This window comes from Ursus arctos, unplaced genomic scaffold (genome assembly GCF_023065955.2).
Source record: "Ursus arctos isolate Adak ecotype North America unplaced genomic scaffold, UrsArc2.0 scaffold_14, whole genome shotgun sequence".
Classification (NCBI taxonomy): Eukaryota; Metazoa; Chordata; class Mammalia; order Carnivora; family Ursidae; genus Ursus; species Ursus arctos.
Window position 1 is genome coordinate 28479096 of NW_026622808.1, and position 137363 is coordinate 28616458.

General features: G+C 55.8%; 6 protein-coding genes across 9 annotated transcripts; 2 read left to right on the top strand and 4 right to left on the bottom strand.

Moving 5' to 3' along the window:
- Positions 1 to 25578: 25578 nt before the first annotated feature.
- Positions 25579 to 61936, top strand: UPF1 (UPF1 RNA helicase and ATPase). 2 transcript variants are annotated; one of them, XM_026500564.4, is made up of 24 exons: positions 25579 to 26059; positions 39641 to 39783; positions 41415 to 41504; positions 43773 to 43940; positions 44295 to 44475; positions 45794 to 45955; positions 46608 to 46725; positions 46877 to 46975; positions 47443 to 47551; positions 47718 to 47877; positions 47991 to 48109; positions 48588 to 48752; positions 48854 to 48968; positions 49457 to 49600; positions 50254 to 50467; positions 53872 to 53989; positions 54294 to 54450; positions 55089 to 55231; positions 56400 to 56574; positions 57067 to 57148; positions 58530 to 58691; positions 58825 to 59042; positions 59387 to 59509; positions 60057 to 61936. In XM_026500564.4, the coding sequence occupies exons 1-23, from the start codon at positions 25829 to 25831 to the stop codon at positions 59504 to 59506; spliced, it is 3393 nt and encodes a 1130-aa protein (XP_026356349.1). In that variant the 5' UTR covers positions 25579 to 25828; the 3' UTR covers positions 59507 to 59509; positions 60057 to 61936. The 2 variants fall into 2 exon arrangements, with proteins under 2 accessions (XP_026356349.1, XP_026356350.1); XM_026500565.4 differs by having other exon boundaries at positions 25580 to 26059; positions 46608 to 46692.
- Positions 61937 to 62314: 378 nt separating this feature from the next.
- On the bottom strand, positions 62315 to 64116 carry GDF1 (growth differentiation factor 1). Its single transcript, XM_026500566.4, has 2 exons — positions 63778 to 64116; positions 62315 to 63141 (listed from the first exon to the last, which is right to left on the bottom strand). Exons 1-2 carry the CDS (start codon positions 64100 to 64102, stop codon positions 62363 to 62365), a joined length of 1104 nt encoding a protein of 367 aa, XP_026356351.1. The 5' UTR covers positions 64103 to 64116; the 3' UTR covers positions 62315 to 62362.
- A 36-nt stretch (positions 64117 to 64152) lies between these two features.
- On the bottom strand, positions 64153 to 80917 carry CERS1 (ceramide synthase 1). Its single transcript, XM_026500567.4, has 7 exons — positions 80669 to 80917; positions 78120 to 78279; positions 74033 to 74213; positions 72279 to 72440; positions 71813 to 71960; positions 71491 to 71600; positions 64153 to 64483 (listed from the first exon to the last, which is right to left on the bottom strand). Exons 1-7 carry the CDS (start codon positions 80915 to 80917, stop codon positions 64441 to 64443), a joined length of 1053 nt encoding a protein of 350 aa, XP_026356352.1. The 3' UTR covers positions 64153 to 64440.
- A 2941-nt stretch (positions 80918 to 83858) lies between these two features.
- Positions 83859 to 99638, bottom strand: COPE (COPI coat complex subunit epsilon). The gene is made up of 10 exons (XM_026500569.4): positions 99466 to 99638; positions 94364 to 94426; positions 92784 to 92884; positions 90129 to 90281; positions 88823 to 88876; positions 88279 to 88360; positions 87201 to 87356; positions 85325 to 85393; positions 84190 to 84264; positions 83859 to 84056 (listed from the first exon to the last, which is right to left on the bottom strand). Exons 1-10 carry the CDS (start codon positions 99589 to 99591, stop codon positions 84009 to 84011), a joined length of 927 nt encoding a protein of 308 aa, XP_026356354.1. The 5' UTR covers positions 99592 to 99638; the 3' UTR covers positions 83859 to 84008.
- Positions 99639 to 99917: 279 nt separating this feature from the next.
- Positions 99918 to 107114, top strand: DDX49 (DEAD-box helicase 49). Of its 2 annotated transcripts, XM_026500571.4 has the most exons (14): positions 99918 to 100079; positions 101115 to 101238; positions 102242 to 102327; positions 102416 to 102537; positions 102862 to 103049; positions 103206 to 103346; positions 104069 to 104144; positions 104417 to 104493; positions 104674 to 104771; positions 105458 to 105532; positions 106252 to 106340; positions 106421 to 106492; positions 106583 to 106657; positions 106753 to 107114. In XM_026500571.4, the coding sequence occupies exons 1-14, from the start codon at positions 99965 to 99967 to the stop codon at positions 106816 to 106818; spliced, it is 1404 nt and encodes a 467-aa protein (XP_026356356.1). In that variant the 5' UTR covers positions 99918 to 99964; the 3' UTR covers positions 106819 to 107114. The 2 variants fall into 2 exon arrangements, with proteins under 2 accessions (XP_026356356.1, XP_026356355.1); XM_026500570.4 differs by having other exon boundaries at positions 106583 to 107114.
- A 589-nt stretch (positions 107115 to 107703) lies between these two features.
- On the bottom strand, positions 107704 to 115472 carry HOMER3 (homer scaffold protein 3). Of its 2 annotated transcripts, none has more exons than XM_026500572.4 (10): positions 115306 to 115472; positions 113236 to 113317; positions 113000 to 113156; positions 112634 to 112765; positions 111418 to 111525; positions 110499 to 110620; positions 109905 to 110061; positions 109461 to 109571; positions 109279 to 109365; positions 107704 to 108212 (listed from the first exon to the last, which is right to left on the bottom strand). In XM_026500572.4, exons 2-10 carry the CDS (start codon positions 113247 to 113249, stop codon positions 108021 to 108023), a joined length of 1080 nt encoding a protein of 359 aa, XP_026356357.1. In that variant the 5' UTR covers positions 113250 to 113317; positions 115306 to 115472; the 3' UTR covers positions 107704 to 108020. The 2 variants fall into 2 exon arrangements, with proteins under 2 accessions (XP_026356357.1, XP_026356358.1); XM_026500573.4 differs by lacking the exon at positions 115306 to 115472 and adding an exon at positions 114624 to 114767.
- Between the last annotated feature and the right edge of the window lie 21891 nt (positions 115473 to 137363).

A 137363-nucleotide genomic window follows, 5' to 3' on the forward strand; every position in this document is an offset into this window, starting at 1 on the left:
CAGGGCCAAGTGAGGCTGTCCAGGTGCCTGGAAACAGTGCCAGCCTCCGGCCAGGCGCGCCGGTACGCTGAGTGCTCAGCAGCAAGTGGAAAAAGAATCAACGAGTTCCTTCTACATCCATATCCTTTCAGAAGCCAATAGCAACACGGCTCGGACGGGAGGCTGTATCCTGGCTGCATCCCACTCTGGGGGGCAGTAAACTGGTAAGCTGTCCCCCCCCCCAGCACCCGGCTCTGCCCACGCCAGTAGTCCTGGTCCAGACACATCTGTGTATTAATGAGCTCTCCTGAGACAGCAACTGTTCACCCAGCAGACCCCGCACCTGACACCCAGAACAACCAGTCTGTTTTGGAGAGGGGAAACTGAGGCCCAGAAGGGGAGACAGCTGGCCCAGGATCACAGAGGGCCAGAGCCACGATGTGAACCCAAACTTATCAGATGCTGAGTGTGAGCTCATCAGCACCCAGCAGGGTGGCCTCTCAGGGCCCCAACCGCCTTCCTCCTGGCAGTTTGCTTAACAGTGGCACAGCACGGAGGGTGGGAACAGGGCCCTGGCGATTTCTTCCCTTTGCTGAGCTCAGAACACCTTGCTCACAGGCCTGTGATGGGCAATGAAACATCATCCTAGTGAGTGCATGCTGGGACCTGGTGTTGCTAGCGTGGCGGGACCTTACCCCCCTCTCATCTTACAGATGGGAAAGCAGGGGGCCAGGGAGTGAGGTTTGGACCTTCCTGGGGCCCCCCAGCACCTTCGGTGAGGCTCTTCTCATTGTGATGGGGACGTGGGCAAGAACAAACACAGGTGACTCTCTGAAATGCCAAGTTATAGGGAGAGAAAGCCCATCTCTTGCTGCTGTACCCCAATGGTAGGGCTACCTTCAGGCACAGCTGGATCCAGATCCCCAAATGGAGCCTCCAGGATCTGTGTCTCTCTGTCAGCTGTCTTCTTCCAAAAAAAAAAAAAAAAAAAAAAGCTTGTGGTAAAATACCCACGACATAAAATTTATCATTTCAACAATTATAAAGGGTGCAATTCAGTGGTTTTTAGTAAATTCATGATGCCCTGTAATAATCCCTTCTATCTCAGAACATGTTCCTCTCCTCCCAAAAGGAAACCTGGTCCCCATTAGCAGGCACTCCCCATCCCCTCCGCCAGCCCCTGGTAACCACTAATCTGTTTTCTGTCTCTCTGGATTTGCCTGTTCTAGACGTTTCGTATAAACAGAGTCATACAACATGTGTCCTTTCGCGTCTGGCTTCTCTCACGGAGAGTGTCCTCGAGGTTCGTCCACGTTACAGCTTGTATCAGAGCTTCGTTCCTTTTCGTGCCTAACTAGCATTTTCTTGGATGCGCGGACCCCATTTCGGGTATCCATTATCCAGCGGACGGACGCCTGGGTTGTCCCCACCTTTTTGCAATCGTGCATAGTGAGTGCTGTGAAGGCGTCCGTGCCAAGTGTTGTTTGCAGACCTGTTTTCACTTCTCTGGAGTATGTAACTGGCGAGTGACATTCCTGAATCCTATGACTCGATGTCTGACCTTCTGAGGAAATGCCACCCTGTTTTCCACAGTGGCCACGCCACTTCCTGAGGGTGCCGGCTTCCCCACCTCTGGCCAGCCTAGTGGGTGTGAGGTCGTATCTCGTCGTGGCTCTGACTTGCATCTCCCGGGTCCGCTCTCTCCCTGCCCCCCCCCCCCCCCCCCCGGGGCGGCCAGGTGGGCCAGGCTTACATTTCTCCAAGCCAAGTGCTAGAGGAAACCGAGCACCTTTCCCCCATAGGCCCAGCCGAGATTTCAGGGCTGGCTCTCATTGGTCCAGCTCAGGTCCCCTGCCAGGACCAATCACTGTGCTCTGGCCTGAGCCAGCCTCTGTAGGTGTGGGGGGAAGGGGGCGTCGCTGGTGGTGGTCGGGTCCCCCCTGGATGCCACTCTGAGTAGGCCAGTGGTAGAGACTGGATCCCTCACCCCTCACTCCTGCCTCCGTGCGCTTTCTGGATCTCAGGCTGTTACGCTCGACTTGCTTTATGGAGGTGATTCTGGCAGCGCGCCAAGTCCCCAGCCTCTCCCTCCGTCTCCAAACACTATGAGCGGCCCTTCTTGCCGCCCTCTGCCCTTGGGAAGGGTGGCAGTCCCAGCTCTGACCCAGGCTTCCCCGGAAGGGAGCCGCTGGGGGCGGCTGCAGGCCCGGCCAAAGCCCTTCTCCACTCTGGTGGCCTCTTGACCTCTCCTGGGTACCAGGCAACCTTGAACATCACAGGAAACAGGCTTTGCCCAGAACGGCTGCTACCGCCAGGCTGTTATTTCCAAAGGGCTGGCGGGTAGCAGAGGAGCCCACAGGAGGGGCCTCCTCACCCCATCACCAGTTGCGAGACAGCTCAAGTGATGTCCGGCTCCCTTGCTCCCAGCCCTGATTCAAGCCCCAAAGGGCTGAAACTGGGAAATGTTGAATTGAAGGGAACCTGTAAGGTCAGGGTGGTGACCACCGTGACCCAGAGCTGGGAGGGAGGGAGGCAGGGAACAAACAAGCCCAGAGAGGGTAAGACATTTGCTCTGGGCCACACAGTAAACGAGGGGCAGATCTGGTTCCAAGCCCTACCTTTTTTCCCCTCTTTTTTAAAAAATCGGCTTTTAGGGACACCTGGGTGGCTCAGTCAGTTGAGCATCTGTGTTTGGCTCAGGTCATGATCCCAGGGTCCCACGATCCAGTCCCTCATGGGACTCCCAGCTCAACAGGGGGCCTGCTTTTCCCTCTCCTCTCAGCTTGTGCTCTTTCTCTCTCTCCGTCTCTGTCTCTCTCTCAAATACATAAATAAATAATTTTAAAACAAACAAATAAATAAAAAATTAAAAATCAGCTTTTATTGTCATAAAAAAACACATAACATAAAATTTGCCATCTTTTTTTTTTTTAAGATTTTATTTATTTATTTGACAGAGAGAGGCAGCGAGAGAAGGAACACAAGCAGGGAGAGCAGGAGAGGGAGAAGCAGGCTTCCCGCTGAGCAGGGAGCCCGATGTGGGGCTCGATCCCGGAACGCTGGGATCACGACCAGAGCCGAAGGCAGACGCTTAATGACTGAGCCACCCAGGCGCCCCTGAAATTTGCCATCTTAATCGTTGTTAAATGGCATCAAGTTCACGTTGTTGTGCAGCCGTCCCCAGAACTCTTTTCTTTTTAAGATTTTATATTTTTATTTGAGACAGAGCACAAGCAGGGGGAGCAGCAGAGGGAGAGGGAGAAGCAGACTCCCCACTGAGCAGGGAGCCTGATGCGGGACTCGATCTTAGGACCCTGGGACCACGACCTGAGCCAAAGGCAGACGCTTAACAGACTGAGCCACTCAGGTGCTTCTAGAATACCTGATTTTAAACAGCCAACTTGCCCCCCTGGCCTGGAAGATTTGGGACCACCGGGTGCTCCAAGCTGGGTCAGGAGAAGCTGTCACAGGAATAATGTTGGCTCTCAGCTGCTGTTTCTCTCCCCATCGTAGAGATGGAAAAACCAAGGCCCAGGGACGTGACAGCCCTTGTCCAGCGGGTCCTGCATCTCATCCCGCCTGCCTCGGAGGCTGTGAGGGCAGAGCCAGCCTTGGCTTGTCTGACGTTCAAGTCCCCAGCACCTGGCGGGGGGAAGGGGGTGCTTGGTGCCCGGTAGGTGCTTCAGGAGAACGTGAGCATGTGATTCTAGAGCCATGCCCCATTTTCCAGATGGGAAACTGAGTCACCCGGGTAGAGAGAGACTGGGATCCAGCTTTATGCCCTCTTGACCCCTGCCCCTGCTCTTGAACAGGGCCCCTGGGCAAGTCTCAGGCCTGTGGGCTGGCGGGGGTCCCGGGACCTGTTTTTCCACCCGGAGCTGGGGTTGGTGCTGGGAGGGGCCAGGTCTCGGGGCTGGTGATTATTTTTTTAACCTTTGTTGCAGCCAGAAACTCAAAGCTGAAGCCGTCCTGCCCCCCACACCCGGCCGGGTGGTGGCCAGCGGGGCCACACGGAGGCCTGACCCACTGGACGCCTGGCTGCTGGGGCTCCCCAGACCGCACGGTCACGGGGCCGCATCCAACTCCACATCTGGACTTTTCGATTTGGTCCCGGTTTCCAGCTGGAACAAAAGGACCTGGGGTGGGCCCTGCCTCTTGCACAAAAGTTGGGCGTCAAGGGCTTGGCCCATGCCCCCTGCCTGCCTCTCCCCGGTGGACCCCATCCAGGCCCAGACACCAAAGGCCACTCTTCGCCTGCAAAGCCCGTGGTTCCATCTGGAGCCTGGCCATCCCAGCCCAGGCACATGGGTCCAACCAGACACCACAAGCACACGGCCAAGGTGGGGCCGTTGGTCCCTGACGTCATCTCTCCAAGTCTTCCTGTCTCAGGCAAGGACCCCACCATTCCCTCAGCGCTGGGCCCGAGACGTGGGGTGTCTGAGACTCTTCCCTGCCCCCTTCTGTCTGGTACATCAGTAGCTCTTGTCCCCTCAGCTTCCAAAATATCCAAATCCAAGCACTTCTCCTCTCCTGCGGGCCATCCCTGGTCTCTGCCCTCCCGACTCCTGCCTGGACGCGGCCCCAGCCTCCTCCCCACAGCAGCCACAGGGGATGTCTCAAAATCATAAATCAGATCGTGTTCCCCTCCCGCTCACACGCCCTTCATGGCTCCCCATTTCTCTCAGAATAAAACCCACCTTCTCTCTGTGGCCTGCAGAGCCCGATGTGATCTGGCCTCAGCCCGTCCCTTTGGCGTGTCTGCTCCTTCGCTTACTCGGCTGCAGCCACACCAGCCTCCTCCCTGTCCCTCCAGCACCCAAGCCCTTTCCTGCCCCAGGGCCCCAAGAGTCACCCCTTCTGTTTGGAATGCTCATCCTTCATATCTACACGATACTCTCCTGTCCTCCTTCAAGTCTTAGCCTAAATGTTAGCCCCTCAGGAGGCCTCTCCCCACCTTGGAGCAGAAATACCTCCACCCAACGTTCTTCCCAAAGCTCTCCATCCTTTGAAGTTATCATCTTGGTGTGTTTGTGTCAACACAAGCTGCGTTTTATCCCCAGGGCGTGCCATTGCGCCTGGCCCATAGCAGGTGGGGTTGCGTCTTCTTGGGGACAAAGGAACGTACCAGTCCCAATGACAAAGTTGGAGAAATGTCTATGCCTCCTCCCCCAGCAACACGCCAGGATTTATGACCAAGAATTGCTCTCGGCACAAGCCCGGATGGTTGCAGCTGTGATGGGAGACACACAGGCAGCCACGGGGGGGACAGGAAGAGGGACCTCCAAGCTTCCACCGAAGGAGGGATAAGAAGAAGCCAGGTCATGGGGAGCCTGGGTGGCACAGCGGTTAAGCGTCTGCCTTCGGCTCAGGGCGTGATCCTGGCGATCTGGGATTGAGCCCCACATCAGGCTCCTCCGCTATGAGCCTGCTTCTTCCTCTCCCACTTCCCCTGCTTGTGTTCCCTCTCTCGCTGGCTGTCTCTCTCTCTGTCGAATAAATAAATAAAATCTTTAAAAAAAAAAAAAAAAAAAAGAAGAAGAAGCCAGGTCAGAGGCCGCAGAGGGTGCCTGGGGTGGTAGGCCCCCATGTGAGCAAGGGCCTGGAGGTGACAGAGAACAAGGCTGCGTTCTTAGAACTGGGTATGGTGGGGCCCGGCCCGCATGGGGTGCGGGGAGATGGGGTGACAGAGCCAGATGGGATGACATCACCTGGGGTGACAGTGTCTGGATTCCATCGCAGGGCAAGGGGGGGGCCATTGGAGGTTAGCGAGCAGAGGCACATCAGACCTGTACCCCATTGCCCGGAGCCGAGCCCTTGGAGGCTCCCTCCCCAGACCTCAGCACCCTGCGCGTTCAATGTGCTCACGCTCGCTGAGACCATCTCCAGGCAGCTGTATACGAATTCCTGCGGAGAACTGTCTCCGACCCTGAGGCCACCCGCCACCCCCGCCACCACAAGGCTCAGGGAGGTCCTTCAGTCCGCAGGACCCTCTCAGACCCAGATAAGGCCCTGACAGCTGCCTGGCCCTGCCCGGGTCCCTCCCCCTCCCTTCAAGACAGTGGGGTCCCCCCAAAGCCATGGGTCTGGCCACCACCCCCCAGCCCTCAGTGGCTGCTGAAGACCTCTCTCCTTATTCCCCTGGAATTTTCCTTACAGGCCTTGCCAACGCCTCCAGGAACATATTAAAGGAAAATGTTTCCAGTCCAAGCAGGGCTGTTTTATGGCTCTCGGGGCCAGGAGTCTGACCGCAGAGTGGAAAGGCCTCGTCACGCTGCTGCTCCTTCTGCAGAGCGGCTCAGACACCCCCCCCCGCCCCCCTCTGCCCTCCTCGGAGGTCCGGGCTCTGCAGAGACTCTGTAGCTGAGCAGAGTCCCCGTCGCCCCTGTCCCCCAGACTGGGGAGAAATTCCCTAGAGGCTTGGGCTAAAGCCAGGGGCTGATGTATTTTCCATTGTCTATTCACTCAACAAACACCTGCTATTCTCCCACTGTGCACCAGTCCTGTCTGGCACTGGGGACACAGTGGGAACAAGAGGGACCCATCCTGCCAGAGCCCTCGATTGTCCTAAGTGCCATGGAGAGTTTCTCATGTCGACGTGGCTAAGCCCTAACGCCCAGTGGACCATTAAACACCAGCCCAGGCATGGCCGTGGGGCTATTTCGGAGATGTGATTAACATCACGCCATTTGACCCTGAGTAATGGGGGTGGGCCTCATGCAGTCAGCCGAAAGGCCTCGAGAGCAAAACCGAGGTTTCCTTCAGGGGGAACTAGTCCCAGCTTGTCCAAGGTAAAGCCAGACCTTGCTGGAGTCAGGACAGACTTGAGTCAGTAACGTACTATTGCAATAGGCCAAGGGCCCCGGGGTGGTGTGAACTCCAAATCAGTTTGGCCTTTTACAGGGAGAAGGGGGGAACGGGAGTAGGTGAGGGGGACTTTGGAGTCAGGGAGGTGAATAAGTACCAAAAAACTGGAAGGAGGGAGGGCTTGGTCCTTGCGAAACGCATCTGGGTCTGCTAACAGGTGCTTCGTGAAGTTCGGTTCCTACACGCTGGATGCTGGGAGACGGGGCCGAGCTTCAGGTGTTGCTGGAACAATCGACCAGTTCCTTCAGCAGCCTAGAGCTCTCTCAGGCGGGTCCTTTAAGAGGGGCTCGTGTCTTCCTAGGGATGCGGCCTTGAGCCTTTAGACACCATGTCAGTGTTTTGTTCACGTCTTCAGAGGGCAAGGTTCAGGCCTAGAGGAGAAGAGGGTTGAGTTTGGTTATGGAGGGTCTTGCTCAGCCTGTGGACTGTGACATCGGCTCCTGCCTGAGCCTCCAGGCTGCCCTCCTGCCCTACGAATTTCAGACTGGTCAGCCCCCACGGTTGCAGAAGCCCACGCCTGCAATCAGCCTCTTGATATATGCATATCCTGCGGTTCCATCTCTGGGAGAACCGGCTTGATATGCCAGGCAAGGTGGCCAAGCCCCCACTGAGTCATGGAGATGGCGAATAGAGTTAATGAATGTCTCTCTAGATGAGATGGGTGGCCAGCCACTGAAGGGACCTCTTAACTCACATCCAGAACCTGAGAAAGGAAGAAGAGAGGAGTAGGATGCGGAGACTGGGTGCCCCAGTAAAGAGCCACAATCCCTTTGCATGGTTCTCAGGCCTGAGCCAGACGGAAGAGGCGGTCAGGTGCCTTGACAGCCCTCAGTCCTTCCCCACAGTGACCTGCGGTCCTGAACTTGAGTCACCGTTCACCACAGAAGGGGGGGGGGGGTGCCCAGACATTTCAAGGACCATCAGACACAGAGGCCGAGTTGACATTGAAAAGTCACTGTGGCCATCTGCCGACTGAGGCCTGGGGATCCAGGTAATGGACAGAGTCCCGGAGAAAGTTCGGCTCACCGTGGACTGGCTCATTGGGCTCCCCGTGTGTGATTAGAGCTGATAAGAGTTGGTGGACCTTCCTCGGACCATGGAGCTCCTGGCCTGGGGGATAAGAGTGGGGAGGCTGTCGGAGGCCTCTGAAACTGCCCCCCCCCCGCCAAAGCAGTCCAAGATAACCAATATCGCACCTGCAGCGAGGCCACCATCAAAGGCCTGAGGAATGGAGGCGTGGGTCCCTGTACATCTCCAGTTACTTCTCCAGTCAGCATCTGCAGACACGAGATGGGCCCCGGGGAATGACTGTGGACCCCCACAGGCCCGAGTGAGTAACTGCCCCGATCCTGCTGCTGGACCATAGTGGGGAGCCTTGCCAGAGCTTATCCCTGGTACATGCACGTGGCTCAGGGCCACTGGGTTGATGAATGCAATTTTCTATTCCAATGAGAAAGAAGGACGGAAAAAAAAGGAAAGAAAGAATGAGAAACAGTTTCCATTCCCATGAGATGGACAAGAATATACATTTATAGTTTTTGCCCCGGGACTAGGATTGCCCGATCAGATACAGATGACCTATTCTGTTTGGGGGCGGGAGGGGGGCAATGAAAAAATTCTGGAACTAGATACCAGTGGTATTTATACAACATTGTAAATGTACTAAATACCAACGGATGTGTATGCCCAAAAATAGTTAAAATGGCAAATTTTATGTTACGTGTACTTCACTGCAATGAAAAAAGAAACAAAAATATAGGACACCCAGCTGAATTTGAATTCAGATCAACAATGAATTTTTTTTTGAGGATAAGTATATCCCAAATGTGTCTGTTGCTCAATAGGACTAATCATTTGGGAAACACAAACCAAAACCACGGTGAGATATTCCCACATCCCCATCCAGTGCCTGCCATCAAGAGGCGCCTGGGGGGCTCAGTCAGTTAAGTGTCTGCCTTGGGATCGGGTCCTGGGATGGAGCCCTCGGTCGGGCTCCCTGCTCAGCAGGGAGTCTGCTTCTCCTTCTCCCTCTGCCCCTCCCCTCCACTTGTGCTCTCTTGCGCGCTCTCTCTCACTCAAATACAATAATAAAAATTGTAGAAAAAAAAAAAAAAGAACACCAAACACAAGTGCTGGCGAGGATGTGGAGAAACTGGACCCGTTGTGCACTGCTGGTGGGACTATGAAATGTACAATCGCTGTGGAAAACAGCATGGCCGTTCCTGAAAAAATTGAAACTAGATTAAATAATCCAGCCATTCCACTTCTGGGTAGGTTCCCAAAGGAATTGAAAGCAGGGTCTCAAACCGATGTTTGCACACCCACGTTCACAGCAACATTTTTTTTTTTTTAAAGATTTTATCCATTCATTCTACAGAGATAGAGACAGCCAGTGAGAGAGGGAACACAAGCAGGGGGAGTGGGAGAGGAAGAAGCAGGCTCATAGCAGAGAAGCCTGATGTGGGGCTCGATCCCGTAACGCCGGGATCACGCCCTGAGCCGAAGGCAGACGCTTAACCGCTGTGCCACCCAGGCGCCCCTCACAGCAACATTATTGACAATGGCCCAAAGGCAGAAGCAAGCCAAGTGTCGGTTGACAGAAGAATGGATAGCCAAGACGCAGTGCGTCCCTACGAGGGAATAGTATTCAGCTTGAAAAAGGAAGGCAGTTCTGACCCAGGCTGTAACAGGGATGAACCCTGAGGACATTACGCTGAGTGAAATAAGCTGGTCACAAAAGCACGAATCCTGTGTGATTCCACTTACATGAGGTCACTAGAATAGTCGGAGTTTTGGAGGCAGAAAGAACGGTTGGGTGCCAGGGGCTGAGGGAGGAGGATAGGGAGTTAGTGTTTAGTGGGGTTTTCATTTGGGAAGATGAAAAAGTTCTGGAGATGGAGCGTTGTGACGCTTGCACGGCATTATGAAAGTTCTTCAGATGACTGAAATGGGCAGGGGCGCCTGGGTGGCTCAGTCAGTCAAGCGTCTGCCTTCAGCTCAAGTCATGATCCTGGAGTCCTGGGATCGAGTCCTGCATCGGGCTCCCTGCTCAGCGTCTCCCTCTCCATCCGCCTCTCCCCCGCCTCATGCTCTCTCTCTCATAAATTAAAAAAAAAAAAAAATCTTAAAAAAAAAAGACTACTGAAAGGCACATTTAAAAATGGTTGAAATGGCAAACTGTATGTTCGTGTATTTTACCACAATTAAAAAAATTGTAAATGAAATTTGTTGCCACTTCTGTGAAACTCAAATTCATCTGGGTGTGCTTTTTAAAACACGCTGTTTGTTTTCTGGGTGTGTGTTTGTGTGTTAATAAATCTGGCACCCCGACCCTCAGGGGCGTGTTGACACTCCCGCACGGGTCTGCGGGGGGTTGCTGGGCACACAGGGACAAGCTAGCGGCTGCAGTCCAGCCTCGTGCAGGGGGTCCTGAGGGACAGGGGCATCCGTCCCCGTGAGCAGAGCTGTGAGGGAGACCAGGGCCACCCATTTTGTGGGGAGGAGAGGTGACCTAGGATGAGAGCATGCATGGATTCCTGGGCCGAGGCCACAGGGAGAAGGACAGAGACAAGGAGGTCAAGGGTAGAGGCATCCATGGGCCAGCGGGGCTGGACTCAGCGTGAGGATTTTCGTCTCAGCATCAACGTCCTCCAGAAGGCATCCGCCACGAGGGGCCTTGGGACCATTACACAGACCACATGACTTGGCCAGGTGACGTTGGCTGCCTTGGTCATTTCTCATGCGACAGGCTCACGAACAGAGCAGTCATGGGGCCGTAAAGGGGCGACACGTAGGCCAGCAGCAGGCACCCCCACTTACAATGATGATCCAGCTACTGCTGCTTCTGGAAGAGTCCTTCTAGAAGAGGACTCCTTCCACCTGCCTGGACCTTCTCACAGCTCCCACCCCCAAGCCTCACCCCACCCTCCTTCCTCCCCTCCCTCTTGGAGTGGCGCCTGCACGGTCCGATGGCCCCACGAGCCTCTGTCAGACCCCCCGGACCTCTAGCACATCTACTCCCTTCTAGGTGCGCCTGGATGTAAGCTCCTTCCACAGACATCATCCATGCTTGGAAAGATGCATGTCTACCTCTCCCGTCTTTGTACCCATGGCGGTCCTGAGGGTACACTTCCTCTGTCCCAGCGTGTGCTGTTTTTCCCACTTACAGCATATCCGGCAGGTAACTCCTTATCTGTCTCCCAGCACTGTTTGTCCTCTTTTCATCGCGGTGACATTTACATAGCATAAAGTTCACCATTTTATTTTATTTTGTTTTTAAGATTTTATTTATTTATTTGACAGAGATAGAGACAGCCAGCGAGAGAGGGAACAAGCAGGGGGAGTGGGAGAGGAAGAAGCAGGCTCACAGAGGAGGAGCCTGATGTGGGGCTCGATCCCAGAACGCCGGGATCACACCCTGAGCCGAAGGCAGACGCCTAACCACTGCGCCATCCAGGCGCCCCTCAAATAATTTTTTAAAAGATTTATTTATTTGCTTTAGAGAGAGAGAGAGAGCACACAAGCAGGGGGAGGGGCACAGGGAGAGGGAGAGAGAGCATCTTAAGAGACGCCCGTCGAGCCTGGAGCCCAACACAGGGCTCTATCTCATGACCCTGAGATCAGGACCTGAGCCGAAATCTAGGGCTGGCCGCTCCACCGACGGAGCCACCCAGCTGCCCCTCAAATAATCTTAATCAGTCCCACACAAAGTCCGCAGCCCCATTAGCTGCTACGCCCCCTCCCCCGCCGCCAGGCCCTGGCACCTGCCATATCTGCGTTCTGTCTCCATGGATTTGCCTGTTCTGGACATTTCATTCACATGCAATCCCACACGATGTGGCCTTTTGCGTCTGGCTTCTCTCACTCCGCACGATGTTTTCGAGGTTCATCCACGATGTGACGTATCAGGGCTCTGTTCTTTTTCATGGCTGAGTAATATTCTGCGTGCACACGACCCACGCTGTTTATCCGCTCCTCTCTTCTCAGACATTTGGGTTCTCTCTACCTTTTGGTGACGCTGCTGTGATCGTACATGTACAAGAATCTCGTCGAGACCCTATTTTCACTTATTTTGGGTACGCACCCAGAAGTGGAGTTTCTGGGTCATAAAATAATTCTATGTTTAACTTTTTGAGGAACCGCCAAACTTCTTTCCACAGTGGCTGCCCCATTTTACGCTCCCGCTGGCAGTGCGCGAGGGTTCCAGCGTCCCCACGTCCTTGACAACACTCGTTATTTTCCATTTTGGACGACGATCATCCCAGTGGCTGTGACGTGGTCCATTTTCCTCCTGATTCTTTTGTCACCTCCTGACACACTACGCCAGTTACTGCTTCCTGATGACTTTGCTTATCGTCCTTCCTGCTGCTGGAAGAGGCCACACAGCTATCCGTGAACGGGGGGCAGTGACACGGGGTCAGGGCCTCTAAGAAGGGGTTAGTTAGTTTCCCACCCCAGCACCTTCGAAAATAGCCACAGCGGAATTCCACCCAAAATATATCCCGGCATGCAGCCTGGTGCGGGAACAGAAGGGGGTCCCCAGGGGCTGCCTTCCTCCTCGGAGCCTTGCCACCCACAATAGAGCCTTGAGTCTCTGTGGGAACCAGAGCTTTGAGGCCAAGCCAAAACCCACCTCTCCAGACACCCCAAAGCATCCCTCAAAAAAGCAACGTATGGTCAAATTAGAATCAAGGTGGCCGCACACGGTCCCCCCCACCCAAGGCCTGCTGTGACCCATCGTCACCTCAAAGAGGCCGTTCAGAGAGCAGAGAAGGGCTATGAAATATACACACATGCCTATTTTTCTGTTCCCCACCAGCGTCGCTGGGGCCTTGGCCACACAGCCATGTTCCACAAAGGGCTCCTTTGAAGCAAGAACAGGGCCGCACAGGGGTGCCCACAGAAACCCACAAGAGCCCACTGTTCTGGGGGGCAGAACCCTACATGGGGTCCAGGTTTGCTGGAGCTGGCCTAATCTCAGCAAGGGCAGGAGGAGGGCCACATGTGTGGAAGCCAGGACCCCAACTTCTAAAAGGGCTGGTAGCTCGGCTGGGAAAATCAGCTGAATGATCCTAAAACTCCTTTTTCCAAAGTCGTGGAACTTCCCTGCGGCAGCCACAGCCGCTGCTTACCCTTGAGGGACCTCTCTTGGTGCGAGAGAAGAATTCCAGTTTCCTGGACTTGGAGGCTGGCGGGGGGGGGAACTCGAGGAGGGGCTGGACCAGGATGTGGGGCTGAGCTGTGAATTCGGGACTGGCGGGTGGATTCGGGAGTGCAACCTGAGCTGGGTGAAACTCACCAAGTGGGACGGGCCTGGGATTGGCCAAGAACTACCCCGGGACCCAGCCTGGGACAAGAGAGACACACGCACACACCTGCGGTGGAAGCCCTGTGGGACTTCGGCATGGTGTGAAATGATTTTTTGTTTTTTAAATTTCAATGATGAATTGTGAAAATGTAGACAAAGCAAAGCAGAGCGGAGCATTTGTAAAGAGCTGGTGCTTGATGGCTGCTGGCCGGACGCTGTCCTAAGTTGCACACCGTGGGGTGTTGGGGCCACTAGAATCCCATTTCCCGGGTGAGGCACAGAGAGGCCAAGACGTTTGAGAGAGGTCACACAGCAAGCCAATGGCAGGGCAAGGATGTGAATCCGGACCTGCTCTAGTTAACCCAGACTCATCAACAGGCTATCCCCTGTGGCTGAAGTGTACAATTTTTTAAAAGATTTTATTTATTTATTTGAGATGGAGAGCGAGAGAATGAGCAGGAGCTGGGGGAGGGGCCGAGGGAGAGGGAGAAGCAGACTTCCCGCTGAGCAGGGAGCTGGAAGCGGGGCTCCATCCCAGGACCCTGAGATCATGACCCGGGCTGAAGGCAGCCGCTTAACCGACTGAGCCACCCAGGTGCCCCTGACGCGTATAATTTGATACATTCGGCATACGTCTACACCTATGAAACTCACTAGGATTAAGATAGTGAGCACAGCCCTCAGTCCTGAATGTTCCCTCCTGCCCTTTCTCATCCCTCCCTCGCATCTCTCTTCGGGCAACCGCTGATCTGTTTTCTGTCAGTTTATAATACTTTGCACTTTCTTCAATGGCGAATAAATGGAATGTTGCATCATGTGACCTTCCGGGTCTGGCTTCTTTCACGCAGCGTTAACGCCCTGGAGATCCCGCCTTTTCATCGTTGAGAAGTATTTCTTCCCGGCTTCATCCATCACCCCGATGATGGACCTTTGGGCTGTTCCAGTATGGGGCGATTACAGAGAAAGCTGCTGGGAGCCGTCTTGTACCCGGCGCTCGAGGGACAGACACCCACTTTCATTTCTCTCGAGGAAACACCAAGGAGGGGAAAGCTTGGCTCCATGGTGGGTCCACGATGAACCTGTGCGGAAACTGCCAAGCTGCCTTTCCAAGCGGCTGCGCCATTCTGCATTTCCAGCAGCCTGGACCAGAATCCCGGTTGCTCCCCATCCCTGCCAGCACTTGCTAGTGTCAGCTTTTTCGTGTTGGCACAGGAGTCGGGGTATCACGGTTGACACCGTGTTCTGGGTCGTGAGGTTCCGGTGGTTTTATATCCTACTTTTCTGTTTTGTCCAATTTTTTTTTCTTTCCCAACGTCAAGAATATGTTACTTTTACAGTCAGGGACCCTCTGTCTCATACACACAAACCTTCCAGGTTTCTCCCAAATAAGAGAAACACACAAACGTTAAATGCTGATTAGACAGTGGCTTAGTTTTGCTTGGAAGTTACATTTAAAGGTACAGGGTTTCCTTTTAAGGTGATGAAAATGTTCTGGAGCTAGATAGAGCTGATGGTTCCACAATATCGTGAATGCACTAAATGCCACCGAATTGCCCAACTTTAGAGCCGTGAAAGTGGTACGTTTTTTAAATTTTTAAAAATTTTTAAAATTCGATTTTTTTAAATTCAATTTTTTTAAAAAGGTGCATCAGAATAACCTGACTACCTCAGCGAGATACCACTTTGCCTCCAGTTGCTTGGGCAAAATGACCAAGGGAGACAATACCCTGCATGTGGGAGTGGGGCTCCCCAGGGAGAATCTCACAGTTGGGGGGACTGTGTTTGCTGCTGTGTTTGCATGTGGAAGCCAGCTGGTTCTTCCTCCTGGAGTGGAATATTCACACGCCCTGCGATTTGCCCAAGAGAAATTGCTGGATGTGCTGGAGGCATCCACACCTGGGCAAACCTGGAATCTACCTCAATGCTGAATGGAGGTCAGAAAGCCAATCAGAAGCACGCCCTGAGGGATGGGCACCAAAATGGCCACAGCTCAGACATAGAATCACCACGTGAAAAGGAGTAAGGGCCCCTAAGATCACAGCTAGCACGCTGACCTTTCTAAAGTGACACACAATTCAACTAAAAATGTATATGCACTTTTTTTTTAAAGCAGTCTCCATGCCCAGCGTGGAGCCCAACGTGGGGCTTGAACTCACGACCCTGAGATCAAGACCTGAGCTGAGATCAAGAGTCAGCTTCCTGGGATGCCTGGGTGGCTCAGTCGGTTAAGCGTCTACCTTCGGCTCAGGTCATGATGCCAGGGTTCTGGGATCGAGTCCTGCATCAGCCTCCCCGTTCAGCGGGGAGTCTGCTTCTCCCTCTCCCTCTGCCTCTCCCCTGCTTGTGTGCGCGCTCTCGCGCTCTCTCTCTCTGACAAACAAAAAAAAATTTTTTTTAACAGTCAGACGCTTAACTGACTGAGCCACCCAGGCGCCCCTATATACACTTTCAGTAATAAATAGAGGTAAAAAAATAGAGCACAAGTTTTGGGCAGAGAATTCAAGGTGAGGGCTACGTGGTGTGGGTCTTCTTTTGCTGGGGCTGTTGAAACACGTCACCACAGGCTGGGTGGCTTGGACCCAGGAATTTATTCTCATATTTCTGGACGCCAGATATTGAAGAACAAGGTGTGAGAGGGACCACGCCCCCAGCAAAGGCTCTCTGCGGGTGGGTGGGGCACTTACCGGCTTCTTCCAGCTGTGGGGGCTCCAGGCGGTCTTTGGCTTCTGGCCACATCACTCCAAACTCTGCCTCTGCGTCCACATGGCCTTCTTCCTGGGTGTGTGTCCTCTTCTGTGTCGTATCTGGACACCTGGCATCAGGTTCAGGGCACATCCTTGATCCAGGATGATCTCATCTTGAGGTCCTTCACTTAAGTACATCTGCAAGGACCCTTTTTGCAAATGAGGTCACATCCATAGGTTCTGGGGGTCAGGACTTGGCCCTATCTTTTGGAGGACCACCACTCAACCTAGTATAGGAGGCCAATGTTAATCACTGCTTGTTAGGTTTTTGAAAATGACTAGTAACCAAGTAAACAAAAGTGGTCACAGAAGCTCTAGTGATGAGAATTTGGCCAGACCAAGCGTTATTTCCTTTCTTATCCTTTCCATGTGACATCCTAAAAAAGCCCTCGGGGTTAGTGTTAAAATGCAGATGCCTGGGACGCCTGGGTGGCTCAGTCGGTTAAACATCTGCCTTTGGCTCAGGTGATGATCTTGGGGTCCTGGGATCGAGCCCTGTATGGGGGAAGCGGGGAGCCTGCTTCTCCCTCTCCCTCTGCCTGCCGCTCCCCCTGCTTGGGCTCTCTTTCTCTCTGTGTCAAATGAATGAATAAAATCTTGAGAAAAAATGAGAAGAGTATCCAGGTGAATCCCACCCTCCTCTCCCCCAGTGTTGGATTCAAAGGCAGTGTGTTTCACTGCTCTGAGCCTCAGTTTCCACTCCTGGAAAATGGGCTGATGCCACCTGCTTTCAGAGTTGCTGTGGTGCTGGTTGTCAGGTGATGCTATCCCCTTGTTGGTTTCTCCACCTCAGCACTTTCAACATTTTGTGCCGGATTTCCGGGTGGGCGGGGGGCGGAGACTGCCCTGTGTGTTGTAGGACTTCTAGCAGCACCCCTGGCCTCTACCCACTAGATGCCAGTATAGAGTTGCCGGATTCAGCAAATACAAACCCAGGATGCCCCAGGGGAAATATGAATTTCAGAGAGACATAAAATAATTTTTTAGCCTGAGTATATTCCAAATATTGCATGGCGTATATTTACACTAAAAAACATTGACAAGGGTGCCAATGCGATTCAATGGGGAAAGAACAATCTTTTCGACAAACGGTGCTGGGACATCTGGATGTCTGCACGCAAAAGAATGAAGTATCAGACCCCCACCGTATCCAGGAATAAATCTCTGTGACCTTGGATTGGGCAATAACCGATTAGAATGACACGGAAAGCACAGGCGACAACAGGAAAAACAGAGGAGGTGGACTTGATCAAAATCTAAAACTTTTGTCCTGCAAATAATACCACCAGGAAAGTAAAAAAGACAACCCATGGACCGGGAGAAACCATTTGCAAATCATTTGCAAATCATACATCTGACGAGGGACTTGTATCCAGAAAATAGAAAGAACTCCTACCATGCAATAATAAAAATACGAATAATTTAAAAGCGACAAAGGCCTCAAATAAGCAGTTCTCCTCCAGAAAACAACCTTAAAAAAAAAAAAAAGAACAAAATCAGAGGACTCATACTTCCTGATTTGGGAAATCACTCCAAACCACAGTAATCAAGACAGAGTGGTATTAGCATGAGGACAGACAAATATATTAATGCAATGGGATTGGGAATCCAGAAGTAAAGCCTGACGTTCGCCATCAGTTGCTTTTCAAGAAGGGCGCTTAGTCTGCCTGAGCTTCTATAATTCTGTAGATTAGGGGGCTTAAACGCCAGACATCCATTCCTCATGGTGCTGGAGGCTGGAAGTCCAAGCTCAAAGTGCCAGCCAATGCGATTCCTGGTGAGGACTTTTCATGGCTTATAGATGGCCACCTTCTTGCTGTGTCCTTGCCTGGCAAGAGGGGGGGCGACACTTTCTGGTGTCTCTTCTTGTAAGGGCACGAATCCTGTCTTAAGGGCCCCAACCTCACGACCTCGTCTACCCTCCAATTCCTCCCAAAGGCCCCACCTCCTAATACCATCGCACTGGGGGTTAAGGGTGCAACCCATTCTGTCAATTATCTTTTCCCTTTCTTCATGGTACAGAAAAGTTTGCAATTTTCATTAGGTCCAGTTGGTCTAGTTTTTCTTTGGCTGCTGGTGCTTTTACTGTCAATGTCTAAGAAACCTTTGTCTATTTCAAGATCACACAGGTTAGCTCCTGTGTTTTCTTCTAAGAGTTTAACGGTTTTAGCTTTTCCATTTAGATCCATTTTGAGTTAATTTTTGTATATGATGTGAGGAAGGGTTCTGAATTCTCTCTCTCTCCCTCCCTCCCTCTCTCTCTTTTGCCTGTGGATATCCAGTTGTCCCAGCATCATTTGTTGAAAAGAATGTTTCTCCCTATTGCGTGGTGCATGAGTCAAGATTCTCCAGAAAAACAGAACCAACAGAACAGAAAGTGAGAGAGAGGGAAAGTGGGAGAGGGAGGGGGAGTGAGGGAGAGGGGGAGGGAGATTGAGAATTTATTTCTGACAGCTGGCTCACATGATTATGGAAGCTTGGCCAATTCAACATCTGTTGGGTAGGCCACCAGGCTAGAGACCCAGGGAGGGTTGCACTTTGAGTCCAAAGGCAGTTTCCCGGCAAAATTCCTTTTTTCTTGAGAAGGCCAGTCTTTGTCTGTTAAGGTCCTCAACTGATTGGATAAGGCCCACCCATACTCTGGGGAGAAATCAGCTTTACTCAAAGTCTGCTGATTTAACTGTTCATCTCACCTAAAAAGTACCTTCACGGAGACATCTAAAACAATGTCTCACTAAACATCTAGGTACTGTGGCCTAGTGAAGTTGACACCGACAATTATCTGTCTTAAGTCCACCTCTTCTTAACTGGGCAGTCTTACACATGTCCTCAAATCATACTTAATCTTCAAATAAAGACACTAATAAGGTCATAATTTCACCAAACATGATACAACTCTCCTGAGTACAACCGGAAATGCACTAATCCTTTCTCCAGAAAGAATCCAAAGTCCTTGGGTGATGTTTATTCTTGACCCTGATATCCTATAGTTTAAATACTATGGTGTGAAGCTGACGACACTTAAATCCTATGATATAAAGTCAATGCATCATGTCACCTGAGAGGCGGAGAAAAGAAGAAAGAAAACAAAGATATTTGCTATCTCCATTATACACACATATTCATAACGAAAGAAGGAAGAAATTCTCATGACAATTACAATCCTCATCTCTGTAACTGGTTATATGGGCATAGCTGGTATTAACTAGCTTCTTCCACCAACCATTCCATATTGCCTTTGCCCTCAACAAGGACCTGAGTGGTCAGGGTTCTTTACTTCGTGGGGTGAGCCAAATCTTCATTCCTTTTTTTTTTTTAAAGATTTTATTTATTTATTTGACAGAGATAGAGAGATAGAGACAGCCAGCGAGAGAGGGAACACAAGCAGGGGAGTGGGAGAGGAAGACGCAGGCTTCCAGCGGAGGAGCCTGATGTGGGGCTCGATCCCAGAACTCCGGGATCACGCCCTGAGCCGAAGGCAGACGCTTAAGGACTGAGCCACCCAGGCGCCCCCAAATCTTCATTCCTGAAGGGTCTGGGCCATGAGCAGTCCTGGCCGAATTGCGTTGTAGTTTTCCATTGACCTTAATGGTAATACTAAGGGCATGGTAATACCAAGAGATTACTTCAGGGATCTCCAACATTCCAGACCAGACATGCTCTTCCTTACCTGCATTGCGGAGTCGCCGGCCAATTTCCCTTAGGGGTCAGGATCAATCACCCCCGCTAACACAGTAACTTCCTTCTTTGCCTATTAATTCCAAGGCATGAGGAATCTGGCGTGGCCAGGTGGTCATCTTAACTTCCAGCTCAATGGGATCATTGTTTCTCCTGGTCTAAGCATTCCTCTCTTCATTTCAAAGGGCCAGGAGAGCATAAGGTCATAGGGACGAGAAGCAGAAACTTTGCTAGTGGGTCACTAGGGGTAATAGTTCCTGGGTCCTTGATTCCTGGATCCTTGAATCCTGGTCAGGGGCAAAACAGCACCATATACTGGCCGCCGATTCGGAGCACGCGTAGCCTCCGGGAGAACCGCGCCCCAGCCCTCAACCTGAGTCTTCCAATGGCTATTCGACTGCTCTACCAAGCCAGCTGCTTCAGGGCAGTGGGGAACATGGGAAAACCCGTGAATTCCACACGCGTGGGTCCATCGATGCACTTTATTTACGGGGAAGCGGGTTCCTTGGTCGGAAGGAACTCTGTGTGGAACACCATGATGGCGGATCCTTCCCGTAATGGAACCATCGTAATCACCCTACCACTGGTGGCTGGCTGATCAGCTCAGGGAATGGGGCCATACTGGGGGCTCAGGGTTGGTCTCTGCTACTGGCAGAGTGGGCACTCAGCCGTGGCCACCCCCAGACTGGCCTTGGTGAGCGGAAGTTCATATCGCTGAGCATGACCTCTGTTCCTGCCACATGGCCGCATGGGTCATGAGCCCACTGGGCAATGGCAGGGGTGGCTGGGGAAAGAGACTGCCTGGAATCCATGGAACAGGTTATCCTATCCGCTTGACTATGAAAATCCTCTACTGCTGAGGTCACTCTTTGGTAAGCATTCACTCGGGACATAAATATCTTCACACTTCCCCCCATTCCATGAGGGCTATTCACATACCTCTTTCCCAGATTTCTTTGTCATGAATTTTCCAATCGTCTTCCTTCCAATTCTGTGACCATCCAAACAAACCATCTGCAACAGCCCATAAATCAGTATCGAGTTGCTTGTTTGGCCATTTCTCCTTCCAAGCAAAATGAACAACTAAGTGGATTGCTTGAAGTGTCGCCCATTGGGAAGACTTCCCTTCACCGTTGCCCTTCGGGATGCCCCAGAGGGACAGTCGTGCTGCAGCTGTCCCCTTTAAGGGGTGCCTGCATATTGTATAAAGTTCGCTTCCTCTGTGAGCTGATCATAATGACCTTCACATGAGGCCATAGATACAGATACGTGAACAGTAGGCAGCAGAGCACAGGTGGGGACCATGGACATTTGGGCCACTTCCTCCTGTGGCTTACCTGTGCCTTTGGGATCTGCTTGGGCCAGATCTTGTATATACGCCACGTCCCTTGGATGGTGGAGCGCTGCTGTGCCTATCCACCTTTCGGGTTGATGTGTCAGACCGTATCAAGTTCATGGTGGGTAGCTCAGGTCCCAGGGTAACTTCGTGGCCCATGGGGAAGTAGTCAATCATTACTAAGGCCCCGTAGCAGGCTAGAGCTGTTTCGCAAGAGCAGCGTAGTGACCCGCAGAGGAGGGCAGGGCTTTGCTCCAGAATCCTGAGGGCCTGGGCCGTGATTCCCTTAGGGCATCCCCTTCAGCCACGGCCACTTTTTTTTTTTTTTTTAATTACTGTGAACTCTCACAGAGATTTTTTTTTTTTAAAGATTTTATTTATTTATTTGACAGAGATAAAGACAGCCAGCGAGAGAGGGAACACAAGCAGGGGGAGTGGGAGAGGAAGAAGCAGGCTCATAGTGGAGGAGCCTGATGTGGGGCTCGATCCCATAACGCCGGGATCACGCCCTGAGCCGAAGGAAGACGCTTAACCGCTGTGCCACCCAGGCGCCCCAGCCACGGCCACTTTGAGCACCATCTTAACTGCTGGGTCTCGTGGCTCAAGTGGCAGAGTCACTCGCAAGGCGGGCTGGGTCTGTTGCAGAGCCTTCTCTTGTCCGGGCCACCGTCCCCACCCCCCTTAAAACTAAGTTTTTTGAGTCACCCAGTAAACAGGCCAGAGGAGCACACCCAAATGAGGAATCCATTGCCTCCAAAATCAAAGAAGCCCACGAGGCGTTGTGCTTGCTTTTTGGTTGTGGTAGGGGCCAAATGCAACAACTTACCCTTCACCTTAGCAAGGGTATCTCAACATTTCCCCACACCACTGGATCTCTAGAAATTTCACTGAGACAGAGGGTCAGATTTACTTCCCATCTGCGATATGTGACTGTCTTGCCAACAAGTCTAGAGGATTTTCTCCTTCCTCGCTAGGCTCAATCAACATAATGCTATCGATGGAATGGCCTCGAGTGGTATCTCGTGGAAGGGAAAGACGATGAAGATTCCTGATACCTAGATTACGACACGAGGCTGGAGAGTGGATATACCCCCGAGACAGGACTGTGAAGGGGTATTGCTGACCTTGCCAACTGAAAGCAAATTACTTCTGGCTGGCCTTAGGGACAGCATGGGAGAAAAAGACATCTGCCCGCCCAGGAGCTGCACACCAGATAGCAGGGGGTGTGTTCATTGGCTTCAGCAATGAAACCACATTGGTAGAACAGCTGTAACTGGAGTCCCCACCTGGTTAAGCTTGCAATAATCCACTGTCAGGCTCCGAGCTCCCTCTGTCCTCTGCACAAGCCACACAGAGAGTTGAATGGGAATGTAGTGAGAATTGTAGCACTAATCTCCAGAATCCCAAGAGTATGGCTTCCGTTTACCATTTTCTTAAGTAGACACATTTCCAGTGGCTTTCACTTTGCTCTGCCAACCGTCCCCCCCCCCCCCCCATAATAGCCCTTACTCCACAGGTCAGGGAACTGATACGAAGATTCTGCCAAGTGTATCTATTCCAATTGTGCAATCCAGAGTGGGGAAATAACCACAGGATGGTTTGGGGACCCACCGGACCCATATCTCACCTCCAGAAGGCTGTACTCTGATTGGTGGACAACAGCGATGTTTTGGGTCTCCTGGAATTAGTGTCAGTTTAGAGCCAGTGTCCAGTAATCCCTGAGAGGTCTGATTGTTGCCTTTTCCCCAACACACAGTCACCCTGGTAAAGGGCCAGCCATAGCATGGGGAGGCCTCCCCTTTATTCAAGGGTCTTGGGTTTGTGAACTGGCTCAAGTCTGGAAGCTGATCGAGGGGCTGTAACTCTCTGTTTTTATGACTCGAGTTAGGCTTTTGTTCACTTGATCTAGAACTCTTCTGCTTATACAGAACAAAGAAGAATTCAGTAAGCTTCCCATCTATTTCACTTCTGGGAGTACCATGATCAACTAGCCCAAACCATAGACTATTCTGATTGCTCCCTTGACTCTGCTACCCATTATGGTAACCACACCTATCTTGCCTTTGGTGGTTGAGGGCCAGCACAGGGCCCCTGCCACTCCAGAGTCCAATTACTCTCATTACATTTGGGCTTCCCAGTTCAGTGGCCTTGGTTGCCTATAAGTTCTGGTCTACAGAGGTGAGTGATCAGAGAGCTCATCTCAAGGATACTGAGCCCCCCCCCACCTCTGCCCCCACAAATTTACTTCTCACAGTCACAGAGAAAAGCGTGTCCTCTGGACCCTCTGAGGGTGGTCTTAAATGACAATCCACTCCAACATTCCAATCTCTGGTAAGTCTTTGACTTCTTTTTTCTATTGTAAACCATAGTTACTATTATTGTTTCTTTCTCCTTTCAATTTTACCCCATTTTGCCTCATGTATTTCGGGACTTTGTTGTTAGGTACATATATATTTATAATTATTATATCTTCCTAATAGATTGAAACTTTTATCATTATTTAATGTTCTTTGTCTTGAATAACAATTTTTGTCTTAACGTTTATTTTATCTGATATTAGTATGCCAATCCAGCTCTCTTTTAGTTGTTGTTTGCATGGACTATCCCTTCCCACCCTCCTACTTTCAACCTATTTGTGTTTTTGAGTCTAAAGTGAGTCTCTTGTAGACAGAATCTAGTTGGATCATTTTTAAAAAATATTTTATTTATTTATTTGAGAGAGAGAGAGCATGAGCAGGGGGGAGGTGCAGAGGGAGAGGGAGAAGCAGGGACCCTGAGATCATGACCCGAGCCAAGGCAGACGCTTAACCAACTGAGCCACCCACTTACCCCTATTTGGATCATTTTTTTTTTAATCCATCTGACAATCTCTGCCTTTTAAGTGAAGAATTTAATCCATTTACATTTAGGTAATTACATATAAGGACTTATTTCTGCCATGTTGCTATTTGTTTTCTATATGTCTATGTCTTTTCCTCCCACAATTCCTCCATGACCAACTTTTTTTGTGTTGAATAATGTTTTTAGTGTATCATTCAAAATGTCATTTCGCAAATGTGACTGTATATAGAAAATAAGGAGGAAATCCTTAGAAGTGGAATTGCTAGGTCAAAGGAGGGAAGGAGGAGGCTTTTAAAACTCTGATAGGTGTTACTAGATTGGTTTTAAATGCTTCTATCAATTCAGTTGAATATTTTCCAAAGAAGGCTTTGTGTTTTATTGAAACCATCCATTGGTTTGTTGGAATTTCCTCTTAAACTGTGTCTTCCTGGGGACCTAATTATTCAATTTCTATATTTCCACATCTTAATGCATGGTAGGAGGCCAGAAAAGATGTAAAGAAAGAAAAAGGAACCTCTTATCATGCGGTGACAGGAATATTGGAAAATGAGGAACCATGAAGGATCAGGAACTTTTAGTGGAGCTGTACAAACCAGGAGCCCTGTGAACTGACTTCGAGTATTTAGAGGGCCCCAGAATCTTGCAACAAAAAGGGAAGTGGAGGTGGGGAGGTTCTCCGAGTTACTATATAAAAAAGGAAGCTGAGGCTTGGAGTTAAGTTCATAAATCAGTGGCTGAACTCGGACAAACTTTTCCTGAGCACTTACTGTGTGAGGGCATTATTCGCCCCTTGGGGGAAGACTGTGTGATGTGAACAAAGCCCTCTGTCCAAGTGGAATTTTCCTTTATAAATACTTAAGGGAGTGAATAGTAGTTCATGTATTCTTCATCCCATTTTTTAAAATATTTTTTTAAGATTCTATTTTTAAGCAATCTCTACACCCAACATGGGACTCCCAACTCACAACCAGGAGATTGGAGATTGAATGACAGGCTCCACCCACTGAGCCAGCAGGCGCGCCCCTCTTCATCCCATCTTAAGGGATAGTATTTCCCTTTCCCAGGGGAGGAAACTCTAGGCCCAGAGAGGTGAAGTCACTTTTACAAAGTCACACAGCTGGCAGGTGTCTGGGTCTCAAAGTGCTCCCAATCACTTTGCTATATACTGGCTCTGAATAATAAGATTAAAAATTATTATGTAATTATAATTAATGTAATTAATAATTACAATATATCATGTTATTATAGCTAATATAATAATTATTATATTAATAATTAACATTGTTATGATTATCGTCCGAAGCAGCAGCAATCACCATTGCCCTGTGCCAGCCTCCGTGCTAAGGACTGTTCCCATTCCTTTATTCAATCAATGAATACTGAGCACCTGTTCTGCGCCAGGCACCCCCATTTTACAGATTGAGAAACTGAGGCCCAAGGAGCTTCTCCCAGAGATGGGGGTACATCGTTCCTGCCAAGCCTTTGGTCCGAGACCACCTTTGTAAAGCAACCAGATGGTGCTCAATTAACCCGAGGCACTGTCGCCACTCCTGCGGAAACAACCACCGCAGTCACGCCGCCGGGCTCCACTGAGTAGCGGTTGGGGCGGGACCACGTCCTCGTGCGGCCGCCGCGACGGCGGTTAGAAGCCCCGCCCCGCGCGCTTGCGTGCTAATTGTTCCGCCGGCCCGCTCTGCCGCGGGCGTCCGGGCGCGGTTGGAGGAGTCCACGAGGAGCGCGCGCGCCTGCGCCGGCGTCGGGCTCGCGCACGCGCACCTGCGCCGGCGTCGGGCTCGCGCACGCGCACGGCGGCGGCGGCGGCGGCGGCGGTTCCTGCCGGGGGTTGCGAGCGGCGGGCGGCTCCGAGGGGAGCAGCGGCGCTGAAGGGCTCGGCGGTAGCGGCGGCGGCTCGGCACGCGTGGCTCTTGGCCCGGCTCGCGCCGCGGCGGGCGTTTCAGTCCTGTTTAGGAGCGTGGGCGCGGCGGCGGCGGCGACCCAAGGCCTGCGGCCTAGGCCTCAGCGCGGCGGCGGGCTCGAGTGCGGCGCGGAGCCGGCCTGAGGGCCCTACTCGGCGGCACCATGAGCGTGGAGGCGTACGGGCCCAGTTCTCAGACGCTCACCTTCCTGGACACCGAGGAAGCCGAGCTGCTCGGCGCCGACACACAGGGCTCGGAGTTCGAGTTCACCGACTTCACCCTCCCCAGCCAGACGCAGACGCCCCCGGGTGGCCCCGGCGGCCCTGGAGGAGGTGGCGCGGGCGGCCCGGTGGGCGCGGGCGCGGGTGCTGCGGCCGGACAGCTGGACGCGCAGGTGAGCGGCACATGGCGGCGCCGGAAGCCCGAATCGGGCTTCGGCGCCCGGGAACTTGCCCCTGGGTCCTGCACTCTGGCCGGGTCCGGAGTAACCTGTGCCTGGTTCCCCACTCAGGCCCGACCCGGGCTGACCTTCCCCGGGTCCCCCAATTCCGGCCGGGTCCGGTGTAACCTGCCCCGGTTCTCGGTCTCCAGCCGGGCCCGGGTAGACATGTTTAGAGTTCGGCTCTGGTTGGGTCCGGGTGATTTGCTCATGATCTGTCTCAGGCCGCGTCTTAGGTCACCTGCCCGAAGTCCCTTCCGGGCGTGTCCGAGGTGACCTGCCCTCGGTCCGTCCCTGGCCAGGTCGGGGGTGACCTGTCTCCGAGTTTCCCTCCTGCTGGGTCCGTGCCCTGCTCAAGCCAGCTCCGGGGTGGGGGGACCATCTGCCCCGGTCCCCCCTCTGGCCGATCCGTCCTCCCTGCCCCACCCCCCACCTGTGGTCCCAGCATCCCCCACCCCTCTAATCATGCCCCCTGAGCAGCGGGTTCAAATTTCCCCGGGCCCAGGGACGCTGGAGAGGGGAGGGTCGAAGCTCCCGGAGCAGAACCGGAATTTTTGCCTCCAGTAGAGAATCCCATACTCGGTGGCTATTAAGATTATTCAAGAGACAGTTTGCGTTTTTTTTCCTCCTTGCATTGCCTGTTGCTGAAACCGACCTGTTATGTAACTCCCACAGCCCTGCCTTGGAAAAGTTAGGTTTGAGTTTGTTCCTCCAGTGGGGCAGTGATAGTGGGTTTTACATAAATAGTACTGCCACGTTGGAAAATTTTGCTTTCAATGATGTGAATGTTTAGGGAAGGCTACTTAGGTGTTTTAAGTTTGGGTTTGTGTTATGGGAGGTATCATGCTTACACTTCTTGTACCTAGGTCCCTGCCCTGGAGTGTTAGAGGGTTAGGGGTCCCTTGGCATGAGGACCCACTGTCAGGCCTGGGGGAGCCACCGCATCTCAGCCAGAGTGAGCTTAGACTCTGTCCTTGGGGGAGGAGGGCTTGCATTCTCCTTGATTGAGTCACTCCCGTGGGTAGACCACCCACTTGGATTTTCTTTTAGCCCCTAATAGAAGCAGAAAACATTTGACTCATTCTAACCCCAGATTCCTTAAAAATAGATGTCTGATGGGCGGAGCATCAGGGAGAACAGGTGTGCAAGTATGTGTGTTTTTTCAGTTTGGTTTACATATGGTGGAGGAAGGTAGAGACGGGAGAGTTTGCCTGGAGAAATGAGTGAGCTGTTGCAGGCTCGTAATACCACCTGTAGTTTCATACTCTGTAGACCTCTCTGTTTCCACAGATGTAAAAAGGGGGTATAGGAGTTTTATTTTTGTTACTTTTAAGCATACATGAAATCTGGACTCATGTTTAGATGGACCAGATAGCACTGTCTATAACTTGTGTCCAGTGTGCCCAGGAGGCTGAGGAGAAAGATCTCTCAGTTGGGCAGTGTGCCATGATTCATGGCAGCTCAGGATTGGGAAAGGTAATTGTTTTATTGCAAATTCTTTTTAAACTGTAACTAACACAATACAGCAGCTTTGGCTTCTAGTTTTGTTCTTTGCATTCTGTTTGCCGTTAATTACAGGGCCTGTCTTTCTCTTTAAGTTGAAATAATCTATTTTTTTGCACCTGGACACTGAGCTGTATAAACTAAGAGTCTTAAGACTCCACCGTAGGTAAATGTTGCTTGCAGTTGAGCTCCCTGGATTTCTGACGACATCAAAAGGGTTTATCCTTCCTTGCCTTTAGTTAGCTCTGATGACCCACTCACCTGTAGCCTAACTTTTATGTTAGGGGGAAATGGGAATAATATCCTTTGTATCACAAGAGAAGGCCCTGAATTTGGGGGCAGGAAAGTCTGAATAGAATTGGAAAGTGGAAAAAAGTTGATTATCTTCTGTGCCAGTTGGTGGCATTGGCTGCCTACAATTTTGGGATTTTCCTTATTTGTCCTCAGGAGTTGGCTGTGTAGCTAACTTTCAGAAAGACTCAAAAAACCCATTCTGAATGCCTTTTGATTTTTATCTTACTGGGTGAGTGGCTGTGACTTATCAAATGCTCTGCAGCCGCTTCTGTTTCACAGCTTTCTTGAGATAGAATTCATAGACCGTATGTTTTACCCATTTAGAGTGTACAGTTCATTACCTTTTAGTATATTCACAGATGTGCAGCCATCTCCTTAACCAACTTTTAGACATTTTCATCGCCCTAAAAGGAAACCCCACACCTCTTAGCCTGTCGGTCCTGCCTTCTCCAACCCCAGACAACCACTAATCTTAATGTCCTGGGTTTACCTACTGTGGACATTTGATATAAACGACCATGTGTGGTCTTCTGTGTCTGAGTTCTCACTGAGCCTGTTTTCAAGGCTTATCCATGTTGTAACACATATCTACTCCCATTTCTTTCTGTGACTGAATAATATTTCACAGCACAGATAGACCACATTTTGTTTATCCACGTGTCTGTTGGTGGACTTTTGGGTTGTTTCCACTTTTAGCTATTATAAATAATGCTGCTGTGAACATTTGTGTGCAAGTTTCTGTGTGGCTGTAGGTGAGATCGCTGCGTTGTGTGGTAGCTCTGTGAGTAACCCCTCCAGGAGCTGCCAGACCGTTTCCCAGTGTGCAGCCACATTTGATACCAGTTTTGCTTGGTTGGTTTTACCTGAAAGTTTGTTTAGAGGCAGAATGTGTGTCCCTGCCAGAGTAGGAGAATGGCGGGCATGGGTGACTCCTGCTGAGCTCTGAGTCAGTTCAAGTAACATTTGTTTTCTTGTTTATGAAATAAAACTGGTATTTCTCAAAGCCCTTGAGATCCTGGGATAAAAAGTGCTGACATAGCCTTGTCAGGTGTCCTTAAGATACAAGGGACCATCTTTTTTTGCTTATCTGAATCTTTCCTGTGGGCCATCCCCCCTCCCCACCCCCGAAAGGGCAGGGAAAGGTAATTTCAGAAGTGCTGTGCATAGTAGCTGGTGTTACAAACCTTCTGGCCTGTCTAGTTGGAATATTTCCTTTTGCTGGTCGCTACTGCCATGTTTTCTTCAAATATGGGAATTATGATAAAAATCTGAGTCGGGAACACTACCCGGCTTAACAAAAGGGAATGAACTGTTGATACAACGATGTGGATGCATCTCAGAGTAATTACACTGAGTAAAAGAAGCACTCTGACAAAAAAAGAGTATATTCTCTGTGATTTTGTTCATATAAAGCTCTAGGAAGTGCTAGCTAACTAATAGTAATAGAAAGCAGACCAGTGGTTGGGGGAGGAAGGAAAAAAAGGGAGGGATTGCAAAGGGCATAAGGAGACTTGGTGAGGGATGTATTCATTATCTTGATTGTGGGTGTTTACATACATTGATGTATGTCAGTTTATAAAATTGTACACTTTATTTATTTATTTATTTTTTAAAAAAGATTTTATTTATTTGACAGAGAGAGAGACAGCCAGCTCGAGAGGGAACACAAGCAGGGGGAGTGGGAGAGGAAGAAGCAGGCTCCCAGCGGAAGAGCCCGATGTGGGGCTCGATCCCAGAACGCCGGGATCACACCCTGAGCCGAAGGCAGATGCTTAACGACTGAGCCACCCAGGCGCCCCTAAAATTGTAGATACCACTACCCACTCATAAGAGTGGCTCAAATTTTTTAAAAGGCTGGATGGAAAATCACTTGGAACTTTCATACTTTGCTGGTGGAATGGTTCACACCTACCTCTTTGACCCAGCAGAGAAACAAAGGCAGTTGTCCACACGGTGGGCTGCTCTGAGCATTATATTATGAGAGCCCCAGACTGGAAACAACCCCAGTGGCCATCAACAGATAAACAGAGGCTCCTCATGAGTTGTGTTCTTCTTTAAGTAGGCTCCGTGCCCAGCGTGGGGCTTGAACTCATGACCCTGAGATGAAGAGTTGCTCGCTCTACCAACTGAGCCAGACTGGTGCCCCATCCGTTGTAGTCTTCAGTACATACACTTGGGCTTCTTTTTCCTATTCAAGTAGTAAGATACTTGGCTAAACAGTTGCTACTTAGTCTTCAAAACCATAGTCCTGGCAGCCTTCAGAGTTCATCATGGAAGGCTGTCCTGACATACTCATGATCAGCCCAGTAAACAGATCATCTTCTGCTTACTGGCCTGTAGCTTATGAAAGAGGAGGAATGAGTTCGATACAGTCCAGGGGTTCCTGAAGGTGGTGAGTTTAAAATTTGAGTGGGACTTTTTCCATCTGGTTTCATGAACACTCAGTTCAGCTGGGATATAAGCACACCTTGAGAAAATTGGAGATAAGACGCTGGTAACTTTGCAGGAGCTCTGGCAAGTGTTTGTCCGGCACTTTCCCCTTCCTGGATTTCCCGGGTTTATTTCCAAACGGTTAGGACTCTATGGGCGATTAGGGGAGAGAAAGGGCTTATGTATGTGTCAGTCACATAAACAAAATGACTTCTTACTTTATTTATCCCAATTTCTTAACCCAGATTCAGTATGATTGGGGGCAAAGTTAACACTAGTACAATATCAGTATTAACTAAAAAAGTTCCTTCTCCAGCTCCCACAACCAAAAAAGGAGGAGACACCTTTCTAATAGCTTTACTGAGGTATGATCACATACCAGAGAGTCTCGTTTGTATGTGTGCAGTGCAGTTTAGTGTTTTCTAGTAAATTTGGGGAGTTATTCGATCATCCCGCAGTTGTTCATTGTCTTTGATTTTCCTTCACTCCTCTTTTTCTTTCCTTTTCCTTCATTTTTGTTCCTGTTAATCTTTGTAGTGTCTCTTCAGCAGCTCTAATTCAGGGAAATGGAGTGGCCCCAGGCTCAGCTACTCCTAGTCACATGTTGGGGAGATTCACCACCCTGTGTGCTGGGCCCTCCACTTGAGTTCAGAGTCAGGAACTGGGGCCTGGCCATGCCGCTTTCAGGGTGAGCCCTCATATATCTGTTCATATTTACTTTTGTCCCCACTGTACAGACTGTCAGGGCAACCTCTTCGGCCTGGTCCTTTGCTCTTGCCCTTCTCGGCAGTTCCTGCTTCCTTGCCTTGCTGTGTTCTGTGAGGGCTGGGGGTCAAAGTGAATCCTTTGCCATCTGTAGCTGTTGTGTTAGAAATGACAGGTGCTGCCCAGACTGCAGTTGACCTTAGGGATCATGAGGGCCCAGAAGAGGGAGTGGTTTGCCCTGCTCAGGGAGAGCCTTTGTGAGTGAGTAGTGGTCCTTGAGTTGTTCAAGAAGGCATGCCTGGTAGGCAGAGGGGTGGGCATGGGACACTATGCTTGGCTTGGTGTAGAGGGAGAGTGGGTGCAGGCACAGGCTGGTATGCCATACCCAGGGGCTCGGGCTGGATCCTGGAGCTGCTGAAGGGTGCCGTAATCTCACTTGAGAGGCAGGGCCCTTAGATGGCGGGTAGACCTGGCACAGTGTGGACGAGGCCAGAGGGGAGCTCAGGCAGAGTGCATGGTGCTCGGATATGTGCCTGTGTGCGCTGGCACATGTGTGTACCAGTGAGTGTGCGAGCTACCACGGTACCAGGCAGCCAGAGTGGCCACTCTCCTGGGATGTGTTCACTGCGCTGGATACCCTGTTGGCCCTGAGTCCTTAGAAGGAATTAGGGCTAGAGTAGACACGAATTCTCGTCTGTGGTTTTCATCAGGGCCCGGGAGCCCCCAAGGGTGAGGCAGGGCTCCCCTCTGATGGGAGGTATGGGTGGGGGTGGTGCTGGTTAGCAGACCCTTTGGAGGCACTGCCCTGAGAGGAAGGGCGAGAGGCCCCACCAGAGCGGCATGCATGGAGGCTGGAGGGGGCAGATTCTGGGCAGTGGCTCTCAGCTGAGGGGCAGTTGGGGTTGTCGCCCTGGCAGGGTGGTCTTTCAGTGTGTGCAGTAGTCCTGACCACAGAGAAGGGTCATGACATCTAGGTCTGCTCAGTGGGACCCAGAACAGAGCGTAGCTTGGAAGGCGCAGAAGGGCAGCAAGTCTGGCTGAGTCTTTGGTGTTCCTTGCCAGGTCTCAGGGTCCACTCTCAGGAGGATTTTGAAGTCTTCCTGCCAGAGGAGCTTTCCTTGAGAGCAGAGCCCTGCTTCCTCTGATAAACACCGGGATGCTGGGTCCTGGGATCCCATGGCTGGGAAAGGGTCGTTGTGCCGTTTTTATGTGTTGGTCTGGTAGCAGCATGTGAGCTGGACTACCGAGCCAAGCCAGGCTTCTTAGGATCCCTGCAGACTGTTGCCAGGATGGCTTCTAGACATCGGCTGCTTGCTGAGCTCTGTGGGCAGCCCTTTGTCACAACTGAGGGTGGCACCTTCCTGTCTGCTTAGCTCCTTGCAGAGCTCGGCTGCCGGGGACGACAGTGAATCTGGGGAGTTGGCTCTCCCTATCCTGGATCGGAAGGCGTTTGGTCAGAGCTGTGCTAGTTTTCCGTTACTCTTTTTGAGTTCATGGCTCTACAGAGTTAACCCAGACTCCAGGAGGCCGCCTCGTCCATTTGTATGTGTAAAAATGTTGATTTACGAATTCTCGTAAGTGAACCCTGACCATCCATCTCCTTAGTTCAGCGGTTGTGAAGATTTTCCTCTCCCCTTTTTCTTCATCGCCGGAGAGTTTTAAAGCAAATCCAGCTTGTCATCTCGCCCTTCCTTCTGAGGTTGAGCCATATGAGTTAGTGATAGATACCCAGTCATTTTGACCTATCATACTTAGTACGCATTTTTAGAAACAAAAGGCATCTTTCTGTCATAGTCAGTACTGCTGTTGTCAGATGAACAGCACCCAACAGTAGTTTTTTTGGGATCATCTAATACGTGGGGCTTCCCTTTCTCCACAGTCAGATTCTTCATTTGTCAAAAAAATGTCTTTGCTTGGTCTGGTCCCCTGTGAGATCCAGCATTAATGTGATTGTCTTGTCTCCTGGTCCTTCTCTCCACGGCAGCCCCTCCCTCTTCCTTTTATGCCCCTGAGTTGTGGGGTTCAGTCTAGGTCATTGTCCTATGAGGTATCCTGGTTTTTGGACTGAACCCCTCCCCCCCATCACACCCTGGCTTCTCCCTGCAGGTGTGGAGTGGGCTTGTTTGAGAGTGGTGATCCCCAGGATTGGGCAGGCAGGGGCAGCCCAGGACGAGCTGGGGATGCCCCAGACACATCAAGGATACTTTGAGCATTGAAATGAACTGTAGGGCTGGACTCAGCATGCTGACCAGAAAAAGGGTCCACTGTAAAGGGAGAGGCCAGTGAAGATCTGATCTGATCCTCTCCTTTCCTTTCCTCTTCCCTTCCCTCTTCCTTCCTTCCTTTCATTCATTCATTTTATTTATTTGTCAGAGACTGAGCCTAAGCGGGGGAAGCAGCAAAGGGAGAGAGAGAAGCAGGCTCCCCTCTGAGCAGGGAGCCCGATGCAGGGCTTGATCCCAGGATCCTGAGATCCTGACCTGAGCGGAAGGCAGACGCTTCACCAATGAGCTACCCAGGTATCCCTGAAGATCCTTTTCATCCAGAACCCGGGGACCACTCTCTTTTGAGTGGGACCATGTGACATCATCTTTGTAGGTCAGAAATGGTTGAATCTCAGCTATTACATGTGTTAAAACTAATGAATTAAAGAAGGCTAAAGAGACATCATAAGTAACATGTGTTATCTAGGTCTTGAATGTAAAAAACTGTAAAGGACATTCTTAGGATGTTGGGGAATTGTGACTGTGCTTATTAGATAGCAGTATTCGGTCAGTTTCATCAGTATTATTCCTGAGCGGGAAGCTTGTGATTATGTGGAGAAAGTGCTTGTCCTGGGGCCTGTGACTCTGAAATGGATCAGGAAAATAAACGTGTGTGTGCGTGCAGAGGGGGAGAGCAAGCATGACAAAGTGTGAGTGGCTGGTGGATCCAGGTGACAGGTGTGTGAGTTGTTCATCCTCTGTGGTGTTGGAACTTTCTCAAAAGCTGGGAAGAAGCCAGAACTTCTGTTAGCCTTTCCCTGAGGTGAGGCTCAGAGGCTCTGCCACACCCCTCTGCCTCGGGCCACACTGAGGGAAAGGTGATTTCCCACTCTTTTTATTTAAACCTTGAGATAAAAGAATACTTGACGAGTTACTTTACATTCCAGCCTTTATGTTTTTGGATGTGAAGATACAGCCTATACTATGAGGGCCTCCTGGGGTGTGGGCTTATTTCTAGATGCTGGGGTGATAGCAGGAACCCCTGCTGTGGGGCCCCACAGATGGGGTCAGTGGAGGCCTCCCTGGGAGATGCCCCTTTGCAGTGGACCCAAAGGACCAAGAGCCAGCTGTGCAGAAGCCAAAGGACTGTGAGTGCAAAGACCCTGGGGCACTGGCAGCCTCAGGGACTGAGGGACTGTGAAAGGTTCATTTCTTCCTGAGTGATACAGTGCTTATGAGGTTTGGAGTAAAAATCTGTGGTCTAAAAGTTCTTAGCAGCACATTTAGGAGTAATTTTTGAATTTACATGCTTTTCCTCTGTGGGTCTGAAGTGACCTCTCTTCCTGCTACTCTGATGTGCGCAGTCTGAGTTCTGTAGTCGGTTGTATGAAACTGTCCCTGAGCAGAGAACATCTGCAGGCCTTGATCAGCTCAGCAGCTCATAGATGTACTTCAAATAGTACTTGGATCAGAGGTGTGTAGAGGGAATCATTTCCCCAGTGCCTGGGGGTAGGCTCCGCGTTCCTGTGGGTACTGGTGGGGGAGGGGCGGTCCTGCCCCCATCAGCCTAGCAGGCGCGAGGGGTCCTAGCTGAAAGTCAGAGGTTGATAACCTCAGAGGACCTCAGTCCTGTACTGGCCAAGGTCAAGCACCCTTCATTGCTCCCGTCATGTCACCTGGCATGGGTTGTGGACCTTCTCTGTGCCGGGCACTCTCTAGTGCTTTGTTTTAACTAATTTAATTATAGTTTCTAAGGTCAAATGTATTTTTGAAGTTAATGTTTATCTTAAAACTTTCCAGAGAGTAGAGGGAGAAACTAACAACCCAGCTATAGAAGTCAGTTTATGTTGTGGCCAGACCACAGCTGGGCGGGAGTGGGGCTGAGTGGGAGCTGGGGGCGGGGGGCATGCACATGTTTCCCAACCAGGAGACTGGAGGGCTACTGGGCCTTGGGAAATCTGGACTCTTCTCTCCAGCCTCCCCAGCTTTAGTGGAGGTGCAGAGAGTCTACCTGACCTCGTATCTGTATCATACTGTCTCCCAAGAGTTGTGAGAGCAGACCTAAATTTCCTGCCCCTTCTTAACCTGCCCCAGGGCTAAGTGTGGTGCAGGGAGGGTCCCCACATGGCTGGTCAGGGTGTGTCCTCTGCTGGTTCAAGCCTCCCCCTGGTGATGGGAGGTGAACTGTGGGATCTGAGGCCCAGATGAGGCAGGAGTGGGTTGAAAGAGGGCACCTGGGTGGTGTGCATGTTTCTATATTGCTCTGTGTACTAATTTTGATATTTCAGGAACGTAAAGATTCAGGTATCACCAAGGATATTTACATGTATAAGCTTATGTAACCTCATAAAAAGTTTTATGAGTTGTTCTAGACAAGGAATCTGTAAATATTTTCTTTTCTTTTTTTTTTTTTTTAAAGATTTTATTTATTTATTCGACAGAGAGAGAGACAGCCAGCGAGAGAGGGAACACAAGCAGGGGGAGTGGGAGAGGAAGAAGCAGGCTCATAGAGGAAGAGCCTGACGTGGGGCTCGATCCCAGAACTCCGGGATCACGCCCTGAGCCGAAGGCAGACGCTTAACCGCTGTGCCACCCAGGCGCCCCTGTAAATATTTTCTTAAAGGACTAAATAGTAAGTATGCTAGACTTTGTGGGACAAGAAGCACAATTGAGGATATTATTAGGTATTTAATCCAGCCATTTAAAAGTGTAAGTACCGTTCTGAGCTTGAGAGGGGGGCCCACATGCTGATTCCTTACTGGACTACCTTCTTAGCCCTCTGAGTTTTAAGGTGTTTTTCCGCTGAGATTAGATTGGAAAAGTAGCACATTTCTCTCTGGAAAGATGAAAGCTGATCAAAGTTAAGTCATGAAAGGTGTCAACACCCATTTATCTAAGCTCAGGTTACCAGATCTATGGAAAGAATAGTTTCAGATCAAATGAAAAGAAGTTCGAATTTCATAATATTCTTAAAAACTTTGTTACCTCACATACTAGAGAAACCAGTTTATTGAGTTTAAGGGGTCACATATGTCCATTTCTGATTGCTGCCTTCCGTACTGTGATACGCATACTTCCTTCACTTGCCGTAAGGTGAAATCCGGGTGCCAAAACTTGACTACACGCTTTCAGAAAACCAACACGTGTGTGCCTAGGCACTGTCACACCAGGAGTGGCCCCTGCGAGTAGCCTCGCACTAGCGTCGCCACTGCATGTGTCAGGAGAAGCGCTGTGAACCAGAGAGGCGACTCTTTGAAGTGGTAGCCAACTATCCGAATTTCAGAGCACAGCTCAAAAATCTAACAGTCAATTAAAAATGGGCAAAGGACTTCAACAGACATTTTTCCAAAGAAAAGATTTATAAGTGGGCAACAAACCCATGAAGAGATGCTTGGTTTCATTAGCTATCAAAGAAATGCAGATCAAAGCCACAATATCACCTCACGTTCGGTAGGATGGCGATTTAAACACAAACGGGTGCCGGCGTGGCTCAGCCGTTAAGCATCTGCCTTCTGAAGCATCTGCCTTGATCCCGGGTTCTGGGATTGAGCCGCACGGAGCTCCCTGCTCAGCAGAGAGCCTGCTTCTCCCCCTCACACTCCCCCTGCTTGTGTTCTCTCTCTCGCTGTCTCTCTCTGTCAAATAAATAAATAAAATATTTAAAAACTAACAAAAATGATAATGAGTATTGATGAGGCTGCGGAGAAGTTGGAATCCTTGTGCACCGTGGGTGGGAATGGAGAATGGTAGCCTCTGCGGAAAATACTATGGCAGTTTCTTTAAAAAGTTACACATAGAGGGGCGCCTGGGTGGCTCAGTCGTTAAGCGTCTGCCTTCGGCCCAGGGCGTGATCTGAGGGTCCTGGGATCGTGCCCCGCATCAGGCTCCCTGCTCTGCTGGGATGCTTCTTCCTCTTCCACTCCCCCTGCTTGAGTTCCCTCTCTCACTGGCTGTGTGTCTCTCTCTGTCAAATAAATAAATAAAATCTTAAAAAAAAAATTTACACATAGAATTACCATAAGATATAGCAAGCCCATTTCTGGGCATATCCCCAAAAGAATTCAAAGTGGGGACTTGATATTTGTATGCCATGTTCAGAGCAGCCAAAAGGTGGAAGAAACCCAAGGGGCCACTGAAAAATAAATGGATACACAAAACGTGTAACTATACAGTGAAATGTTATTCAGCCTTAAAAAAGGAAATTCCTTTTTTTTTTTTTTTTTTAAGAGAGAGAACGTGTAAGTGCGGCGAGGGGGGAACAGATGGAAAGGGGGGGAGAGAGAATCTCAAGAAGGTTGTACACCCAACTCGGAGCCCAGTGTGGGGCTTGATCTCACAACCCTGAGATCATGACCTGAGCTGAAATCAAGAGTTGGATGCTTAACTGACAGAGCCACCCAGGTGCCCCAGCCTTAAAAGAAATTCTGACACCTGCTACAACATGGATGAACCTTGAGGACATTATGCTATGTGAAATAAGCCAGTCACAAAAAGACAAATACTGTGAGGCTGTTTATTTATATGGTGTCTCTAGGGTAGTCAGATTCAAAGAGACAGAAAGTAGAATGGTGGGCTCCAGGGGCTAGGGGATGGGAACGAGGACCTGGTGTTTAACGGGGACAGAGTTTCAGTTTGGGAAGATGAAGAAGTGCTGGAGATGGATGGTGGTGATGGCTGCGGAATAATACGAACGCACCGAATGCCACTGAGCTGTACACTTAAAAATGGTCACAGTGCACTTTATGTGGCGTGTATTTTACCACAGTTTTAAAAAGAGATCAGGGATTCACAGAGAAGTGCTCGTAATTATGGTATAGCAACATCTTCGCATTAAAATCCAAAAGTTGACTTTGATTTTTCTTTGGAAAAAAACTTTTCTTTTTTTTTCCTCAGACAAAGCATAGTTTTCTTGCATTTAACTTGGTTGTTGCCTACATGAAAAAAGTACGTTAAAGTAGTGGCAGAAGCTGCGAAATGGGGTTCTGGACTGGGCCGAGACCAGAGTGTTCACCCCCTACTTACAACCCAAATTCACCACTGCAATTTCTGGAACGCCCCCTAGGGGGCAATGCACTCCCCCCCCCAGTTCCCGCCTCGGCCCCCATCCCCAGGTGAACTGTCTTTATTTATTTTTTTAAGATTTTATCATTTATTAGAGACAGCGCAAGTTTATGAGCAGGGGAGGGAGAGGAAGAGGGAAAGACTCCCAAGCAGACTCAGCAGCACAGAGCCTGACTCGGGGCTCAATCGCACGACCTTGAGATCGTGACCTGAGCTGAAACCAAGAATCCGATGCTCAACCGACTGAGCCACCCAGGCGTCCCTGAACTGCTGTCTTTAGAATCTTACAGGTGACTTGGCTGGAGCAGTGGACAAGGAAAGGCCCTGTGGGCGCTGCTGGCTCGAGCTGCACTGGCCTGAGCTGGCTCCACATGGCATGGCTCTATGTGGCAAGGGCTCTTTGAAGGAGAGGGTCAGTGTCTGATCCTCTCTAACGGTTCAGAGAAACGTGGCGCCTGTCCTGGGCGTCCTGTCATTCCTCCCTGTCCTCATCAGCACTCCACGCCCCTGCTGCCTGACCCAGCCTCATGTGTCATATCACGGGGGGGTGGGGGTGGGGGGTGAGATGACAGGGACTGTTGACTGCCACCCGAGGTTCCTGGGGATGGCTTTAGGAATGCCTGTTACTCTTTGGCGAGCTGAATCCTTGTGCCTCTGAATGGACATGTGAGCTCAGCAGAAGTGCCTGTGAAATTCATGGCTTATTGTGAATGTTGCCTGTTTGTGTATTTGTGCTGTTGTAACATATAAAAGGTAATACATGTAGTAAGGTTATAGCCTGAATTTAGAAGGTTATCCTAAACATTGAACTTCTAATGAAGAAGGGCTGCCCTCTGGAGAGGGAAACTAGCAGTGGAGGAAGTATGGTGACTAACAAGAGAACTACTCCAGTGGACACAGCCTTTACTTCTGGCTTAGGCTTTGGCAGGAACCTTCACTCTGGTGGGATTCCAGGCCTCTGGCCTGACATTGTGCAGCTGTCCCCAGAGGGGATTGCAACTGCTTTGGAAAAAGTCATCTTGTCCTTGTGGCCCCCTGTCATGGGAACAAAGCGTCTTCTTCAGCATCCTGCTTTGGTCATGGCTCTGTGAGCAGGTGGGGTTGGACCTGGATACGCAGGAGGCAGGTGGGTGACGTAGGCCACCAGCGCCCTGTTTTTGGCCAGGAGGTGGAGAGTGTGAAAAGTCCAGTCAGAAGAAGCTGAACTCTCTCAAAGTGGAGGGCAGGCCAGTGCTTCACGGCAGGGTTGCCGTGGCTGCTTGTGCGGGGAGAAGCCGTGGGCCCGGTCTAAGGCCGGAGAGCTGCAGCCTTGCGTGGTGACGCCGCTCCTCTGCTCTAGGTCGGTGGGCCGGAGGGCATCCTGCAGAACGGGGCCGTGGATGACGGCGTGGCCAAGACCAGCCAGTTGTTGGCTGAGTTGAACTTCGAAGAAGATGAGGAAGATACCTATTACACGAAGGATCTCCCTGTACATGCCTGCAGGTAAGTGCCGAGGGCAGAGGCGCAGACTCACTTCCCGGAGCTCTTGTATTCTGAGTGGGTTTGCTGGCTTGAGAAGCCCATCTGAGATGGTGGACTGTGACGTTTGGTATTACAAAATAAGAACGTTCTTCGGGCCAGTGTATACATAGTCCTTGTTACGGGGCAGGAGGATGGGACCAGCCCCCTCTGATACCGCTGATTCACCCAGAGGGTAGGGAAGAGGCTTCCCTTCTCTGCCTCCTCTCAGGTCCTGGTGGTTCCCGCTACCTGTCCCACTCACTCATTCAAAACGAACTCACATTTGGTGAGCACTTGGGTTTAAGAGGGTAAACAGCAGCTAAGATTTCTTTTACAAAGAGATAATTGTAAGATACTTTTAAATATCTGCCTCTCTGATGTGTTCAAAATTCCCCCAAAATTGGAATTGAATAGTCAGTGGATAGAACTGCTTGTTGACCACATTTGGAATTCTCATCCACAGCAGGACCTGTCCCTTGTATTTGGACCCGTAAGATTGGACTTCTTAATTTTTTGTTACATGTACACAAGAAAATTGAAACCAGAAGAGATGAATTGATCTTGTTCAGGGCACCTGGCCGGTCAGGGCCACTTTGGGCCTGGGCCATGACACTGTCTTGCCGGCCTCTTGGGCACACTGCCCCTCCGAAGTCTGTGCCCACCACAGGACAGAGTGCTGCTTCTTTCCTTGCTCTGTGGGGGAGACCTTTTGTTTTGTTTTGTTTAACTTTATTTTGGCTTTTTGTTTTTAACTTTATTTTGGCTCTTTTCTCGTTTACAAATGTTTTTACATATGTGTTAGTGTTCCTGTTATCTGCACATTTGCCGGTGAAGTGGTTCTGGTAAAGCTGCAGGTGCTTAAAGTTTACACACCCCCTCACCTGCCCAGCTGTCCCTGTGGTGGGGGGTGGGGGGTGTTGGGGGGGAAGGTTCTTGGCTGGAGCACGTTCTAGTTTGAGACCGAGGCTTGGCTTCATACACATACAGAACTCTGTGGCGACTTGGTTTTTGTGTTTGATGTGTTGATTTTCAGAAGAAAGAGGCTGGGGGCTCTCTTGAGGTGCTTCTTGCAAGCTTGAGCTCAGGCTGCAGCGTGCACCTGGAGACCCTCTGCTGCTGGGGCTGAGCTGAGCGTTCCCGGGAGCATGGCGCCCTCTGCCGGAGAGTGGAGCGCTTGTGAACACAGCGTGGTCACAGCTTAACTTTGTGTGCCCAGAGCCAGGGATGCTGATTTCCCTGCTTATAAGTCACAGTTCCTGAAACTTAAGGCCAAAGTGGGGTGGCTAGGGGTTGCTTTGGGGCGTCAGGCCTCTGTTGTTGGGTTCCCCTGGCACCTTCCACAGCTCTCATCCCCCACATGGCAGGGGCTTTGCTGTTGCCTAGGGCCTTTCTCGGGAGCTCCCCCAGCACCCTGTACCCCTTCCCTGCATTTGCAGAGTCGGGAAGCCTCTGCAGTTAACTGATTGGATTTCGCTAGTGGGATCATTGGGTTTGAGTATGTGTTTAATGAAAAATTTAAAAATGTTGTAAGAGGAAAGAATTTTACATCCTGCCAAATTAAAACCAGAGAGAGACCTTCCAGCTTTAACTGTTGATGTTTTGACTTTTTTTAGTTACTGCGGAATACACGATCCTGCTTGCGTGGTTTACTGTAACACCAGCAAGAAGTGGTTCTGTAACGGGCGTGGAAATACTTCTGGCAGGTAGATAATCGGACCTCCCATGTGTCTTTAATCAGTGCTGTGCTCAGATTTGTATGTAAATTATGGAAATGTTGAAGCAAAAGCACAATATAAAATCACGCTAACAAACCTGGTTTTTTCCCTCCTCTGTGACTGGTTTAACTTGAAACAGATGGTGGTGTGTGAATGCCTTAATGTATTTACCCTTGATTTATTCTCTGTGGTTCTTTTTATTATGCAAGTAGGGTTGGCTTAATTCTCGTTCCCAGTTTTTATTTATATTTTTCTGCAAGATGAGCTCCTGGCACGCCCATTCATCTTCATTACTGGGTGCCTGGGGAGGATGTTCCCAAGACAGTAATGGGCATCCATGGGAGCTGCTTCCTGAGAAGGCTCCCTCTGGCCTTAGCTCATCGGAGCAGTCCTGAGGCTAATACGGGCCAGATCCTGAATCATCGGATTAAATTAAGTTCACTTGACCGTCGTCTCTGGGCTTCCCTTCCTGCTGTTGATCAGCAGCAGCTGTGACTGGGTCTCTTGTTTTGTGTTTTGTGTTTGGGGTGAGACCAGTTTTGTGCTGGTGTTTGGATTCCAGGGGAGGATCCAGTCCTGGTGGCTCCTCCAGAGCTGCGGTGGCATGTGACAGCTCACGCCACTGTCATAGGGAAGCAGAGCAGAGTCTTGTGGGACAGGGCTCCAGGCCACCAGCAAGAAAGCAGCATCTTCTGGGGTTCGTGTTTCAACAGTGACAAAACCCCATAGGCAGGTTTATTTGCACAGAGCCCCCACCCTTCCGGTGTCTTCCACAGCTGCAGGCCAGGCCTCACCGTCTCGTGCTGCTGAGGACACAGTGGTCAGAGCTCGTGTCATCTTAGAGTTAGCAGTGTGAACTGTGGGATTCCGGGTGAGGCAAGAAAGTAGGCTGGTGTCTAATTCTAAAGATTTGAAAGGAAAAGCATCTTTAGGGTAACCAGATACATGTCCCATTTTCAGAATGTTCTGGGTAAGTTCAGCATTACTATGTTTGCATTAGTTCCTCTCCTGCAGGAAAAGCAATTAAATAAAACTTCTTAGCTGGCAACCCCAGCTTCCGGTCAGCAGAGCCAAGATCAGGGAAGTGAGTGAAAGGCCTCTAAGAGAAAACAGACTCCATCAGCTAGCAAAGTGTTTGCATGAGGCCAGATGGTAAAAATGGTGGGGCAGCCACTTGCCTTCAGGGAGCTTCCAATATAATGGGGTGAGGTGGGTGTAGAAAAGACAAGAGGAAGTCAGAGCCTGGTCAAATGCCCAGTTGTGACACCTTCAGAAGAGTGGGCGCTTTCTGGGTGCAGAGAGTGGTGACAGCTGGTTAGATAACCTGACTGGCTTCGTGGGTTAGAATGGGCCATAGAGGGTTAGAATGTGGCTTCTGAGCTGAAGTTTGCAACAGAAGGGGTTTCCCCGAGGGGAGGACGGGCGGCAGCCAGGCAGGCTGGAAGCCCAGCAGGCGTGCTCGGCGTCTGACAAACCGGCAGCACGGCCGGCCGCAGGTAGCTGGGAGAGCCTAAGGCAGAGCCATGCACCACCCGTGGACCCCACACAAGGCTGGCTTGTCTTGAGGCGGAGTTCGCCAGCCCTGTGTGTAGGTGAGCTATGTCCCGGAAATGGGAGGGACAGCAGAATCCTGGCCGCGCGGCAAGGAAAGAGCCGAGACAGCGGGGTTTCAGACAGTTCAGAGTCGGTCCTCCGCTTCCTGAGAGTAGCCCTGAGCCCCACTGCCTAATATTTTTTACTGTCCTCAGGTTTCTAATACATTTGGTTATCAAGTTTCCTGGCCTGCAGCAAATTAGGAGGGGCTGTTGCTCCTGGAAGCAGGCACAGGGGCCCGGAGAAGCAACTTCGAAAGCAGCAGCAGCCGCCGCCGAGAAGCCTCAGCAAGAGGAGAGGAGCGGTGGAAGGGGGCAGGCGTCTTGCCTCTCCGGGACAGCAGCCTTGGCCCCAGCGATAGGTTCATTCAGGCCCCGTTCGTAGGATTTCAAAAAGCAGGAACTAAAAAAAAGAAGCAGGAACTATGTGAAACGAGTTAGGAAAGTTTTCCTTAAAGACTGTTCAAGTCGGATTGATTTTTGCGCTCAGTGGGGAGCCAGTTCAGGGGCGGGCTTGTCCCCTGGGATGCCAGATGGATGAGGTGTGACCGCCCCTGCTAATGGACTGTGAACGGTACCGGAACTTTTAACGGGGGGCTCAAAAATTGGAAGTGGTGAAAAGCCAAACTTTGGGTGTTAACTATTTATCATTTCCTGGTTTCAGCCACATTGTAAATCACCTCGTGAGGGCAAAATGCAAAGAGGTGACTCTGCACAAGGATGGGCCCCTGGGGGAGACAGTTCTGGAGTGTTACAACTGTGGCTGCCGCAATGTCTTCCTCCTCGGCTTCATCCCTGCCAAGGCTGACTCAGTAGTGGTGCTGCTGTGCAGGTGAGGGCGGGGCCCCCATTCAGAGGGGGCGGGGGCATTCAGCCCCAGTGGGCCTCCTTCTAGAGAGGTATGAGGATATTTGGGGGCTGGGGCTAGTTAGAGAACTGGGAATGCTGAGTAACTCTTTTGGGGTGTGTTCTGGTTAAATCGTAAAAAGAATTCTGTAAAAACAGTGTTAGGAGTTTTAAGAGTTCAGAGCTCAAGTGCATGGGGAGAGGCAGTGTATTGCTAACAATTTAAAGGTAATATGATCACATAGTAAAATGTAGGGAATGTCACTTTGAGATGAAAGATGAGCCTTGTGGGCGGAGGTCATCCTCACCTGGGCTCTCCCTGCCCTTGGTGTTTCTGTAGGCAGCCCTGCGCCAGTCAGAGCAGCCTCAAGGACATCAACTGGGACAGCTCCCAGTGGCAGCCCCTGATCCAGGACCGCTGCTTCCTCTCTTGGCTGGTCAAGATCCCTTCTGAGCAGGAGCAGCTGCGGGCCCGGCAGATCACTGCCCAGCAGATCAACAAGCTGGAGGAGCTCTGGAAGGTGAGGGCCTGCTGAGAGTGCAGATCTGCCCCAGCACGGTTCTTGTCCAGGGAGAGCTGCTGGGACTGTCTTCCGAACAGGAGATTCTGGAAGGAATTCGAGGGAGAGACTGCAGTCTCTACCTGGAATGGCCCTTTGGTGGAATCCCACAGGCATCTCCTGCCAGGCCTCTGGGAAAGCACAGCTCCGGTTGTTGGAGTTTTTCTCTTGTTGCAGAGGGAGAGGGAGAGAGAGGGGGTGAGGGTGAGTGGTGGGAAGGAGGGAGACCAGAACTGGCCATGGACAGCTGTGGGTGCACATGGCAGGAGGAGCCGGGCCTGGGGAGACAGAACTGTGAGGGTGCTGGAAGACCTCGTTGGGCCTGTGACGTGTCAGAGCCAAGGTGACATCAGGCCAGGGGTGAATGTTCAGGGGAAAAGGGGTCTTGGTCACAAAGGTCAAGAGAGGCAGGGCCCACTGCAGCTGGATGAGTGAAGGGGAGGGGTTTCCAGGTTGGGTGGTGGGGTGCCTGCCCTGCCTGACAGACCCCAGTTCTCCAGGGAAGCCCTTCTCTGGTTCTGGTAATTCAGCTTTTATGATAAAGTTTTAGTAATTGGGCTATAAATTTTAATTAGGGGCCCGTATAATCCAAAATCTTAAATGTGAATGTATTTTCACTTTGAATGCAAGTCAGAATATTTCTCAAGTGTCACGTAGCAGGGTACCTTTGTGCTTCAATTTTCAGACGGCCAGAACTCTTTCACGCTTCCTGTTCATAGCCGCACAGCCCAGATACCGCTGTGTCCCTGAGGGGCAGAGTCTGTCACCCCTATAGGTGCAGCACAGGGTCAGGAGGAAATTGGGGGGCTGGTGGGGGAAAGAAGGGCCTCCCCTTCTGTTTACACCACCAGAGAACTAGCGGTCTTTCTGGCAGCCCGAAAGAGGTACTCTGTTTCCCAGTTCCGGGGCTAGGCGTTTGTTGGGGAATGGAGCCCTTTGATGGTATAGGCGTGTCAGGTTGTGTACCTGGGGTGTCATCGCCGGTACTCACCCTGTTGGTGTAGCCCTGGGCAGGGGAGGGTGGGGGCAACAGCTGAAGGGTAAGCAAGGACCCGGGCCGGTGTCCACCTCCGTGTGCCACGTACACTTGCCCATATGAGGACTCCCCTCGTGGGGTGGACACAGCTGACCACCGGTGCCCTCGGTGTGACAGGCCGACATCGCCTCGTTCTGAGGGGTGGTGGGTAGGCCTTTTCTTCTAGTGACTAGTGAGCCTGCGTGTAGTTCTTCCGTATGTAGGCGAAAATGGGGAAGAACAGGCGCGGTGCTTGTCTTCTAGGAAAATCCTTCTGCCACTTTGGAGGACCTGGAGAAGCCGGGCGTGGATGAGGAGCCGCAGCATGTCCTCCTGCGGTACGAGGACGCCTACCAGTACCAGAACATATTTGGCCCTCTGGTCAAGCTGGAGGCCGACTACGATAAGAAACTGAAAGAGTCCCAGGTGATGTGTGTGCAGGAGGGTGTCGGTCGTGTTAACACAGCGTCTCTCCTAAGGTCTGGGGAGGGCGGTTTCCTCTGCAAACTGCGGACGCTGACGTGGGCCGAGGCGCAGGGCCCGGAGACGGAACGGTGGATTGAGGGCAGGCAAGGGAGTGACCCTTGGGCAGATGCCTGGTCGCTCAGAGCTAAACACCGGCCTGAGTGTTTTCTGATTTAAAATCCAACACAAATCCCTCACAGTCGGGGTCGTGGCCTTTGCCCCACAGCTACAAGAGTCAGAGCCAAGGAGCCCGTGGCACGCCGAGGGCACTCCTTGTACTGGTCTGGCGAAGAACACGGAGAGGAAGCGGGAGCTCTGAGGATCGGCCGCCAGCTTTCTTCTCCCTCCGTGGGTCACAGAGAAGCCGCCTCCGAGAGCAGACGTTGTGTGGGGGTCTCCTGGTCATCTTGAGCGGGTTCTGGGGGTCCTAATGACTTCTCTCCCGGATGTGCCCTTGTTGGTGTTGCAGGCTGTTGGGTGCTGCGCACGGCACCCTGATGTCATGGCTCGTAAGGTCGCCGTAGGGCACCCAGCTGTGGAAACCCAGACACGAGGAGTCCAGGCCCGTGTCTGTGTCTCAGGCTAACAGGGCTCTTATTTTTCATGTGCTCAGACTCAAGATAACATCACGGTCAGGTGGGACCTGGGCCTTAACAAGAAGAGAATCGCCTACTTCACTTTGCCCAAGACTGACTCTGGTAATGAGGATTTAGTCATAATTTGGTTAAGAGGTGATTTTAAGTTTTAAAATATTTGTGACCATAAGTAGCATAAAATTCCTAGTTTCACCCTTGTAAAGTGTCCCTTAATTTGAACTCTTCTTGGTGGCAGCCTCGGCACGTGTTGAAAACGCTAACTTTCTTGCTGTCTTTTCTCTGTAAGACATGCGGCTCATGCAGGGGGATGAGATATGCCTGAGGTACAAAGGGGATCTGGCACCCCTGTGGAAAGGGATCGGCCACGTCATCAAGGTCCCTGATAGTATCCTTTGTGTGAAGACGGGTGAGCTCGTCCTGAGCACAGGCGCTGTGTGGGGATCGCCACAGGTGGAGGAAAGGGCGGCGTGGCCGGCCACGGCTGGGGGTGGCCTCTGAGTGGTGTGTGCCACTGAGCCCTTTCCTCAGTTGTACTCTGAGGGTGCGCCATGTGTATCAGACGGATCAAAGAGCTGCCCAGCCGAGGCTGGGGTGCTCCCCGCTCTGTGCCCCATGGCTCCGGAGGCTCGGTCAGAACCCCCGCCGGACCGCGGCCCCCCATGCTGGGTGCTGGCCGGACGCTCACAGGGAGGGTGCAGGAGCTGGTAACGTCTGTCCTGAGCGCGGGCCGGGCGGGCGGAGTTTTCTGTGTTTGGCGCAGAGGTGGGCCTTTTTCCTCCGTAACCAAATGAAGGCTCCTCAGAAAGGTAAACCCAGCTTTTGACAGCGATGACACTTAACTCGGCGGCACAGATTATGGCGATGAGATCGCCATTGAGCTTCGGAGCAGTGTGGGTGCGCCCGTGGAGGTGACTCATAACTTCCAGGTGGATTTCGTGTGGAAGTCAACCTCGTTTGATAGGTACGTCCACCTCGCCCCCGTGGGCGCCACCGTGTCTGCCTCGCGGGGCCTCGTTGGGGTTGCAGCTGCTGCCTCTGGCGTCTGGACGATGGAGCCCATCTGCGAGGGCCGGGCTGCGCAGCGCTCCGTGGTCGCATGTGCCGCTGACCCCGAGCTTCCCTTCCAGGATGCAGAGCGCGCTGAAGACGTTTGCCGTGGATGAGACCTCTGTCTCAGGCTACATCTACCACAAGCTGCTCGGGCACGAGGTGGAGGATGTGATCATCAAGTGCCAGCTGCCGAAACGCTTCACGGCACAGGGGCTCCCCGACCTCAACCATTCTCAGGTTCTCACCCACTCTGGGGGCTGGAAGGGGCCTGGCCGGCGGAGCCTGCTTGGGTGGGTGGCCCCCCACTCCCCGGGGCCGGCTGCAGCCTAACGACTGCCCGTTCTCCGAAGGTGTACGCCGTCAAGACTGTGCTGCAGAGACCGCTGAGTCTGATCCAGGGACCACCAGGCACGGGGAAGACGGTGACCTCTGCCACCATCGTCTACCACCTCGCTCGGCAGGGCAATGGGTAGGGCTCGGCACGGCCTGGGGTGGGAAGGGAGAGACCTGTCTGCCAGGACGCCTGGGGGCGCCTGTTACCTGGCACACTGTGTTGTATGTTGTTTGTATGAGATCTGGTCTCTGGTTGCTTTTAACAAGTGAGCCTACGGCTCTGGTAGAGGCCGCGGTGGGGCAGCGCGGCCTGGCTGGTGGCCCTGTGCGCAGCGCGGAGTTCTGACGGTCTCCACGGTGCAGACAGCAGGGCGAGGATGCGGGATTCCATTAGTGGCGTTGCCGCACGTGAGAGGTGTGAAAACCAGCTGGGAACAGGAGGCTCCAGACCAGTTGGATTTTAGCTCCTTCAGCTTTGTTCACTCCTGGCTTTAGTCTTAGTTCACGAGTGGGGAGCTCCACTGCCTAGGATTCAGAACAGCAGTCCTGGCAGTTAGCATTTCCTGAATTTCCTCCGGCTGAGCTCTGAGACGTTTGTTCACCTTGTATTGAAGGCCTGTGCTCGTCTGTGCTCCGAGTAACATAGCTGTGGATCAGCTGACTGAGAAGATCCACCAGACTGGGCTAAAAGTCGTGCGGCTCTGCGCCAAGAGCCGCGAGGCCATTGACTCCCCAGTGTCCTTCCTGGCCCTGCACAACCAGATCAGGAACATGGATAGGTGGGTGTTGGGTAGCCTGCCTCGAGCGCGGCGCGTCTCCGGTGTATGGTCCCTGGCGACAGCTGGCTCCCGTGCCTGCTGACGTGTCACCGTGCTTCCAGCATGCCGGAGCTGCAGAAGCTGCAGCAGCTGAAGGACGAGACGGGGGAGCTGTCCTCTGCTGATGAGAAGCGGTACCGGGCCCTGAAGCGCACCGCCGAGAGGGAGCTGCTCATGGTGAGCTCTTAACCTCTGGGCCCTTTTATTCCGTTTGGCTGTGGGGCCTGTTTCAGTGTGTAGAGTGTACGACGGTGCCTTTACATCGATTTATTTTGCTTTTGAGAAAGAACTTCGATACCTCCCATATTTGCCTTCTCAGTGGTTGCACGTCTTGGCCTGGAGGTGGGTCTGGGACACACTCCTGCTCTTTTATAACAAACCAACCAGCGTTTCCCCAGCTCAGCACTGCCTCTCAGAGGCTGTCTTGAGACACAGAACCACATCCGTGCTGAGAGGTTTTTGTGACGAAGCACGATCACTTAGGATCTCAAAAGATAGTGCCACTACAGCCTGGACGTAGATACTGTCCAGGTGGGACAGCGGCCTCTTTCCGTAGGTGTTGGGGAGGGTGTGAACCTGTGTCCTGTCCTGTCCCGGCTGCCCTTTGGGGCCTGGTAGCATGTATCATGCAGGTTCCCTGATGCCTTGCCTGCTCTCGTCTCCAGAACGCAGATGTCATCTGCTGCACGTGTGTGGGTGCAGGGGACCCAAGGCTCGCCAAGATGCAGTTCCGCTCCATTTTAATTGACGAGAGCACCCAGGCCACTGAACCAGAGTGCATGGTCCCTGTGGTCCTTGGCGCCAAGCAGGTGGGCCATTTGCTGTCATCCGGTTCGAAAACCAGTGTGTATTCTCTGCGTTCAGTTCCGTGTCCTTCTCAGTGCTGGCGGCTTGTTTCTGATAGTGTTCTGTAATGCCGTGTGATGGCCCGGCAGCGTGGAGGGATGCCCAGCGGGCTCATCAAGGGGTTCTCGGAAGGATGGGTGCCCCACAGAGCACCGCTTGTGGGTCCTGAGTGCAAGTCTGTGTGTTTATATATAGGTTTCCCCCGCTATCCAAAAGTCAAACGCTGCTTTGAAACCTCTCATAAGCCAAAATGGGATAAAGCGAAGAATATCCCTACTTTCTGAAAGTTCATATTACACCACTTTGCTTTTACAAAAGGTCGACGTTAGTACCTATTTTTGACAACCAAAAGAAATCGGAAGAGGATTTTTGCTTTTATGACAACCATTACCATACTAATGTAGGTCTTTCGTAAGAGAAGTGGCAGGACGTGAACTTGTTCAGGAGAGCCGGACATGTGTACGTGGTGGGCGGCTTCCTGCGCTGGTCAGCTCTCACTGCCGGAGTTCCCAGGGCTGGGTGGTCTCATAGCACCAGGGCCCCTTCGTGCCCTGCGAGCGGATGTCTGTGCTGTTTCATACTTGAGCTCCTCACCTGTGTGCGCCTCTCACCACAGCTCATCCTCGTGGGTGACCACTGCCAGCTGGGCCCTGTGGTGATGTGCAAGAAAGCAGCCAAAGCTGGACTCTCTCAGTCGCTCTTCGAGCGCCTGGTGGTGCTGGGCATCCGTCCCATCCGCCTGCAGGTCCAGTATCGGATGCATCCTGCACTCAGCGCCTTCCCGTCCAACATTTTCTACGAGGGCTCTCTCCAGAACGGCGTTACTGCAGGTAGTGCTCGGCCCAGTGTGGGGGGCCTGGAGGGAACGGCCCGGGGTGTTGAGACCTGTTGTCACGGCCTAAGCGGCCTTACGTGGTGATCACTTTTGCGCGGGGGGCACCTCAGAGACGTACAGTGGTCTGTGGATGGAGTGTCCGCTCTGGAGTGTGGGACATCTTGGCGTGTGGGCAAGGGGGAGCTTGTGCTTGTAGAATGCGGAGTCACTACATGAGAATTCACACTGGGGGCGTATCACACAGCGGACGGAACAGGAGGTGGCAGAGCTGACTGTTCTCCCACTCCTTACCCTGTTCTTCTCTAAACGCGGGCCCTGGGGCTTCACAGGACCGAGGTCAGAACTATTCTCCTAGTAACACTGAGGCATCGCGTGGCGCCACACGGACGCTCATGCTGAGGGTGCAGAAGCAACCCTGGAGGGCTGGCTGCTGCTTCAGCCTGAGTGGGGACAGTGCCGCCAGACTGCCACGTGTTGTCACCGTCACATGCTTGCCGCAGGCAAGACCCTGAATGCGGCAGTGAAGAGTACTCACTTTACTGACCCCTTAGTGCACATCTGTATGACCCTGTGCGTGACGAGGTAGGGAGTTCTCCTAAGACACTTGGTAGGCGTGGTAGGTGCTTTCAAAAGGACTCAGGGACACAGTGTGGTCTGTCATTCAGACTGGGGTGTTCAGCAGGTGCTTTCCCAGAAGTGATCAGAGTGAGTCAGGCTGTGGCTTCAAGGAAAACAGTTGACAGTATTTATCTCCAGTGGTAAAACCTGAGGATTCAAAATGAAAATCAGAATTTTGGAAACCTCATGTCCCTAATCTGGGCTGACCAAGTCTTTCCAATACCGAGTGGCTTTTCTGATGAGAACTGTGGTGGTGACAAATGTCTGTGAAGCGTGTGAGTCTTTGGGAGCTCTGCTTGACTTGGTGAGCAAGTACTTCTCATTCTGACGTGTTACAAAATCAGAGGCCATCCCAAGGGCAGGGTAGAGGAGAAAAGCCATCATCACCAACCTGCAGGGTCACCTCCTGTCCAGCTTTGGTCTGGAACCAGGCAGAATCCCACGGTTGTACAACGGGAAAGTTAGAAAACACTCTTCCCTTTTCCAACTACGTGCATCTGCGAGGCCTGCTTGTCCTACTGCAAGGGCTGACGGGAGACTGAGCACAGAAGCAGAGTCAGCCACATCGCGAACTGAGTTGCAGAACCTCAAGAGCTACATATTTTAGTGGAAAATACTATTTTTCGTTTTAAAAAAAAAAATGTTTTTGCTGATATGTTTATTTTGAAAGGAATTCATGAATACTTTGTTTCTAGGTTTTAAAATACAGTAAATGTCAGTAGATAGAAACTACGGAAACGGTAGCTGCTTGGATTCCTCAACTTTTTCGGGTATATAAGGGGTCCTGAGACTGGCATTCTTAATGTCTGGTTAATGCCAGCAGCCTGCCATGCCGGCCTTGTGCAGCCCGCCGTCCAGGGGAGACAGGCTGAGTGCGCGCCTGGCCCGGCCGTGTAGCCACGGGGCCGGCAGTCCTGGGATTTGATGGCACTGTGATAGCATCCCTGTGACGCTTAGAACGTTGCTGGTCCGTTGGGTGCAAGGGTAGGAAAGGCCAGGCCACAAGGAGCTTGGCTAAGTTGGGAAAGCCCCCGCTTAGCACCGATTCTGACCCTTACTGGCCCTGCTCTGTCTGCCTCCCTGGCGGCGGCTCTGGGGGACAGGGGGTGGTCATGGTGGCGGCTCCCTGCCGTGTCTCTGCGCCCGGCGCATGGTCAGCACCCAGGAAGTACATACGTATACATGTATTTTTTCATTCAAAGATTTACTTATTTTAGAGTGCGCGCGCACGCAGAGCAGGAGGGGCAGGGAGAGGGAAGAGAGACTCTGAAGCAGGTTCTGTGCTGAGCGCAGAGCCCAATGTGGGGCTTGATCTCACCACCCTGAGAGCCCAACCTGAGCGGACGCTTAATTGTGCCACCTAGGCACCCAGAGTACATTTTTTTTAATTCTTCACTGAAGTGGAAATAAGTGCCCAGATCCTAAGTGTTTAGCTTGGTGAGTCTTCTCTAAGTGAACATACCTGCATAATTAGTATCTGAACCCAGGACACAACCCGACCAGCTCCCAGGGGCCCCCTTGAGCCCTGAGGTGGCTCCTGGCCAAGGCAGTGCTAGCACACACCCGGACCCAGTCTTGGGGTGGCCTGACATTAGCTGTGGGAGGAGCATTTGCACCACAGGGGCGCCTGGGTGGCTCAGTCGTTAAGCGTCTGCCTTCGGCTCAGAGCGTGATCTCGGAGTCCTGGGATTGAGCCCCACATCGGGCTCCAGCCCCATGTCGGGCTCCCTGCTCCACTGGGAACCTGCTTCTTCCTCTCCCACTCCCCCTGTTTGTGTTCCCTCTCTCGCTGGCTGTCTCTCTCTCTCTGTCAAATAAATAAAATCTTTAAAAAAAAAAAAAAAGCATTTGCACTACAGAACTTGGTGGGTGTTACAGACCAGCCCCGCCCCCACCACCCCCAGTGGTCAAACGTTTGTTAGCAGGCCCCTGGGCTAATGTGCTACTGAGCTAACCAGTTGGCTAGTGTCCTTGCTAGAAGGATGGAGATGGACGTGGTCTCTTTCTCAGCTTGACGTAAAGTGGGTCATTGATGTTAAGCTGTTTTGATGCAAAAATGCCGTTTTTCTCCTGCTGGTCTGTTGATTCGATGCAGCTCCAAAATTCCCAAAGGGGTTAGTGGGGCGTGTGAATGGATGAGCTAATTTTTTAAATTATAAGGAAGCGCACAGGGCCCAGAAGAGCCAAGATGAGCATGAAGAGCCCAGTGGAGGGGGTGGCTCACACGACCAGATGTCCCGAGGTACTGTAGACCTGCAGTTGCCAGGACAGTGTGGGCACGGTGCCCAAGGTAGGATCAGAGGCAGACCCACCGTCCATAGGCTTTGTTTTGTGACAGGATGAGATTGACTCAATAGTGTCATCCACAAAAGCCAGTTGGAGAGACTTACGGGTCCTTTAAGGCACTGCAGTAAAGCTTCTAGAAGAAAACAGAATATCTTTGTGACCCTGGGGTAGGCAGAGATTTCTTAAACAGGCCACAGAAAGTGCCATCCGGTGAGAGAATGTTCGGTGAGCGAGCCAGCCTTGTGCACACTCAGCGGGGTGTCGGTACGCACAGCTTCACTTCATCCGGGGCATTTTGGGGCCATGGACCCGCTCTGGCGGCCTCGGCCTCGTTGACGAGGGTCTCTTGGCCAAAGCCCGCTGCTGACTGCTCTAGCACGGGCCTCTGCCTGTGATGGCATGGTCTCTGCGTTGCTCCATCTGCACTCAGTCGAGATGGGCTGTGGCTTTTTTCTCTAATGGGAAGTCTTGCCTCTTTTCCCTCCCCGGTGACAGCGGACCGAGTGAAGAAGGGATTTGACTTCCAGTGGCCCCAACCTGATAAGCCGATGTTCTTCTACGTGACCCAGGGCCAAGAGGAGATCGCCAGCTCAGGCACCTCCTACCTGAACAGGTAAGCAGAGACTCGCCCTCCTCGTCCTCATTCTCTGTGCACCTGGGAACCAACAGCGCATGTCCGCCTCGCGTCTTCAGTGTGCGTGCTTGTACCGAGCAGATACTGCTAAGCCCGCGTGGGAGCCTCTCCCATCCCCCGTGACTCCCTCGGTAAACGACGGGGAGCCCGGCTGTGGGCGCGGCGGGCAAGGCCGTCTCAGGGCTGCCCCGGAGGGGGAGCCGGCCCCGCACCTCCCACAGCCTCCAGCCTGGGTCTCTGGCCTGCGGGGGCAACCCAGGAACTGAAAGGCGGGTTTTCTTAGGACGGAGGCTGCCAATGTGGAGAAGATCACCACGAAGTTGCTGAAGGCGGGCGCCAAGCCTGACCAGATCGGCATCATCACCCCGTACGAGGGCCAGCGCTCCTACCTGGTGCAGTACATGCAGTTCAGCGGCTCCCTGCACACCAAGCTCTACCAGGTGCGCGGCCCACCGGGACCCCCGCCTTGACCTGACCACCTGGCCAGCGGCCTGTGACCCGGCACCGTTCTGGGAGGGCACGTGTTCCTTCAGGTTCTTCTCAGGATAGTTTTCAGGGCAAAACCGAAAAATAATTCCAAGTTGAACCGTACGGTGCGAGTACGTGCCAGCCTTACAGCGGATGTTACGTAGTCATGAAAATGCCGTCCGCATCTGTATTGCGGCCTGGATGACACGTCCAGGCTGTGTGTGCTGAAGGGTGCAGGACAATGTAACTCTTTCTCTCCACGGAAATGAGCCAGATGCAAAGTAGCAACTGAGCGATAGTGACAGGTGGTCTCTGTTTTGTTAACTTGGGCACAGTCTGAGGTCTTCTGTGGCAAGCACGTGTGCTTTTATTATTGGGAAACAGAGTGCCACGGTTAAAAAGACAACAGAAGCACAGGAAGGCCAGGAGAGTGGGGCTGGGGACCGTGAAGGCCCAGTGGAAGCAGGTCCAGCCAGAGGGGCAGCGAGCAGGTGGCTGGCGCCGGGGGCTCTGCAGGCTTCAGGTCCCAGGCTGCTTGGTGGGATTGGACAGTCATCTCAACACCGTTCCCGCAGCCAGCTGGCTGACTGTGACCATGTGTCCCTTGTAGGAGGTGGAGATCGCCAGCGTAGATGCATTCCAGGGGCGAGAGAAGGACTTCATCATCCTTTCCTGTGTGCGAGCTAACGAGCACCAAGGCATCGGATTTTTAAACGACCCCAGACGGCTTAATGTGGCCCTGACCAGAGCGAGGTATGGAGGACTGCGTCCCATTGTGCCTTGCTGGTAGCAGGTGCCTCCCCTCCTGCCGTGGGAGTTCTTCGGAGGGACTTTTCCCTTAGAGTCTGGAGCTGGGAGGGTCCGCCCGAGAGCTGCTCCCTGCCTGGTTCGCCTCTGTGTCCGGTTCTTCTGGCACCGCAGCTGAACCTTGGGCTGCACACAGGGCAGGCCCGGGCTTCGCCAGCGCCAGGGGTCAGAGCACTCCCAGGCAGCGGTTCAGAAAGAATGCCTCCCCATGAGATGCCTTTGTTTCATGTCCTGGTGGGTTTCTGTGGCCTCAGTTTCGTGGGAAGGGTCATCTAGGCCCTTTTGACCTGAGATCAAAACCCACTAGTGCCGATTGTGTCCCTGCTGAGACATTTAATCCCAAAACTTACCTTTTGGTCTTGTTTACCTTTTTGGCCCTAGAATGTATTGTTTTTTGAAATAACGATGATAGCAGAGGGGACCCAGAGAATAAGGTGGCCTTTTGTCACCCTTGAGTGAAACCAGACCGCAGCTGCTCCCATACCAGCCGGAAGTCGGCTTGCTTCACACTTTGCTTCCTTCCCCCGTCAGGACATGGCGGTGGTTATCTGACCCTCCCCCGCTCAGGGTGCTGTCTTGTTTGGTGGCCAAAACTGGGGCAAGGGGGTCCTGAGACAGCTGGGTGGGGTGAGCGTCCACCAGAGAAGCCAGTCCCTGGCTTGGTCGTTGAGGTCTGTGCCCTGGTCTGTTGGGGTTCCTGAGGCCACGGAGCCTGCTGGGACTGCGGCTGACCTCCCAGGAGGCCTACCTGTGGCCGCGAACAAGGAGACTCGTCTGAGCTCCTCTGCTCATGGAGGAGTTTTGATGTCTGGGCTCCTCGGAAATTGTCTGCAGATACTCCCAGTGAGCTGTGGGCAGCTTGTGTGGTGGGCTCCAGTGCCAGGTCACGGTGACCCGTGGTGTGTCCGTCTGTTCCCGGTGCTCGTGGTGGGCGCTGTCATAGGCAGGCCAGGCGTCTGGGCGGGGAGGTAGATGGGGTGCCAGGAGAGCGGCCTGTCCCCTTGGATATGGATTTTGAGTTTTTGTTCAGTCTTGCTTCGTTGCGTTACGTGGTGGTCCGCTCACCATGCAGAGCCCCACCCAAACACCGTGGTTTTGTGCCCACACCTTGCAGGTATGGGGTCATTATTGTGGGCAACCCAAAGGCCCTGTCCAAGCAGCCGCTCTGGAACCATCTGCTGAACTACTACAAGGAGCAGAAGGTGCTGGTGGAGGGGCCCCTGAACAACCTGCGGGAGAGCCTCATGCAGTTCAGCAAGCCCAGGAAGCTGGTCAACACCATCAACCCGGTGAGCAGCGGCGGCCAGGGAGGCGTGGAGGAGCACAGGGCCAGGCTTGCGTTCCCGGCACGTGGCAGTGGGCGACGGCGGACAGGAGCTGAGGGCAGGCACGTGTGTCCGTGTGTACAGGAGTGGTCGTGCTGGCCTGTGGTCACAGAGCTCCCCCGTCCCACGTCTCCAAGCTTTTCGACTTGGCCTTTTGGGATGTGAAGTCATGGGTGGCCCTGGGAGTTTGACATAGGCAGTTAGGAAACCCTGTGAACCAGGGTGCTCTGGGGGACCTAGGAGCTGTGGTGCTGCGTGAGGTGAAGCCCGAAGACCAGAACCGTTCAGCATCAAAGGCCAGGTCCGTGGAGGAGGGGCGGGCGAGACCCAGAGCCCACCAGTCAGCAAGCCTCAGGGTCAGCCTAGGTGTGGCCTTGAAGGTGGCCAGGCTCTCAGATCTTGAGAGAGTTCTTGTGTCGAGGTGATAAATTCCTCACCTATCTGAACCCTTTGCAGGGAGCCCGCTTCATGACAACAGCCATGTATGATGCTCGGGAGGCCATTATCCCAGGATCAGTCTATGATCGGAGTAGCCAGGGTGAGTCTGCTCTGTGGGGGACCACACCGGCCCTGTGGGTGTTGGTCATTCCCACGCCTGCAGCTTTCAGCCCTGTCACTCCTGGGGTGACCTCCCAAGCCTCTGTCCACAGAAACCTGCCTGACAGAGTTCCTTCTCACCCTCCCTTGTCTAAAATCAAAGAATTGGCCTTTGTCAGTGTCTAAATACAAATTTTTTTAACTATCACAGCTCTGCTTGTGGCGGTTTGCAAGCAAATCCTGTAGCTCTGCCTGTTTGCTCCTGGGCCCCAGGCCTTGGTGCTCCCTGCCCACCCTGCCCTTTGCTCGCCCACTCAGTGGGAAGGCCACCCCTGCAGCTCCTCCAGGCCGCCCACAGTCTCGGTTCCGGTTTCACCGGCTGCCCATTTCCGCTTGCTCTCTCAGACCGCTGTTCTGTGTGGGGTCTCTGTCCCGAGGCTGAGCCTTCCCGCTGCGGTGTGCAACACTTCCTCTTGCCTGAGCCAGTGTCCGGATGGTTCCCATTCATCCCCCTAGGTCCCTGCCTCCTGGGACCGTGCCCCGCACCAGCCTCTACAGAGGGTGACTGGCTCACCCAGGTGCGTGGTGCCACACGCCCACATTGTACACTGAGCTTCGTCCCCTGTGGGCTCACCGGCCATCCTGGGCCAGGTGCCCCCCAGCAGTTCCTCTCACGTGTGAAGCGGGCAGGCCCCCTTTCCTTGCTTGCCCGGTATTCTCCAGGTTGTTGGGCTCAAGTGACACATCTCGTTGCCACACCCAGTGAGTTGCTGTGTAGGGTGCTCTGGGCCCGTCTTTCAGCCTTGAGCTCACCATGGGCTCAGCGAAGGCGCTTGGCCCTTGGGGGCAGACCAGAAGGCTGTGCTGTCGTGCCTTGGCCCCTCTGACTTCCCAGCCCCTGGGGCAGCTCTGTGCGGATTGGGATATGCATAGCCCGGGGGGTGCCTGGGGGCCTTCATTTCCAGTGGGATGCCTTGGTCTGTCCACTCAGGTGTTTTCTTGCTTTTGGTGGTAATGGTGGCAGGGGGGTGTGGGTAATGTGAGTATAAAATTTTCCCTACGAAGAACATTTTTTTTTTTTCAGTTGGAAATGCAACGTAGCTTCAATCTTTTGGATGCTTGTAGGCCAGGGATTCTCCAAATCCCCTGGGAGAAAAGCCTTGTTCCCGGAAGCCAGACCCAGGGAGGCTGTCACAAGTGGGGGTCGAGTTGTGAGATCTGTATCACTCTGGTGGCTTCGCTGTTGGGCTGCACCGAGAAACTCTGTGACAGAGCAGCGGCAGGACGAGAGTGACGTTCCAGCCGTTCCAGCTGCCATTCGTGGGGCAGGCAGGCTCAGCGGATATGGCGGTGACGCCTGCCGTCCACCTTGTGTCTTGCAGGCCGGCCCTCAAACATGTACTTCCAGACCCACGACCAGATCGGCATGATCAGTGCAGGCCCCAGCCACGTGGCTGCCATGAACATTCCCATCCCCTTCAACCTGGTCATGCCCCCCATGCCACCGCCAGGGTATTTTGGACAAGCAAACGGGCCAGCCGCAGGTGAGCGCCGGGCGGCAGCACGTCGGAAAAAGCACACTGGTGTTGGAGTTTGTTCACATCTGGGCTTCGAGCAGTTGGGCTTGTCGGTTGGGTGCAGATCTCCTTCAAGGAACCCTGGACTGCTGTCTTTCAGGCCGGGGTACCCCAAAAGGCAAGACTGGTCGTGGGGGGCGCCAGAAGAACCGCTTTGGGCTCCCTGGACCCAGCCAGACGAATCTTCCCAACAGCCAGGCCAGCCAGGACGTGGCGTCGCAGCCGTTCTCCCAGGGCGCCCTGACCCAGGGCTACATCTCCATGAGCCAGCCCTCCCAGATGAGCCAGCCTGGCCTCTCCCAGCCCGAGCTGTCCCAGGTGAGTGGCGGCAGGGCGGGCAGGACGGCTGGGGGCGCCCTCCGCCTGTGCTGACCCCACACACTCAGCCCTGAAGACCTGAGTGGGGCTCCGCGTGGCCTCCTACGTCGGTCCCCCCTCAGCAGGGAGACAGGGGGTCTAAAGCCGTACATTCCCCATGCGCTCGTAGGCAGATGGCCTGGGGTGACCTGTGTCCGATGGTGAGGTGACCAGTGTGGGTCTCCTGCCACTTTAGGCTTCAGAACTGGGTTTTCCAGAGCCTTCTCTGGGGCAGGTTCTCGAGGCTGGAAGGATGTGAGCACATCCTCCAAGTGGCTGCTTATCTCCCCGACTTTGTTTTTCAGGACAGTTACCTTGGCGATGAGTTTAAGTCACAGATTGATGTGGCGCTGTCGCAAGACTCCACGTACCAAGGGGAGCGGGCATACCAGCACGGCGGAGTGACAGGGCTGTCCCAGTACTAGAAGGCAAGCCGACCCCTGCAGGAGGTCTTTATCGGGATCTGGACCTGATGGGAAATCAGGGAAACGTGTGGTAGGGGTCTCAAGTCCCCAAGAGGCCAGCTTGTCCTGTGGCCTGTCACTGTGGCCCCCTGTGCATCTGCTCGCGGTGGCAGGGGGTAGGAGCGTCACGAACACCTCCCTGCACGGCGGGCCTTTCCTGAGAGAGTCCTGGGACTTCGTGAGGAAGGGGTGGATGTGGGAGTCCTGGCCCCAGCTACGCGGGGCACCTCTGCACGTGGGGTTTTGGGGTGCCGTTTCCCCTGAATGTGGCATGACCAGAGCTGGGTGAGCCGGGCCCAGGTCCCCTGCCTGTGTGTGTGCTGGGTGAGTGGGGTGGTAGTGCCTCTGGCAGAAGGGCCCTCCTTCTCTTTGGGTGGGGAGACACTAGTCTGGGCACCGGCTAGCCTCCGAGGTCCCATTTCACAGGCACACAGTCAGTGGGGGGAGGAGCCCTGCACCTTCGGGTGGCCAAGCTGCTCTGATGGCCCCTTGCCCTCCTCCCTCCCTGCAGGTGGCAGCGGAAGAGCTAAGCTATGTGGCTTAGTCCATCAGCATCTTATTCTGGGTAATAAAAAATAAAAATAAATGGATACCTGTTTTCCACTGCTAAAACTGAAGCACCACTGTGAGCAACAGGAGAGGGAGAGGAGCACCCGAGGGAGAGAGGAGCCCGAGACAGAGCGAGCGCCCACTGCTGGCCCGCGGCGGCGAGGAGAAGGAGAAGGGAGAGCGGGAGGCGGGCGGCCTCGGAGGACCGCCCGCCAGCGAGCCCTGCCAGCCCCGCTCGCCAAGGAGGCCCAGCGCTCGCCGCGTCCACACCTGGGTCTGCGACCAGGGCGGAGGGAAGAAGACCCTCGTCTCAGAGTAGCCCTTTCCTCTGTTCTTTTCTTTCTGTTTCTCTTTTATTGAAAGGGGACTACGTTTTAGCAGGAAAAACTTCACATTTCTGTGCCGAGCAGGCTCCTTGCCGGGGCAGCCGTGCCGGGAGAGCCCCGAGGAGGTGTGGGTTCTGTCCCCGCCAGCTCTGAAACTGCCCTGGGCATGCTGCCTGTGTTCTAAGAGGGTTTCATTTAAAGAAAACACGGTTTGGGGTTTTTCTGTTTGTTTTTTAAAGATTCTTTCAAAGGACTACTGAAAAGTATACTTTCCTGAGTTTGTCTCTCAAATCTTAGTGGTGGACCTGGGAGATGCGAGAAGCTTCCAGAAACGAAGTTTAAACAAGCCAACACATCTCAAGATTAGGATCAACACCTGTGACGGGATCGAGAGGAGGATTTTTGTTTTCAGTTTTAGCTTCCAGCGGCTTCTCCCTGCACGTCAGGGCGGTGAGAGAGCACGGTCTCGTCCCGGGCCAGGCAGCCCCACGGTCTCCGCTGGACTCTGAGAAGCGAAGCGCTTCCCACACGAGGCGGATTCATGCCCCCCCCCCACCCCAGGATGGGCCTCGGGCAGGACTGGCTGTGAGGCCAGAGGGTGGGCAGGTGGCTATTCCCCGGCCAGAGGCTTCTTCCCCAGGGTCCTTCCTGAGGATTTGGTGGAAGACAGCAGCCAAGAGGACCCATCCCCAGGGAGGCACCCAGTCCCTGTGGCTCGTTGGACACGCCAGGTGCCCCACCTACCTTGTTCTTGACCCCACCCTCCAAGTTGGGAGACCGTCTACCTGTGGGTACAGCTGTGATGCGGTGGGGTGATTTCTGCTTTTTTTGGGAAAAGGAGTAAGTTTCAGAAATAAGTTGGTTCTACGCCGAAGGGGCTTGGAGCAGCTTGTCACGTCAGCTGGTCGAGGGGGTTTGTGTCTGGTGGGGTCTGGGCCACGACTCAGAGGTTATTGTACCTGGGAGAGCCACCCCCAGCTCCTTGCACATCACGGTGGGGTAGTAGTCTCCCTGACAACCGCCTATTTGGGGACTGTCCCCTGCCTACCCAGGCCCTGGTGACCCTGACACCCCCCCCCCCCCAAGCTTCCCCGTCCCTGTGAGGCTGACACTGGTCCTTATCAAAGCCTCCAGATTCCAGCTCGTACTTGGGAGACGGGGACACGCAGGGACACACAGGCCACCTTCCTTCTGGCAAGGCCTCTTATTTATTACCATTGCTGTAGGGCTTTCGGTTTCCCCCTTCTTTTGATAGGCCACGTAGAGGCATAGAGTTTGGATAGGTTTCCGCTGACCCCTTGTGCGACACACCCCGCGGGCAGCACCTGCGCCCACCCCCGTCCCGTTCTGTTCCCTGGAACGCTTTGCCTCTGCCGCACGCTGTTTGCTTTGTTCCCCGCTTCACAGCAGCAGTTACTGTTTTCCAGATGGAGCATCTGTACCGAGGCAATGTAACTTTTGATTTTTGGTCGATTTGTTTTCAGCTCTATTGTCACCAATAAAATCTTAATAAACAGCTCTTGTGTTCCCACCGGGGCAGGTGAACTGCAGGGAGGTGGCAGAGCACTGGTCTGGGGCCTGGCTGGTTGGGAGCCTTGGGGTCACCTGACGGCAAAGCGGAGAATGGCCAGATCTGCATGGCCTGGACTGGGGGCGGGGGTGACCTCGGCCCCTACAGCCGGCGGTACCCGGGCCTGCTGTGGACGGCTAGCTCCCAGGCTCTTTGGGGAGCTCAGCTGTTGGGCTCCCTGGAGAAAGGGATCCCCAGGACCTCAGCCCTGGGAGACCTGGGCAGGTGGCGTCACTGAGGGTCACTGTCCCACCACCCTGGCAGTGGGTGCTGATGGAGGCGGCTGCTTCCTTTCCCACCCCCAGGCGACCAGACTGGAGACAGGGGAACGGACCACGCAGTGTTTATTGTTTGGGCCCCCGTCTGGCTCCGTCAGCGGCAGCCACACTCGTCCACCACCATGTCCTCGTAATGCCGCAGTACCACGTTGTCGCTGTTGTCGAAGAAGAGCACGGAGATGGGCGACAGGCGCGCGGGCACGCAGCAGGGCAGGCCGCCGGCGCCGGGGGCAGCCGCGTGCATGAGTGCGCGCAGCACGGCGTGGTTGAGCGGGGGCGTCCCGCCGGGGCCCGACAGCGTGGCGGGCAGCGCGCACTGGCCCTGGCAGTAGTTGGCCAGGAAGCCACGCGGCGCGATGACCCAGCGGTGCCAACCCACCTCGCGGAAGCTCACGTAGAGCCGCCTCGTGCGACACGTACCCCCGGGGCTGCCGCCCACGGCGGGCTCGGCTTCACGCCGCAGCCGGGCCAGTGGGTGGCACAGGCGCGGGTCGAGGGTTACCAGCAGCAGCGAGGCCTCGGCCAGGTGCGCGCAGGCAGCGGGGACCCGGGGGCGCAGGGCAAGCGCCAGGCGGAGGCTGCGCGGCGCCGACGCGTTGCGGGGCCAGGCGGCGCCCAGCAGCTCAGCTCGCACTGGCGTTCCCAGGGTGGGCACCGCCTGACGGAGCAGCACCGGCCCGGCGCCCTCGCCCTCTGCCGCCTGCGTTATGCTCAGCTCCCAGCCGGCCGGCACCTCCGCCGCCGCAAAGCGCAGCTCCAGGCGGGCTCGGCTCGGGCGCTCTGCGGGTTCCACAGCCGACAGGTCGAAGACGACGGTCCACTCAGGGCACTGCCCCGCGGCCCGTGCGGGCTCCGGGGGCCGGGTGGGCGCACCTGGGGAGGCAGTGAGAGGGCTGGGCTCGCGTCGCGTCCCCGCGCCCCGCCTGGCCTGCCCGCGAGGGGGTTTCTGTTGCAGACCGGGAAAGGTGAGCGCCTGGGGCTGGGGGCGCCAACTGTTAGAAGGCGTCAAATGGTGTGAAGTGGCGCGCGGGGGGCGGGGAGTATGGGAGTGGGGGCAGGGCATCGTTTGCAAGTAAGAGGAGGCCCGGCCTGGTGCAGGGCGGCCTGCCCGCCGGACCTAGGCAGGGCGAGAGATGAACAGATGCCTGGGGGCCGTGGGGAAGCGATGCTGGCTGGAGAGGTGGTATCTGCAGGAAAGGCATCAAATGGTGTGAAACAGCGGGGGAAAGGAGGGGAGAATGGGGGCAGGGCTTCAGCTGCAAGCTGGGGGCCTTGCCCGGTGCAAGGGAGCCTGGCCTTGGGACCACTCCAACCGGTCTCCGCAGGTGCCCACGGGGACGAGCCAATGGAGTGCGGAGGTCCAGGCTGCTCGTGGGCTGGACGGGACGGGCGGGCGGGGACATTCAGAGCTGCTCTGGCTTCCCCCACGCGGCCCTGGAGGCTCGTGGCGGGGCGCACAGCGGGGTCTCAGCCTCCCCGACACACGCCCCCAGCGCAGGCCCCACTCACCGCGGTCCGGGATGTGGCGCACGATGTTTCCGGCGACCCCCAGCTCCTCCACGTGGCACGGTCTCAGGGTGGTCCCCTGGGGCGTCCGCCGCGGGCCCACCCTGGCCTCCTGGGGGTCCCGGTGGCGGAAGAGGCGCCACATGACTGGAGGTACGGGCCGGGGCGTGGGGGCGCCCCGGTGCACGTTAGGCAGCCAGAGAGCCTGGAGCAGGGCGGCGGCGGGGCCCGGGGGCGCTGGGGCGCGGGCTGGGGGCGGTGAGGGCAGCAGCAGGGCCAGGAGGAGGAAAAGGACGCGGCGGCCAGGACGTCGGCGCGGGGGTGGCATCTTCCTCGCTGGCGGCGGCCGGACGAGTGCTCAGGGGCCGCCGGGCACCCTCGACTTGCAGGCTGGGGGCGGGGCCGAGGTCGCTGGAAGGGCCTGGACGGAGGTCTGGGGCTGGGCGGGGTCAGGGTCCCGGGGGACGTGGCCGCGGTCCTGAAGCCGGACGGGGGTAGACCCCGGGGGCGGGGCAGGGGTCCAGGGGGAGGTGACCGGGAGTGGCCAGGGCCCAGGTGGGGCGGAGCTGGACGGAGCCAGAGTCCCGGGGGAGGGGCGTGGTCGATCCCTGGGGGGCGTGGTCGGGCGGGGCTGGGTCCTAAGGGGTGGGACGGTGATCAAGGAATTCAGAAGCGCTTGTCTTTCACCAGGCCGTTCCTCAGCGGCTTTCTGGGGGCCAGAACCGGGCCCCGGTTAGCCCCTGGACCTCATGCCCCGCACACCGCCCCGTCTCGCCTGCATCGCCCTCCACATCCCTTTTTCCTGCCAGGCGGAGGCCCACCTGGGCCCTTCGTCCCTGCCCACGCGGCCGTAAGACCTTGCCTTCCGCCCAGTGGGCATGGCGTCCCGGCTCCTCCTCTCCTCCCTCCTGAGCTACCCACGGTCGCGGGAGGGCAAAAGCCCTCCGCCTGATTTAACCCCAGCACTTCGGTCTGGATAAACCCTGCACTTTATACTCCTCCCCTTCCAGAGAGTGGACAAAACTGGCCAGAGCTCCCTGACCCTGCGCCCAGAGTAGGGCTCCTCCCGGGCTCTGGTGGCCCCCGCTGGCTCACGGCCCAACAAGGAAAGTCTTCACAGCCCCTGTGATTCTCCGTCCACTGCCCTCTGTCCACATCTACCACAGCCCCTCCCTTCCTTCCACGTTCTGAAAACAAGTTATGCGGTGTTTTAAAACTCTAATCAGTACGGTAAGTGTTCAGGTTAAGTCCAGAAAAGGCCCCTAATTTCTAAATAACGTATGGTTTGCATATTTCAAACTGTCTATAAAGATGTCTTCTGGGGGCGCCTGGGTGGCTCAGTCAGTTAAGCGTCTGCCTTCGGCTCAGGTCCTGATCTCGGGGTCCTGAGATGGAGCCCTGCTCAGCAGGGAGTCTGCTTCTCCCTCCCTCTCCCTCTGTGCTCTTTCTCCCTCTCTTGCTCTCAAATAAAATCTTAAAAAAAAAAAAAAAAAAGGGTCTTCTGCACCCCAATGTTCCAGAAAGTCGACACGGAGACTGCTGCTGTGCGCATCACTGCTCGCCAAAAATTCCATTTTCCTGCCTGCGTTAGTGGCAGGTCTCAGGTTCCAGCTCGGGGTCTGCCCCGGCCACCTCGCCGGATTCGACTAGGGTTTCCGCGCCTGCTCCTTGGTGCCTTTGTCAGCGCCTACTGGTGCTGAAACGGCATCTTACTGGGGCTTAATGTTCAGGGCACTGGCTACTCCTGCTCCCGCTAAGGGGAGCCCCTCATGCCTTTGCACATCAGTCTATCTGTGTCTTTGCAGCAGTGGGTTCTGTGGTCCGGTTTACGTACAAATGTATTAGGTTTTCTGAGCCGGGACTATATTCTCACGATCTAGACCTCAGCAAGCACAGAGCGCTCACGGTTCGCCTGAGCCCCTCCCGGAAATCAACCTGGGTCTCTTGCTTCCGTGTAGCACTTCGCACACATCTCGCTGGCATCTCCCACAGATCCTGGCACACAGGGTGTTACCACCCCCTGCATCCCCTCGCCGTGCGGAGCACTCTAGCTCAGAGACCCTTTCATACACGAACCTACTTCCCTCGAGGTGACCGCAGTCACTTGAATTCATTCTTCCCTTGGGCTGGAGCCACTGGACGTCCCTTCCTGGGAGTGCGCGTCCCACCCTCTGCCCACTTTTCCGAGGCTTGCTGCCCTTTCTCCCGCTGCTGCCCCCAGCAGAAGCCCTTGATCTGTGAGGTTAGAGATACGGCCCCTAGAGAGAAGCCCTCCGGCTGTCATCAGTTTTTGCCTGTTGCTGCTCTAGATGGAGCAGAGGTGGGGGCTTCCGGCTTCTGGACTCTTCTCCTAGCTCAACTGCTAGACGTCACAATCTCCCTTTTCGGCTCCGGTTTCATTTCCCAGCTTCTGTTTTGCCTCGACATCTGATCCATGGGGGGTCTGCCTCTGGCTGATTAAAGATACATAAGTTTGCTCTTTTCTCCAGATGGTGGCCAAGTATTCTGACAGCTCTTCCCTTCCAGTGATCTTTAGGACCGGAGTCTGTTCTATTTACAGACTCGGCTCGGTTCCGCCCTGTTTTAGTTCCTATACTTTTATAGCAGGTTTAATACATTCGAGGATCGGTACCCAGCCATGCATCTTTTTATCAGAACGTTCCCAGTGATGCTGGTTTATTTTTCTGTACAAGCTTCCAAGCATCCCTTCCCGCTCAAAACCAGGGATGGTATTTGGCGAGGGGACGGGGGGGCTTCTCTGGGACGTCAGATTTGAGCTCAGTTTCACTGCACCACGATGGGAAAAAGAGAATCAGGACAAGGGTAGAAACTGGAGGGAGATGAAGGCAGACAGCATCTCGGGAGGATTCTGGGTATTTCCTCAGAGGTAAGGAGGACAGGGAGTGAGGAGTCTTCCTAGGGTTCGGCACGGTTTCCCTCCACTGCGATGGGCAAATGTTCCGGAGAGGTAGTTTGGGGGGGGAAGGGGGGCTGATTCCAGATAGTTTCACAGATGCCGGGAACGTCAAGCAGACCTGGAGACAGAGAATGGCACGCAGAGGGGCACCGGGAGCTGGGGAGAAACTTGGAAGTCAGGGGCTGTGGGAGGGGAGGCCGGCGGGGAAGCGGTGGGTGCCGCGAGGCTGGTCAGCAGACCCAGTGGGGTGGTCCCAGCAGCCCGAGGCAACAATGGGGGCTTCAGAGCAAGGGGCTGGGTCAGGACCAGGGCACGGGGCCCCTCCAGGGGGGCTGACGGCGGAGGCGGTGGTGGTGGTCCCCGAGGGTGGTCTGCCAGAGGCGCAGGGGCTCTGGGAGGGAGAGGGAGACGAGAGAAGCAGCTGGAATGAATGAAGCCTCGCACCACGAGGAAAGGGGCGGTGCTACTCACAGGCCACGTGCTTCGTTTCCAGCTCCTGAGTTACTTCGCCGTGGTCTCAGTCATTTCCTCACTGTTCTCATACCTCGCTGAATTTTCGTCTACGCAGCCTGCACAATCCCGGTTCTGGGTCCTGGAGATTTCCCCTGTGGCTGGGTTTGGTCAATTCTGAGAAACGTCCTGTGCTTAAAAAGAACATCTGTTCACCCTGCTTCTGACCTGCTTGACGAGGAGCGAGGACTTTCCATGGTCCCGTCACGCTGAGATTTAGGGTTGTATTACGTGGAACGTTCCAGATCAAGGTTTACATCTGAATTTCTTGTCCTGTCCTTTTACTTGCAACGTTCACGTATCCTGGACTTGAAGTCTTTTAACCAGTGGAGAGGTGAATTAAAAAAAAAAAAAAAAAAAAAAAAAAAAAATATATATATATATATATATATATATAGTGGGGCGCCTGGGTGGCTCAGTGGGTTGAGTATCTGACTTGGCTCAGGTCATTATCTCAGGGTCGTGGGATCAAGCCCCGTGTCGGGGGGTCCACATTCGGCAGGGAGTCTGCGTGAGATTCTCTCCCTCTCTCCCCACCCCTCCCCACTGTGCTCTAAATAAATTAATTAATAAAAATTTCTTTAAAATAAAATAAATAAAAACCCAATCTTGTAACCATCACGATTTTTCCACGCATGATTATTTGGCTGCATAACATTTGAGAGCCTACCCTCTCGTTTTGCTTTCCTTAATCCTGCTTTTCCTAACCTTCTTTTTTTTTCCATTTATTTTGTTGTGCCTGTCCCGGGCTCCCCTCTGCACCCTGCTAGCGTTCACGGAAGTCTGTAATACAGCCTAAAGGTAACCCCCAGTCCCATCTCAGTATTTACTACTTCAGTTCTCATTTTTTTAAAGCTCAAATCAGGCATTTAAATTTTTTTATCCAGATATGCGTCATTTCACCTGCTGGTCTACCTCTTGGGATAGCTTTCCTGGGTTTTGAAATACACCCCTCAAGCTTTGTGGGTGGGAAATTTTCCTAGTTTTCGTTCTTGTGGGTGTCTTGTCTCGTTTTTAGTTTAAAGATTTTATTTATTATTTATTTTAAATATTTATTTGACAGAGAGCGAGCACAAAAGGGGGGAGCAGCAGGCAGAGGGAGAAGCAGGCTCCCCACTGAGTCAGAAGCCCGATGCGGGACTTGATCCCAAGGCCCTGGGATCAGAAGGCAGACGCTTAACCGACTGAGCACCCAGGTGCCCATTTTCTTAAGCCAACTCCACACCGAGAGTCGCGTGTTCTCCTGACAGAGCCGGCCAGGTGCCCTCAGGCAAATGTTCTCAAAATTGTGTATGAAATTCCCAGTTGCTGGTTCCTTCTTTTCAGCACTGGCCAGGATAGTTCCCTCCACACTCGTCCAGCATCCCTCGCTGCTGTGCCATTGTCACATAGGCCATCTCTCCTGTGGCTGTTTTGCATTTTTCGCTACGATGTGTTTGGGGCGTGAACGCCTTTTTATTCACCCTCTTTCTGATTTACGTCGCTACATCTGGAAAATTCTCAGCACTGCGTCTTCTCTTGCCGTCGCCGCCTCCTATCCGAAGTCAACGAGGCCAGGTGTTTCTTAGAATTCTAGCCGTCATCGTTTCCAGCTGTGGTCGCTGTGACCTGGGTCACTTCTTCGCAGCTTCCAACTTCCTGATCCCCTCTCCAGCAGCTTCTAATTGTAGGAGCCTTAACATCCACAGCGGGTGGAAGGGCGGTCCCCACAGCCTAATCTCTGGACCCTGGGAATGTGACTTTATTAGGAACAAAAGCTCTGAGTGAAGGACTCCGGGCTGAGATCAGACTGGATGCGGGGGCGGGGGGTGCTAAATCCGAAGACAAGCGTCCTTAGAGAAGAGCCAGAGAGCAGAAGGTCACGTGAAGACAGAGAACGGACCCTGGAGGGACACGGCCACAAGCTAAGGGACAGTGGAGCCCCGGGCGGCCGGGAGAGACAAGGCAGGGTCCTCTGCCGGCAGCATGGCCCTGCTGCCAGTGTTAGACTTCCAGGCTCCGGCACCGTGAGAGACAAACATGACATTCAACGTCATTTCTGACGCTCTTTCATGCCCTTTTTTTTTTTTTTTAGTAAGGTTTCTATTTTAGGGTGATCGTCGGTTTGCGGAGATGTTGCAAAGGCAGGACAGGGAGCCGTGGGGTCGCCCTCATGTGAGGGTAACCACCGCCTCACGCCGCCACGTGCATTTGTCACCACTAGGAAACCAAGGCTGGGACAGTGCTATGAATGAAACGCCGACCTCATTTGATTTCACCCGTTTTTCCGCGGACGTCCTTTTGCTGGCCCACCGGCCCACGCTATGCTCGGCCACCGTGTCTTCGTCTCCTCTGATCGGGGACAGTCCTGCAGCTGCCTTGCTCTCCACGACCTGAGGGTCTGGAGGCGTCCTGACCGCTCTTCGGCAGCGTGTGGCACATTCTCCTCGCTTCCTACCCCAGTCACACCCGACTGCGCTAACTCTGGCCAACCTCGGGGAACCGAGTTCTGCGGGTGATGCCCGTGGGGCTGGAGCATGGCCGCGCGTTCCCCGGCATGCCCTGTCCTCTCTGTGCGGAGGTCACGCTCTCATCCTGCTGGCCGTGCTGGCCGTGCAGCACCCCCCCACCCCACGTGTTGGCCGGGTGTCCTCAGGACAGACAGACTAGGGAGCCGCACCGAGTGGGGCTAGGTGGTCTGGACATCTCCACCAGGCGTTCGCTGGTTTGCAGCAGGAAGATCTTTCCCATTTTTAGTTTTGGCCAAGCAGGTGCTCCCCTCTCCCACCCCCTGCTTTAGCCATTGCTTTCTCTGGAAGCCGCTGAGGGCTGGTCAGGCTCCTTGGTGAGACCTCACGGATGTCTTCATGGAATTCCCAACTCATGCTCCCTGGACAACGGACGATCGAACAGCCCCCAAATTAGACGCCTGATTCCCCTCCTCCCCTCGGCGGGTGCACACAGCCCTGCCCCAGCTCAGCCCCAATTTCCATCTCGTAAATGGCAGCTCGAGCCGCAAGTCTTGGATTGTCTTTATTTCTGTTTCACCTTAAGCAAGTCCGCTTGGTTCTACAGCAGAGCTGGGGTCTGACCACGCTCATCCTGGCTACAGCCCCTGTGCCCACGTGCCCCGAGGGCAGGGCCGGCCGCGTGGTGATCACTCACCCTCGCCCACATGTCCCCACACCATGCAGCTGGGGGACCTCACGGGCTGCCCAGGCCTCTCATGCCCGTGACCCCTGCTCGCCGGTCTGGTCCCTCTCGGGCCCGGGCGCTGGCTTTGTGGCCTTGGCGCCCCCCACCTGCAGTTCCATGCTTGGAGGGTGCAAAGTGCTTTTCTTTCTGTGAACTGGCCAAAGAGCCCTCAGCTCTCCCCTCTGGCAACCCCCAGTTCTCTGCTCCCCTTCTTATGTATTCCAAGGAGATTTTCAAAATCTCTGCTTCTCTCGTCCTCCTCCCGGCCCATTCTGACTCACGTCTTCGATCTCCGAGCACACTGCTTCCCTGAAAGCCCCTTTCCCAGGTCGGTCCCGGATGAGCCCCCCAGAAGCCAAATCACAGGGTCCACTGACTCGGTACCTTGCGAGCCGTCAGCAGCCCCCCACCCTGCTGCAGCTCAAACACCGCCTGTGTTGCCTCCGGGGCGCCATCTACCCTAGACTCTGCTGGTCACCCCAACCTGCCTCCATTAACTCCTGGGGCCGCTCCAGGCTGGGGGCATTGGACACCATGTGGCTTACGGCCTGGGGCTGGTGAGTACCGGGGGTCCTACCTCCATGTGCTTGATGAGGTCCCTTTGTCCCTCCTTCCCTAGGACTCCTGCCTGAGTCCCCAGCCCCCTCTCCTGCTCGACTGACCGGTGGGCTGCCCTGCTGGACCTCAAGGCCAGGGAGCGTCAACACGGACCACCATGGGCTCTCTGGGCCACCATGGCTCCCCCCCCCCCCCCACACTGCCAGCTGCTTAGAGGCTCCGCCCTGGCCTGGCTCACGGCTGCTCACCCACTGGACCAGCGACTTGGCTTGGCCCTCGCGCTCCTATCACTGAGACCCTGATTCTCTGCCCTCGCCAACCTGGCCCACCCCCAGGCCGCTCTATCCACTTCCTGTCTGGCCCGAGGGCATCTAACTCTGTCGCTGACCTTCCACGCCTTTATTGCCGTCTCTTTGGAACGGAGGCTCTGGGGGGCAGCGTCCGTGGCGCGGCGGCATCACCCGCTGCCTCGTCTCCAGGGCCGGCCCCCAGAGTGCGCGCGGCCGGACAGACGAGGCTAAAGGAATGAACCAGGGCGGCGGCCCCTCCACACTCACTCAGCTTTGCTGGGCTTGGGGCTCTGGGCCTCTGCCGTGTCGTATTCCCGCACGTCCTTCAGTTCGCGTACCTGGCCCGTCAGCACCTTGGCAGCAAAGGCCACGATGTACTGTGGGGGAGGGGGCACAGGTGAGAAAAAGCCACCTCCCTGACCCTGCTGCCCTCCCGATGGCCGTGTGCTCCTGCCACCGGCCCTTTGCACGTGCTGTTCCCGGGGCCGAACATGCCTTTCCCTGGGCGTGCCTGAGAAGGGCCTGCGCCCGGACCACTGCTTGGGGACCTCCAACTGGGTGGACAAGGAGCTGTGGGCTGCCGACTCACCAGGAACCAGTAGAGGTTCATGAGGGTGAGCAACAGAAGGAGTGCGTTGAAGAAGAAGTAGAAGGGGATGTCAGGCACTGAGCGCAGGCTGCTGTGGCACGTGGCGTACAGAACCTTGAGCGGGAACCAGTAGAGGCGGAACCAGAACCTGCAGCGGGGAGGGGGGCTTGGGGAAGCTGTTGGGGACAGGGAGAGGCGTGCCCCCCAGCCCCGGAGCCCTGCGCTGTCCCATCTGGACTCATCCATCTGTCCCTGCACACCCCCACCCATCCCTGTCCCCCTGCCCCCTCCTTGCCCACCGCTGCCCATCTGTCTCTATCCTGGCTCTGTCCTTTTCGCCTTCTGCCTGGTCTCTGGCTCTGCCCTGTTCCGCTAGGGACAGGCCCTGCCCACTTTACCAGGCCCCACCCCTTTCCTCAAGCCCCACCCCTTCTCACCAGCCCCACCCCCTTCCCTGCCCCCTCACCAGCTGAGGCTGAAGCTGAGGCAGCCCAGGTCCGCTGCCAAGGCATGGAGTCGGTGGTGGGAGCCTCCGCGGGACTTGAAGTAGACGTTGAGCTTGGTGAACTCCAGCTGCACGTCGCTAATGTCATGCAGGAAGAGCACGAGGATGCCCACATTGTGGTACCTGGGGAGGGGAGTGGGATAGGAGAGGAGAGAGGGTGGGTTACACTGGGGACCCTCACCCACTCCAAGCCTCCTGTGGGTCCCCTTCAAAGCTGTCCTCCCTGGCCCACGTGATCTGCCCGTTCCCCCGCCAGGCCAGGTCAGTGGCAGCACCCAAGCTGTGCCTGCCCCCTGGCGGCCCCACCCACTGCCTCACTGTCCCCAGGTGACCCAGGAGCCTCCATGCAAGTTCCTTATGTGCCCCTCCTCGTCTCTGTGAAAGCAGACCCTCAGTGGCCTGGGCCATTTTGCATCCAGATCCCCTGCAAGTTTGTCCCTCACCTCCAACATCACTGCCACGCTGACCCTCCTAGGTCTGTTTGTTTAACCTGAACATTGCTGCAATCTGCAGACCTGCCTAGGAAAATCCCCACCAGGCTCTAAAGAAGCCCGAAGGCCGTCCCCCCATCCCTCCCCAGCATTCCACCTGACAGCTGCTTGGGCCACTGGACTTAAATTCAGCCTGGACATGGCTGGGCACCTCTCTCACTCTGCCCTCCTGACAGCTCACGTGCCACAGGCCCTTTGCACATGCTGTTCCCATCGCCTAACACGCACCTCCCCAGTGTTCATGGAGCCTTCCTTCACCTTTCAGACTTTGCTCACCTGTCACCCAACCACCCACACCTCACCACCCCCACGGTCCTTATCTTCCGACTTGATTCTTCTGCATAGTTATCACCTTCAAACAAACTGTTAGTTCTTTTCTTGTCTGTTTGCTTGTTTGAGTTTTATCATCTGATTCTACTTAGAGCAGTGTGATCTTAAAGAACTTTCTAGAATGCTAGGAATGTTCTAAACCTGCATTGTCCGGTATGAGAGCCAGCAGCCACGTGTGACCACTGAGCAGCTGACACGCGGCTAGTGTGGCTGCAGGACAGAATGTGCGCCTTTATTTCAGTTGAGTTAAAGCTGCCGTAGGCCCCGCGGCCCGCAGCTGGCCTCCTAGAGGCAGAGAGCGGCCCGTCCAACAGGAACAGCACGGGAACTCTGTGTGTCATCTCAGATCCTCTACCAGCCATATTTAAAACAGGAGGTAAAGAAGAGGTACAGTTAAGTTTAATGCTATCTTCTAATTAACTGTAAGCCCAAAACACTGTCGTCTTCACATGTGACCGACACAGCAAAAGCACTGGCGAGAGAGTCACGGTCCGCTGCCTTCGAAACACAGGGTGGATCTTACACGTACAGCAGGTTGAGGTGCAGACGGGCTGCATCTGAGGCCCTCGGGGGCCACGTGTGGTGGCCACAGTGGATTCTAGAATGCCAGGGTGGGTCTGCTGTGTTCCTAGCCACAGCCCCGCAGCAGCCGGGCATGGCCAGTGGCCCAGTAAACACTTGCGAAGTGTCCCGGCCAAGGCTGCCACCGGGTGGGAGGGGCCGGAGGGGGACGGATGGGGTAGGAGCGGGCTGGGGGTTCTCTGCCCCTGATAACACCCGATCCTTCTGCAGTCTCTCACCCACCCACCCCCACGGATACCCACCGTGGCCCCCACCAGCCTCCCCTCTGTGCTCATGCTATGCCCTCTGTCCCCTGCCCGTGCCCGGACTCACCGGAAGGCATAGGAGGAGACGATGAGGACCAGGGTGACCACGTGGTGCACGAGCATGACCACCGAGTCCTTGCGCCAGGCGTCCATGTACAGCGTGGCATAGATGGAGTGGCCGTAAAAGCTTCCTTGCAGCAGGTAGGCGGCTGCGATGTCCCGGGGCACCGCCATGCCTGGCGTCCAGTCTGGGGAGAGCAGGCCCGTGTCGTCAGCGGCCGACGGGAGGCCCCAGCTGGGGCGCGTCCTCCACAAGCCGCGACGTACCGCCCACTTGCGCAGGCGCGCTGGCCGCACCTCTTCTCCTCCCACTCTCTCCCCGTTGTTTCTTAGGAATGGGTGTTCTTTTTTTGGAGTGGTTCTAGATTTATAGAAAAGAGTGCTCCTCCCTCGACAGCTGTCCCTTGCAGGAGGTCCAACTCTGGCTTGGGTTCCCCTTCCTGTCTTCTCTTACTCATCAGGCTCTCTGGAGACAGCATCAATGCCTGGTCCTGGGCTCTCCCATCCTGGCAACACCCCCCCACCCCCCACCCCACCCCCCGTGGGATGGAGGCTGCCACCTGCCTCACTGTGTCAGGCGGGGCCACTGAGGCAGAAAGCCTACCGGCCAATGCCATTGGGAATGGGCTGTCCCACTCAGTGGGGTGTGGTTCCCCTCTACCTGCTCCTGCGGCCACCGCACTCCTCCTGGCACCTGTGCCCACCCACTCAGGCTTTACCCCCCCCCCCCCCCCAGTGACACTGACCCCCGGCTCTCCCCGCTTCCTCTCTCAGGACCATCACCAAGAGGCCCTTGCCTGCGTCGATCTGGACTTCCCTGGCCACTCCTCTGCTCGTCCCCCAAAACGGCTGCCCTGGGCTCCCTCCAGGGCCTCCTGCCTCTAGCCTCAGAGACCCAGAGCCAGACCCTCATACCCCCTGGAGCCTGGCTGTCCCCTAACACCCCCCCTCGGCGACAATTCTTCATCTGCGCCTTGACCCCTCATGCAACAGGAACCCACCCATGTGGACCCCCGATGGGGGTCCCTCTCCGTCCAGGCCTCTGCTCACTTCCCCTGCCCTCGCCACCCTGACCCTGATCCAGGCACCGCTGTCTCCCACTCGGCTCGGCCCCAGCTCCTCCTGGCCTTCCTGAGCCTGTCCCCGACTGTCCCCCCTCCCCATGGTGGCCGCAACGGCCGTGAACACGCGAGCCCCATGCCCCAGCAAGTCCGCTCCTGGTGAGGTGCTCAAGGGAGCTAAAGCCAGGGCTCCTTGCACACGCGCGTGCACAGCAGCACCGCCGGCCGCCACCAAACGGTGCAAGCAACCCAAATGCCCACAGACGTGCGAGTGGGTGAGCAAAACGGGGTCCCTCCACCCAGCGGAATCCTAGCCAGCCGCACAGGCAGCGAGGCACAGACGCCCACTACGGCGCGGATGAACCCCAAAACAAGACGCTGAGTGAAAGAAGCCAGACACAAAAGGTCACGTAGTGCATAATCCCTTTCCATGTCTAGGAAACGTCCAGAACAGGCAAATCGGTAGAGACAGAAAGCAGATCCAAGGGGAGGGGATTGGGGGAGGGGGAGCGACTGCCCGCGGGGTCCGGTCTCCTTCTGCGGACGATGGGGGCACAACACGGTGAGTGTGCTACGTGCCACTGAACTGACCACTCGAACACGGTGAATATTTAAAAACTACGGGAAATCACGTACCACGTGAACGCTGACACCTCAGCCGTTTCTACACTCGGCAGCGTGACTGTGCGGACAGCGTGGCGTGGCCACCCCCGGAGCGCGGCCACCTGAACCTCTGTGTCCGCTCCGCACCGGCTCCCCGTGCCCCCCACCCCCACCCCCAGCCCCGGCTCCTGCTCCACGAGTCCGGCTGCTCTAGGGACCTCGCGCAGGCGGACAGTACCGGCGGCTGCAAATTACGCTGACTTGGCGTCATGCATCTTCTACCTAATTAAAAAAATCCCCTCAACGGATTAGATCTCCTCCCAGCACTTTGTCAGGTCCAGAGGCTCCTCAAAGTCTGAACACTTCGGCAGGGCCCTCCGTCCGAGTTTCGCGGGAATGTCGCAGCCGGCAGAGGCCCCCCCAACACGCACGCCTGCCGGGCACTTCTGTCCCGCTCGAGAAGAAGCGCTGTAGCGGCCCCTCAGGGCACACAGCCAGCCCGCTCTGCAAACAGGACACCGAATTTTCCACCGGTCGATCTCACTGGCAAGACTTTTACCATTGGGAAAGGGTCCCCCTCCAGCCCCGAGCCCCAGATCTGAGGTGGGGTAGGGAGAGTGCGGCACACACAGGATCACCCGTCCAGACTCCGTCTGCGCCCCGCACCCCCCCCCCCGCCCCCGCTCGCTCAGGGGGCCACGGAGCCCCAGCCTGTCTCTGCGTTCACATCCTACCTGCGGCTCTAAACGCTTTGTCACCCCCACCGCATCCCCCTCCCCGGCCTCTGGGAACAGCGCCCCCGTGTCCCAAACCCAACTCCTGCTCTCCCTGAAACCTGCCCCCTATCCCAGATCCCAGCCCCTGGTGTCATCCCCACCCTCCCTGCTCACCCCTGCCTCTGGCTTGACAATGAATCCTATCAGGTCTGCCTTCAAAACATTTCTCAAACCAGCCACTTCTCTCCCATTCTGGACCCCGTCCTGGGCAGAGCCCCCTTGTGACCCGGTTCGGGCCCTCAGCCCCCTACTCAGTTGGGCCTGTCAGTATCCCCCCTCTGCTCACAGCCCTCCGGTAGATACCCCCTGTCCCGGGGGGCTCCTTGCTGCCTCTGAGCATTTGCCAAGAGTGTGCCCATCCCACAGGGGCCTTTGCATTTCCCATCTGCCCCAGGCACCTCCAGGTCCCCATGCAAAGGTCACTTTTGGTGGGGCCGTCCTCATCTCTGTAGAACATTCCCCCCCTCCCCGGAGTTTTCTCATCAGCTGTTAACAGATTTCGTACTTCCTTGTCACCACAAGACATCAAGGCGGGGGGCTTTCTCTGCAGCACTCACAGCTGTGTCAGCACAGTGCCTGGTACACAGTAGGTGCCCAATAAGTGCACATGCAAAGCAGCAGCTCACCTGCAAGCATGTTATCGCAGCATAATTTAAAAGAAAAAGCCAGAGGCAACTCCATGCCTGAAACTGACAGGGATCCATCATGGTTCATTCACACAAAGGGAAATTGAATGACAGCCAAAACCTGCCCTCTAGAGATTTATAACAAGGGCAATGCACGTGGGGAGAGCGGCCATGTGGGTGATACAGTCCCACCAAGACAGACAGGTGTCCAGCAAACGTGGTGCTTGTCACTGGCACACCAAAACACAGAAGCTCTGTGCTCAGCCCTCAGATGGGAGCGTGGGGCTCGGTGCCACCAGGAGGCTTCAGAAACTGTTAACATCCCGTGGCAGGAAACATGTCCGTGTGTGTCCCTGGTACCCAGCCTGGGTGATCAGCACAGGAATAGAGAAATCCCGACACCCCCATCACAGAGCAGGTTTTCTAGAACAGCCTTCCTGCGAGTGATAAAGGACACTGCAGCCACCCTCCTCCTGCCTATCCCACCAAACTCAGGCCTTGACGACTCCCGCATCTAATCCAATCGATGGATGCAGCCATTTCTCACCATTTCTATCTCTTCGCCAAGCTGGTCCAAGGCACATTAGCCCTCACCTCCCCACTGGGCCACTCTCTTCCTTATCCAAGGCTCTCCTGCCTCCACATGGCAGCCAAAAGTTTTTATGATCCACAAACCCATCCCATTTAGAATGAAACTCAAACTCCTCCTACCCTTCTCTCATCCTCACGTGCCAAGCTCATGCAGGCCCCAAGGCCTTTGCACATGCTGTTTCAGACACCTGGAATGCCCACCTGGGTCCACACAAGGGGTAACCTCATTCAGGACATCTCCCTGGGCCCTAATAGCACCAGGTCCTAAACAGGACCCTTTCCTGTCCCCAGAGCCCTTTAGGCACCCTTGTCTTGGGGCTACCTTGGGGTGGCCCTGTCTCAGGGCAGACATCCAGCATGAGATGTGTGATGAGTGTCCAGATCCGCCATGCAGACCAGAACCCTCCCCCACCCTGCTTGTCTGGCAGGGCCCCTACCGTAGAAGACAGAGGGTGGGTCGTGAAAGAAGGGGTAGTCGGTCCCGAAGAGCAGGTAGGCGCTGTAGCTCCAGGCGCCCAGATAGAAGAGAAACTTCCAGGCGCTCTCAGGCATCTTGGCGGCATCTCTAGGCTGGAGGCGACACCGCTTGGCCAGGGGCTATGGGTGAGAAGGTGGGTGGCCATCAGTGCTGGGGGCCAAGGGCCGGGGACCACTCCTCCAGGGTGGGTAAAGCCAGGCTCAGGGGCTCTCCAGGCTGGGCAGTATTGGGGAGGGCCCAGCCCCAGTACCCACTGTGGCCTGAAGCGTAACCGGAGTCCACATGCGCCAGCCAAGGGCTAAACTTAGTGCCCAGCTGTCCGGAGCAGTGTGGGGAGGAGAATGGAGGAGACCTGAGGGAAACATAAGGGAAGACCGTGGCGACAAGGAGGGGGACATGTGAGTAGAGTGCAAGGGAGACCAATGGGGCCAGCCCAGAGGAGATGGGGGACTTGGGGGTCCCAGAGGGAGGTGGGGCTATACCAGGGAGAAGGGGGATTAAAGAGAAGATATGGAGGGGCCTGTAGGGGTGAAGCTGTGAAGAGAGCATGGAGGTGAGTATGGGGGCATCTGGGAGAACATGGGGAGGCTGGAACCCCAAGTGATCCTCATGGGGGAGAAACCTGAGGGGAAGGGGTACGTCAGAGGGAGAATTTGGGGGTAGGCTAGAGAGAAAAAGAAGTTGGGGAAGATGGGGTGGGTAGGTGGGGGAGAGCATGAGAATGGGGGGGCAGGGACAAAGAAGGAGAGAATGGGGTAGAGACAGAGGGGGCAGGGCAGGGGAAGGATGTACAATGAGATAGGAGACCTGAACTGAGCCACCTAAGGACACACCAGGGAGGACTGGAAGGAAGAGAGGTCATGCAACGCTGAGGTATGGAGGAATTTGCGGGGCACAGATCCCTGGGAGTCCAGGAGCCGGGGCCTCCAGCTCCCTGGGGGCGGGGCTCCAGAGCTGCTGGGTCAAGCCCGCCCCCTTCCCCCCAGAAGAGGCTTGAGGGGGCCGGAGCACCAACAGTTGCCATGGAGACAGCCAGAGCCAGTTCCAGTCACCCCTGGCAACCAGGCGGCTGCCAAGAAGATGAGCTTTGGAAGAAAGGGCAGCCCCTCCACCGATTTCTTGGGAAGGGCGAGCCTGGAACTGCTGTCGCCCCACCCAGACTTGCCGGACTGGCCGGAGCTCCAGGGATTCCAAAAGGGAGGTGCACATGCTCTTGCTGTCCCCCACCAGGCTCCCTCATCGCCAAGCCTCCTCCTCCAGGAGGGAGACCGCTCCACTCTGGTTGTCCCAGAGCGACAACATCCCCTCCTGGGCTCTGACCCTCAACCTCCTGCACCTTCCACTTCCCAGCTGGAAACTGGGAAAGCAGGGGTACCAACAACGCCAGATGGGGACAAACGCTGACCCTTGGAGGGGCCCTCATTCCCCCTCCCTGGAGAAGGGTGGTGGCTGGGTTCTCTTCCCCATGTGGGTGATAGGGGATGGTGGTGGGGACAGTGGCCGCCAAACAACACCCTATCCTTGACTTAACAAGGGCCAGCCTCTTCCCAGCCGGCAGAGAAAGGCTCCTTTGTTGGCGCCGGACTCTCTGTCCCTGCAGCCCCTGCCACCTCCAGCCAGATTGGGGCGGGGTGACCCCAGTCAGTCCATGGGGGAGTCGCAGCCAAGCTAGGGGCCCAAATGCCTTCCCACCAGTTCCCACAGCAGCGACCCCTCCCTAAGGATGGGGGGAGGCCAGGAGCCAATGTCACCCACAGGGTCACTCTCCAATTGGGGCGGTAGCCTCCCCAGACTCGCTAGAAACTGGGCAAGTCGGACGCAGCCCCTTGGAGGCAGCCCAGTCCAGCTCTGAAGACCCAGGCCCTGCCACCTCCCAAGACTGCGACCACCGGCGTGGCCGGGGAGTCCAGGCCTTTGCCTCCCCAGGTCGGAGGGTGGCGCTGACTCGAGACATGCGCGAGGCAGGGACCGGGCAGCTCCTGCCTCTTCCCGGGAGCCGCGCACAAGTCCGCTTCGCCGCCGCGTGGACCTCGAGCCCCGCTCCGGGTCCGGGCGCGCCCCGCATGGCCCAGAGGCGCAAGGCGCAGGCGGCTTCTGTGCCCATAGCCCACCCCGCCCGCGTCCTCCGCTCCTCGGTCCCCGCTTCGGCCCTGCCCGAAAGAGCGCGAGGTGGCCCGGGCCCTCCCACCGGCCGGGGCCCCCTTGTCCCGCACCGACCGGCATAAGTCGGCCCCTGTTCCCCCACATCTCGAACACCCCATCCGTGCGGGGGTCCCCACGTCCCGGGCTTCCTCCAGCTTGGCCACACCCCCGCATCCACCCCACCCCCACCCCTCTCAGCCCGAAGGGGACGAGCTCCTCCAGCCCGAGGCCCCCACTACCAGGGACCCGGCCTGTAGAGGCAGCAGAAAGGGGTACGCGAGGGCCCGGGGTCCGTGTCCCGGGCCCCCCATAACAGCCGGGTCCCCCAGCCCGCCGCCCCACGTCCCGGCCCCCGGCGGCACTGACCCGAAAGAGGCGCGCAGTGGCCGCGGAGCGCAGCGCCGTCCAGCCGAGCGCGCCGAGCGCCAGCAGCAGCAGCTCGGGCGGCGCCAGGTGCGCGTGCTCGGCCAGGCCGCGGCGCGCCAGCCCCCAGCCGCAGTCCGCGCAGCCCCGCGCCGCCGCTAGCGCGCTGCCCCAGCTGCGCTGCACCAGCTGCGCGTAGCTCGGCATGGGCTCGGGCCCAGCCGGCTCCGCCGTCGTCCCCGCCGCCGCCATGCCGCCCGCTCGCCGACCGCCGCGCCGCTTGCGCCTGCCCGCGGTGGCCGCCGGAGCCGCGCGCCCCGCGTCACGCGCCGCAGCTGGGCCGGGGGCGCGCCGGCCGGAGCTGGGGACGGGGGGCGGGGCCAGCACAAGCCCCGCCCCGGCGGGGGGCGCGGGCGGCGGGGACTTGGGGCCTGGTCGCGACGTCCGAGACCTGAGGGCGCTCGGGCGCTCGGTCTCCCCAAGGCAGCGGCGGCGACCACGGGCGGATCAGACCCGGCGTTGTCGCGACGCGTCCTGGAGACGGGCCCGGGCTCCTGCCCATTTTCCAGTGGAGGAAACCGAGGCGCAGAGCGGCGGGGTAGGGTGTCTGTCGGGTGCCCGCCCATCCTGGACCCCGTGTCCACACACCCCGTCCCCGCTCCGTAGTGCCCGTGCCCACCCTGGGCTCCACCATCCCATCACTCGGTGTCTGCGATGTGGGGCACGGTGAGCACCAACAGGCAGTGTCCTTCACCGGTAACTCTTTCCCGGGCCCCCCACCTCTCGGACTGCCCCATTCCCTGCCCGCCACCTGCTGCTATCCTTGACCCTGAGGACCTGGCAGGCCTCCCCTCCCATGCAGCAGGTTAACACAGGCCTGCGGGAGAGGCAGAGGGAGTGGACACCCACCTGCTGGGACTCAGAGGCTGGATCAAGACTGCTGGCTCCATTGGGACCACCCCTGGTGATACTCTATTGTCCAGTGACCAGGCCCTGTGTCTGAAGTCCCCAAAAGCTGTGACCAAGGACACTGGTCACCTGTTGGGGATATCACCTTCCCTGACACTGACAGCCTCCCAGGACTCCCACATTCCTTGTTCCTCCTTCCCTCCCACCAAGGAGGTCATCCCAAAGGCTTTAAGATGCAGAGTGAAAACTGGTGTGGGCCCTGCAGGAGGCCTGATCTGATCTTCGGGTGCATGGGGGAAAACAGGAGGACGGAGGAGACACACATCTCCCCTCCTTCCCCTCAACCTTCACCCGGGTCGAGCAGCACACTCAGTTGGCTCTACCTCCAAATGGTCACGAATTCAGCCACTTTGCATCTGCACGGCCTCCTGTGGCCCTGGGCCCCCCAGTGCCTCTTGCCTGGTACCCCGGCTTCCTCCTTACCCTGGACAGAGGCCAGGAGCCTGCTTGCAGTCCTTCCTCTGCTCACAGCCCCCATGGCTCCCATCATGCAGAATAAAAGGCCAACTCCTCACTGACCCACGACCTACTGTCATGCTCTCCACTCCACCTTGCTCCCCATACACCACACTGGCCACCTCACTGTTCCTCTAGTACCCCTGGTACAGTACTGCCTCAGGGCCTTGCACTGGCTGTTCCCTCTGCTTAGAATGCTGTTCCCCCAGGTGCTAGCAGGGACCCTCCCTCACTTCCTTCAGACTTTACCTACAAATGTCACCCGCTCAGTGCACCCCTCTTTCCCATCAGTCGTCTTGTCAGTTGTCACCGTCTGCTCACTGTAGCTCCTACTCATTATTCTTGAACGCACACTCTGTGGGGTCCGGGGTCCATCCGGCCCATCAGACCAGGAAGTGACAGGCCCAGCATGTTCGGGTATGAGGCCTGCCTGGCCTGGTTAAGTATTAAGGCTCAGCCAGAGGCCAGAGATCTAATGCTGCAGCTTGCCTAGCGGGCGGAGGGGGACTCAGGGAGCCTCAGCTAGCGCTAGCCGTGCCCCCAGAGGTCCGGCTGGGCCTGTGGTGCAGCCCTGGACATTCCGACTCCCCCACCTCCGCCCTCCCACCCAGCACTATCTGTCACTATCTGGTCACCATGACAGCCATCAGTAATGTGAGAGGCGCCCCCGCCCACCAGCCCAGCCCCAGCTGCCTTGAGTTTCATCTTGGCAGGGCCAGCTGGGAGGCCACCAAGGGGTGGGTGCAGGGCAGAAATGGCAGGTGGCTCCTCGTTCTGGCAGCTGGGAAATGACAACGGGCTGCTAAGGCCCCAAGGCTGGCGCCCCTTCCCTCTTCCACCTGAGGGCAGGCCTCCTTTCCCCCGGGGAGCTGATCCCCGGGGCCCCCACCCCCACCACATGCCTCTGTCATCTCTCTCTCCTGCTGAGCTCCTCACCAGGCAGGGAGCGGATAGGGATGGGCCCTGCCCCTGGGAATCCTGATCTCTGCGTCCAGTCCCCGCGACCAAGCGCCAGGTTTCAGGCAGCCACCTCTGAGGCAGATGAGGCCAGACTCTGGCAACACAGGTCTTCCCTCCTTCCTGGGAGAGGCCCAGACACTGACCTAGGGACAAAGGGCACAAAGCCCCGTCCAGCTCACGGAGCCCAGTGCAGCCTCGGAAGCTTTGCAGGGGCTGTTCATGCTGCCTTGAATGAATGCTGGTCCCCCCCGGAACCTGGCCTGGCAGATCCTTCTAGTTGTTTGGGTGGTGACCTCCTCTGAGAGGCCCAGCCAACAACTCTCCCCTGCTCACCTACCACCCTCTCTCTGGCCTCAGTCTTGGCTGAGGACTGCCCACAGGGCAGCAGCCCCGAGCAAGGGACGGTCGGGCGGGGCAGGGCGGGGGTGCATTTGCTCCCTGCACACACCCTCCCCATGTGACCGAACTGAGGCCTGAATGCGTCCTACCTCCCTCACACCTTCAGTCCACCCCGGGATACTGCTTTCGAGTCCTGATGCCCCTGGTGATGGCTGTCACTACTCTGTACCTCAGTTTCCTGGATGCCAAGGGGGCTTGGGAGACGCGGCTGTGCCACCTGGAGCTCAGCATCATGGGGTCGCTGCCTGCGGGGTGGGGAGTCTGTGCTGCTGCTGCTCACAGGCCCTGGTCTCCAGGGCTCCCCTCCCAGCAAAGCCCTGGGGGACGGTGCCCAGCACCCTCCCTTCTGAGCCTTGGTTCCCACACGTCCCTCCCAAAGTGGCCAGAGCAGACATGGATCAGGCGGGGCTTCCCATGGCGGAGACGTTTATTGACAAGAGGGGCACTGGGCTGGGCTTCCAGCATCCGCCTCTGGCCAGAACAAGTGAGAGAGCCCAGGAGGGGCGCCCAGCAGGAGGCCTCACTGAGCCAAGGCCCGGAACCACGGCTGGGGCCAGCCTCACGCGCTGGGAGCGTACTGCAGCACCAGCCGGTCAAAGTCATTCTCCTTCAACGTGGAGGGCGGACGGCGGGGGAAGAAAGAGAGAGAGAGAGCATGAGTCAGGACCCCAGTCATCAGCCTCCCCCGGCCCCACCCAGGGGGTCTGGGGACCTGGGACAGACCGTCCCCTTGGGCTCACCTTGGCCTGGTACTCCTTGATGAAAGGGTGGGACCGGTGTGCGTCCTTCAGCTGGGACAGGTAGCGGTTTGTCACCTGCAGGGGAGAGGAGGCCAGATGAGCTGAACAGGGGCCCCTGGGGCACCTCTCATGTACAGGGCAAGGGGAGGGGTGGGGGGGTAAGGGCTGCCGAGCTGACCCCAAGCAAGGGCCCGTCTCCCATCACCTCCATCACTCTACCCTGAAATCTGGCTGATGACAGGACCCTCAGGGTCAGGCGGGAAGACGGGGGCAGCTGGCTCAGAGCCTACACTCGCTCAGCACACGGCGGAAGCATGCTCCACACGGTTCAGGGAGTGGGTCGGAGGGACCCAGGCCCTGGGAGAGGGCAGAAGGCCAGGAGGAGTGCAGGGCAGGTCAGGGGGAACAGGGTTGGGAGGGGAGGTGGGTTTGTTCTGGGCACACTGTACAGAGAAACCCAAGATCTTGCTATTAGAACGTGGACCCCAGACAGCGCCCCTTCTGCCAACCTCACCCCACCTCCCCAGGCCCGCCCTGACTACATGGGCTGGGGGCAGCTGTCTCCCCAAGACTAGGGGTCCAGTGCTGTTTCTGGGGTGAGTGGGAGAGTCGTCCTGTCTGCTATCCTACGCTATTCTACGCTAGCCCCAAGGCTGCCCCGGGGGGGGGGGGGGCTCGTACAAGGGATGGGTGACAGACTGCCAGGGACCCTGGGGGTGAGTCCCTGGCCAACTGGGCCAGTCAGCCACCTGAACAGCGGTGCCACAGAGTTCTCCCTCCCTTTCCACCCTCAGACAACGTGGGCTCACAGGGACTGCTCCCCTGGGCCCCTCTTCTCTGCTCTTTTGCCCACCGCCCACCCGGACGTGGCACAGCTGGGGGTCCCGGCTCAGCCGGCCCTGGCTTGGGCACGCTCGGAGGCACGGCCCGCTAGTTCACAGGGCCCATGGGAGCAGCTGGCCTACAGCCTCGGCACCCGCGACACCGACTTCCCAGGGCCCCTCGTGATGGCAACTGCACCCCCTCCAAAGGAGTGGGCTTCTCCCCGAGACCCTGAGCTTCGTCCGGAGCTGGGGCCGCACCACAAGCTGGCACCACGGAGGCTAGAAAACCTCCCTGCACCAGGGGGTCCTACCTCGGGGGGCTTGCCCAGGTGCTGTGAAAGGACAATGAGGTTGATCAGTGTCTCCGGGTGGCCACTGTCCTGGAAACACAAGAGACACCAGCGAGCTGGGTCAGCTCCCCCAGACCCCCAACTCAGACTGCTCACCCCCATCTCTGGTGGGAAAATGGCTCCCACCCACCCAGGGTGAAGACATGACCCATGCGAGGTCACACCCTCAGAGGTGGGGCAGGGGGACCCGAAGTGCGCCTCCTGGCCACTCTGCAAGGCGGTGACCTCAGGGCCCTCCTTTCTGCCTGGGCGGCAGCATGGTGGCAAAGGGGGCTGCAGCCCCAACCCGCCTTCCCCCCTCCCCGCCTCTCCGCAACAGTGGCTTCCCCTCTGAGCCTGCTGTCTCATCTGCGGGCCAGGATGAGACAGGGCCCCCCTGCTGGTCGTGGTTATCACACCAGTCGCAAAGGAACAGAGCCCAGCCCAAGGCAGCCTGCCCGCCCATCACAGGCAAGCTCTCCCTCTCGCTGCAAAAATGAGGTCTGAGACCACGGGGCAGACCCCACCCGCCCCTCCTGCTCTCCAGGGGCCTTGGCAAGAAGCTGCCGGGAAATTACCAGAACATTCAAGTGCGTGACCTCATCCCACCCACCCACACAGGGCTCTGAGGCACAGGGAACCCTGGGACCTGGCCCAGGACCACCTTGGCCAGGAAGGCCAGACCGCTGCAGGGAGCCCCGACTGGGCACTTGGAGAGACAGAGCAACCCGGACACGAGGTATTGCAGGTTCAAGGGGCTGCACGGACCCCAGCCTCCTGCACAGACCCGGCTCCACTCCACGGCTGCCCTTCTTTGGGGAGACTCAACTCCCCCCCTTAGTCTCCTCAGCAACTGTCATGGGGGACAGTGGCACGTGCTCACAGAAGCAAAACGAGGGGAACGCCAAAGGAGTGGGAAGGACAGTGGAAAGCATGGGGTGGCCCACAGGCGCTGGGCCGAGTGAGGCCATGACATGCCTCGGGCATTGGGGGGGTCAGGGCCACGGGGCAGCAAGCCAGCCCAGGCGGGGTCTCAGAGAATGAGGACAGATGGATGTAATTTAACTGGGGACCCCACCACCCTCTCCTTCTGGGGCAGAGACACCCCAGCACGCCAGGCATTCCTGCATCCAGCAGTCCGGTGAAGGTCGGAGCCTGTCAGGGAGGCACGGTGGCCAGCATGGACACAGGGCGCCTGGCGGGGCAAGGCAGCTCCACGCGTACAGCTGATGGCCCCTGGCCTGTCCCTGATCAGCAAACAACCTCCTGTCGGTAACCTGACCCCTCGCCCAGATACAGGGGAGAAAGCTTCCTGCTGGTGTCTGTTTCTCGCTACATCAAGAAATGTTTTCCAAAAACAGAAAAAACTTCGACGTTTCCTCTGATTATAAAAATAATACACAAGACTTCACGTGTTGGGGGAAGACGGCGGGGGCTGCCCTGCCAGGGCCTCACTCGTGGTCCCTCTTCTAGACCCGGACAGGCCCAGGCAACGCCTCCCGTCAGCAGCCCGCTCTCCCCTTGGTAATGAATGGCGGGCATCTCTTCCAAGCACTGGCTCGGGTGAGGTGTCACATCAAGAGGCCCACAGACCGGGCAGCCAAGGTGACAACGAGACCTTCAGCGCAGCTCGGGCCACCTGAAGCCCAGGACAAAGGGATCCTCCCATTTCCAAGAGAAGCCACAATCAACGTTTCTACTTGCAATCCGCGTCTTCACTGATGTGGTATTAAAACAAATCCCCACGTGGTCACGGGCCAGGCCCGTGGGCTCCCTCTGCCCGGTCTGCCTCTGCAGCAAGCCCCACGGCCCCTGCCGCCCCCACCGGGAGCCGCGGCGCGGGCCGGGCCTGCCGCACCTTGTCCAGCGCCTCCTGCAGCACGCCTTCGGCGGCCTCCCATCGGCCCTGGGCCATGTGGCAGGCCGCCTGCCCGCTGAGCAGCAGCAGCGTGGGTGAGCACTTGTCAGCCATCTCCTGGAAGATGTAGTAGGCGTCCTGCAGCTTCTCGCCACCCTGCGGGGACAGTTCCCACACCACTGGTTTGCCGCCCTGCTTCCCAGCCCCACCACCGCCCGCTCCCTCAGAGCAGAGGGACGCCAGCACGCCGCCACTTTGCTGACGTGATGCCGGCCTGGCGAGCGCGCGGCAGGCAGTCCCTGCACCCCTCTCTGTCACTGGCAGTCCTGACCCCGACCGCCCTTTCTGAATGAAAGGTTCTGTCTGCCCGCTGAAGACGCAGCATCACCCTTACAGGGGAGCCTGAGACCAAGACGTGCTTCTGAAAAAATGCAGAGCTGGCGAAGAGTGGGCAGGGTTCACCCCACAAAACTGGACAGATACCGGAAACCGGCTTGGGTGAGGCCTCAGCCCCCCAAGGCCAGTGCAGGCGCACGCGGACGGGGAACACATTTTAAGCAGCCCATACAAAAAAATACGACTTAGAGAGAGGAAGCCCAGTGCCAAAAGCCAGAAAAAGGGCCGCTGCCAAGAGGGCAGCGGGGGGGTGGGGGGGTGCCCAGGCATGGGAGATGGGGGCTCGGCGCAGGGGAAGGTGCGAGGGGGACACTGGCCACTGCCCAGTGCCAGGAGCCCACAGAGCAAGCTGAGCAGGAGCCACGCTTGGGGTGGCCCCGGGAGGCTGCACGGCCAGGCTGGCCCACGCGTTCCATCAGGTCTGCGTGCAGAGCCCCCCCCCCCCAGCTCATTCACTCTGGCTCTGGCCAAGCTGCTCAGCTGTGAGGACCCGGGAATAGGGCTGGGGGTTCCCCTGGGGGATGGGCCCTGGCCCCAAAGGAAGCAGCAGGTCCAGTGTATCCAGAGAAGCCCGCACCGGCACTCTCCCCACAGGAGCGGCCGGTGCCGCATGCAGGGGGCACCTCCCCTTTCCCAGCTCTCCGATGCGCCCTCGTTCCCCCAGCACGGCCCAGGGGCTCACCACGGCCAGATTGACCCATGCGGTGGCCAGCTGTGTGAGGGTGGCATCCTCGTCCTGGTCCTGCATTTTCTTCAGCTCCTTCCTGGGGACAGAGGAGAAGGGTAGGAGGGAGCCCCCCCGCATTCCTGCTTACAGGGCAAACACCGGGGCTGGCTCGCGGCCCCCGCCCGGCTGCCCCCACTGCACACTTGGGAAGCCCACCCCAACTCTGCAGGTCCCACCGTCCACAACACAGAAGGAAACTGAGGCAAGGACAGCACCGTCCCTTGTCCCAGGCAAGCACCCCACAGGGAACAGCAGGTACACCACAGGGTGTCACCCCAACGGGCTACAATGAAGTGACTAAGGAAGCGATCGTATCACTAATGCTCTGGGCCTCCGAGAGCGCCCGGGGAGGGTACCCATGCTGGGTGCCCCCTAGCGGGCAGAGGCCTGGCTTCTGGGGAGCATGGCGTCCTGACATGGCCTGGCCGCTGCTCAGACAGCCCTGAGGCCCAGGCCCAAGCCTGGGAGGCACAGGTAGGGACACATGGGAGAGACGTACCGGGCGAGGTCCAGGCGGTCCAGCTTCAGCAAGATCTGCACGGTCATGGCCATGCTGCAGGACAGAGCGGCAGTCAGCCGGCACCCTCGTCACTAGGCTGCCTGTCGGGGCTCCCTCCGCACAGGCCCCACCTCCAGGAACATTCCTAGGAGTGCTTGGGCGGCCAGCGCTGCCTCGCCGAGGGCAAAGCTGAGCCGCACTGGACTCAGACCCAGGCACTGTGTGCCGGGCCAAGTCTCCCACTGCTTCCCGGGGCCCTGGCTCCCCCATCTCACCACTGAGCACACTTGGGGCTGGAGATTTCGTGGGGTCCCAAGCTGTCCCACTCTGACTACCCTGAGGCTGGGGCACCCGGTCCGTGCCCCACTCCTGGTGCCAGGGGACACCGCCCCATGGCAGGAGTCCAGGGAGCAAGCTGAGCAGCCTAACCCAGGGTCAGCCCCCAGAGAAGGCTGGGGGTCCAGTCCCAGAGGTGCTGTGTGGGGCAGGTGCTCACCCCCTCCGGTTCCCGCACCCCTGGCTTCCTTCTCTGCCTGACAGCTGTGACCACCGATGATGTATGCAGTCACTCGTCCCCACATTTTCCCGCCCAGATCAACCCGTGTAGGAGTCTGAGAAATAGTAACAGAGTCTGCTGCCTTGTAAGCTGCTGTCAGACCTATTTCTAAGCTGCCACAGATCCGTTTCTGGATGGAGGGGGGATATAAACAGATACAAAAATGAACCTGTGACCAGCGAACCAAGGGACAGCAGGCACCAGGGAGTTCACAGGGAAGGGCTGTCGCACCCTCTGGGCCGGAGCCCTGGACACAGCGCCCCAGATGCAGGGCTGGCCCAGAGTCACCTCCTGCGGTGGGGGGTGGAGCCCAGGGTGCACTGCAAGGGGCTCCGGCACCCCAGCTCTGGAGTGCCCTGAATGGGGGCCAGCCTCAGGGGAGGGCCTAGGGGAACGCGGGGAGGACATGGAAAGGCCAGGGCCCAGGAACACAGGGCTCCGTGGTGGGGGTGGGGGTACAGAAACCACAGGCAGAAACAAAGGTGCTTTCTCCTCTGCCATCGGGAGCAGAGGGTTTCCAGCCCTGGGAGCCGTGTCCTTGGGAACAGCAGCCTAGCCGTGCAGAAAGGAGTGTCTCCTGGACCAAGAATGGGAGCTGCAGCCTGAATGGGAAGCCTGGGCCCCACCGGTCTCACCCAGCAGTCCCCCACTGTTCCCATGACAACGGCCAATGAGGCCTTGAGCAGCCTGGAGACCAGAGGGGCCGCTCAGGCCTCCAGGCCTTCCCCCTGGAACAGGGAGGACACTCACCACTCCAGGCTGTCCCCCTGGTGCAGGGCACGCAGGGCCGCATCTGGGTTCTGGTCGTGGAAGTAGATGGAGGCGGCCATCAGCAGGAAGGTGGTGTTGGTCACGTCCACACTCCTGCTCATCTCCCGGTCCAGCTCGGCCACAATCGAGTCCCTGCAAAACAAGGCTGCTGAGGGCCTGTGGCCAGGGGTGGGAAGCAGCCTCGGCCCTGTGGGAACAGACAGGTCCAGAGAGGGTGGGTCAGGCCCCCAGGGGAACACAGCAGCTGCAGGCAGAATGGGCCCAGCTTGGGGCACCAGATGTGGCTCAGATGGCTGGGTGTCTACCTTCGGCTCAAGTCATGATCCCCAGGTCCTGGGATCGAGCCCCATGTCGGGCTCCCAGCTCAGCAGGGAGTCAGCTTCTCCCCCTGCCTCTCTCCCTGCTTGTGCTCTCTCTCTCTCCCCCTCAAATGAATAAATAAAAACTTAAAAAAAAAAAAAAAAAAAAAAAGGAACAAACGGGCCCAGCTGTCTCCGTCGAGTCCCACTGGGTGCCAGCTTCACCGCCTTCCCACTGGCACTTCTCACCCTTACGCAGAGAAACTGAGGCTGGCTGGTTTCAGGCCAGCTTGTGAGGAGATGTGCTGCAGGAGGGGCCACGTCCACAAAGCAGCACAGATCACTGCCTAGGCCTACAGATCTCCTGGCCCTCAGAGCTAGGGGGCTGTAGTGTCCACACCATCCCGGATGTGGAGGGACAGGCTGACTTGACAGGGGTGCCTCTCTGGAGGCAGGAAGCCACACAGATGAATCTCACACGAGTGACATCGCTGTCTTCCCAAGGAGGCCGGCTGCTCCTGGCAGGTGGGCCACATGCTGGGCTGGGGGCCAGGCTGGCGTCAGGGCTCTGCCAAGGATCAGCTGGTTCCCCCACAGGCCACAGGACGCCCGAACCACAATCTGCCTAACTAGAAAACAGAGCGAGTACCCTCGTTTCAAAAGGCTGCTGAGCAGCTGACAGGAGAAGGGAACAAGGGCCAGGCCCTGAGTCGCTGCCAGACAAAAGCTGCTGTTCAGGGCCCGCAGGATCTCTGGGGGGCTGCTGGTCAGGGTCTCCGTCTAAGGCCTTGGAGGATGGGGACACGCCTGTCACTGTCCTCGTGCCCACCAAGGTGTCTGACGGACAAATGACTTCAAAGCTGGGACTACTTCCTGCTCTGCACACCCAGATCGCTTACAGGGGGTGACAGAGTTGGCGTGGAGCCCTCATGGTCACCACACGACGTTCCCTGCCTGGTTTGTGGTGCCGAGAGTACACACAGCGCCTGCTGTTGCTAATGTGACGGGAGCGTCACACGCTGTGACTGTAACACGTCATCGTTCACCTACAGGTCCCGGGACTTTCTCCACAGCCTGCCTGCTGGGCTGCCTAAGGAGTTTGTGCCGCCGGGCCGGACGCACCCTGAACCCCTCCGCCTTCCCGAGCCCCTGCCCCAGGCCACACAGCAGCCCCTGCTCCGAGACGGCCCAGAGTCCCCTCCTCCTATGAAAGGAGAATAGAGCTTGTCACCCCGGCTCATGAAGTGTGGAGAGGCAGAAAGGACGGCCTCAGGAGCCTGCCTGTCTTGGTGTCCTGGGGCTGCTGTCACAAAGCATCACAAACTGGGAAGATGCAGCAGGAACAGACTCTCTCACGGAGAAGTTCTGGAAGGCAGAAGCCCGATATCCAAGCATGGGCAGGGAAGTTGCTTCTGAGGCCTTTGAGGGTGAATCCATCCCCAGCCCCTCTCCTGGCTTCAGCATGCTGCCCACAGTCCTTGTCACCCCTTGGCTTCTGTGTCACCCCAATTCTGACTCCATCTTCACGCAGGCTTCCCCTCTGTACCTTCTCTGTCTTCTCGTTTGTCTCTTATGAGGACACGAGATTCAGGGCCCACCTTATATCCAGGACGATCTCCAGATCCTTCACTAATCACATTTGGAAAGACCTCATTTCCAATGACGTGGCACTCATAAGTTCTGGGGATCAGAACCTGGGAGCCCCCATTCAGCTGTCACTGCTGACAAGTAAATCCCCCCGGAGCCTCAAGCTTCAAGGGCGAAGGAGCCCAAACAGGAGACGGGGCACAGAATGCTGCCCCCCTTAAGGGCAGTGCTGGGGGTCACAGCAGGTGGTCTCCCTCACACCCAGGAGCCAAAGACACCGTTGGTGGCCCCGGAGAGTAGCACAGTATCAACAAGGCCATGATCAAGTCCTGGTCTAAGGAGTTCCGCTGGGCAGAGACTGGGGAAGGCCTCTGTGTGAGGCTCCAGGTCACTACAAAGGATGCTCCAGGGTGGCGGGAGGTCTCGGGGCTGGGCAGGGGGGCAGGGGAAGAGCCACAGAGCAGAGCGTCTCCACGTCATGGGCCAGGCTGTTCCCTATCCCAGGCACCCTGTGGGGAGCAGATATGAACGTAAAAGTTCCTAATCCCGGGGGCCTCACAACCAGCCCTTCCTGGGGTGGGGGAAGCGGAGGTGCAGAGGCAGAGCCCAAAGCACCTGAGCAAGTATCCTGGCCGGCAACAGAATGAAAGGCTCACACAAATGGCCCAGCAGGGGAGGAATGTGCTTTCACTGAGGCCCCAGGAGGTGAGGGCGGGGGAGACGCCCACCCCTGCCCTCCCATCCTCACCTCTGGCTGTCGTTGGCCAGGTACTCGGCAAACATGCGCACGGCCTGGAGCTCGGGGGCCGAGGAGGGCTTGATCTCGTCCAGGACCACACCGTATTTCCTCTGCAGTCAAGACAAGCACACCGTCAGCTTGTCCTGCTCTCCCGTGGGGCTCAGCCCTCAGCCCCCAGGAACACACGAGAGCTTTCTTAGGGCTCTAGCAGCACCCTGGCAGAGCCCCAACACCTGGAACCAACGGCTGCCACGAGAGCCCACCACCAGCATCCACCACCCCCAGGGACTCCTCAGCCTGCCAGCGGCCAGCTCTGCTACGGCATCTGCTGGGAGCCAGCACGGCGACACCCACCACTCCAGCTGGAGACCCCAGCTGCTCACTGTCCAGCCCCCAGGGCTGGGGTGACAGGGCGAGTGCCCTGCCGCTCTGGGGGAAATGCAAGGTCTGCGCGTCCGGACATGCACCCCCTCCCTGCTACACTCAGAACCGGTGGCGGTGGTCACTGCTGGGAGGGGAACTGGAGCCCCATTTTCACCGCACCCCTTTCTAGGTGGTTTTGATGTTTTTGCTGCCACCTACAGGTGGTCCTTCTTTTTAAACACGCGTCTACACCACAAGGAGATTCCGATGGCGTACATGGGGCAGCCCCTCTGCTGGGGGCCACACATGCTCTTCACCGGCAAGGGCGGGGGGCGGGGCGGGTGTGATCAATGGGAAGGTGGGAGGGTCCCATCAGGCTCCAGAACACTCCACAGAGGGCAAGACGTCAACAGAACCAGGAAGCCACCCAGGGCCTGATGTGAGGTGGAGGCAGCCACAGAGCCATGTGCCCAGGACAGATCAGTGTCCAAGGCGGAGACTTGGGGGAGAAGGCGGGTGGGAGGCCGGCTGCTGGTGGGCCTTGGCGGGGAAGACCGGGGCAGGGCACAAGTCGGTCCTGTCTGCACCATCTGGACTGCATGCACGCCCAGAGCAAGAAGAAACACTGCCTGTGGGCCGGGGGCAGGTGCACAGGAGTCTCTCCGCTATCTACTTGGTTATTCTGAAAACCTAAAGCTGTACTACACAAATCAGAACCTATTCGTTACATCCAATCCAATCAAATCAATTACAGAAAATCAATCAAAACCTACTGATTACATTAAAAGAAAAGAAAGAAGAGGGAGAGGGGCGCCTGGGTGGCACAGCGGTTGGGCGTCTGCCTTCGGCTCAGGGCGTGATCCCGGCGTTACGGGATCGAGCCCCACATCAGGCTCCTCCGCTATGAGCCTGCTTCTTCCTCTCCCACTCCCCTGCCTGTGTTCCCTCTCTCGCTGGCTGTCTCTATCTCTGTCGAATAAATAAATAAAATCCTTAAAAAAAAAAAAAAAAAAGAAAGAAGAGGGAGAAATCCCTATACTGGTCCTTGGGCCTGGTGAGTCCACAACCTGGGGAACAGGGCCACCTACTTGTGGAGGCCACACGGGCTGCTCCAACTCCTGGACTCTGCCCTCCTTTGTCTGCGTCCCCACCCTCGTCCCCGCCCAGCACTCTGTTCCTTTACTCTCCTGTCCCAGAGGCCTTGGAGGTCACAGGCCCACACTCACCTGTGCAAGGTATGCTCTGTACAGGAAGACATCCCTTTCCACGTCTCTCTCCGGGCTTGAGGGCTGCAGAGAGAGACCGATCAGAATGCTTGCACCACGTGTCAGACAGGTCCTCAGGGGAGGCCAGGAGCAAGCAGCTTCCTACATCCCAGCCCTGATCTTGTCGCAGACCCTCACCACCCCAGGAAGGGGGCTGATCCTCACCCGCCTCCATCCGGGTGAGGAAAGTGGGGCACCCACTCAAGCTGCACAGCAAGGGGCCAGGGTGGAGCCCATGCCTTTAACCACTGGACAGGCAGCCACTCATCCTGACGGGGGCCCCCAGGGTGCAGTGAGTCAAAACAGAAGCTGCTCAATGGCAGGGGTGGTCCAAGATGTTGGGGGGAAATGCTCCAGTGTGCCTGGGTTTATAAAAGTAGAGAGAACAGGGGCGCCTGGGTGGCTCAGTTGGTTAAGCGTCTGCCTTCGGCTCAGGTCGTGATCTCAGGATCCTGGGACCGAGTCCCACGTCAAGCTCCCTGCTCAGGAGGGAGTCTGCTTCTCCCTCTGCCCCTCCCCTGGCTCGTGCTCGCGCTCTCTCTCTCTCAAATAAATAAATAAAATCTTACAAAAAAATAGAAAAGTAGAGAAAACAGGCCTGGGAGGATTCCCATCCAGAGGTGGATGGGTGATTCCGCAGAACAGACGGGCCCCTGGAGACGTGCAAAAGGGACTGTACTTTTTGTAACAAATACTTCTATGCAGCCTGTTCCTGCCCTGTTTTTGTTCCAAAACACGTTCGAAACACGGAAAACAAAAGAGAAAGGTTTGCCTCGCTCAGAGGAGCTCTCTGGGAGAGCTCGGCGGGGCTGCCCGGGCACGAGCCCTGGTGAGGGGACTTCACACACTGCTCGCTCTGGGACTACGGGGAAGCCCCCCGAGCCCCGGGCAGGCCACGAGGCTACAGGGGCACCGGCCACAGCCAGGAAAGGAAGAAGGCGCGTAGGGATCGGGCGGAAGCTGTGCGGGGAGTGCTAGGAGGATGCCCAGATCTGAGAAAACAGCAATGGCGTCTTTCTAGGCAAATCCTTCCCCGCCTTTTGCGGCTTGGGGATAGCTCGCCAGAATCACGCGAGAACCAAGCCCAGAGGCCCACGCCCACCAATACCGGCCGACCGGAGTGGCCCCTGACTGCCCCCTGCCAGTCCTGAGGAGAGCGAGTCCCATGGGGGGTTGCATCGTGATGGCGTGGGGGCCACCGTCAGGATGGCCACGCCGGACCTTCAGCTCCTTGAGGCTTCCTTCGCTGCTTTGTCCCCAACACGAGGCAGTACCTACCATCTTGCGGACACTTAAGGAATGTCTGACGAGCGAGGCAATGGCACGAGGGTGACACAGCACTACATCCGATCAAGGACAACGACTGACACCCCGAGTGCTCCACGTGGGGCCACCTCAGCTCGAGTCTGTCAGAGATTGCTGGGGCCACTGTAACGAACCACCATAAACGGGGTGGCTGGAAATAACAGAAAATTCTTCTGTCCTGGAGGCCGGCAGCTCAAAGTCAAGGTGTCAGCAGGACCACGCCCCCACCAAAGGCTCTGCAGAGGGTCCTTCTTGGCCTTTTCCAGCTTCTGGGGGCTCCAAGCATTCCTTGGCTTGTGGCCCCATCTCCCCGATCTCTGCCTCTGTCTTCTCCATCTGCCTCAAACCTCTCTTTGCCTTTCTCTTAGGAGAGCACCACTCATTGGCTTCAGGGCTTATCCAAACTCCTGGCTGACTGCATCCAGAAATCCTTTATCGAATTCTATCTGTAATGATCCTTTTGCCAAATAAGTCACGTTCACAGGTTCCGGGTGAACATATCTTTTAGGGGACACCGTTCAACCCAGTATAGGCTGCCCAAGAGGGTTTAGGCGGCCCATGGACCAGAATTAAATCACATCAAATGGCTCAGTGGGGACAGTATGCCCATTCTGGATGCATCAGGGAGAATGGCATGGTTTTGGGCCAGTGTATGTGTCCCACATCACCAAAGAGAGAGCAGCTCCCTGGCTCAGAGGCTGGGCTGCAGTACGCCTCCACCCGCAGCGACCACCAGTCCGCTGTCCGTGACTGTCTCCAGTCCCTCTCGAAGTATAGCAGAGCGCTCTGGTTCTCCCTTTCAGCAGTGACGGAAAGACTAAACGTAATGACAGGAGAAGACTCCAAGAACATATTGCCATGAAGTAAGCAGAACAGACACACAACAGAAGCCAGACAGCAGAGTGTGAGTGTGACACTGAACCTCACAGTGACCCTGGTGAGACAGGTGTCATTGTCTCCATCGGACAAGAGGGGAGACAGGCGCGCAGAGGTGCAGTGACTCGGCCCTGGCGGCACAGAGCATGTAACAGAAGCAGAGTCAGCACAGGTCTGTCTCGATCTTCTCACCGTCTACGTGACCCAGGAAGGAGGCATGCAATGTGTTGGCGAGCCAAATAAGGGATGCCCCCCTGCGAAGTCCATGCCAGTCCCTGGGACCTGGGACCAGCTTCCGTTCTGTCACCAAAGGGACCTTGAAGATGTGATGAAGGTTATGGATCCTAAAATGGGGAGAGTGTGCCAGGTGATGGGGGAGGCCTAATCACAGAAGCCCTTCGTAGCAAGAACTTTAATAGCAGAGAACAGTCAGAAACAATGCGGCAGCAGGAAAAATCCAAGCCAGCCCAAGTGTGAGAAAGATTCGACCCGACACCCTGTGGTTGGTTCTGACGTGGAGAGACCCCATGCAAAATTGAGGACCGGAAAGAAGCCTCTAGGAGCTGAGGCTGGCCCCTGGCTCAGAGCTAGCAACCTCAATGAGTCTGGAAGCATATTCTTCCCTAGAATCTCCAGAAGAGACACAGCCTGGCCAACCCCTTGACTTTAGCCTGATGCAAGCCATGCAGGACTTCCGATCTACAGAAACTGAGCGATAATGAACTTGTGTGGCTGCAAGCTGTCGTTTGTGGTCATTTGTCACAGCAGCGTCAGAAAACGAATACAATCGCGCAAGAGTCATTTCACGTGAGACAGCTTCCTGAAGTCCTTTTTTAGGCTTTATCCCCTTGATGCTCTGCGAAACCAAGCACTGTCAAAGGCCAGAAGCATGAACAAGCAAGGCCTTCGCTACTTCAGAGTCCAAAGTCCTCCCAAGCCTCTGGCTGCCTTGGTAAGAACTCAGCCGGTCCTTTGCTTGGTGCTCCAGTGACCTCCCACACCTTCAGAATAAAATCCGAACCCCTACTGTGGCTCCCGAGGCCCTGTCTGGGGCCCTGCCCACTTCATTCTCCATCCTCCCCCTGCATGCACTCACCTCACTCCCGCTACACCAGCCTTTAATGCTCTGACTACCCGGAGCTCATCTCTGCCTCAGGACCTTTGCGGCAATTTATGGAGTGAGATGCTTCTCAAGGTTCAGTCTCACGTTCAAATGATGGTCAGAGAAGCCAGGGCTTACCGGACCACTCCCAGAGGAAGCGGCCTCCCCCCCGGCCCCCATTTTCCAACTCAGGAGAGTTTTTGTTGTTTTTTTATCTTTAAGAGAGGTGTAGGTGTTGGGTTCTTTTTTAAGTTTATTTATTTATTTTTACTCATCTCTACACCCAATGTGGGGCTCGAACTCATGACCCCAAGATCAAAAGTTGTATGCTCTTCCAACTGAGCCAGCAAGGCGCCTGTCCAACTCAGTACATTTTATCTCACCTTGCCCCCTTAAGCGCTCAAGTTATTACATATTCACTCGCTTCTTTACTCTTTTAATCTCTCTAGGACACTAGGCTATGTGAAAACTAAAAACAAAAAAAAACAAAACCAAAAAAAACACCACCACCACCACCACCACAAAACAAAATCTCGTTGAACATAGAGTCAGGAGGCCAGAAGGGGGAGCTCTCAAACCCTGACACTCCAGGTCAATGGCAGACCCCAACAGAAGAGAGGTACCATTCATTCCCCACAGGAGGAAGCCTACACTTTACCACACCCACAGGAAGATGAAAGATTTTCTCCTTGCCTGGCAATTGCCTAGCCAAGGAGACTGTCACAACTCAGGCAATGAGAAGCCACTAGACTTTGAGCTCCCAGTTTACTCCAATGGATTTTTTGTTTATAACAGCCCCTCTCAATTCCCCCTTTCCCCTGTGGAAGAGCCACCCTCTCTGTTCTCTGGACTTACCTATGGTTTTCCCATAGGTTACATGTCCCAAAGTGCAATTATCCATTAATCCCCAATAAACCCATTTTGCTGGTAAAATAACGGACAATTTTCTTTTTAAGGTTAACAATGAGGGCGCGCAAGACTGTCAATTTCACTGCTCTTAAAGAATCGCCAATAGCTCACTCTCAAAGTGTCAGTAATGTTCATGTCCCTCCCTAAAAGTTCCTGCTAAAGGACCTGCCGCCTCCTCTTGTCATCCACGGGCTGGCCCCTGCCTACCAGGGCTATTTTCTAGCTTTCAAATGGCCAACCTCATTCCCATCACTGTCCATCACATCACCTCCTGACTTCTTGTTTATTTACTCGTTTACGGTCTCCCTGAGGAGCTTAAGGTTTCCAAGAGACCTCAGAGTTTTATCTATCATCTCTTTGAACCCAGCACAAATACACTGCCTGGCCCATAGAGAAGCTCGATGAGGAATGAATGAATGGATGGATGAATTAAATGAATGGGCAAGTCTGGGGAGAAATAACCCGGCTAGTGAGCAGGGTAATGTCCAGGAAACCATTTCTCTCTTGAGCAGCGGTGTTCATATCCTAAAATGAGAATAAACAACAGTCCCTACTTCCCAGGTATGGAGGGTATGGTGACACACGTGGGCTCTCCACAAATGAAAATCACTATTACTATTACTATAGTAGCATAAACACCTTCCTTACTCAAATAACCTTCCACGGCGCAGAACGAGCTTTAAGTGAGAACTATAAAAAACTGTCACGTCTTTGAGTTTCGTCATAGGCAAAGGTAACTCCTCACAGCGTTCTGAAGAGATACACTGGGGGGAAAACGTCGCGAGGAGGATTTTAAAAATCAGATCGCGACCAGTGACCACCAGGAAGCGGCTTTCGCCACCACTATCCCCTCGCCCCCGAGCGGCCGCACCTTCACCCGCTGCGCCTCGTTAATGCACTGCTGGTAGCTGCCAATGTAGAAGGCATTCTTCACGTCGAACAGCTCGTCCACTTCCCCGGAGCCGCCGGACACCGGGCCGGGAGCCGGAGGCGCCATATCTCTGTGGTCCCAGTCGCTCCTCTTCCGGAGGGACACGTCGGCCGGAAGCAGGGGCTCACCGCAAGGCACGCTGGGAATTGTAGTTTATTCTTTCCTGCCTGGCAATGAACCAAACAGGAGTTAAAGGGCGGGAGTCGCAAGAGCGACTCGCAGGGCTTTCGGGAATTGTAGTTTGATTTTATCGCGCGAGCCAATGGAAATCGGGGAAACATGGCAAGCACGTGGTTGAGGCTGGGACTGGCAGAGTGAGCTAGAGGTGGGTGGGATCACGAAGTTGGCGATCCAGTAAACGGGAGGGTTTCCGTGACGTCAGCGGTACGCGCCGGAAAGCACAGCTCACACGGGTGCTCATACGGAGCTGGCCAGGAGGATGGCTGGTTTTGCGGAGCTCGGGCTGTCATCGTGGCTTGTGGAACAATGTCGGCAGCTGGGTTTGAAGCAGCCCACGCCTGTACAGCTCGGCTGCATCCCTGCCATCCTAGAGGGTAAGTGTGGCCCGGCCTCTTTCCCAGGAAGCCTCCCCACTCTCATCGGCTCCCTTTCCTTGGCGCAGCGTTTGCCCACGCCACTTTTGCGGAGCGAGGGATACGCTTGGGCGTTTTGGGCATGCCTGGGTCCCAAAAGTAGATTGGGCAGTGTTGGCGTTTGGAATGCACAATTGACTCCCTGTGTGTCCGCACACAAGTGATGTAATCCCAGAAACTTGTCGTGACCTCAGAGCACAGGAATGAACAACTAATCGATACTACTGGGAAATTTTGGTAGTTTGCACTCCATTTTAATTTTATAAATGGTTGTCAAGATTAATTAGTCCTGGTAAATGCAGGACTCTGGTCCCGTAAATACTCCCCGCTCTAGTGGCCCAACCCAGTTTGCCATTAAAGAGATGCTCTTAGGGGCACCAGGGTGGCTTAGTCGGTTGAGCGTCCCACTCTTGATTTCCGCTCAGGTCATGATCTCAGGGTCAAGATCAAGCCCAGCATTGGGTTCCATGCTGGGTGTGGAGCCTGCTTGGGAGTCTCTCTCTCCCACTCTCCCTTTGCTTCTCCCCCTACCCCATGCTTTCTCTCTCTAAAAAAAGAGAGAGAGAGATGCCCTTAGGAAGCTTAGGAAGTAACAAGTTGAGGGTTGAGGGATTAAGTAAAGATGAAGAAATCAGTAGGGAGCCTAAGATGCAGACTGGGGGAGAAGGCATTTAGGTTTCCCCAAGCTGGGATGCTCTGTGAGGGAGTCAAAATGAGACAGGGAGTAGTAGCATCTTGGGTCTGATGGATGTGGGTTCCGCTGCAGCCTGCTACTCACTGGCTGTGTGTCCCGGGCACACCTCTGAGACTCGGTTTCCCTTTTTGTTCATCGGAGACAATAATGGTCACACCCTCTTAGAATTTGTCCGTCTGCCTATAATGTAAATGACATATCCATATGGTAACTGCTCATTAAACATTAGCTATTGTAAACTGTACCCAGTAGAACACTTGTCTACACCTGAGTGTGTTGATGTTCCTTTGCCTTCTGCCCAGGTCGGGACTGCTTGGGCTGTGCCAAGACAGGCAGTGGCAAGACAGCAGCATTTGTCCTACCCATCTTGCAGAAGCTGTCTGAGGATCCCTATGGCATCTTCTGCCTCGTCCTGACACCCACCAGGTGAGCCTCCCAGGCTTTCTGGGTGAGTTAACCATCTGTGTTTTCTTAGGCAAGCACGTTTAGCTCTCTGAGTGTACTTTCCCTACATTGAAAATGGGGACAGAAATCATTCCTGCCTCTTAAGGGAGGAACAGAATTAACCAGGATAGTGTGTGAGAAGTGCTGAGCACAGGGCTTGTCTCATGGCAAGCCCCAGCCAGACAGGAGCTATCAGTAGTCTTGTAGCCCAAGACAGAGACACATCTCCTGTTCTCGGGCAGACAAATAATGGCAGTTGACATGGTAAGTTCTCTTAGGGCAGGAGAGGTAGGCACTGTATGCTGTGAGGGTGTGGCCTAGGGAGGGGTGAGTCGAGGAAGACTTCATTCAAGGGGTACCTTAAAGGAAGATAAGGATCTCTCAAAGGGACAAGTTTGGGGAAATATACTCTAGGCAGAGGGAACCGCTAGTGCATTCGAGCAGAAGGGTGAGAGAGGCAGGGAACAGAATGGGTACTTGGGCCAGGCAGGTTAGAGCCAACTTGAGAAAAGCCTGGAATGCCAGGAAGAGAGTTAGAACCAATTCTGTGGGCATGTGAGCAGAAGAAGGCAAGACAGGAGGACAGGGAGTAGGTACATGGGCCAAGGAGAGGCCTGGGCAGAGCTGGGACCGAGGGGTGGGGAAGAAGGGACTTGGACACTGACCAGCCCCAGGGGAGAGGGGACTGACGCTTAGGTCTCGGGCTTTGGTGACTGTGGTGTCGAGGCCACTGCTGAGGAGGAGAGGCCAGTTTGGGTGGGACTGGTGGGAGAGGGTCATGGGATGTCTGGGCCCCAGCCTTGTAAGGGGGGCCACAATAGGGTTCCAGTGCTCAGTATCAGAGCCTTTATCTAGAGGGAACTGGGAGCTGTGGTGGGCGTATAAGCAGGAGAGGGCTAGTCAGGAGGTCTGAGGGATGGACATGGGACTGGGAGGCAGGCACAGAACCCCCATCTAACCCAGCCTGCCCCCTTCACACCCACAGGGAGCTGGCCTACCAGATTGCAGAGCAGTTCCGGGTCCTGGGGAAGCCTCTGGGCCTGAAAGACTGCATCATTGTCGGCGGCATGGGTACAGGGGGCCCAGGGAGGCTCTGGGTAGGGGACCCCTGTGGCCTCAGGCAACCCACCCAGACCCACCTCTCACACTCTGCCTGCAGATATGGTGGCCCAGGCCCTGGAGCTCTCCCGGAAACCACACGTGGTCATCGCCACACCGGGGCGCCTGGCTGACCACCTCCGTAGCTCCAACACTTTTAGCATAAAGAAGATCCGTTTCTTGGTGAGTCGGGCTGGGGCCCGGATTCATCCATTTGGGACATGTGTCCCACAGGCCATCCAGAAGAGCCTTAGGAAGGGTGACAAGGACAGCCGAGGGATCAACAGGAGGCAGCCCATACTAGATGGGGCAGGGAGGGGAGGGCCTCTCTGAGACTCTGAGATGGTTGAGGGAGCAGATGTCCGAGATTTAGAGGGAGAACGCTCCAGGGCCCGGGCCCAAGGCTGGGAAGGAGGCATGTGGGGGAAGCAGGCCGGGCAGGGCATGCGGTCAGGCCTCGGACAGCGCTCTCACCAGATCCCCTACCCCCGGCCACTGGTGCTGCAGGTGATGGATGAGGCAGACCGGCTGTTGGAGCAGGGCTGCACTGACTTCACCATTGACCTGGAGGCCATCCTGGCAGCCGTGCCCACTCGCAGGCAGACCCTGCTCTTCAGTGCCACACTGACTGACACGCTCAGAGAGCTTCAGGGCCTGGCCACCAACCAGCCCTTCTTCTGGGAGGCTCAGGCCCCGTGAGTCCGTAGCCAGGTCCCAAGGGGCAGGGCAGGGCAGGCAAGTTGTGGGGTGGGGGTGGGGCACACCCAACAGAGGTTATTGGAGGGACGGTGCGGGACATTGGCTCCATTCAGCAGTAGGGGAAACTGAGCCCCCCCGCCCCCCATCCCCAGGGTGCGTACAGTGGAACAGCTGGACCAGCGCTACCTGTTGGTGCCTGAGAAGGTCAAGGACGCCTATCTGGTCCATCTGATTCAGAACTTCCAGGACGAGCACGAGGACTGGTCCATCATCATCTTTACCAACACGTGCAAGTGAGCATGGGCCTGCCTCTCTCTTCCTCAGACCCCTCCCATAGCCCTTTACGAAGGCCCAAGGTGTGAGGCACACAGCCGGTCTTGGCCCTCCAGCGCCTCGGCTCAGACCAGAGATTTCAGAGGAGTCGCTCAAAGAAGCTCAGAGAGGTCAAGCAATTTGCTGAGGCCACCCCCCACCCCGAAGAGCCATGATTTGGGGTTCCTCAGGCCTGCTCTTAACCAGAAGGTCCAGTGGCCTCTGGCTGTCCCCCAGAAGCCCCCTGCAGCAGCTGAGAAGGCCTTGAAGCAGCCTCTTCACTCTGTCTCGGGGTGTCACTAAGACCCGGCACATCGGCCGCAACACCCGGGCCCTCCTCTCTACAGTCCTAGGGGCCTTCAGAATCCTTCGAAGCTCTTGGGAGGGTCGTTAGGCAGCTGTAGCATGAGCCAAAACAGATACATAGCCTACATCACATGGAGGAGACCTCCTGCCTGGCTGCTGCCCCCCAAGAATTTATGGGCTACCAGAAGAGGAAAGTCTGGATGCAGGGCTGACTCTCGTTAGCTTAGGCCAGGGAAGGGGTCGGCAGAGGATGTCAGCAGGCAGGATACCCCACACGCCTGCATCTCCTTCACCACTGCGTAGGGCCACCTCGTTGCGGTCTTGGGGTGCGCTGGGGCAGGAGTGCCTTCCCAAGACCCTGGCTCTGGAGGGGCTGACAGCGTGTCCTTCCCCCCAGGACCTGCCAAATCTTGTGCATGATGCTGCGTAAGTTCAGCTTCCCCACTGTGGCTCTGCATTCCATGATGAAACAGGTGAGCGACCAGGCCGCCCCAGAGTCCCTCCGGCCCTAGCCTTGCCCTGGCCGCGCGTCCCAGCCTCAGGCCCTTTGCACACGCTCTACCCTTTGCCTCGAACACTTCCTGCCACCCGTTTGCCTTGGTCTGTCCTCATGGGTGAGCCCCGTGAGGGTGGGACTAGCCTGGACCCACCTTGTTCCCACGCCTCACACAGCAAGGGCTTAAATATTTGCTGAGATGGTACCTGACCCCCGGTCTTCCCAATTCTTTCCCCGACGTGGCAACAGAAAGAACGCTTTGCTGCCCTGGCCAAATTCAAGTCCAGCATCTACAGGATCCTGATTGCCACAGACGTGGCCTCCCGGTGAGTGGCCCCGGGTACTCCGTCCCCTGTGCTGGCCCAGTGGCACCCCCACAGAGGGACTAGAGGGCCGACCCTGGCAAGAATTGGGGCAGCCCCCACTTCACCGCTGAGTGACTTGGGGTGAGTCCCGGCCTTGGTTTCCCCACGTGGATGGTGGCACTGACAGGCCTCTGCCTCCAGGGGCCTGGACATTCCCACAGTGCAGGTGGTTATCAACCACAACACCCCCGGCCTCCCCAAGATCTACATACACCGAGTCGGCCGGACAGCCCGTGCAGGTAAGTGGACAGGGCGGGGTGGCCTTCAGACCCACGTCCCTCCAGCCAGCCCACCCCGTGAGGAACTGAAGTCAGGAGCCGGTGGGAGAAGGTGTGGGGATAGAGCCGCAGGTGAGAGGCAGTGTTAGGGGAATCATCCTTTCAAAAGCAAAGGCAGGGAATATTCTGGTTTCTAAGATTCTCTCATGTAGGAAGAGACAGGGATTCTGGGGTGGCCAGACGGGGCCTGGCCCTTCTCTCCTGTCCTGTGGCCTGGGGCAGGGCACATCAGCTCTCTGGGCCCATCTCAGCAAACGACAGGTAGCAAGAATGACGCGTGTTTGGTGCTGCTCAGGGTCACGGGCCTCAGCAGCTGTGAGGGCTGTTTGAACGCCGTTACCCTCACCGACACGGGGAACGGAGAGACTAGCGTGCGCAGCTCTGCGCTGAGGCCCGTCGAGCCTTATCGCTGACAAAACGACCCTCCCAAGAAGTCAGCCACATCACCAGCCCCCGTGTCAGGCCAGCGTGGCAGGAGAGCCGCCTCTCCTGGTGTCCTGTGTCTCCTCTGGGAGGGACCTGGCCTCACCCCGTTCACCGAGCCCTCACTCTGTTCCCACCCAGAGGAGCCCTGAGCTGCCCAGGGGTCACAGCCTGTCTCCGTTGGCCCCTGGCTCATAGCAGGTAACTGTGGCATGTCCTCGCAGGGCGGCAAGGACAGGCCATCACGCTGGTGACGCAGTATGACATCCACCTTGTCCATGCCATCGAGGAGCAGATCAGTGAGTGGAGGGGTGGAGGGGGGGGCGGGGGCCTCTGGGTGAGATGCCCACTCATCCCCCACCCAAGACATCTGCCGGGCTACTCACTGAGCAGACGTAAACTGCACTTCCCTTCCTGTGCAACCCCAAATGAAGGTTTTTGAGCCCAGTTATCAAAACAAGCTTCCCACAGTGGCCCTCAGCCGCGGAAAGCCACATCCGGTGGGAAGGGACTTTGGTTTCTCCGCCTGAGATGTATGGATGGTCCTTGTGGATGAGTCAGAGGCCCCAGGGCCAGGGTCTGGGTGTGTTTAAAAATCACCCTTGGGTGGTTTAACATACAGCCCAGACCAAGAACCACTGGAAAATCTGTAATCACTGCACAGACTGCTCTAAAATTCAGAAACCTCTGGCCTGCAAAGGACGGTGTTTGAGTAATCTCTACGCCCACCATGGGGCTCGAGCTCATGACCCCAAGATCAAGAGTCGCACACTGTTCTGACGGAGCCAGCCAGGCGCCCCTAAAGGACAGTGTTTAAAAAAAAATACTTGCAGTCAAATTCGTAGTGTTGCTAACAACAACAAAAGGACAGCCTAGCTCCTTTAGGTCTAGAATCCCGGATTTTGTCCACCGACCCAGTCTTGCATGCCCCACTGCATGGGGAGCTCACTCCCAAGCCAGAACCCCTCCCCTTGTCTTGTCTGGCCTCTCCCGCCCCCTGGGACCCGTGCCTCTACAGAGAAGAAGCTGGAGGAGCTGTCCGTGGAGGAGGCCAAGGTGCTCCAGATCCTCACGCAGGTCAATGTGGTGCGGAGGGAGTGCGAAATCGTGAGTATCGGAGGCCGGGGGGCCCGGGGTGCTCCCTTCGAGATGAGGGCCCCTGTGACAGCCTCTCCTTCCTTCCCCAGAAACTGGAGGCAGCCAACTTTGACGAAAAGAAGGAGATCAATAAGCGGAAACAGCTGATCCTGGAGGGGAAGGTGAGGGCTGAGCGGGCAGGTGGGGGTGGGGGGAGGGCTTGCAGGGGGCACCGTGTCCCGCTCAGTCACCTGCGGGTCCTCCCATGACAGGACCCCGACCTGGAGGCCAAACGCAAGGCTGAGCTGGCCAAGATCAAGCAGAAGAACCGGCGCTTCAAGGAGAAGGTGGGGCAGGTGCTGCAGCGGCAGAAGGCGGGCGGGGCTGGCCGCAGGGGGCGTCCGCCCCGGGCCCCGCCTGAAGCGCCCTCCACCGCTCCCAGCCAGGGCCGGCCCTGAGCAACCCGTGGCCCCCAGCCGCCCCGCCTGGGATTCCTTCCTGGAACTGATGGTCGAGGGCTCCTCCCCTGCGCCCGGGACCTGCTCAGTCCCTGTCCGTGGGACCCAGGGATACCCAGGTTGTGCACCCCACAGCTTTCCACCTTGCAGCCCCGGCTGGCCCCTTCCCAGAGCCCCTGCCAAGGGACAGGCTGTGGACGAGGAAGGAACACTGGCTGGGAGGTTGGGCTCAGCGCCAGCCTCGTGACCCTGGATCACCTGGGTGGGGGGGAGTGGATGCTATCGGGCCCCAGAGCAAAGGTGTGTTGCTTGCAGGAGTCACTTAATAAATGGGTCTCTCAACATCGCCGGTCTGACTCTGTGGGAGTGGGGGCAGGGGAGGAGGGTTCGGCCGCTGGTGCTTCCCAAGTCCCCCAGAACATCATGTCACCCCCACCCCGCAGTTATCCATTCCCGTCGGGCCAGGCCAAAGGTTTGAACTACAGGGCTGGCCATTCTGGCCAGGTGACCTTGGGTTTGAGAAGCCCCCTCTGGGCCTCAATTTCCTCATCTGGAAAATGGGCACAGCAAGGCACCACTCTCCAAACATGGCCATCGGGTTCAGTGACATGATGCCCGTGTGTAGTGAACAGTACCATGTTCTAGGAGCTTCCCCACCTGCCTATCTGGTGGAATTTGGGGTTTGTAGCCAGAGTAAAGGGAGGGGTGCTTAACCAAGGGCCACCTAAGGGCAAACTGGTCCAGACAACAGGAGTTGAGCCCAAGGGGGTGGGGACAGCTGTGCTGGGCAGAGCTGAGCTCCTGGCTGTGTGGCGGGGGGGCGCTTCCCAGGCTTCCTCTTCTCACCTGCCAGCGGCTCACTAAGCCCTACAAAGATGGGGAGCAGCTGAGGTGCATCGAAGAGGAAGCAGTTAGAGCGGTCCAGTGACGGCGGTTAGATGTCTAGGTGTCCACACAACACACACGAGCACAGCCACTCTTAGAAATGTAATCTGGGTGCCAACGCGCACCCTGGGGGTTCTAGAAATTCTACACAATGAAAAGCCCGGAAACAGCCCCTGAGCCGTGAGGGTCCAGGGCCAGCCAGGGCACTGTGGCCAGACGCTCCCCAGGCCGAGTTGGGCCCCCAGTCCCCGCCAGGGTGAACGGCCCACGGTGCCGCCCACGGCCCGGCTCGTGGCCCGGGCAGGAATCATGCGTCTAAAGCCAGCTCCTGCGGGCCCTGGCTCCCACGCAGATCCTGCAGCCAGGCTCAGGGCGTGCCCTCTGCCAGGCGGGCGAGGCCCTCTCGCAGCTCGCTCAGCTCAAACAGCCTGACGTCCAGCAGCTGTGCGGCCCGGCCCACCTCAGCCCGCGCCCGTTCCCGCTCGGCCCTCGCCTCCTCCAGGCTGCGCTCCGTCGCCCGCAGCTGGTGCTCCAGCTCGGCGTTGCGGGTCTCCAGGTCCTGCAGGGAGAGGGTAGGCAGAATGTGGGGCCCCAACAAGTCTAGGGTCACCAGCCCTGCGTGGGGCATCCAGCATCTGAGGGCCATCCTGTCAGACCCCACTCTGGGCCATGCCATGCTCCCTTCATCTCTTACTCTCCCTGCAGCTTCTGCCCAAGACACTCCCCGAGCCCTTGGCCAATTTGAAGGTCATAGAACCGATCACATCCCTCTTCTGCTCAAGACCCTTTTGTGACCCATCAGGCTGGAAACAAAATCTGCATCCCTTCCTCCCTCCTCTCCTTGTTCATTCCAACTCAGACTTGCTGGCTTCCTTGTGGTTGCTTGAACGTGTTGAGTTTCTCCCCCACCTCAGGGCCTTTGCACAGGCTGAGCACTCGGCCCAGGAGACAAGAGGGAGCATTTCCCCAACTTCTCTCCTCTGGTCCCCAGATCCTTTAACATCTTCCCCTGCTGGACTCACGGGACATTCCCCATGAACATTTCTCAGGTGAAATCTTCAGTGAAAGCCAGGCCAGTCAGACCTGGGTTCAAATGCAGACTCCTGACCCTAAGGACTTGATGGGTTGAAGCATGGGAATTCAGCAGGGACTCAAAAATTGCTTCTTGAGGGGGGCCTGGGTGGCTTAATTGGTTAAGTGTCTGCCTTCGGCTTGGGTCATGATCTCAGGGTCCTGGGATGGAACCCCATGTTGGGCTCCCTGCTCAGCGGGGAGCATGCTTCTCCCTCTCCCTCTGCCCTTCCTCCACCCCCCCATGCTCTGTGTCAAATAAAATCTTTTTAAAAATTGCTTGTTGAATCAAAGAATATGAAACATTGTACTAATAACAACTGTCATTTACAAAACACTGGCTGCAACTTGGACTCTCCATGTCCCTGGTCCTCCCAATCTTTCACAACCTTAGGTAAACCTCTTCCTGACCCCACTTACAGGTGAAGAAACTGAGGCCCGGAGAGGCACACAGCTGCCCAGGACCCAACAGCAAGGAAGGATCCCAGGTCTGTCCCGCAGCCGGGGCTGGCTGCCCCTGGGCCATCACCCCACCGCAAGGCGATGACACACACCTGCACCTTCTGCTGGGTCTCCTCGCGTTCGCTGGCGTCCACGGCCTCACGGGGTCCACCAGTCTGGCTCTTCAGTGTCTGGATCTCCTAGAGAAGAGTTCCCAGGGTCTATTCTGGGGGTCCTGGCTCTCCCGTGGGAGGTCAGGGAAGAGGAAGCCCAGGGACACACACTCAGTGCTCACCTGGTCCTTGGTTTGCACTAATGCCTCCAGCTGCTCCAGAGACTGGCCCGGCCCTTCCTTCTCACTGACTGAGGGTGGTTCCGCGGCTGCCTGGGCCTCCAGCTCAGCCACCTGTGTGGACAGGAGAGTCAGCCCCTGACACCCCAGCCTGCATTCTCCTGACCCCTGGGGACTCTGTCCCTTGCTCAGTCACACCCATGACGAGGACTCAGGCACTCACCCCCTCTGATTGGGGCTACCACCTTGCGGCAGGTAGGACTTCAGGGTTTGACAAAGGTTGGCATTCTCTCAGACCCATAATACAGAACAAGAAACTGAGGCGCAGGGAAACGACCGGCCGAGATCACACAGCCAGCCCGTGAACCCAGGACGGATAGGACATGAGGAGGCAGGGGGTCCTCAGCTGCCGGGGCCACTTGGAGTCTCTGGAAGGGGTCCCCTCACCCGCTGCCGCAGCCTCTCGGCCTCTGCGCGCTGGGCCTCCAGCTGCTGCCTCCACTGGGCGGCGGCGGCGTTGGCTTCTCGCAGGGCGCCCGCCAACTTGTTGTTGCTGTCCTGCAGCGCGAAGAACTCGGCCTCCCACTGCACCTCGCCCACCGAGCTGCAGGGACGCAAGGGTTGGCGGGGGTGAGGCCCGGCCGCACCAGGGAGGGGGCGGGGCGGGGGCGGGGCTGGCCCAGGGGCGGGGCCATAGGTGGGGACGTCCCGGGGGAGGGCAGTCTTGTCGGGGGCGGGGTCAGCCCATCGGGGCGTGTTCAGAACCGGGTGAGGGTGGGGAGAACCCCGTGGGTTTTGAATTTGGTCGGGGAGGCGTGACCGAGGCAGGGTCAGCCCCGAGAAGGCGCGGTCAAGGGAGGAGCGCGTTCGAGGGGCGAGGTCCGTTCCGGAGAGGGCAGGACCTGAGTCAGGCCCCTCGCCTTCCCGGGCCTTGAGCACACAGTCAGGTCTCGCGGCCCGTCGCGCCCCACCGGCTTCGGAGAAGCTCCTCTGGGCGCCTTCCGTCCCGCCACGCCCTTTGCCCGCCCTACCCCCCCTCACCCCTCCGACAGCATCTTCTTGAGCCGCTCGCGCTCGGCGGGGCCGGGGACATCCGCGCTCTGGCTACGGAACAGTTTCTCATCGCCGGGGCCGTTGGCGCTGACGAGGGGAGTTGGGGGCACCTAAGGGTGTGGGCAGAAGTGGGGTCACACTGGGGGTGGCTTCGGTCAAGGACCGGTTAGGTCATGGTTGAGGTCGGGGCTGATGTTACTGGGGTTGTGACTGAAGGCAGGGGTCCTTACCAGCGCTGGGATGGGAGTGCACCCCTCCTCTCCTCATCCACTCTCTATGGCTCCCCATGATCCCTGGGCCAGAGTTCCGGGAACTGTACCCCCACTTTGCCTGCCTGGGCTCTCACCAAGCCCCCAGGAGCACACCTGATGCAGGCTCGCCTACATAAACCCACTGAGATACCAAATCTGCAAAGGTGGGGGAGCAATGTGAAATCTCTATGCTAGCCCCTCATGGCAATGCCCCTTCCCTGGGGCCAAATTCAACATGATTTTAAGATTCAGACAGGAAGCCCTCTACCAGGCTGAATTCACTGCCTGGACCAGGAGCCTGCTTTTCCATCTCTGTAACTCTTTCCCAGCCCTGGGCCTGGCACACAGTAGGTGGTCAGTAAATCGTGCTGAATAAATTAACGGGGGAAAGCTCCCGGGACAGTTTTTCACTCTACTGCCTGGCCCCTACTTGGCTATTTCAACCTCCAGGTTTTTACTCTGCCATCTAAGCTGGTTTCCAAGCCTTCCGTGATCCAAGGCTAGGCGAGACCCCCAGGATGTGCTCCTGACCCTTTCCCTCCCTCTGTAGGTCTAGCTTTACACGACCTGTGAGCATTTATCCTGGGCACCCGCACAGCACCTGGACCCTCCATATCAGCTGAGTGACCGGTAGGCACGGGACAGGGAGTACTGACCTGGTGGGCAGTGAGCCCCAGGGCTGGACTCGTGAGCTCCCCCCCATCCTGAGATTTCTCCCTCGCCAGCCTCGCTGCTTCCTTTACTTCCTGGAACTTCTCAGCAAACTGGGGGGTGGGGGGGCAGAACAATCAATCAAAGAAAACTCAGCCTCCTCTCCCAGGGCCCCACCTGGTCACCCTCACCCAAAGCCAGCCCTGTCACTTTGGAAGGGATTTTAGGGGCCACGCATATCCTCTCATCTCATGAACTGGAAGAGTGGTCAGAAGGCTTGGAAAATGTCCCAGTGAGTAGACTGAGTATCAGGGCGGGGGTGGGATGTTCATGGAAGCGTATTACACCGAGCCACCTTGAGAAAGGGCTCCCCTTTTCCTCTCAGCCAGGCTTATTCCAGCAAGGAGAGCCTCAGGTGGGTGCTGTCTTTAATGCCCGGGGCACTTGTGAGTATCTTTTTATAACGAAGAGAAAGCAGGTCTTGGGCTCAGAGCCTCTGAGAGCCACCTGTACACAGAGAACGTAAATCGCCCCGTTTTCATTCCTACTGCGCTAATGTTTACATTTACCACCGATACTGGTTTTCCAATTAGGGTAGGATACACTGTTTTTCATTTTAAAATAAATGTCTTTAGTTGGCAAATAATTTAGTTGGAAACTAATTTTTTAAAGAAAATGTTTACACACAGACGGCCACTTGATGGGGGCAAAGGGGCCGGTGCCATTCACGGCGGTGGGGGTGGGGGAGAATCATCTCAAAAAAACGGTCCAAGAGCAACTGAATACTCAGTGGGAAAAAATACTCCTGCCTTATACCACCCACAGAAATTAATTCAAGGCCTAAATTTGAAAGGAAAATGAAAGCTTCTAGAAGCAAAGAGAATCCTCATTAGGAATCAGAAAGCACTACCCATCCCGGGGAAACAATGGGATGAGACAATATTGAAGTCTGGAGACAGCAGAGGGTGGAGGGAGGCAATGATGAAGGTAGTGCTGGGGCGTGTGAGGGAACTCCCAGCCCGTCCCAGGCACCCAGAGAAGGGCAGGGTGTGTCCCAAATGGGAGTAGGTGGCCGCCAGAGCTGAGACATGGACCAGGGAACCAGGAAGGGTGGTCTAATTCCGAGGCCCATTCTGCAGCACCTGCCCAGGGGCCCCAGGGTACCCAGGAGAAGACCCAGGCCCAGCCCTGTCCCCCCGCCATGTAATCCTGCAAGCCCACCTGGGTCAGATGCTGCTCAGAAGCAAAGCCAAGGCCATAGACAGTGTTGGCGCGACTGTCTGCCCACTGCCCGAACTTCTGGGAGGTTTTGGTAAAAGTCATGTTGGGGGTGACAGTGCTGTTGATGATGGCCTGGGGGGGAGAACGAAATTCAAGGTTGGTGATACTGACAATAACACGAAATCCCCAGGGTGTCACTTTGCATTAGCTCCTGGGAGGTCCTTGGTGTGAGCCATTTCAGGAGGGAGACGGATTCTGGGCTCTTCCCAACTCCCAGCCCCCAGGCACGCAGCAAGGCCAGGACCGGACCCAGGCCTGTCTCTGAGACCCCAGGAGCCTGCCACCCTCCCTAGGCCCTGCCAGGACCTTGGCACCCCCGATGCTGATGATTCGGTAGACATTGCGGGTGGCATCATAGAAGTAGGAGACGGTGAGTGCGTGCTTGCCCGCGGGGATCCAGTTCCGCTTGGTGGCCGGGTCAATCTGGAACACGTGCGCCCGTGTGCTGAAGATGGGCTGCTCCCTGCATGGGGACAGCGTTCTCAGTGGGGCCGGGCATCCCACAGGGAACTCAGGGCCAAGCTGAGGAGACAGGGGCTCACCTGGCTGTGGACATTGGTCAGGCTGGGCTGGGTGGGCTCCAAGAGGCAGCCAGAGGGACGGCAGGAGCTGCGGGTTCAGCCTCTGGGGGGGAGAGGGGGCTTGTGAGTGTCCCCCCAGGACAGGCTTAAAGAAACCAAGCAAGTCCAACCTCAGGACCCACTGCCGAGGTACACCATTCATAGAACGTCAGTCAAAAAGGTGAGGGAATCAGATCACTCAAAGCAAAAAGACCCTGTCCCTGTCCATCTGGAGGAAGCTCCCCACACCCCAAGCAGAAGATGGCTCTCTGACAGGAGCCAGGTGGCCCCTGATATCCCAGCATAAACTTCCCAGCATGCTGGTTACTGAACCCCCAGTGAAAGCTGCTCAATCTTGGGGCTAGGTAGAGAAGGCCGAGGTGAACTCCTGCTTGGTATTTTCTGCGACATTCCCTCATCACTCCCCAAACCAGGATCTCCATCAAAATGTGGGGCAGCACCAGGCGCCTACTGGGAGACCAGTCCCCCCCAGAACCCACAGGGGGACCCCTCAGCTTCCAGTCTAGGGCAGAGGCACACCTTGGAGTCACAAGTCCAAATCCCCAGGGAGCTCCCAGCCTAGTTAGAAAGATAAGATGTAGGGGCGCCTGGGTGGCACAGCGGTTAAGCATCTGCCTTCGGCTCAGGACGTGATCCCGGCATTATGGGATCGAGCCCCACATCAGGCTCCTCCACTATGAGCCTGCTTCTTCCTCTCCCACTCCCCCTGCTTGTGTTCCCTCTCTCGCTGGCTGTCTCTATCTCTGTCAAATAAATAAATAAAATCTTTAAAAAAAAAAAAAAAGAAAGAAAGAAAGAAAGAAAGATAAGATGTAGCCAAACAACTTTACCCTGGTACCCACTACTGATCGCCCATGACCCCTCAACCCCAATACCATGCAGGGCTGTGTGGAATCAAGGACTGGGAGAGGGGGCTCCCCAGCCACTCTTGGTGCCTCTATCCACAACCCCACAGAAACCAGGAATGGCTGCCCTGGAGAATTCCTCACCCTCATCTCTGTGCCCCCAAAACCTGCATCAGGGGATCTGTAGGGGACCAGCAGGGACCTGGGGAAGGGAGGTGGCAAAGTGGGATAAAGGGAGGCCCCCTGCGGAGCGGCCTCCTAGGTCAGAGGAGGGATGCCCCCCCACCCTGTCCTGGGCAGCTGCTGCCCCGGTCACAGGGTCTGAAACCGGAGCCCCTGTGTGGGGGAGGGGCGGCAGCTCTGGCCTGGGATGGGAGCAGGTCCTGGGGCGAAGCAGGGTTCCAGGGTGCAGGGGTCTCAGAAACTCAGGCCCTTCCGGCCCTGACGGCCCTGACTGTCCTGACGGTCCTGCCGCGACTTGCAGCTTTGGGGAAAGTTACTCACCAACTAGTCATGTGCCTTGGACGCCGCTGGCCCGCGGGGCTCGCGAAGGAGGCCCCGACCCCGCCCGGTGCCCAGGATCCCCAGTTGCGTGTGGGGGCGAAGCCCCACCCCATGCGCCCCAGTCCGGGGGGCCTGATATTCAGTAAGGAAGGAGTTCCCATCCGCGTCAGAAGCGGGGCGCCCAATACGCGCCCCGACTTCGGGAAGTGCCACCCTCGACCCGGGAACTTCCGAGATCCACGCGACGCCCCCCAACTCCGGGTCCAGAACTTCGGGGACACATTCTCCGCCTCCTCCAACCGCAGGTCCCGAACTTCGGGGATCCCTCGCGCCACCTCCGACTCCTAAATTTCGGGGTCTCCCTGCCACCTTTCCAGCCCCGGGTCCGGAATTTCGGGATCCCCTCGTGCCGCTTCCCTACCCCAGGCCCGGAACGTCGGGGACACCGCAGCCTCTTCCAACGCCCGGTCCGGAACTTTGGGAACCCCTCGCACTGTGCCCTCTCCGACCCCGACTCCGGAACTTCGGGGCCCCTGCACCCTCTCAAGCCCCGGAATTTCGGGGCTCCCCGAGCCGCCCCCAGCCTCCCTGTCCGGAACTTCGAGGACCCCCTGCCCTCCCCCTGGCCCTAGAACTCCGGGTTCCCCGCGTCACCGGCGCAGGCTCGGACAGTAGGGCTCACCCTGCGGGCTCCGCGCCCCGCGAGTGTCCGGGCGCGAGTCGGGTGCTGCCCCGCGGCGCCGACTCCCCGCAGCCGGGCGCCCCGTTCGCTTGCTGGCTCCGGGGCCCGCGCCCTCCGCGCCGCCCTCCGCACCGCCCGCGCCTTTGTCTGCGCCTCTGCCGCCGCCCGCGCCGCCTCCGGTCCCATCGCGGCCGGTCCCGACGCGGCCGCCGCCCGCCCCGCCTCCCCGGGCCGCCGAGGCCGCCCCGCAGCGCCCCCTGCCGGCCCTCCGCGGCGGGGGGGAGGGGGAGAGGGAGGGGCGGAAGCCGGGAGGAAGGCGGGACAGGACCGGCGGGGAGGGGGTTAAGGGCGGAGAAGAGGGACTGGGGGTGGAGATGGGGACAGAGACCCAGACCCAGAGGCAGAGATATGGGGGAGAGACACTGGAGACAGACAGTAGAGAACGTGGCTTCATCGTCCCGTCAGGGGTGGCCCTGACCCTCCCGGCCTCTGCTGCCCTGGCTCTCACTGCCTGAGATCATGACCTTCTGCTTTCGATGGGAGTTCCTTTCCACCTGACAGGTACTTGGGGCAGGGGCACCCCTACCGTACAGAGGTGGGTGCCTGCTCACAGTAGGAGCTCCGTGGGCGTTACCAGGAAATGAAAGAGACACAGGCTGGGAGAGAGCTGGAAGAGGCTGATGAGAGAGGCAAACAGTAGGCATTTAATGAGGCTTGATCAGGGGTGCCCTGCTCAGAATGCTTCCTGCCTGACTTCCCACCCAGCTCTGATCCCTGGTGGGGAGGGGCTTCTATCCACCTTGTCGCACAGGAGAGGAAGGTAACGATGCCAACCATGGTCGAATTACCAGTATTGCTATTGTACAGGGCCCCGAGAACCTAGGGCAGACAGAATGTTGGGGCCCGGTTCCCACCAAATGAGTGAATCCCCTGGAGGTCCTCAGGCCTGGGTTTGCCATCTCTGGTCAGGGGGAGCCCTTCATACACTTGCCAAGAGAGGGTCCTTCTGGAGATGAGCCAGGATGAGCCTCCCCAGGCCCGAGTCTACGTGTGGGACCCACTACTTGTCCATCCCGTGGCTGCCCTTTCTCTGGACTCTTCCAAAGTCACGCAGTGCCATCGGGCTCGTGGACAGAGGTGCTGCGGCTCCCCCGAACCAAGGCCTGCGGGTCCCTAAAGCTCCGAACCTCATGTTGGAACTTTCTGACCACCTCAGAGATTTTTTTTCGTCTCCTCTGTCCCGTCTCCTTTCCCTGTTCTTTTATTTCTGTTTCCCCCTGACAAGAATCCTACATCTGGGCTGGCAGGTATCTTCAAATTACCTTTAGGTGAATTCCAGGTCACGCCGTTTCTGGAGACTTATTCCCACGCCAAGATGGAGTTACCTTTGCCCAAGCTCTTCCCTTCACCTGGAAAGCCCTTTCTGCTGGCATATATTCTGGCTTGTCCTTTCAGGCTCAGTTCCACTGGCCTCTGTCCTCTTGGAAGCTTCTTTGACTATCCGGGGCTTGGAAGGAACCTTGCTGTGTTCTGCACCGGGCCCCCACCACGTTCTCTGGGATCCCTGATCTGTATTAGCTGTGTATTACTGCCATCACAGCCAGGTGTGGGCACTCTCTGGAGGGCTAGCCCGTCCTGGAGCCCCAGCCTCACCCAGTGTGAGAGGAACTGCTCACCCCTGCTGGGGAAACTGAGCCTGAGCCTCAGTTTCCCCAGCAGCTTCCAACTTCACAAGGCATCTGCACAAGCAAAGCATTTGGCTTGGCTTTCAGGCCTGAAGCCACAAAACGCTTTGAACATTGTGGGGAACAAAGAAAATACCGTCTGTTCTGTGCGAAGAGTGACTTTTCCTTATTACCAAAAAATAATGAAAAAAAAAAAAAGTAACTGGGAAAGGTGCCGACAGGGCCGAGGCTTCTGGAAACCACTCAGGGTGTGCTGAGTGCTGGCCGGCTTCAGAGCTAGGGCCAGGTGGCCATTCTGTGGGGGCGGCCAGGAGAGGGGCCCAGGCAGACTTTACTCCTTGTGTGGGCAGAAGACAATGACATGAGGAAGAATGGGGAGTTGAATCCCTTCCCTGGGCCCCCCTCAGGCCTCCAGGAGGAGATGGGATGGGGCTCACCTTGAGCAGCCTTGACCTGAAGTTGTTTACTCAAGTGCAAATTGAGGGAGTGGCTTTGTCAGTGTGGACCTCACTTTTTTCACTTGGAGAATGGGCTGACACTTGCGGGGCTGGGGGTGAGGGAGGAGCCAGGAGAATCCAGGTAACACGAGCAGCTCCTCACCCTCCCCTGGGTAGAGACAGGAAGGGGCTGCCCCACGCTGCCACCTCCACCCTGGCCTGAGCCCTGAGCCTGGGGATGTCCTTACGGGGAGGGGGGGAGAGGCCACCACCCCAGGGTGGCTGATAAGAAGCGATAGCTTTCCCTTGGGCCTGAGAGAGGATGTAAGAAAACGAACTTCTGTCACAGAAGGGACCAAACAGAGACTTAACAGTTTATTTGGCTCTAGGGAAGCTGCATTTGCAGAGTGGCTTTCATAGGTTGGACTCTGGCCTCTGCCTAGTTAAAGCTGGCCCACCTGTGGACTGAAGCTAAATTGTCTCTCTTCCCTGGAGGGTTCCTATTATGCTAGATCAGGGGGAGTTGGTCACCCTTTCCCAAAGCCACATGCCCAACCTCGTGGTGTGGATGACAGTGGCCACTGAGATCTGTTTACGACATGATATGGTTACTGTCTACCTCTTCCATGGGTCTGCACCTAGAGCAAGCCTGACCTGCACCTGGTACTCTTTAAATGCTTCAAGAAGGAGAGGATCTCCAAGCCTCAGTCTTGGTCCTTGGTGGTCTCCAGAGTCATGTGACCAGGGAGTGAATCCCAGCCCTGCCTCTTATTAGCAGGGTGACTTTAAAGAAGCCATTTTCCCTCTCTGTGCCTTAATTACCCCATCTATAAAATGGTCATAAAAATGGTGCCCATTTCTGAAGTTTCCTTTAAGGATCCGACAAGTCCTTGTGTGAAAAGGGCATGACCCTGAGACCTTAATAAATGCTGGTTGTCGTAAACATTATGTTTATTCTTGGCTGTGTGGGCATATGGTTTTGATCCTGAGCCAAGTTCTCAAGATTTTCTTTCAGGGGTTGAAGGATCCCAACTAGGCATGAACTTCCAAGGACAGAAATAGATCCAACTTGGCATGATAACCTCTAAATCTTTAGCTAGGGGACCCTCATATGCTCCTCTAGTCACACTCCTCCTCTTTCTCCATGTCCCCACCCCCACCCCCAGCCATAGCTAGTTGGGCCAGTCAGCCTCCTGAGAAGCTCCTATTCATCCCTCAAAGTCCCACCTTCAATGCCCTCTTCTCTGAGAAGCCCTCCTATGTCTCCCTCTAGACCCTCCCCAACACCCTCCCTCCTTCTGACCCAACCCTAATCCTAGGGCCTAGCGGTGTCTGCGTCTAGTTCTCACTCCCCCAGCCTGAAGGCACCTCAAGGGCTGGGCCGAGTCTTCTTTGGGCTTGGCATTTCCCAGCATGGAGTGGCTGCACGGGGGTCATGCCATAGGAGAATTGGATGACTCAATATTGGTGCTTTTTCATCACTTGAAAGAGACCCCACCTGAAATTCAGATCCAACTCACCTTCTGCACAAGGCCAAGGTTAATTCATTGAACAAGCAGCCCCCAGGAAGGCGTGCAGGGGCTGCGGGGGATCTGACACCGGGTGATGGACTTGAGCTCCCAGGAGCAGGGATGGGCGGGGGTGGGGGTAAGCAGCACTTGAGCCCTCTCCAAACTCCAACCCTGGATCTGTGGTTCGGTTCCCACAGACCTAATTACCCTCATTTGCCACGTGCACTAATTACCTCTGCGTTGCCAGGTGGCTGGGCGGGGCTGCCCCACTTTCGGGAGGTAGGTCGGGGCCCGATTATTTTTGGCTGTGTCGTCCTTGAAGGCTCCGCCATCCTTCTGCGTGAAGGGCAGAAAGTGGGGCGGAAAATCTGTGGCCACATCAGGAGGGACAGTGGGAGACTTAGGGGTCAGGTTGGCCCAGGAACTTCCTGAGCTGGAGGTGGGGGGTTTGGGCCCCAGGCCTCAGGGTCTTCGGCACCCAGCTGGAGGCAGCAAGACCTGGAGGGAGTGAGAATCATCCAGCTCTAAGGTGCGCTGGTCTGGAGGCCTATTTTTAAATGGGGCACCATTGGTAGGAGATGGCTTGGGTGCACAGTCGGAAGGGCCTGGGTGCACAGGCTGCCTCCCACCAATTTGATGAAGGTTACTGAACATGTGAGCTCCTCTCTTTGCCCCTTTCTTGAGGGGTCAGATGGGAATAACAATTCAGGAAGAGTACTCTGGGCAGAGGGCACAGCATGTGCAAAGGCCCTGAGGTGGGGATGGGCTGAGTGTGTTGGAGGAAGAGTGGGGGCCCAGGGTAGCCAGAGAGGAGTCAATGGGAAGAGAGTAGGGGTCACCGAGGGCTAAGAAGGTCAGAGGAGCCAGGTGAGATCTCATAAGTGGTGGAGCAATGTGTGAGTTTTGTCGCAAGGGTATTGGGGAGCCATGGGAGAGTTTGGAGGCAGAGAGGGAGGGGCATGATCAGAATTACATTGCAAGTTCCAGGGCAGAGTTTCAGCTCTTGAGAGAGAATCAGGTATCTGTACATGTACAGAATGGGGGCAGACCTTCCCTTTCTTCGAGCCTCTGTTTTCCCATCTGAGACAGAGGCCTGAGGCCCAGACAGCCCCAGGACACACTGGACCCTCAGCCAGGGAAGCTCCCTTCCCCCCAAGCTCCCAAATCCCTACATGGCCTCCTGTCTGCCTGCCCTCTCCTCCTACTCTCCTTCTGTGGGCTTGAAGAAGCAGCTGTGGGAACAGAGAGCGGGAAGCCGTGGGGAAAGCCACATGGAGGGGCTCCGGGGGCCGTGTTCCCGCTTGGTGACAGCCCACACGGGGCCGCTGGGTGCCGAATGTTCTTGCAGGAACCGGATGACTCAGATGCTTCAGCCTCCTCCCTCGGTCTGCTAGGGGAGGCCAATCCCGGTCCCTAGGCACAGGCGAGAATCAGCATGTGCCCCTCTACGTAGCCCCCAAACCAGCTCCAGCCTCCACGGCAGGGATCCCCTTAACTGGATGCTTTGCTCACTTTCCTGCTCTGGTAGCGTCTGTGGCTCTTCTGGAGGCTTCAGAGGGAGAAGCTGGCTCCTCATTGCTATTGTCCTCACAGCTGAACCCCATCTCTGAACCTTTGCCCTTAGCCCCACCACTGAGCCTTTGCACTCAGCCCCACCTATGGCCTGACATGCCAACTCTGACACCTTCCCCTCCAGGAAGCCTTCCCAGACTCCCTCCACTGCCCCAACCCTGACCCCACAGGACTGGGTGTGTCTGTATCCGGCTCTGTCCCCACAGCAGAGGGAGGGTTGGGGGAGCTGCTCCTTGGTGTCCCAGCTCAGGGCAAGGCCTCTCAGGGGCCCTATTGTTGCCCAGTGGGGGGAGGAGGAATCTCCTTGGCCCTATCGTTAATTCCTTTCTTTTTAAGAGGGGTGGGGGGAGAGGGGCAGAAGGAGAGGGAGAATCTCCGTCAGGTTGCACACCCAGTGCAGTGCCTGCCACGGGGCCCCATCTCACGACACTGAGATCATGCCCCGAGCCAAAATCAAGTCGGACACAGCCGACTGAGCCACCCAGGTGCCCAACTCCATTTTTATAGAAAAGGAAAGCGAGGCTCCAGAGGCTCAAGCCATTTTCCCAAATTAAAAGCTGGCTAAGTGGGAAAGCTTGGCCTCAAACCCAGGTCTCAGAGACCAGACCCTGTTCTCTGCAGCTTTGGGGGCTTATTCACCCACGGGAGGGGGGAGGGAGCATTCACTGGCCTGCAGGCAGACTTGGTACAATCCGGGCTCAGGCTCCAGGGGCCTGACAGCCTGTCTCCATGGACGCAGTGGGGGCCTCCCTGGGAGTTTCGTTCTCTGTAAGATGGGGGTTCATCTGTTAACTCGTGTTTATTGAGCACCTCCTATGTGTCAGCCCCGCGGGAGGTCTGACCCCAGGGCGCATCAGCTATCTGGTGTTTAAGACAAACAGAAAACTAGGTAGGGTGACTTCTTCTTTTTTTTTTTTTTAGGTTTGGATATTTCTTTTTTTTTTTTTTTTAAAGATTTTATTTATTTATTTGACAGAGAGAGAGACAACCAGCAAGAGAGGGAACACAAGCAGGGGGAGTGGGAGAGGAAGAAGCAGGCTCCTAGCGGAGGAGCCTGATGTGGGGCTCGATCCCATAATGCCAGGGTCACGCCCTGAGCTGAAGGTAGACGCTTAACCGCTGTGCCACCCAGGCGCCCCTAGGTAGGATGACTTCTGACAGCAATTTGCAGAGGAAAGAAAATGAGGCAGAGCAATAAGCAAAGATGGGTGGTCAGTAAAGGCTACTCTGATGCGGTAGTGATTCAGGGGAACAGCATGTGCAAAGGCCCTGGGGTGGGGATACATTCAGCTCCTTGGAGTAGCAGCCTCAAGGAAGTGGGTGTGGCTGGAAAGGGTGAATCGGGGGGAAGGACGAGGGGCAGGCAGACCCATAGGCTGGGTCACCTGGGACCTCGTGGGCCCCAGCAAAGAGTATGGGCTTTATGCTCCAAGCACTGGAGAGCCACGGGAGGCTTTGACAGATGGACGGATTTTAATACTTTCCTCCTCCACTGTCACGATGCAGAAGGTATCCTGGGGCTGCGCTTGACAAACAAATGACATTGTTCTTAGTACGATCACTATTTCTTTGGGGATGTCCACAGGCTCTGAGTTTATATCCCTCCCAGGGCCTCAGGGAGGAAGTCCATTTCAATAACCATCTTTCCGCCTTGTCCAGCCTTCTTTTCTCTCCCACACATTAGCCCTGATGCTGGCCCTGGACTTATCGCTGAGATCCCAGGCCTCCGACTGGACGGAAACACCTGCTTCCCTGAGCGGCCCCGAAGGAGGTCACAGAGGAGCCTGCTGCCCCCAGGCTGGGGGAGGGAGACCACTGAGGGGAAGAGGAAAGATCACACACCAGGCAACAACTGCATACACAGGAGAGACACTATGTCCGGACTGCAATCGGGGGCCTTCTACAAGGGCCTGGGGCCCCTGGGAGCACCTGACCCCATGCGAGGCTCCAGGTGAAGTGGGGGAGGGGCAGGAAGGCAAACACACACCTGCAGACCTGGGAGAATGGCCACTCCAAGGGATGGCCCCAGCCGAATGGCCCGTCTCCTGGGGGCGCCTCTGAGCCCAGCTGGGAAACTGCAGTGGGACCCGCATCCAAGACAGGGTGCAGCTGGCCACAGGGACCTGCCGGTGACACCCTCTAGCGCCCTCCACCAACCGGCAGTCATAGCGCCCGGCCTGGGTCTCCGTGGTGTTGGGCAACATCAGGCTGGTTCAAGAGCAGGTGTCCAGGAGTCACGGGAGTGAAGGGGCTGACCCTTCAAGAGCCCCCTGGGGGGGCCAGGTGGGAGAAGGGGCTGCAGGGCAGGTGGCACTGTGGCCCGCCACCGCTGTGACATTCTACATTGGGGTCTCTGGGAGGTAGGTGGTAGTCGGGTGCTTACAGAGTGTAGAGGCCCAAGGCCAAGCGCCTCCTCTCCACTCCCATACCTCTTTGTCCACCTGCCCAACCACCCACCCATCTATGCACCCATTCACCACCACCCTCCCACCCATTCACCCTTCCACCCATCCCCCCATCTGCCCACCCTCCCACAAATGCAGGCATCATCCAGGATTCAACCCCAGCTTCCCCATCCATGCATCGGTGCGACTATTCTCAGTCTAGCACTCATTCTCCAAGCCCCAGCTCTGTGTCTCCTCCTCCAGGCAGCCCTCCGGACTCTTCAGACAGAGCACCTGCCTCATGCCTGATCCAATGCAGCTGAGAGTGAATGTGTCTGACTTGGCCTCCCCAGACTGGGGGCTCTTTGAGGGCCTGGGGCTGAAGCTCCTTGAGGGCCCAGCAACCGCAGTGGGGGGTGGGTACTGAGGAGAAGACCGGTGATCTCTGTCCACAGCTTGTTGAAGAATCAACCAGGCCTCTTCATGGGGCATAATCTCCCCCATCAGTAGAAAAGCCACTGTCATAGGAGCCCAATAAAAAGGCCACAGGAAAGGAAGGAATTTGGGCTTGACCTGCGTCCGCTCTAAGGAACAGTACAGAGAGCTTCCCCTGACCCTTATATGCTGTGTGACGTTGGGTAGGTTACCTTATCTCTCTGAGCCTCAGTTCCTCCCTCTGAAAATCGCTCCGTCTCATCTTAATTGCACATTTTCCAGGAGCCCAGACCTGCCCCAGGCCCCACTCTTGGTGAGAAGCCGGGAGGAGCCAGGCTGGAGGAAAGGAGGGGGACTGGGAAGGCAGAGAGGGCCATGGCAGGGGCAGGGAGGGCAGGGGACAGACACATGTATGTCTTCTAATAGAAGCATCTTCACGTGTTTTCTTTTCTGTTTGCCAAAGTAATATGCGCTCAGCGTAACAACAGTTTCAGAGACACAAACGTAATGTAAATAACCGAAATAGCTCCCTTGTCATAGCATTTCCTCTCCTGAATGAATCTTTATGATGCACTTAATGACGTGCCTGGTGCTCACTGGCAAGTGTGCAAACCACTGGCAAAAGGAACTCAACTGAGATGCGGTCCCTGGCCTCAGCGCGGGCTGGCCCACACCGGGTACTCCATAAATATCTGTTGAGTGCGTGAGATTTTTACAATAAAATCAACACCCACAAATCATCGTTAAGAACATGATGGCTTGGGGCGCCTGGGTGGCACAGCGGTTAAGCGTCTGCCTTCGGCTCAGGGCGTGATCCCGGCGTTCCGGGATCGAGTCCCACATCAGGCTCCTCCGCTGGGAGCCTGCTTCTTCCTCTTCCATTCCCCTGCGGTGTTCCCTCTCTCGCTGGCTGTCTCTCTGTCACATAAATAAATAAAAATCTAAAAAAAAAAAAAAAAAAGAACATGATGGCTAATTTCATTCTAGTTTTTTTTCTTTTTTTTTCCCCAGCCGCAGCAGAATCTACTGTACACATGGTTTGTTTGTTTGTTTGTTTCAGATTTTTAATATTTATTTGTCAGACAGAGAGAGAGAAAGAGCACAAGCAGGGGGAGCGGCAGGCAGAGGGAGAAGTGAGCTCCCCGCTGAGCCAGAATCCTGATGCGGGACTTGATCCCAGGACCCTGGGATCATGACCCGAGCCAAAGGCAGATGCTTAACCGACTGAGCCACCCGGGCGTCCCGTGTACACATGATTGGCCAGTCAAGGACCATGTTCCACACTGATGGACACAAATCTACCCTCTTGCATTGACAGCCTTCATTGGGGTCCATCTGGGGCTCTCCTATGATTTATTAAATGGCTCCCCTATGGTTGGGTATCTAGGTTGCTTCCTGCAGGGATGCCTTATGGGGATTAAAAGTGGAATCAGGGGTGTCTGGGTGGCATAGTTGGTTAAGCGTCCGACTCTTGGTTTTGGCTCAGGTCATGATCTCGGGGTCATGAGATCGAGCCCTGAGTAGGGCTCTGCTCTCCGTGGAGAGTCTGCTTCAGACTCTCTCCCTCCCCCTCTTCCCTCCCCCCCAACTCACTGGGGTGTGTGCGCTCTCTCTCTCTCAAATAAATAAATAAAATCTTTTTAGAAAAGTGAAATCATATTTTCAAGGCTTTTGGTGGATACTCAGGGCCACACTGCCTTCCATCCCACGCACCCCACGTCTCTATCTGTTCCCAGCAGTAGTGGGTGCCTGTGTCCATTTCCTTGAACATCTGACACTTGCTAAGAAATATTAGAGATGTTTGCTTTGCAAGATGTGATGTGGATTAAAATCACAGACCCCCAAGGAGGGAATGGGGAGGGACTGCCCTTTTGGGGGAATAAAAATGTTCTGGAACGAGATAGAGGTGGTGATTGCATGACACTGCGCATGCACTCGATGCCCCAGAATTGCGCACTCACAAGTGGTCCGTTTTCTTTTATGTGAATTTCACCTCAAAAAAGAAAAAAATCAGAGACCCTAACCTGGCATCTCTGGCTTCCAGAAAGTCCCCAAAACTCTGCTCAGATGCCACCTCCTCCAGAAGCTTCCCCTTATTACCACACCCAGCGCCCCCCCCCATATATTTTCTAGCACTTTCCATGTGTCCTTTTACTGCCTCCATAACTCCCATCACTCCCTGGCATTGTTTCATTCATGTATTTATTCACTCATTCCCTAGCCTTGCTGGGCACACAGTAGGTCCTCAGTAAAGAGTTGTTGATGACATGAATGTTTATGAAACAACAGTCGCAATCCAATGATTGCTGTCTTGTCCAGCAGAAGGGCCAGGCACAATGGACCGCAGAGAGCGGGATCAGGGCCAGGCAAGAAAAAGCAAAATCCACCCCAGCAAAGGCATCCTGGCAAGGTGAAGTGTGGGGCTCTCGGGGTGGAGGCCGAGCACACGGGTCCTGGCCTCTCTGCTTGTGTGCGTTTCCCTCGACGGCTAGCTTTATGAACAGCCGGAGGGCGAATGAATGGTGTGCGCCTTTAATCACACAGAGTGTGGGAGGTGGACAGAAACGCTTCCAAAGAGGGACTCCCCAAGGTAAGGGAAAGAAGGCATCCCGGAAGGTGGCAAACTGGGGGCTCTGGCCCTAGGGAGGGACCACTGGGCCTTGAGTGGCTGGGCAGGAGGGCTTGGCCAGGGCTTTGGGCCGGAGGGAGAAGGGTGGCCCTTTCCTGCGGCTTGAGTTGGCACCTGTAATTGTCTCCAAACATAAAACACGAGCCCTGGGGCCCCCTTGGTGGCCTTTCCTTGGTTCCTGGTCAGCATTAACACTCTCTGGACAGAGTTTAAAAACAAAAACAAAAACCCAACCTAAGACCCTTGGGGGGACTTGGAGGGAGATAGCAGAGGGGTCTCCCAGCTGTGTGTCTACCTACCAGCCAGGAACAGCCAGACACGCTTCCCTGATGGACACCCTGAACTAATCGCCCCCAAACAGGGAGCAGACAGGCTGAGGGCTGTAGTCCTGTCCCCATCCTACCCTCGCAAGCTGGGGGACTATGTGTTTTCGGCCTCGGGTGGCTTGTGTGAAAAATGCGAATGAGCACGCTCTTCCAATGGCCTTGCGAGGAATCATCACAGATAAACAGGACTTAGCGCTGGATAGCTTGCATGCAGTAGGCGCTCAATAAATGCTGGAAACTGTTATGGTTCTTACGGGTGTCCAAGCCCCCTGTGATCCAGCTCAGCCTTCTCTCCCACTGTTCCTACAGTGCAGTGACACCAGGTCAAGCGCAGACCTCAACATCCCCTCCCGCCCCTTCCCTTCTGCTGGAGTGCCCTTTCTCCTTCCCCTCTTGCAAAAGTGCTAAGCCTTTGAGGCCACTTGGTGCCTGCTCCTGAAACAGACAGGAGGTTCCCTGCTTTGAGGCTACTTGACACATCAATTATTGTTTCAGTCATGGGTTTCTAGAAGAGTGGTTCCCTCCTGTGAAACGGGAGTGGAAGATGCCCTCAGTCCTTGCCTCTGTGGGCTGGCCAGGGCTCGGGGATGGGGCTGCGTGTCCCGGGCAGGCCAGGGCGCTGGGCCGGAAGTGGGGGGGATGCAGCAGGTGAGGGGCAGGGTGCAGGAGCAGTAGGGAGGGGTCTCAGGCCATTAGCGGAAGCGGCACTACTCAGCTCTGCGAGGCTACAAGTAGGAGACGTTTTGCTAGGGGGGCCAAGGGGCTGCTTCACCTTTGGGTGAAGTGGACAAGGAGTAAGTCCAGGGATCTGCAGGCTCTTCTCTGGTTTCCTCCCCGGCCTCCTGGCCTCCAGTGGGCCCTGCACACCAGGGCAGGGCCTCCAGGCCGGCAGGGCTGCAACCAGGCCCTCCTTCTGGCACCTGACGGTCCTGGGGAGCCATGAAGGTGTGTGAGCAGGGGAGGTGGGCCAGGCGTGACCCTCTGGGGTGAGCCAGACCCAGGGTCTAGGGAGGAGTCCAGGTGGGATCTGGGTAGAAGCCATGGGAACAGCAAATGGGATGAGCCGAAAAGTTGAGGACCAGGGACCTGAGTGAATGTGGGTTTGGGAGTGAGAGGCATCAGGGGCGCCCCCTGGTTTTAGGCTCGGGAGTAAGTGAGGAGGATGGTCTGAGACCAGGGATACTTTGGGGATGTGTGGCACCGCGACAGGGACATTTAGGGACTCCAGGTCTGAGATGCTGCGTCCTTTCCCAGCCTGCAGTCCTGTGGCTCACATGGGACACATAGTCAATAACTGTTTGTTGGAGAGAATGGAGAAGGGAGGTCCTGGCCTGGGTGGGGAGAGTGAGAGGATGGGAGAGGTTTATTCAGCATTCACTGAGTCCTACTGTGTGCCAACCCTGTCCTCATGGAGCAATGACCCAGTGCAGAAGATACAGTCAGAGAAATGAATGTCTCAGTATGAACAGAGCTATTTGGAAAGAAAAGAATTTGTTCTATGAGAGATTATATCAGGGAGCCAGACCTGGGCTGGGGGAGTTGGAAAAGGCTTCCGGGGCATGGCTAGAGCTAAAGGAGGGAGGAACTCAGTGAAAGGGGCAGATACAGGAGAAGGTGTTCCTGTGGAGGGTATTGCACATGCAAAGGCCCCGCGGTGGGAATGATGGGAATGATGTATGTAGCAGTGCAAACAGAGGGAGGCGAAGAGTAGCCTGAGCTCACTTGGTGGGGGCACTGGGAGGGGCCAGATGGGGCAAGGTCTCGAAGGGGAGTTTGAGTTCTATTCCCACCGGGCTGGAGGATCACAGGAGGATTTGGAGAAGCCCCTTCAGCAGAATTAGGGAGTCACGAGAGGGTTGGAGACAGGACTGGGGGCTTCTGGGACGAGACTGAGATAGCACAGGTAAAAGTAGGTGGACTCAGGATGTCTTCGGGACTGAAGGGATAAGTTGTACTGACAGAGAGAGACTCTTGATGGGTCTGGCTGACGACCAAGGAGGTGGTGGTCTTCCCTTCTGGAAAGTCGGCTCCATGGAACCCACGACGGGGGAATCCCGGGGCCTCTTCCCTGCTGACGTCACAGCGGTCGCCCCGGGTTTTCTGCAGGTACCCACTGTCTGGGCCAGGACACGGGTGGGCTCACTAGGCTCACAGGCTTTGCCTGTCCCACACAGACCCTGGGGGCACCTGGGGTCTGCCCTGTCCTGGCTGTGTGACGGGGGCAGGTGCACACCCTCGCTGGGCCTCAGTTACTTTAGCTATGTGAGAAGGCATTGATGCCAGGCTCGAGGGGTGGGTAAGGATTCACTGAGGTGAGGTGTGAGGAGCAACCGCTGGCGGGGTTTCCTCTGTCCCCCCAGGACCTGCCCGGTTCCTGCTGCCATTGCTCTGGCCTCAGCCCACTTTGCCCTCCCGTGGGGCTGGCCGAAAGTGCCTAGTCGTCCCTGGGGTGGGACCATTCTAGCATGTCCCCGAGGTCCTCAGTGGGACTGAGCCCCTGTTGCCCAGTGTCACCTGTAGGGCTCCCTCCCTGTCTTATGTCCCCACCCTGCACCAGGGCTTCCTGACATCACTTCTGGGGGTCCCAACTAAGACAACAGTGGCCAAACTGAATGCCACATGCACTGGATTTGCTCGTTTTCTCTACAGGCCTTTAAAGAGGACCCGCTCCCCAGCCCCTACACACACACACCCACCCCCGGCCAGATCCTCCCCCCATCTCCTGGACGTTTCAACCTCCCAAGCTCACACGATCATCCCCATGTCACAGATGCAGAAACTGAGCCCAAGGACTGTGATGGCCGCGGCCACAGGCCGGGAGCACATGGGGGCGGAGGAACGGGGCAGCACTAGGTGGGAACCAGGCCTGACTCCATACTCTCCCCAACCCCCAACCCCTCCCAAAGACCCAGGTTGTGTGGGGCCTGGAATGTGTGTTGGGGGTGAGGTGTCTTTGCAGGGGCAGATGTGAGGAGATCCAGGCCGACTCCGGGCCAGGACTCAGTACCTGGAGTTGGCTTCTCAGCCCCTCCCTCTGCCACAGGCCCCTTGAACTGCAGGTCAGTCACGCTCTCCCCTCCCACTCAGCTCAAGCCCGGCTGGAGAGGTTTCCTCTGGCCTCAGATGCCCAGAGCCTGCCCCTCTCAGCGCCTCCCCACTCCAGCCAGGCTCCAAATCTTGTCCTTAAAAGTGCCAAGCGCATGCCTGCCTCCAGGCCCTTGGAGCGCCTTAGGTCTGCTTGAGGCAGTGGCCCGCAAGCAATGTTTCTAGAATAAGGGTGGACCAACTGGGGATGGCTGTTACGGACACAGCCAGAGGGAAATCCCTCATTTCTAAAGCACCTATTCCGTGCTGTCACCGAGCCCCCGTGGGTGAATCCCCTTTGACCTCACCACCACCTCACAGGCCCATTTTGCAGATAAAGAAACTGAGGTTCCGTGCTGTTCTGGGACCTCAATCTTCAGCTTCTCCCTCAGCCAGCCGCCTCCAACCACAGCCTGTTTCCTCATCTCCCCTCCTGCACCAACTGAGCGAACAACCTCCAACATTTAGTGAGTGCCTGCTCTATGCCGAGCGACCAGTCTGCAGGCCCCAAATTCGCCCTCCCAACAGCCCACTGGAAGTGAGTAAACTGAGGCAAGAAGCAGCTAAGTGGCTGGGAAACGGGCAGGGTTTTGAAGAGGGAGTGCGACCCACTACAGAAGGGTAGGCTGAGGTTCGGAGAGGTGAAGTGACACACCTGCGGCCACAAGCAAGAACGTGCAGGGGCAGATTGGGGGGCAGGGGTAGTCCCGTGTTCCCTGGATAGAGGGGAGGGGAGGCGCAGAGATCAGCGGGGTGCGGGAGGCCACACAGCCGCAGGCAGCGAAGGGGGGACTTGAACCCAAAGGCGCTTGGCGGGTTCTATGCTGAGGCCTGTGCTGAGGCGGCGCGCGGCTTGGAGTCTGAGTTTGCTGGGGGCGGGCGGCGAGGTTGTGCCTGGCGGTGCAGGGCTACAGGCTTCGGGTAGGCAGAGCCGCGGGACTAGGGGAGGGGCTACCCCTTGGGGGCGGGGTTAAGTGGAGGAGCACCTGGTGGGCGGGGCCTGGGCGGGGCGGAGGAAGTTTACTGGGTTGAGGACAAACTTGCGGCCAGATGGGTCCGGGGTGATAGCGAGCCGGTCGGGGATGATAGCGCACGGATTGCGGTGTCCCCTCTGGCAACTCCAGGGAGCGGGTGTAGACGAGGCTGCCGGCCCACGTGGCCCACCCACTAGGAGAGGGGAAGAAGCCCCTGGCCTAAGATCCTCTTCAGGCCAATGAGGTCGCGATCCTCACGCCCTGTCTGCGCTCCGTTCCCTCTGGCCGCCCTAAGCCCGTCTCCACAACTGACAAATGGCACACCACGCCATACCCGAGCCAGACGGGACCTTTTGTGTACCAGAGCTGGACCCTTCTCTGCGCCCGGGAGGCTTCAGAATAAAGTCAGACAACTCTCCTCTCCACCCACTCTTCCCTCCACTCTCCCTGGCTCGCTCCAAGCATCCCGGTTGGTCCTCTCACAGGGCAACAACATTCCCACCTCAGGACCTTTGCACACGCTGGTCCCTCTGCCTGCAGCTCCTTCCCTCAGCTCTTACTCTTGACTGGCTGTTCCTTCAGGTCACTTAGTTCAAATGCTGCCACCCTGATCAAAGAATCTCCCCACCCCCACCCTGGCCCCAGTTTCAAATCTATGAGAGGAAGAAGGTTGTTGGGACAACTGGAGAGTAAGACAAAAATGTATAAAATCGGGTCCATACCTCACCAGGTATAGTAGGATAATTCCTAACAGATCAGAGATGTACTTGTTAACACACGCCCTACAAACACTAGAAGACAATGTGTGCACACTCCTTCACTATTTGGGAATGAAGAGAGCTTTCCTAATGGTTATTCGGAGCCTAGAAGTAATAAGGGAAAGGACGTATGTGTCCGTGAATATGTAAAACAGAACAAACGTTTTGTGTGTCAACATATGTCATTATCGATGTAACATTAGACGATGAAGTAGGAAAAATACTTGCAACTTATGTAACAAAGAGTTAATATACCTAATATATAGTTCCCCAAAACAAATAAGAAAATCAACTATCCTATGTCCAAAAAAAGGGGGGGGGCAAGAAATCACAGCAACTAAATGCAATGGCCTTGAAAATATGCTCTAATGAGAAATGCAAATTAAAATTACATGGAGGGCACCTTTTTGCACCTTCTCTATCCATTCCTCCTTCCCGCTACCTGGAATACAAATGATGGCTGGAGCTGAAGCAGCCACTTTGAGCCAAGAGACATTGCGCATGGAGGTCAAGATGGAAGGATCCTGAATCTCAGAGGACTTTGCGGAACAGTCACCAGGTTTGCCCTGGACCATCTACCTCTGAACTCTTACAAGAAAGAAATTAAATTTCCATTTTGTTCAGGAAAAAAATACACGGAGATAGAAGTGTGACCCTACATCCTTGGTGAGGCAGCAGAGAAAAGGTACTTTCATTCATTGCTGGTAGGAATGTAAAATAGTATAATGGCGTGGTGATGGAGGGGAACGTGAAGGTATTAACAAATCTACACTTTCATCTACCCTTTGCACCAGCAACTCTGCTTCTAGGGATGCTTCCCAAAGAGATGTGCATGAAATGCTTGGTGATAACAGAGACTGTAAACAATCTAGAGGGGGTGGTGGGGGGAACCACCCATATGTCCACCCAGTGGAGCACGCAACTGTAAGAAGCAACAAAAGTAATCCTTCAGTATGTTATAAAGTGCAAAGAGCAAAGTGGGGGAAAGTACACAGAATATGCTATCCTTTATTGCTTCTATTTTAAATGGAAAAATAATCCTTAAAATTTAATAGTAAGAAACAGGATGAAGGGCGCCTGAGTGGCTCAGTAGTTGGGCGTCTGCCTTTGGCTCAGGGCGTGATCCTGGGGTCCTGGGATCGAGCCCCACATCGGGCTCCTCGGTAGTAGCCTGCTTCTTCCTCTCCCACTCCCCCTGCTTGTGTTCCCTCTCTCGCTGGCTCTCTCTCTGTGTCAAATAAATAAATAAAATCTTAAAAAAAAAAAGAAAAAGGATGAAAAGGACAGTCTAAAAGCTGTTTCTCTGAGTTTACCTTATTTTCTAAATGCAATTTGGGGATCATGTCAGTGTTTTGTATGGTTATAAAACAAAATTAAGGGTGCCAGTTAAGCGTCTGCTTTCGGCTCAGGTCATGATCTCAGGGTCCTAGGATCAAGTCCCGCTTCGGGCTCCCTGCTCAGCAGGGAGCCTGCTTCTCCCTCTGCCTGCTGCTCTCCCTGCTCATGCTCTCTCTCTCTCTCTCTTTCTGTGTCAGATAAATAAATAAAATCTTTAAAAATATATATTAAATGAGAGAGAGAAACAGACAAGAAAAAAACAAACAACAAAATAAAACCTTGAAATCAAAATGAGACAAAAGAAGCTATAGTTTTGAGTTGGTGGCTTAATGCCACAAGCAGGAATTACTTCAGATGACTTTAAAACGCAGTCGTCTGAACACGGTGTGTGGTGCACAGTACATTCCCTGGTGGGCTTTACCCCAAGGACAAACAGAATCACAAAGAAATCTTAAACTGTTTTTGACAATCGTAGTGTTAGTAATAGCATTGGTGTTGTTACTCTGAAACTGTTATTTTTTTTGATAAAGCAAATAAGTAATTGTATGAATGTTAGCAATCAAGGCTTTCGATGTTAGAGGAAAGATGTACACATAAAAAAGCAAGAAAGTTAAATAAAATTCTGCCATCCTAAGTAACTGAATGGGAAAATCAGCAGGAACACAGAATGTATTATCTTCTTTTTTTTTTTTTAAGATTTTATTTATTTATTCGACAGAGATAGAGACAGCCAGCGAGAGAGGGAACACAAGCAGGGGGAGTGGGAGAGGAAGACGCAGGCTCATAGCGGAGGAGCCTGATGTGGGGCTCGATCCCACAGCGCCGGGATCACGCCCTGAGCCGAGGGCAGATGCTTAACCGCTGTGCCACCCAGGCGCCCCAGAATGTATTATCTTCTAAAAAGAAAAAGCATGCTTTGGCTCCGTCCATGAAAAGGCCTAGAAAGAGTGCCCACACCTGTAGCAATGAGCCCCTTTATGCCCACTCTGGTCTCACTTCCCACAAAAGAAGCCAGGGCTCCTTCCTGGAGGAAGCGCTAGTTCCATATCTGGGCAGGAAATGACCCAGAAGAGCCAGGAGTATATTGTGAGACCAGAAAGCAAGGAAGCTTCTACAGATCATCGAGGTCCTGTCAAAGGAGCAAACACTGAGGGGTGCCTACAAGCTAAATACAGGATGAGTAAGCAAGAAGGAGAAGGACCCGCAGCATTGAAGCACATCAGACGTGTTAAAAATCCATGAATATGTGTTGCCGCTCAAAGGAAGGAGGGAGGGAGGGACAGAGAGGGAAGGAGGGATTTCCTGGGTGTCTGATGGGAGGTGCTCAGAATCATCTCACGTTTCTCGAGCTGGACCACCTGTGCCTGGCACTCATCAGCATTCGGAAGCAGGAGTGTTTGGTCGCTTTTGCTGTCATCCTGCAATGTGTGCAGCCAGCCTGGACCCCCTTGTATCAGGACGAGCCTGGCTTTTTTTCCTACCCTCTCTGTGCCTCCAGGTGGGCAAGCCAACCTCCCTGAGCCTCAGCCACCCCCCCCAGCCCATCCTCAGCCTGTACTGGAGAGACCCAGAGAGAAGGTCTTCCTTCTCAGAGCTGGACAGGTAGGGAAGCATCTCTGAGCCTCAGTTTCCCCACCTGGGCTGCCGTGAAGCACAGAGTACTGTGGATATTCCCTCCCTGGAATGGGGTGGGGGTGGGGACCCCCAAGGCCCCAATGCCCCATCTTCTCCCAAATCCGGGGGTTCAGGGAGGGCTAGAGAGATGAAGCATCCCCCCTGGGGCAGGGGGAGGAGAGGCAGAGAGAAGCACTAGGAACTCCGCAAACTAAGACCCAAAAGGAGGCCTGGAGTGTAACTCTGACTCCCTTCAGCATTGATTAAGCACCAACCGTGGCTCCCAGGCCTCCAGGCTCCCCCACCATCCCAGTAACGACAGCAGCTGATGTGCCTGGACCCAGCCCTGGCCCAAACCAGGTGAAGGGAGGAGGGCGGGAGAGATCACAATGATTACTATGCCCGTTTTTCCAAGAAGGAAACTGAGGCTCGGGGCGCTGGCATTGCCCCAGGGCAGCACGCCAGGCAAGCACAAGGCTAAATCCAGTGGTGTGGAGGTGGGGGCGGGGCTGCACCCTCACCCTCCACCCCTACTGGCTGCTTCCAGAGGTATCCATCTCCAAATTGCGGAAGGTATAAACAGTCCAGCCCGTAGCTGGGCCTCAGAAGGGGATTCTTGCCACTTCTGGTCCCTTAACTGTACCTGTCCCTCCATTCACTCATCCATTCTACAAATATATGTCAAGGCGTCATTACATCACAGGTTCTGGGCTGGGTGTGGGGGATATAATAAACATAAAAGGCAAATATGTAAACAAGGAGAGGTCACATGGCAATATGTACTGAGAAGGGAATCAAACAGGAAATGGGACATGGCCTGGAGATTGGGGGTGGGGGGTGTTCCGAGGAAGTGAACTTTGAGCTGAGATCTGAAAGAGGAGAGTCAGGCACACCGAGATCAGGGGGAAGGGTCACAGCATGTGCAAAGGTCCTGAGGTAGAAAGGAGTTGGGCATGTTTGAGGAAAGGAGCTGGGTGTGTTTGAGGAGCATCAAGGAGGGTGCTGAGGCCGGAGCAGGGTGAGCAAGGGGGAGAGGGAGGGAGAGAAGGCCAGGGAGATGGGAGGGGTTAGGCCTGGCAGGGCTGCAGGGAGTAAGGGGGCTCCATTCTAGGATGATGGGAGCCACAGGCAACTTTTTATTTTTCAAGTTCTGTAAAGCTCCCTGTGGCTGCTGTAGGGAGAAGGAACTGGGGGGTGGCAGGAGGCACAGAGTGTAACTATGGGTCTGTTCAGCACTGATTAGGCACCAACTGTGGCCCCCGGACCTCCTGGCTCCCTGACCATCTCCAGACCAAAGATGAGCTGGAGCAGCCTCTAGGGGAGAGACAGCCTGCCTGAGGGGGGATCGGGGAGCAATCCGGAGAAGTTGGCCAGGGTGGGGAATGTTCTGGAGGGGGAGGGAGGAGAGAAGTCTAGGGAGACTCCTGGATGTCTGGGTGTTTGACGAAGACTCTCCTTGATTTGGGGAGACTTGGGGGGGGTTACTGGGCAAGTTTGAGGGTGGCCTGGGAGCCTCACATCCACGAATCCCAATGGACAAAGGAAAGTGCTGGACATGGGCATGAACTTGAATGTCCCCTTGGTGAAGACGTGCTGGATCTCCTGCATGGGGAATGGACACGCAGCCAAGACATCCACCTTTCCCCTTGGAAGAAGGCAGGAAAAGGGAAAATATAAAAATAGGTGGGGTCAGAGCAGGCAGGAGGCAGAGCGAGATGTTTCATCGTCCCTGCAGGAAGGAAGCGAGTTAGAGCTGGCCTGTTCCTCCCCACCCTGCGTCCTTTGGCAGTGCTCTAGAAAGTCATTGCATTTTGCTGACAGGGCAAAGCTTGCTCAGCTGGCTGGCCGTTAGGACAGGCCCCCAGGGAATGTGGAGACTGTTCCAGCTTTGAGCATTGAGCCGACGGATCTGGCTTGGAATCCCTGTTCCTTCCCTGGTTACCTGTGTGAGCTTAGACACAGATGGCCTTTTCAAAAAATTGTTCTGGGGGACCCAGATATCCATGTGGGACCAATGAGACCTCGATCCCTACCTCGTGCCGTATACAAAATTTCAACCTTAGGCAAAGCCCTTTCTTACTCTGAGTCTCCTCTGGGAGATGGTCCCCACCTTGCAGAGCTGTTTTGCTATTAGATCCAGTAGGCCTGTTGTGTGGTTGGAACTCCAAACACTGCGGTTATTATTATTATTATTATTATTATTATTATTATTAATTATTTCTTTAAAATTCTATGAGGCGCACATGAGTGCATGTAAAACTAGAGAAATCTGAATAAGGTTTCTTGATTGCATGAATATCAACTTCCTGGTTATGATAACATACGAATCACACAGGATGTTAGCACAGGGGGGAGTGACGTGAAAGGTAACCCAGACTTCTGTGTATTCTTTCTTTTTTTTTTTTAACAGCTTTATTGAGATATGACTCACATACCATAAAATTCACTCTTTTAAAGGGTTCAGTTCAGTGGCTTTTAGTGTATTCACAAAGTTATACAACCATCACCACTGTCTAATTCCAGAATATTTTCATCACCTCAGAAACTCCGTGCCCATTAGCTGTCACTTCTCATTCTCCCCTCCCCCCACTTTGTGCTAGCCACTAATCTGCTTTCTGTCTCTATAGATTTGTCTATTTTGGACCTTTCATATACATGGACTCATATAATACGTGGTCTTTTATGTATGGCTTCCCTCACTCAGCACCGTGTTTTTAAGTTTCCTCCACATTTAGCATGTTTCAATAGCTCATTCCTTTTTCGTGGCTGAGTAATAGTCCGCTACATAGCTAGTTCACATTTTATGTGTCCATTCATCGGTTGGTGGACATTTGGATGGTTTCTGCTTTTGACTGTTCTAAATAACACTGCTGTGACTATTCACGAATAAGTTTTTGTATGAACACATGCTGTCAATTCTGTCTTACTTTTTACAACTGCACATGAATCTAGAATTATATCAAAATAAAAAGTTTAATGAGAGGGGGGAAAAAAGATTTGCAGGGGCGCCTGGCTGGCTTAGCTGGTAGAGCGTGAGACTCTTGATTTCAGGATCGTGAGTTCAAGCCCCATGTTGGGTATAAAGCTTACTTAAGACAAAAACAAAAGCAAAAACAAAAAAACTTGTAATGCTGAGGGATTAAGATCCCCTATCGAAAAGAACAGAAAACAATAAATATTATTTTGTAAAGTGGGGGACAACCTTTGTGAAGACAGTAGAACACAAACAGCTATTTGGAAAGGATGATGTGTGGGAGGGGCACAAGGGAACCTTCTGGGTTGACCTGGGTGGTGGTTACCCACGTGTGCCC

Excerpts from the sequence above, each read along its gene's own strand:
- UPF1 (XM_026500564.4), top strand. The coding sequence starts at position 25,829 with ATGAGCGTGGAGGCGTACGGGCCCAGTTCTCAGACGCTCACCTTCCTG. Across the intron at positions 41,505-43,772 it reads CGTGGAAATACTTCTGGCAG|CCACATTGTAAATCACCTCG; the intron begins GTAGATAATCGG and ends TCCTGGTTTCAG. Across the intron at positions 47,878-47,990 it reads CCGACCTCAACCATTCTCAG|GTGTACGCCGTCAAGACTGT; the intron begins GTTCTCACCCAC and ends CGTTCTCCGAAG.
- GDF1 (XM_026500566.4), bottom strand. The coding sequence starts at position 64,102 with ATGCCACCCCCGCGCCGACGTCCTGGCCGCCGCGTCCTTTTCCTCCTC. Across the intron at positions 63,142-63,777 it reads GCGCCACATCCCGGACCGCG|GTGCGCCCACCCGGCCCCCG; the intron begins GTGAGTGGGGCC and ends CTGCCTCCCCAG.
- CERS1 (XM_026500567.4), bottom strand. The coding sequence starts at position 80,917 with ATGGCGGCGGCGGGGACGACGGCGGAGCCGGCTGGGCCCGAGCCCATG. Across the intron at positions 74,214-78,119 it reads CCCACCCTCTGTCTTCTACG|ACTGGACGCCAGGCATGGCG; the intron begins GTAGGGGCCCTG and ends TGCTCTCCCCAG. Across the intron at positions 71,601-71,812 it reads TGAACCTCTACTGGTTCCTG|TACATCGTGGCCTTTGCTGC; the intron begins GTGAGTCGGCAG and ends CCTCCCCCACAG.
- COPE (XM_026500569.4), bottom strand. The coding sequence starts at position 99,591 with ATGGCGCCTCCGGCTCCCGGCCCGGTGTCCGGCGGCTCCGGGGAAGTG. Across the intron at positions 94,427-99,465 it reads ACGAGGCGCAGCGGGTGAAG|CCCTCAAGCCCGGAGAGAGA; the intron begins GTGCGGCCGCTC and ends CTCTCTCTGCAG. Across the intron at positions 87,357-88,278 it reads CATGGGTCAATCTGGCCGTG|GGTGGCGAGAAGCTGCAGGA; the intron begins GTGAGCCCCTGG and ends CTGTCCCCGCAG.
- DDX49 (XM_026500570.4), top strand. The coding sequence starts at position 99,965 with ATGGCTGGTTTTGCGGAGCTCGGGCTGTCATCGTGGCTTGTGGAACAA. Across the intron at positions 104,145-104,416 it reads TGCATTCCATGATGAAACAG|AAAGAACGCTTTGCTGCCCT; the intron begins GTGAGCGACCAG and ends ACGTGGCAACAG. Across the intron at positions 106,493-106,582 it reads AGCTGATCCTGGAGGGGAAG|GACCCCGACCTGGAGGCCAA; the intron begins GTGAGGGCTGAG and ends CTCCCATGACAG.
- HOMER3 (XM_026500572.4), bottom strand. Across the intron at positions 111,526-112,633 it reads CTGAGCAGCATCTGACCCAG|TTTGCTGAGAAGTTCCAGGA; the intron begins GTGGGCTTGCAG and ends CCCACCCCCCAG. Across the intron at positions 109,572-109,904 it reads CCGAGAGGCTGCGGCAGCGG|GTGGCTGAGCTGGAGGCCCA; the intron begins GTGAGGGGACCC and ends CTGTCCACACAG.